Source organism: Ictidomys tridecemlineatus, chromosome 2 (genome assembly GCF_052094955.1).
Source record: "Ictidomys tridecemlineatus isolate mIctTri1 chromosome 2, mIctTri1.hap1, whole genome shotgun sequence".
Classification (NCBI taxonomy): domain Eukaryota; kingdom Metazoa; phylum Chordata; class Mammalia; order Rodentia; family Sciuridae; genus Ictidomys; species Ictidomys tridecemlineatus.
The window spans coordinates 36,147,830-36,268,783 of NC_135478.1; the positions used below are offsets into that span (position 1 = coordinate 36,147,830).

The window sequence follows — 120,954 nt, forward strand, 5'->3', positions numbered from 1 at the left end:
TTACAGGCATGCACCACCATGTCTGGCCTGACTCTCCTTATTGCTAAAAAATGACTCAAAATTGGTTATAGAGTTAGGGAAAAGAAAAAAAAAAAAAAAAAAAAAAAGCCTGTGTGCAGTGGCACATGCCTGTAATCCCAGCAGCTTGGGAGGCTGAGGCAGGAGAATTGCAAATTCCAAGCCAGCCTCACCAATTTAGGAGGCCCTAATGAGCCCCTAAGCAACTTAGTGAGATTCTGTCTCAAAATAAAAAATAAAAAAGGGCTAGGGATATATCTCAGTGGTTAAGCACCCCTGGGTTTAATCCTTGGTACCAAAAAAAAAAAAAAAAAAGGAATGTATTTGTATCTGAAGAACTGACATTTCAATTCTAAATCATTACTAGTGGCTAGTGGCTATCGTACTGTGCAATGAGAATCTAAAGTATTTTTTAGTGAACACTTATGTGGCTCTCAGGAAAGGAACCATGTCACATAAAAAAGTGTCACATGAATTTTTTACAGAGTCATGTGTAGATAGTGTGCAGATAACCGTATTTTGCCAATTGAATCAATTAAATAAGGTGTTGAATGATTTGTAGAGAGTTTAAGAACAACAAAAACCATCAATGTATATTTGTTTTTACCACCACCATAGCTAGCAAGTCTCAGCAATGTTAGTAATAAAATACTTCTTTCTTCTAATATGGAGTGTACTAGCTTCTTCTGCCACCTTCATGTACCAGCTGTTCTTCATAATTCCTCAAGTGTGTGGAAAGACAAAAAGAGCGGGGCGTGGTGGTAACCCTGTAACCCCAGCGGCTTTGATTGTGAGTTCAAAGTCAGCTTCAGCAACTTAGCAAGGCCCTAAGCAACTTAAACTTAGTGAGACCCTCTCTCTAAATAAAATATTAAAAGGGCTAGGAATGTAGCTCATAGACCCTGGATTCAATCCCTGGTACAAAAAAAAAAAGACAAAAAGAAAATCAAATGGGTTACTTTGTGTCAGTTATTGGAGTCATTCACAAACATTTGGTTGTCTTCTCCCAGGTACTTGGTAAAGATTTCACTTCTCCACCCTGTGAATTTAGGTATAGCCATAGGACTTGATTTAGACAATCTTCTAAAGTGAATTGCACAAGGCTTTCTTTGCCTTTTGCCCTAGACATCTGGCAATATCCCAGATGATAGCTTCCCGAAACAGCTTGGTTTCTGGAGTAAGGACAATGACCAACCCTCAATAAACATGTAATATGAACAAGAAACAAATCTTTATTAATTTAAGCCACTGAGATTTGAGAGTTGTAGCCAGATCTAGTTAGCCTGACTGATACAATATACCTACTAATTTGGTTTAGGAATTTCAAAGTTAGAGATAGAATCAGGGCTTAGAATTAAAACGATAACCTGAGATTGGGGATGTAGCTCAGAGACAGAGCACTTGCCTAGCCTGTTCAAGGCCCTGGGTTCAATTTCCAGTACTGGGAGGAAAAAAAAAGACTAAAATGAGCAGCTGAAATTTTTTTATTTTAAGAATCTTTTAAGCCAAAAAATGATGATGCATAGCAGAAATGAGCTAGCAGTTAGAATATAGCATGATGCTTAAGGGGAGAAGAATTCATTCACTGATGGAAAATAGAGATAACAAAAGGTCCCAGTGAACAGATTCATAAAAAAGACTAATAAATTCTTTTAAGATGTTAATTGATGCCCAACTTTATCAGTCAGGATTGAGCTAGGCAATACTGCCATATGAACAAAACAGCTAACACAATAGCTTAGCACAGTCATATCTTCTCATTCGTGCATTTGATAGGGGTTAAGTAGCTTTCTTCATCTATACTGACTGGATCACTGGCCTCCTCCAAAGTTGTGGGAAGTGTGGAGATAAACCAACTCTTGAGAGCTTTGGAGGGAAAGTAATTTGCTACTTTCGCTCTCATTTTATTGGCAAGAATGTGATATGACCCCTATCTAAATGTATGACACCTTGGGAAACAAAGCTGTTATGTCCAGGGGAAAAAAATCTATGCTATGCATATAGTTTTGTCTCTGCCACACTCAGAAGTGCAAAACAAAAATAGGTAACATCATTTTTCTCTAATAGACTGGCAGAGATTCAAAAATTTGATGTTGACAAGGATAGGAGTTAAAAAAAAAATCCTCTCCTACATTGCTCGTGGGGATATAAATTGGTATAACCTCTATAGAAGACAATTTGGCAAGATCTATCAACATTTAAATACATCTGTCAGGTAAGGTGGCACATGCCTGAAATCTCAGTGGCTCAGGAGGCTGAGAAGGGAGGATTGCAAGTTCAAAGCCAGCCTCAGTAACTTGGCAAGGCCCTAAGTATCTTAGGGAAACCTTGTCTCAAAATAAAAATATAAAAAAAAAATTTTACATACACCTAAAATTTTTAACTCCTGGGGTTGGGATATAGCTCAGTTGGTAGAGTGCTTACCTTGAATGCTTAAGACCCTGGGTTCAATCCCCAGCACCACCAAAAAAAAAAAAAAAAAAAAGAAAAGAAAAAAATTTAAAACTCTTTTTTTGTAATAACATGTTGGAAAAAAATCTTAAATGGTCATCAGTAGGAATCACATTGTTATACCCATATGATGGAATATCATGCAGTCATAGAAAGAAGTTCTTTATGAACTAATACAGAATAAGCTCAGAGATAACTAATTAAATACAAAACAGTATGTATAATATCCTACTGTTTGGATAAAAGAAACATTTGTATTTTTTGTACATTTGTGAAAGTATCTCCAATTAAAAATCCAAGAAACTCACCCCACCAGTTGCCTTCAGGGAAAGTAACTGGGACTTTCTTCTATAGTGTCTATTGTATCTTTTGAATTTTTAATTTAATGCATTATCTAATCAATTTCTTTTGGTTTTTGGAACTGGGGATTAAACCTAGGGGCACTCTGCCACTGACCTACATCTCTAGCCCTGTTTTTTTTTTTTTTAATCTTGAGGCAGGTCTCCCTAAATTGCTTAGGATCTTGCTAGTTTGCTGAGGCTGGCCTTGAAATTGTGATCCTTTCAGACTACCCAGTCACTAGACTACAGGTGTATACCACTACACTGGGCTGTTTATAGAATTTGAATTCAGACTACTACTGTGTAACATGGAGCAAGTTGCTTAATATTTGTGTGCTTCCTCCTTGGTTAAAAAAAAAAAATCAATCCCAGCTACATGGGAGGCTGAGACAGGATTGCAAATTTGAAGCCAGCTTCTGCAATTTAGTGAAACCCTAAGCAACTTAGCAAGTCTCAAAAAAAAATAGAGCTGAGAATGTAGCTCGGTGGCAGAATGCCCCTGGTTTCAATCCCCAGTACTGCAAGAAAAAAGTCAGTACTTATATATTGTGGGGTTGTGAGAAACAAAGTTTTTTTTTTTTTTTTTTTTGAGGGTTACCAGGGATTGAACCCAGGAGCACTTAATCACTGCATCACATGCCCAGCCCATTTTATTTTTTGAGACAGGGTCTTGCTAAGTTGCTAAGGCTGGCTTTGAACTCGAAATCCTCCTGCTGCTTACAGGTTGAGCCACCCAGACAAGCACCAAGAACGATTTAAATACCTGGAATTGTCAACTTTGCTTATATGCAAATATTAAAGCAAATCAGAAGAGTTCATGGAGCAATCAGGAAGTAATTAATAAAATGACATTTAATGTCTTTTGAGTTTCCCCATCAGACATTATAGTGAAATTATTTTAAGAAACTGAGGTTGGGATGAGATCCAATGACAACAGGCTGTGATAATATATTACGATGTAAAGGACATGGGAGCCATTGAAAGGACTTGGTTTCCAGCAAAGGTGTCATGATTAACAGGATTCATTTAACTATTGTGGAGATAAAATTATAGGATAGCCATCAACAAGGCTAAGAGATTTTTGTAGACAGGGGACACTGACCTTTAACCTACCAGAACCCTTCTCCTTTCTAAATTAGCATAAAGAATAGTTTTTCATTTTTCTAATTTACAGTTAATTTAAGAATCAAGAGAACTCTTAAGCCTCAAGCACTACATTTTCTCCCTCAAAATGTTAATCCTACCATTGTTCACCACTATTTTTGTAGGTTATTTGGTTTACCTTAAAGCACAGCATTTGTACTAGATGACAAAAGATAACAGAAGGTTCACTTGTTTAATAGTCATTTATTCCTTTAGTTGAACAACTTCTACACACAATGAAAATGTATGGGCTTTTTGTTTTGTTGGGTAAAAAGGAATTTGATTCTCAAGGCTTTATGAGCCTGCTTCAGATTATTTTCTGGAAATCAATTGACTTGAAATTGCTTAAGAAAAACCAGTTCAAGAAGGGCATCAATTAGATTTTAAAATTGAAACACCGATAATGTCAGCAAACCCAGAATTTGAAGACTAAGGGGCAATTCCTCCACATTCAACTTCACCCTAGGAAAGAGCAGCCTAATCTACAGGAAAAGATTAACAGAAATGAAACAATGTGGTAATATACTTAATTGATGGACCAACTCAAAGATTTGGGGGATTGCTTCACCAGGAATGAGAAAAATAGCCACACAACATAAAGTTACGCAGGTAACAACTTTTTAAGTACCCTTGTCTGAGTTCCTGGTGACTTGACTGAGCAAATAAGTGCTTTTAAATAGCCAGACATACATTTGCACATGTGGCTTGAGGATTCAATATGGTTTCAAACTGGCATTATGTACTTTAAAAATCTTGATCAGGACTTTTTTTTCTAATCTTGCAAATACTTAGCAAAAGCCACCAATTCACCAGCTACCCACCCTAGCCTACAAATCTTAAGTTAAACAATGAATACTGGAATCTGTTTCAAAAATACACTGATGTAAATGTCACAGAAAAACTGTTGCAACAAGTTCAAAATGCTGGATCCACCAAGCCACATTATTAAACCAGATTTTACTCTTTATGTGAACTTATAGGACGTGGTGAAGACTTTTGCAATTTTGTTTAGCCTAGATTTTTTTTTTTAATTTCTAAGATTCTTTTAATTTTCTAACAGATTTATTCCTCTGAAAGTCTGACTGCATTTGGGAAGCTTTTCCCCTTTCAGAAGCAGCAATTACACAAATGAAACACTGAGTTAAATTTTAAAATGTGGGCTTTAAAATTGAATGCACATAACCATGTTATAGGATTAGGATATTCTCCTCCCATCTTAATCAAAATCTAAAGTTTGAACCGCCACACTCCAAAAAGCCCAACCACTAGTGGAGCATTACATCATCCCAATGAAGTTGTAGGTTTTGTCACATGCACCAAAACAAATCTACAGGGCTAGTTCCAGCACCCCTCTTTTTAAAGAATTTGACACCTATTATACCACATAGCATATTTTAAACACTGACATATAACTCCCTAATAAGATAAAGCAAGACAGAAAGTTTATCTTATTAGAAACAAGATACACCATCACTTATTGTCTTCAAACATTATTGCACTTTAACTTCCATAATTTGACAAAGCATTCATGAAATAATCTGCAGACTAGTTTTAACAGACAAATAACACCTTTAAGCAGACATGACTGTCCTAAATTGTTTATTAGGTATGAACTTTACAAACATCATACTTATATTAGCGATAACGGTGGAGCTGGAGAGTATTGCGCCTTCTCCAAGCTGCACGGCGAGAACCACCAATAGTGTGGTGGAACTTGTGGCCCTTTCCAAGGCCACGACTCTTCCGGCCTGCAGATGTTAGGCCGCGCATCTCCCTGTGCTTGTGGACTGGTTTAGTGATCCACTGAGTGTCAGGATTTCTTCTGATAGCTTTATGGAATGGATCAATGAGGATAACCTCAAAGAATTTGTATGTGGAATCTTCACCAACCCAATAAGAATTCAGGACTCTCAGAGCCCCACAGTGGCGTCCAGCTCGCTCCTATAATAGGAAAAAAGGCCCAAGGTAAGCCTCCTGCTTTGCTTAGGGTAGCAAGTTAGAATTCTAACTCTTACCTCTAGGTTACTAGACAAATGACTGAAGCTTTTTGTGTAATTAATCAATTATTTACTAGGCATCTCCCCCCAAGAGACTGGCACCATGAGCATGAAATAAAGTACACTTGCTAAAACACAAATACACTTTTGCTATTACTCTGTTTAAGGCACTAACATTAATACTTAGATAACAAATATAAGTTTAGGATATTTGAATCTTTTTTTTTTTGCAGTGTTGGGGATCAAACTTACTTTTCACACATGTTGGACAAACTTTCTACCACTGAGCTATATCCCCCAGCCTCAATTCAGCAAAATTTCTACAAGTCTTGAATTTCTTCTGCGTATTTACCTCTTCTTTTAAAAAATTTAACCTTATGGAGAAAGGCTTACAATTTGCAAACCCCTACAAGAGTATAACTTTGAAGAAAAACAGCAACAGACCAGATGATTAGCAACATAAATGCGACCCCCTCAGTAAACAAAGTTTACTGCCCTTTTGAAAGCTTAAGTTTCACAAATTCATTAATTATGTAAGCACAGATTATTAACAAAAACTGACAGTTTTTGACAGTAACTCCTAATTTCCAAGATTGGTAAAGACCTCATCTTATACACAATAGATACCTTAAGTACAATCAGAAAAGTTGCTCAAATATTTCTTGCCTACCATCTCTAATAGAAAAAAAAAAAGTATCAACTCAAACCCATTTACCTCAGCAACAGACTGAAGGCTTCGCGCAAACTTTAGCTGGTTAACACCATGATGGACAGGCTTGCCATAGGTGGCACCCTTAGGAACTGGGCGTTTGCGGCCACCACGGCGCACACGAATCCTGTATATGACATAACCTATACACACAAGAAGAGCAGGTTATTAAAAAAAAAAATCCTTCAGTGTTTTAAAACACTGTTAATCACACAGAAGATTATTTTTAATCCTAGATACAGATTTGTCATCTTCTGCACAGTTGCCACTCCAGACAAAGTGCACCATAACTTAACCAGTTTAATTGCGGAAAGTGCTAGCAAATTGATTTCGCCAAAGCACTCCGAAGGAAGACAATAGGGCAACAGTGTGTTCCTAACCACCGGTTTCTAACTGTTGCGAGTAGCAATTTTAACGAAGCTTTCAAGCCAAGAGAACACGTACCTTGCTTGGCCTTGTATCCCAGTCTGCGCGCTTTATCCGGCCGAGTGGGGCGGGGAGCCCTGTGGAGCGCCGAGAGCTGGCGGTACTGCCAGCAGCGGACCCGCAGAAGAAAGCGCATCACATCCGACTGCTTCTTCCTCCATAGCTCCTGGATATACTTGTACGCGCCCATCTTGGCTTACCTTCGAGATGGAACAGGGCATTAAAAGACAGCAGCCGCTAAAAGTACAATGAGATCTCGCCCGTCCATCTTAGTTCCCCACCAACACAAGGGAACCGCTGGGAATGAAAATGGCTCTGCACCATCTGCAGGCGACAGCTAGCCTAAACCCCACCTCTAAGGCCGCGTTCAGTCACCTCTGCAAGCTCGGCACGAAAAGCGCGGGGAAGCACTCGGCTTTATTTTCGTTGGATGAATGGACAGACTTGGTTGGGCACCGAGGGGCAACTAGCTACGACAGGCGGCGTGTCCCCAAGGGCCCAGCCCGCAATGTGATGTCGCTGACACCACAGTAAATAAATGGTTCTACTGACGCCGTGAGTTACTGAAGTTAACTCTTAAGGAAAAATGCACTTACCCTCCCCAATCAGTCGGCCTCGCTCAAGAACGCTCGAGGCCGAGCCTCCCTCCCCTCAGCCCCACGCTTTCTTCAGCCATCCCGGCCCAGCTCCAATTTGCGCCGCCATCGCGTCTTCCCCCACCCCGCTAAAGGGAACACCTCTCCATGCCATCGCAGCCCAGCATCCTAATTGGACTCTCGCCGCACAAGAGGCAGGAGAAGCTCCGAGGGCGCAAGGTCTTCAAGCCCGGATGGCTGAGGCAGAGGGCGATTAGCCGCGGATAGAAAACCTAAGATCTCTCACCCAGCTTACCTGATGGCTGCGCCAAACCGAAAGGAAGAAGCCTTTCTCCCACAATCCCTTTTAGGCTCCTCCCCCTCTTCTGAGAGCCCCTTTCCGGTGGAGCGTTGAGGCCGCCCACAGCCTCATGGGATATGTAGTTCCGACCTCAAGCCGGTGGGCGGAATTCGGCCGCGATTGGGCACCGCCTCCTGTTGTCCCGCCCCCTGCTCTGAAAGAGTCCAGCCTGCAGAGGCAGGGGCTGCGGGAGGCTGAGAGAATTGGAGTCTTGGCTGGACTGCGAGCGTCGGTCTCCATCAGCCGGCCCCGCTAGGCGGCTAGTTGGAGGCGGTGCTATAGAGCCAGTGGCTGCGAACAGCCGTGGAGTCTCCCTGCTGCCTTCAGGGTCTGCTGGAGGACAGGTTTGTTTCGAGCGCCGCGGGTTCTTGAGTCGCGACCGATCCCCCCAAACGGCGCTGGCTCCCCGCCCCACTCCCCAGAATGGGCGCAGAAATTTGGGCCCCGACTCTTCTTCACCCCCAAAAAAGGCCTTCCTGGAGCTGGATCTTCGCAGGTTGGGCCGCTATTACGTCCCTTCTTCTCAATTCCGCTGGAAGCTTCTGCAGGCCCGACTCGAGCGGTGCGGAGGCAGTGGATGCTGGCAGCTTGACCCTTTTCATTTCCGTGCCTTTCCTGTATATGGATTAGATCCCAGGTTTGCTAACGTCAGAACTCCAATTTTTTAGAAAAGCAAAATATTTATTTGCCAAGACCTGTTTAGCAGGTGCGAGTGTTTGGGGAAGAAATGCCTAGAAAAATGCTGGCATTTTGTGTTGCGTTTTTTTTTTTTTAATTTCTAATATATTTTTAGTTTTAGGTGGACACAATACCTTTATTTTTATGTGGTGCTGAGGATCGAACCCAGTGTCCCACGCGTTCCAGGCGAGCGCTCTATCACTGAGCTCCAGCCCCTGTGTTGCATTCTTTATTGAGAAATAGTTTGCTGGCTTTTTTGCGTCTCCAGAATATTTTGATTTTTGATAAAACTCTTGTGGTTTCAAATCCTTTCCAACTATCATGTTTATGTGTGGCAAGAAAACCATCTTTACCTTGTAAATAGTGATTTTTGGTTATCTCTTTTACCTACTTCATGTTTTTCTTTAAAAACAAAACAAAACAACAACAAAAACCCCACAGCTTTACCATTGTAAGAGCGCTCCTCTGGTATGTTTATTCATTCAACAAATAATTATTGAATGCCTAATATATATCCAGGCAGTGCCCCATCTGTTGAGATACAGCAGTGAACAATGAAAAAATTCTAGTCTTCTTGAAAACAAATGAACATAAATAAGCTATGCATTATGTTTGATGTTTTATAAATACTAAGGAAGAACATCAAGGAAAGTGGAAGGGGTGTTGAGGTGAAGATTGCTGCAACAACAGCATGAGATCTAGGCTGTCTTCTGTCAGCACCTTCCACCTATGGGCCTGAGCCCTGATTACCATGAAGAAAGGGCAGCCTGCCTAGTAGGCTCCAGGTCTGGGCTGATTGTGCCAGGGACTCCTTGGGGCTTAGAGGGAGATGCTATCTCCCAGTTAAAGGCCTCACCAGATTATCCTTTTAGCATACTTGGTGGAGGTTGCAATTTTGGATGGAATGTTTAGGATAAGTTTTCTTGAAGGTTAACATTTAAGAATACACCTCAAGTCTGGGGACATAACCCAAGAGTTAGTGTGAGCTTAGCATGTAGCATGAGGTGGGGTCAGTCCACAGCATCTAAAGTAACATCACCACTACCACCCTCAAGATAAAGAGCTGAGTAGGCGGCACTGATTCAGGCAGAGGGAAAAGTGATAAGGCTAAAATGAAGCATGCCAGGACTAAGAGAGGAATAGCAAGGAAGCAATGTAGCTGGAATCAGCTCTAGGAGAAAGAGGGATAGGATGTCAGAGAGGTGGTTTTTATATGAACCTTAGATTCCACATAGCTGTAGATTGGAACATTTGAGCACATGGTTTACATTTTAAAAGAATAACTTGGATTGCTGCTTTGAGGCTAAAAGGAAAGAGAAGATGGAAGCAGACTAATTAGGAGAGTGTATTTCCCAATGTTACTGTAACCAGTTAGAACAAATTTACTGACTTAATAACAAATTTATCAGTGTAGTTAATTTTATAGTCAGAAATAACATCAGGGATCTGTACGGCTGTGTTCTTTCTAGAGGCACAGCATCTGGAGAATTCAGCTTCTAGAGGGCTGCCTTCTTTACTTGGCACCTGACTGCTTCGTGAACCTTTCAATCACTCCTCCTCCTCCCTTCCAGGACACTCCTGTTATAATGATGGTCTCAAGATTTTTGATTCAATCAGACCTGCAAAATTCCTTTTACTAGATTAAAGTACTTATAGGTTTTGGGGATGAGATTAGGGATATCCTTAGTAGACCAAGTGAAAAAAGATAGTGCCACTTTGGTAGTAATGGAGGTGGTCATAAATGTAACTCTGGCTATATTTCTAAGGAATAGGTAGGATTTACTGATGAATCAGATGTGGAGTATGAAAGAAATGAGCTGAGAATGGTTCACTACCAGGTTGGATGAATCATTTGAAAGATGAATCAGACAATGTGAATAATCTCTGCTAATTTATCAATTGATTTTGTAATTTTATTTTTCAATTTGCAATTCCTCAATTATCAGTTTAATAGGATTTGTATTTCCAATTGATTTTAAGATTCCTAACCACAGTGATCTTTTCTGGTTTTGCCCTTTTGTTCATTCCTTAGTAAGTATCTGTTAAGTGAATTGAGAGCTGGAAATCTGTTTATATATTTTACTAAGTAAATATTATTTATAAAACTCTTTGAATATGTATGTAAAACACATGAATAAAAGTATTTCATGCCATACATAATGTTTAAACAAGAAAATACACAGTTTATAAGTTTTATGCTTTTTAAAAGATTTATAACATCTCTACTATGATATTGTGCTTCAGTATTTTTTTCTAGTTGCATAGAAAAGTTGTGTTAAACTTATAAAACTAGAAAGATCCCTTCATGCAGAAGAACAAACATTGGTAATTTGAAGGAGCTGTTTCTGATGGCTCTTCAAAGAGAATGAATGTTGACAAAGCTCAATGTTTTCCATAGGAATGGACTGAGTCATGTGTTTATTCTCTAGCAACATTATTGATTTGTCTGGAAAGTAATATGCATTAAAGATGACATTGGATTTTGCCTGTAAAGCATGTACTCTTAGTCATATTTGTCAGATGAAGTTTAATGGTCACAGATTGAATTTCATGTTCAGCAGTTTAGGTAAGGACTGTACTAAGTAGTTAAAACTTCAGGTATTTTTTTCCTGTATTAACTTTAGTGTTGATGCACATTCTGGATAAGCAGTTTCCCCTATTATAGCATCACAACACTGAAGGAAACCTAATGGTCTTCCATCTACTCTGGAACCTCCAAACTCTTGAAACTACATTTAAGAGGCTTGGCCACTCTCAGGATCTGTCCCACTCATTACCCATTCAGGGTACTACAGGTGATCGTTTCTGTATTTGGGAGGAAATTATATACATATTGTTTATGAAATATACTTATTTATCTATATTTTAATGTTATTTATTTAGAATGTTATATTAGATCTTTAATAATTCATACTTTTTTGGATATTTAGAAAATCATCTTTATTTCCATGTAGAGAAATTCACAAATTTTGAATTAGAACCCCTTCACATACACCCACCCATCCACCCACCCACTTGAAAATTTAAGGTTTTTACCCTGGGGAGATTTTCCATGCCATAGATAGTTAAGGAGGTGGTGTCTGCCTTTTCTAGCCCTTGAGAAGTTTTGAAAATAATGAAAATGGTACGGATTTTCAAACATTTTTCTGTTATAGGTTATACCATAACACCTTAAAAATACTTAATGTATAAGAAATTCATTCATTTTAATTGATGTAATAGGTCACTAATTATCTGCTTTTGGGTAGTGTTTTTTTTTTCCCCATTTGGAAGATAACTAGGGACCTAGGATATTTACAACCATGTTTGATTGATAACACTTATTTTTTCATCTGCTTTCCTTTTGATAGTATAAAATATTTAAGTAGATTTCTTCTGTTTTATTCCTTTATTTTTCTTTCCTTCCTTAAAAAAAAAAATCTTAAATAAACTTTGTTTAGGGCTGGGGTTGTGGCTCAGCAGTACAGCGCTTGTTTAGCACGTGCCGGCCGTTCAATCCTCAGCACCACATAAAAATAAATAAAATTAAGGAATTGTGTCCAACTACTTCTAAAAATAATTAATATTATAAAAAAACTTATTTATTTTTGTTATTGTTTTTTTGAGATGGAGTCTCTCTTTGTTGTCCAGGGTGATCTAAAACTCTTGGGCTCAAGTGATCCTCTGGCCTGTCTCCCATGTAGCTCGCGCAGTAGATACATATCATCACACCTGTGTCATAGCTGGTCTTTGTAGAGCCACCTCCTTTCAGTTGCTTTTACTGTTTGCCCTTGATGAAATCTTCTCTAGTAGTAGCAAAGTAAACACTAATTTATTGTACTTAAATGCATCAATACAATATATATTTTTAACAAAAACCACACTCTTTTTTGAGAGAGAGAAGAATCTCTTTTTTTGTAGATGGACACAACACAATGCCTTTATTTTTATGTGGTGCTGAGAATCGAACCCGGGTCCCGCCCATGCTAGGGGAGCGCTCTACCACTGAGCCACAATCCCAGCCCCCAAAAACACATTTTTAACAAGCTTTATCTGTTAATCCTAGTATCAGTGAGCAATCTAAAATATAATTGTGTACTACTTTTTTTTTCTTTTGTACTGGGATTGAACCCCAGGGGTGCTTTACCCCTGATCTAAGTCTCCAGTCCTTTTTCATTTTCAATTTTTATTTTATTTTATTTATTTATTTTAAAATTTATTTGTTTATTTATTTTTTTAGAGAGAGAGAATTTTAATATTTAGGTTTTTTAGTTTTCGGCGGACACAACATCTTTGTTTGTATGTGGTGCTGAGGATCGAACCTGGGCCGCACTCATGCCAGGCGAGCGTGCTACCGCTTGAGCCACATCCCCAGCCCCATTCATTTTTTATTTTTATTTTCATTTATTAACTTTCTGAGGCTAGTCTTAAATTTGAAATCCTCCTGCCTCAGCCTCCAAAATCACTGGGATGACCAGAGTGTTCAACTATGCCCAACATTGTATAATACTTTTAAAACATTTTAAGACCACTTTCTAAAACTCTTAGAAATACACTATTTGATTTCCAAATTTCTTAGAATTCTGTTGCTTTCAACATTTTTCAGTTGGCTATAGTCCCCATTGCTTATATTTACCCCACTTTAACAGATGGCTTGTTCCTATTAATCTTTGGGTGTTTTTACTTATAGCTAAGTGTACCTCTCTTGGCTCATGTATGCACCTCCCTTTTTTAAAACAGTTGAGTATTTTGGAATAGTATAACATGGTAAAGGGGCATTTTTCCCTCAAAAATTAAACAAAGAGGAGGGAGGTAGGGATTGGTATTTAGAAATTCTACTGGTTCCAACATTTTCAGAGGAAAGGAATTAACAATATAAAATCTAGAATTTCGATTCCAGCAACAACCTTTTCTTATAGAATTGTATTACACTGCCATTATTTTTTTATCCTCTGGTACATTAATTTCTTTTTAAAATTCTTCTTACATGGCTAGATGGCAGCTTCCTTTAAATTTTAGCTATTAAAAAGCTGTTTAAGGGGCTGGGATTGTGGCTCAGTGGTAGAGCGCTCACCTAGCATGTGTGAGGTCTTAGGTTCGATCCTCAGCACCACATAGATAAATAAAATAAAGATATTGTGTCCGATTATAGATAAAAAATAAATATTTTTTTAAAAAGCTGTTTAAAAGAAAGGCTCAGTGGTATCATAACGTAGAGAAATCACAATATGCAGAAAGAGTAGAATCCTATGATAAGTAAGGTGACATTAATTATACAGTTATGTGTAGACGACTCTAAAATAGGCCATAGTTGCAGACATGAGAGAGAACATTATAGATGATCAATGGTACATAAAATTTTGCCGTTACAAAGGCTGAGGATTTTTGTATTGTAGTTATGTTGATTGACAGTACAAAAAAAAGATAGTCTCTTAAAAGAATATATATTCATGGGAGCAAGTAATATATATTCTTGGAAGACCTAGAAGAATTATTTGCTGGGTTTGTCACTCAAGAAATAATGGTTATATCATAGAAGGGATAGTAATTTTTCTCTGATAAAGTACAATGCACTGCTCTGGAAATGAGTATCGTGTTATTACTGTGCTGAAGTAATGGTGACTTGTGGGTAATTTGGGTCCTAAAAAATTACTTTGAACAAATACAAATAACTTGATGAAACCTGAGAAAAGAAAGTTCATTTTTTTCTTTAATGCTGTCAGAGTTGGAAAAAAATTGTGTTGTGGGACACACATGGATACAAAGGTGTTACTGTTTTGCGTCCAATAAAATGTGTTCTGCATTGGGTTTTTAGTTCATAGTCCAGTGAGCACATGAGCTCAGAAGGATGCTCAGAATCCCTTTTGTTATAGTTGTTTCTGACTGACTACAGGAAGTTGTAGCATCCCTTTTAGCCAGGGGCTTGTAGATAAAGAAGAGAATTGGGAGGAAAGGAGATGTTGTGCCATGGCAAAAATCGAGTCAGATTATAGTATTTAATACGTCTTTTTCCTTTATGCCTTGGCATCTAGTCCTTTGCCTTCTGGAAAACAAAGCCCTGAGGGAATTTGACCTTGCTCTTCCTTGCAAATAAGTTGGGAAGCTAGGAAAGAGGAATTTCTCTTTTTCTAGTTTAAAATGCCTGGGCAATTTTTCTCTCATGGTCTATTCCTCAAAAAGAAGTATGACTATACTTGGCTACAAAAATCCAATTTTTCATATTCTTGAGAAAAGACCATGGTAACATTAATAGTCTTAAGTCCATCCATTTTCTATCGAAAAATTTGTCTTCATGCTTTCTTAAATTTTTACTAAAATGTTTATTTTCTCAAGTAAATATTGATGAGTAAATAGTCTTTTTTAATTGATTTGATGATTATACATAATAGAATTCATAATTCCATTTCAGGTATTTGTATATGTGTATATGTAACAATATAACTTGGCTAGTTTTGTTTCAGCCTCCCAGATCACTGGGATTACAGGCATGTACCACCACATACAATTTTATCTATTCTTACAGTATTTTTAGATTATCTCTGTGAAGATATGTTAGAAACTTGTAAAACTAATTGCCCTAAGAGGGCAAATAGGAGACTAAGGGAATGGGGTTTGGAAGGATATACCTTATTTTATCCTTTTTTTATATTTGAAATTTCCCCTATATAAACAAAACTGATTAAATATCAACCTTAAAAGAAAAGTATACTGGTTTCTAAAGTCTATTTTTTTTTTAATTGTACCAGGGATTGAACCTAGGAGCGCTTAACCACTGAGCAACACCCCTAGCCCTTTTTATTTTTTATTTTGAGCAAGGTCTCACTGAGTTGGTTAGGGCCTCAGCCTCCCAAGTCACTGGGATCACAGGCATGTGCCATGGTGCCTAGCTCTTCAACAGTATACAATTTTAAGAGCTTTCATTCTCTTCACAGTGATATCCTGAGAGAAGATGGGAAAGGGATGCAAGGTTGTAGTTTGTGGATTGTTGTCTGTGGGGAAAACCGCAATCTTGGAGCAGCTCCTTTATGGGAATCATACTATTGGTAAGATTATTTTTCTCTAGTTTTTCTCTGGAGGGTTTTTGTTGGTTATGCTAAACTAAAGATGGGTGATGGTACACCAAAGTGAAGTAGAGAATAGAGGAGAGGAAAAAATATTGATTTTATTGAAATTTAGCAGTGGTTGTTAAAACAGGTAAGAAATGGCTGGTGGATATGAATATATATTCTTTTGTATGTATGTGGTTTTCTATGTGTTTATAAAAAAAAAATGATCTAGAGAAAGAATACATTGGAATGATCCATACTGGAAATATGGCTTTCCAAGAGTATTCTGTAGATTTTTAAAAATGGAAGATATAGCTGTTTGCTGTACTATGACTTAATTTTGTGAGTTGGATTATTCATTGAGTTACAGAGGTGAAGTATCATTTTTGGTTTTAAGGAGGTCATGGTAAGGCAGACAGACATTACAAAAGAGGTTTATTTAAGAGATAAGTAAATATGGATCGACAAAGTATTAAAGTATTTATTTTTGGCAAGTAGCTTAGAGCACATTTCTTTTATTAACCATTTTGACAAAATATAAATGATACTGTTTTTGAGGCTTTGCATGTTTGAAAATATCTGTTTTACCCTCACATATGAATTATAATTCTGATGGATATGGAATTCTAGGTTGAAAATACTCTTTCAGAATTTTAAAAGCTTTACTGGTCTAGTGTCATCTTTTCTCCTCTTACTAAAATGAATACTTTTTAAATGCACACTTATAAGCCATATGTTTGGATAATCACCATGTGAATCAAAAAGTAGAATGTTGTGCTGCTTCTGAGAACGTGGGAACTGTTAGGATTCTTGATGCTTTGTATGTGGAAGCTTCTGAAGCCTTACTGTGTCCCCACTTGCTGTGGTTTGAATGATAGTGACCCTCCAAAATTCATGGTGAATCTTAATCCCTTTCCAACAGTATTAAGAGGTGTGGTCCTCAAGAGGTGATTGAACTATGAAAGCTCTGCCCTCAAGTGAGATTTAGCAACTTTATAAAAAAAACTTGGGCTTGAAGGAAGTGCTGTCTTCCCCTTCTGTCAAGTAAGCACACAGTGTTTGACCCCTCTGTAGGGTGCAGCAATGAGGAACCACCTTGGAAGAGGAGACTGGGCCCTTCCTAGGCACCAAACCTGCTAGTGCCTTGATCTTGGATGTCCCAGCCTCCAGAACTGTGAGAAATATACTTATGTTGTTTATAAATTACCTAGTCTGTGGGATCTAGTTGTAATGGCACAAATGGATCAAGACACCACTGTTCTGAAATTTTACAGTGATGTGTCATAAAACTGGTCTGTTTTCATCCATTGTACTAGGCATTGTGGCTTCTTTCAATATGATGTGCATATTCTTCAGTTCCGAATTATTTTATGGATGCTCTTCTGTTCTCTTTATGGAACTCTACTGATGTTGGACCTTCTAGACTAATCCTCTGGTTTTCTTAATATTTTTTTTTCTGCATTTTAGGTGGTATTTTCTCATATTTCCCAGTCCTTTCATTGAATTTTTATTTCTTATTTCTTAGTGCATCTGTGAAATAAGAACTGTTATACTATCTAGTTTCCCTGTTGTTAGGTAGTGTTTTGGTTTTCTTTTGCACAGTCCATTTCCTCCAAAGTGCTCTTTTCTCTTTTTTTTTTTTAAAAAAATATTTTTTAATTGTAGTTGGACACAATACCTTTACTTTATTGATTTATATGTGGTGCTGAGGATTGAACCCAGGACCTTGCATGTGCTAGGCAAGCGCTCTACCACTGAGTCCCAACCCTTCTTTTCTGACTTTTGAGTCTATTTTCCTCAGTTGTCTGGTAAACTTTGACACAGACACAAGTTCATATAATCAAACTTAGAATTTTCCCTTATTAAACACCAGCCATGTTCCTTAAAAAGTTAGGCTGATGAAAGTAAATTCTTGTATTCTCATGATCTAATTATTAGATGACTATTCCTTTTAAAATGGAGATTTTATTTACAGCTGATGAACATTTCATATAATGCATCTGGAATAAGTTATTCTATAGTATTAGGTTGTTTAGAAAAACCAGAACCGAATTTCAAATGTGACAGTTTGTATGTGTGTATAGTGTGTTAGTCCACGAGTTGTTCTCTGGATATAGCTCATATTTAAACATGAAATTTAAATATGAAGGTGGTTATTGGGACCATAATCATACCTATCTTATATGTCTCTGCTCTACTCATAAAAATTTTTTTTTTAAGAGAGAGTGAGAGAGGAGAGAGAGAGAGAGAGAGAATTTTTAATATTTATTTTTTAGTTATCGGCGGACACAACATCTTTGTTGGTATGTGGTGCTGAGGATCGAACCCGGGCTGCACGCATGCCAGGCGAGCGCGCTGCCGCTTGAGCCACATCCCCAGCCCCTACTCATAAAAATTCTAAGTGTTAATTTTCTTCCTTTAATTCCTATATCAACAAAGGATTATTAACTATTTACAGCATACACAGAATGGGTCCTTTCACTTAAGCAACTTATAGACTCATTGAAGAGACAAATCCTGCAAAAATGGAACAACCTGCAATGATGGAACAAAGTGGTAAAATGCATTTTTAAAAGATCATAGGCAAGAGGAGAACTGAAATTGGCTTATCAGTTATGAGGCCATTCATTCAGCAAACATGTATTAAGGACCTTCTATGAATGTAAGTTTGTTCATTGTCAGAGCTATAAAGATAAACCAGTCTAGATTCTCAAGGTGTTCAACAGTCCACTTGGAGGGGATGGATATGGAAAGACTGAAGTATAAAATGGTATTACCTGTTCAAGGCCCATTAGTAGCAGGAGGAAAATGGGATAATTAAGAGAAGGTCCACATGACTGACATTTCAGCAGCATCTTCAAAGGGTCTGAGGTATTTACTAGGTGTTCACTGATCTATCGCAATACTTCAGGTGAAGGTAGCAATCCAGTTGAAATAGGAGGCAGGAATCAAGCAGGTATTTTAGCAGCAGAATGGATGGTTTAAGGTAACCTTCTGCTTTTGCTCATAAAAAACTGAGGACATCCTGGTAATTAGTGATCAAGGGAAGAAAGCAGAGGAGGAGGAACAGGTATGGAAGGATGATGACAAAAATATTAGTTGAAGTGCTTGAGGGACATTCACATAAAAGTGACCAGTAGGTACTTGTGGATTAAAGGCCCAGTACTGGGACACAGACTGGACATGTGTAGTTTTGAGTTTTAAAGACAAGACCTGGGGAGTTCTATAGAAAATAGCAAATTTGGGCTGAGTCTATGGTTGTGGCTCAGTGGTAGCGCACTTGCCTGGCCATTTGTGAGGCACTGGGTTCGAGTCTCAACACCGCATATAAATAAATAAAATAAAGGTCTATCAACAAATTAAAAAAAAAAGAAAGAAAATGGCAAATTTCATTCCAGATCCGGTCATTAATTCTGATGGAGAAGAAAAAGTGCCACTTAGTAGTTGAAGCTTTTTAAATCAACCTGAACTTTCCAATCTAGGTAGTAAATGCTTTTGATTTTTACAATTGATACTTATAACACACATATTGAGGACTTAACCCAGGGTGCTTTACCTCTAAACTACATCCCCAGCACCTATTTGAGTTAGGGTCTAAGTTGCTTAGGGCTTTGCTAAATCACTAAGGCTGGCTTCAAACTGTGACCCTCTTGTCTAAGCCTCCTGAGATGTTGGGATTATAGACATGCACCACTGCACCAAGCCAGAAGAAATATTTTCAAAAGTCATGTTGTCAATTTACTATGAACAGCTACTTATTCAAGAAGTCATTAATAAAGTAGAAATGTGATTATTATATATTAAAAATAGGAAACCTTTAAAGAACAACAAAATACTGAATAACTGACACTGGTTTATCTAAAAACGGCAATTTCTTTTTAATTCCAGGAATGGAAGATTGTGAAACAATGGAAGATGTATACATGGCTTCTGTGGAAACAGATCGGGGAGTAAAAGAACAGTTACATCTTTATGACACCAGAGGCCTACAGGAAGGCGTGGAGCTCCCAAAGCATTATTTTTCATTTGCTGATGGCTTTGTTCTAGTGTACAGTGTGAATAACCTGGAATCTTTTCAAAGAGTGGAGCTTCTGAAGAAAGAAATTGATAAATTCAAAGACAAAAAAGAGGTTAAGTATAAATTACCATTTAAGTCATAACATGAGGGGCTGGGGTTGTGCTTCAGTGGTAGACACTTGCCTATCATGTGAGGCCCTGGGTTTGATCCCCAGCACATGACTTCTTGGGTCATTTACATATTTAAAACCCATGAAATTGTATTGTAACTCATGTTTTTCTATAGGACTAAGTTCACTCAGTACTAGGATTTTACTTTCTGCTTCTTACTTGTTTTACCATGGACAAATTGGATTTTAATGGCACCATATCTTGAGCACTACATGGCTCATTTTATGTAGGCTGGGACCAGTGTTTTCTCCTACTTCTTATCATCTCCTTAGCAAAAAGCATTTGTGTTTCGTCATTACCAAATAATAATAGTTATCTTAAAAAAAAAAAAAAAGAAACAAAGCTTTTAAGTAACTATTGGCTTCTACTTATTTACACTTAAAAATAAGATCCATTTGCCTTACTATGGTTTATAAAGACTCATATAAGAAGTGCCTATCCTGGGACTGGGGTTGTGGCTCAGTGGTAGAGTGCTCTTTATTATAAACTGAGGTTGGCAAAGTATAATCTCTTTAATCCATTTTTTCCATCCAGGTAGCAATTGTTGTATTAGGAAACAAAATCGACCTTTCTGAGCAGAGACAAGTGGATGCTGAGGTGGCACAGCAGTGGGCAAAAAGCGAGAAAGTAAGACTGTGGGAGGTGACTGTCACAGACAGGAAAACTCTGATTGAGCCCTTCACTTTATTAGCCAGTAAACTATCCCAACCCCAGAGCAAATCCAGCTTTCCTTTGCCTGGGAGGAAAAATAAAGGGAACTCTAGCTCTGAAAACTAAAAATTAGTAATTCCACAATTGTTTTTTGAATAGTGACTGCTTTTAAGTGTCTATGTATGTGAAGATTGATATTTAAAATAGACCATTTGTATATATCTTGGTTGGTAAGGAAACCTCTAAGGAAATAATGTAATGCACTTTATGTTACTGGACTAAGTTTATTAGTGTTGCCTGATATGAAATATAGTCTCTTTGTTTGAAATGTGTTCCTGAAATTAGCGTGTTTTGTTTTTATGAATGTTCCACCTATCAGAGTAGTAAAATAAAGTTTGGATAGTGTGCAAATGAACCCATGTACAAATCCCCCCCAACCTATTCCAAAAGTTGTCATACTCATTCTATATAACTCCACACAAACTTAGTTCAAACATTACCAATAAAGTAATCTAATGACTAGGGTTAGAAAACATTTTTTTTTTATATACCCAGTTTGGAACAATAACAATTAACAATTTGGACACAACATAAGCTAAAATTTTGTGTTATGGAGACTTTTACTGAATAGGACAGAAATCATGGTTTAGGTGTCTGCGTATTTTATGTGTGGGTGGTACTAAGGATCAAACTTGGGGCCTCAACATGCCAGGCAAGTGCTTTACCACAGAGCTGCTTCCCCAGCCTTGTGATTTCATATGCTCCATTTTTTTCTTTTAAGATGACCTTAGGTGGTAGGGAGAGGCACTGTGAGCTGTGAGAGGGTTTATCACATTCAGGCCTTTGTTTTCTTCTTGAGCCAGATTCCTGTCAAGAAGCCAAATATAGAGGGTCTTCTTTCTTTTGAAATGTACTTACATTTTTACAGTAGTACTGTATCTTTAGGAATCGTTGGCTAGATATAATAAATATATCCTGCAAATACTGGATTATTGGTGGTCTAAAAGATCAACAGGATTGACTGTTCTGTGGTTTGCTGGAGATTTTGGCAAGAATTGAGTAATGTGGCTATATTTAGCAAGTTGACAGCATTATAACTAATATAAGAAGTAGGAAATGAGCTATTTGGTGGTTAGTGGTTAACTGACTTTAAAATATGAAATGAGCTATTCAGCAAAGAACATAATTAACATTTAAAATGAGATACTTTCATTAAACTTGGGTGGCTCAGGCTGGTGAGATCAAGCCAAGGACTACTACACATAAATACATATGAAAGGGGCTGGGGATGTGGCTCAAGCGGTAGCACGCTCGCCTGGCATGTGTGTGGCCAGGGTTCGATCCTCAGCACCACATACAAAGATGTTGTGTCCACTGAGAACTAAAAATATTAAAAAAAATTAAAAAAAAAAATACATATGAGAGGGGACTGAAAAGTTATTCAGGTATTCTTTCTTTCCTTATCTTCTCTCAATTACTTACCTTTTGGCTTTCTTCCCTGTGTATTTTACATACACCCCTGTAATAGTTTTTCCTATTGAATGCAATGTAGATCTATATTAATATCCATCAAGTTAATAGTTAACCATATTTTTAAATCCTCAAATGAACTTGGGCCTCTGGGCCCTGGATGATTTTACTGGAGTAAACTCTAAGGTTGCTGTACTAATTTATCCACAACAGAATCCACAGCATCTCCAAATTAGAAATGCTTTTAAAAAGATGCAGTAGAGTTAGTTCATTGGAAATGTAGACGGGTTAGATTATTTAATTTTTTCTAAGACACCTCTAACTCTGTTACCAGTTCTAATATAAACAATACTGATTCACTGAGTAGATTGTTTTAGAAGCAAAGAATCTACCAAAATGGGGCTGGGATTGTGCTCAGCGATAGAGCGCTTGTCTAGCATGTGCAAGGCCCTGGGTTCAATCCTCAGCACCAAATAAAAATAAATAAACAAAATAAAGGTATTGTGCCCAACTAATTCTAAAAAGTAAATATTTAAAAAAAATCTACAACCAAAAGGCAAAACAAAGTAAATCAACACAGCAGTGGCGGGTGGTTGTTTTAATATTGTTTATTAGCACAGTAACAAATGCAGACGTAAGAAGTCTACAACATATAACCAATCCACTGAGTGACTCCTATTTCACACCTTAACAGCTTAAGGTATTTCACTACAGGTTTTCACAAGTCCTGATTTAAACCTTTAAAGTAGATTTGCATATAAAATAAAATAACATTAACTACTGATTTCCTACATGGTGTCTTATATATATGAGATGACAATGTCTAAAAACTGTTAAATAGCAATGTTCCCTTTCAAGAAGGGAAAAAAATTCCAATTTTTTTAAAACAAAAAGTATGTAGTCTTAGGACTTTTACATAAATGGCCATATGTGTAACCTGTACAAAATTAAGCTGTTTTAAAATTAGACTATAAGCAATTGAACCCAAATGTCTAAATGTACATTCTTTTCTGTACTACATTTCAGCTAATATTGCAGAACTAATGACAGTTTTAAAAGATGCTATTACCAATTTTGCCTACTGTAGCAAGATACCTTAAGTTACAACAAAATCTTAGGAAATAAGACTGAATAATATCTGTTATAGAAATACCCTACTCTTTACCAGCTCCCACCCTCCCCCACCCCTTGAAAATCATAAGCAGCTCTTCTTATGTGACAGACAAATAATGTAAGAATTGTGAAAACCCAATTTATGTAGCGTATCTCTTGGTCCACTGTCTGGCCATTCTGTCATGTTCTGCTCTGTTGGTCATATACTGAGTGGCAATACTTCCCACCAAAGGGTCAGCTGGAAGAAAATGTAGAACATTTTAAATTAATAGCACCTTCGTGTAGGTAGAAGTGTACAACATACTCATGATCAACCCCACCCTAAAAACACAATTTTGACATTCTAGATGTTTTTTGGCACTCATTATAGCACCCTGAACATGGTGAAGTCCCAATGGCTACTGCAGTATAACACCATTTATTGCTACACTGCTATTTGCCTAGAAAGAGTCAGGTCAAAACCTGGACTTACATTTGGCTTAGCCAGGAAAAAAAAAAAAAGTCTTTTAAAATGAAATGAAGTCTCAACAAAAATCACAATTCAGCAATCATTAAGTAACAAAATTGAGAGGCAATACTCAGTATGGCCAGAGTTCAGGGTGGGCACTTTGTGTGTAAAGTCAGTTCAAATACCTTGTTTCTAGGAGGTATCAATGCTGCAGCTGCTCCATTTTTTAACAAGAGGAATGAAGCCTTACTCATTAAGGCTTCCTTTGAAAGTTCTTAGAAAAACAAACCCCACCTTTAGAAAATCTTGGTTTATGTGGAAAACAAGTATTTTTCACATGAGGAAGAATAAAACAATTATATTAACCTTACCAGGATTACAGTCTGTAAGAAGTGAGCAGATAGAAAGGAGAACTTTAGAAATAGTTAGTGCTGGACTCCAATTATCTTTCAATATATCCAAGCAAATAACTCCTTGACTATTAATGTTACAGTGATAGATTCTTGTTCGAAATGTAACCTAAAAAAAAAGAAAGTATCAATATTCAAGACAGTAAGACTAAAAATCTTCTAGATTTCCAGTTAATAAAGTGAATAAAAGTTTAAAGCTGACAAGACAGGTAAGACTTAATAAATCTGAGGCTAGAAAACGTTCATTTGATCCCACCTTGAATTATGAATTTCCTTTTAAAGTAATGACTTCTGACCAAAGCAAAGGAGATGTAATACTTCCTCAATCATCTAGCAATTTTAACCTTTTAAATATTAACATTTCCAAGTCTGAACAGCTATTTGCTGACCTCTTGTGTTAGAAGATAGTACTACACTAGTTCAAAGCAAGCATCAGAATCAAATATTGAGAATCTTATGTCATCATAAATGCTTTAAAAACTAGCAAACAGGGGCTGGGGCTTTGGCTCAGTGGTAGCACTCCTGGCTGACATGCGTGAAGCACTGGGTTCAATTCTCAACACCACATATAAATAAATAAAATAAAGATCTATCAACAACTAATATATATAGATATATATATATATTTTTTTAAAAAAACTAGCAAACAATGGCTACACACCCCCCAAAAAAAGTACAAAATTTGAAGTATATTTCCCTTTTTTGATCTGCATATCAGATCTGTATATTTACCTAAATAACAGAATTTATTAATATTTCCACAACTGAGCAGTCAGTAATGAGTTACTTTGGTTTCCTAATTTTTGTAATGTACCCTGAAATGTAAAAATTCTCTGTGACCACCATTTAAAAAAAAAAAAAAAAAGACCCAACTTTTCTTGCATTCATTCTACCCATTCCCCAACATGTTCTCCTGACAGTTCAGATGAGAACCAGAGACTATTGGGTAGTTATAATAGACATGAGGGAGTTAGGCAGTCTTTAGAGGTAAGGATGTGAATGAGACCAAAGATGACAGAAAACAGAATCCAAAACTTCGGTAGAAGATTAAGTGTTTCAGTTTTTGACTGTATAAGTATCATCATACTATTTTAAATTGTTCAGAAATGTTTCTGTGGGGTAGAAAATAAGGAAATCAATTATTGATTGCTAACAAAGTTACCAGAAATGGCATAATTTTAAACACTCCTAGAAATGGTCTCTGGCAAATGAGGCAAACCCAAGTGGTATTTGGTATGCTCAAATATTCTTTCTTAAGATTCATTAGGACATAATAAAAATCTACAGTTTTTGTCAGTAATTAAATTTTATTCTCATAGGAATTATGAGAGATATTGAGCATAAATCAGGGCCATTTCTTACCTTTGGAGGCTTGAAGGGATATTCTGGTGTAAAAGTGATATCGAGGAAAAATACACCACCTTCATACACAGATCCTGGAGGCCCTAGAATGGTTGATCTCCATTCATAGATGTTATCACCTTTGGGACCAGCACTGTGAAGTAATATATACCAGATAAGTAGGTGGTGGCATTATCCCAATTTTACACTATATCTCTTCCCTTTTAAATATTTTCATTCTCTTCACAAAATTGTGCCTTTCAGGAATAATCTGATAAAACTGCAACAAACCCATCAGCTATTAGTCAAAAAATTGGATGTAAAAGAATATTAAATCCATTCTAAGTTCACTTAGCTGTCACCAAGCAAGAAACATTCCTCAACTCTCACACCTCTCCTTGTCACACAAGAAAATGAAAACAGCCAGGCATGGTGGGGCATGCCTATAATCCAGCAATTCGGCAGGCTGAAGCAGGAGTATTTCCAAGTTCAATGCCAGCCTGGGCAACTAAGCAAGACCCTGTCTCAAAAATTAAAGGGTTGGGGTGGAGCCCAGAGGTAAAGTACCCCGGGTTCAAACCTAGTACTCCTCCCCACAAAAAAGGTACTTAAAAAAAAAAAAAAAGACATGATTACATAGAAGCTAAATTAGTGGCAAATGACTGAAGATTTTCCTCTGAGCTATATCATTACTTGTGACCATTTTCAACACGTTTCATTTTATAACCCAATAACTGGTGCAGCTGTGCTTTCTTGTTCTTTATCTCAATTATCTTAACTTTAAAAAGGAATCTACACATATTACACACAATTAAAACAAAAGAATCTAATAAACTATTGTAATTACATTATAAACTTTGCCAGATGGGAAGAAAATGACAATATCCAGTAATACATTATTTTCTGCTACTGAGTTTCCCTATTATAGTCGCAACATTAATTCAACCTATTAAATACACTCAGCTATACCAGAGTTTCACCATAATACACTTCCAAAGCATTGTATTGGCTTCCAAAGGGCTTTGTATCAAGTACATTAACACAATTTTTAAAAACTTTACCCTCCAATTCTAACACCTACAAAGAGCTTAACATTCCTGTCCAAATCATAAATTGAAGTATTGTGGTGTTGAGAGAAAAAGACAAAACAACTGGGAATTGCTATTGCATGGCTTTAGCACGGTTAATGGTGTAGAGTGACTAGTTACAACCTTCACCATAACAGCTGCCTGAAGAATGATGTGTGTCAGGCAAACAAGGTCTGTGCTTAGAAAGACTTGAAAACTAAGGCAAACTGCTCTTCTAAGTGTGTGACACAAACTGGATTTATTCACTCTGTTATTGAATGCTCATGTACTAGCCTACCTGTTAGTCTATGGTTTTTTTTTTTTCCTTCTTTTTTCTTTCAGTCTGAAATTTAGGGTGGGAGAAACAATAGAAACATGAGAAAATGACATTTCAATCTTGAGGGAGAATGGGGCCCAAACTGAGCTGGCCACAGGCAGAAAGAGCTTAGAAACTGACTGGAGCACTTACCATGGGACTTTGAGCAAGTTACTAAATCTAAACCTAGCTTTACACCACCTGCTTCACAGGAATGAGAGAGAATGAGAGCAAGAGACTCAATGATCACAGATATTAATATCCCCACGGGCTCGAACAGTATGGTCTTAAAAATCTTAGGGATAATAGTATGCCCAGGAACTATTAAATATATATCCAAACTAAAACAAGTTTTTATCTTTGTGTTGTTTTTTTTTAAAGTGACTTCCTGCTTTTACATTATCTGTGACCATAATTTTCAGCACTGAGGCTCTTAATCAGCCCTCTCCTTCTAGGAACATGCTGTATCCTCTCCAGTGAGATTAAAACTGGTCCTCTGTCATCAGAAGCTTGCTTTCATGTTTGTGTCCCCTCCCTCCAATATGTTGAGATCCTAACCTACAATGAGATGTTATTAAGAGGTGGGGGCTATTGGAGATTAGTTCATGAAAGTAGGTCACGAGTGGGGGTGGTTTCAGTCTACACACACAAACCCATAACTCTCCCTGTCCTGTGAGAAACAGCCACCTGGAAACTGGAAACTAACTACCAGACACTGAAGCTCCCAGTGCCTTAGATTTCTATCCTCCAGAAACTGAGAAATAAATTTCTCTTTCTAATCTCTTATCTATTTCATGATATAGTCTTAAAGGCAAAGGTTTCTTTGTACAGAAAAGCTCTCTAAAATACACTAACTATATTCCAAGATGACCCCTACTATTTTCTTCATATCCAACTTGATGAAGCTAAGAAGTCAACCTAGAAAAAAAGATCAGCCTAACCCTAGGTGACATGTTAGCTTAGGCCCAAATTCTGCTGGCTCCTTAGTATTTAGGAGGAGGGGGAGTTTAACAATGCCATTATAAGCAGATTTTATAAACTATACAGAAAAATCTCACTGAGCATCAAAATAAACTACGGGGCTTTTGAAATAAAGATTCCTTGGATCCCTCCCAGCCTAGAATCTCTGAATTTAAAAAGCTTCCTCTAGTGCTTTTTTTGAGATAGTGGTTTGCATTTGGGAACAGATAACTCAAAATAGGGCAGTTAGGAATGCTTATGAGCCTTAACATTTTAATAGTTTGTCACCTGATACATATCTAGAAATCCAAATCAAGATCATTACTTTGCAATTTACCCTGCTTTCAGTTTTATGTATAAAATTTCCTGAAAGTTTTTAGTGTCTAGAAAGGGAGTTAAGGAATCAAGTACACCACATAACTATATAACAAGGAAAAAACGTTAAGCTTCAAGGGCTGGGGTTGTGGCTCAGCAGTAGATCGCTTGCCTCACATGTGTGAGGCCCTGGGTTCAATCCTCAGCACCACATAAAAATAAAGATACTATGTGTTCATCTACAACTAAATAAACATTTAAAAAAAGTTAAGCTTCAAAAAGAGAAAGATTGGTTATAAGAAATACAAACACTATGTGAAACAGTATCAACTGTAGTTGAAATCATAAATGCCCAACAGAAGCCCTGAAGAAGATTCAGTAATTGGGAATTGCTAACCTATGGGCCCCAGAGTAGTTCCTGTGAAAGAGCTGAGAATCCACAGAAAAGACCAAGCATTGTTACAAGAACAAAAAATCTTTAGGCATTTACCACTACTAGATAAATTCAGATACCTTTTTGTCATATACTTCTTTTTTTTTTTTAATCAGGAGAACAAAAAAAATCAAAAACTTACAGTAAAGGGGCTGTACATTTTTGGCTTCCCCCTTTAAAGTTCTCACTGAAAGAGTTAGGACGCACTTGTCTAGAAAGTGAGCAATGACCTATGGAGCAGGGCATGTATTAACAGCTATCCGGTGGCCAGTGTCAGAACAGGGAACAAGAGTATCTATATAAGGCTGTTTGGACAAAATGTCTGTTCAGGTACCCTGCCCATTTAAAATAAATTTGTTATATATGACAGCAGAATGAGTTACAATTCATATTACACATATAGAGCACAGTTTTTCATATCTTTGGTTGTATACAACCCATTTCTTAATAAGATGATGAGGCTCATGTTTGGGTCGGCAAAGTATACTTTTAACAGCCTTCTACACCTTCTTTTAACAGAAGATACTTTGGGTTCCACAATAAGAAATTCAACTTCAATTTCAAACACTGGTTGAAGGAAGTACACTTTAGAGAAACATAAATTTAGTTAATCAATCTGCAGTTTGAGCTCCAAACACAAAACAAAACAACAACAACAAAAACACTTCACAGAATTTTTTCTGAAATCTACCCTGGCAGCTTATCCCTGGGCACTTATTTTGACTGGGATGCTAGAAATTAGGTCATCTTAGTTTTGCATAATATGAATTTTAAAAAATAGGCAACTATTTTAACTGTCATTGGTTTTATATCAATTAGTATAATTTTTAACTCACTTGTCCCTGTTTGAAGATGCTAAAATTTAACTGTGGAAAGACAAAGACAGTGGACCCAGTCCTATAGCTGCAAGGAACGGAGTTCGACCAACAAGAATATGAGCCTGGAAGGGCTTCAGATGAAGACACAGGCTGCCAACTCCTTCACTGCAAGCTCAAGAGACCCTGAGCAGAGGACTCAGCTCAGCTGGGCCTACACTACTGATCCATGTTAACTGGGAGATAATAAATTCATGTTGTTTGGAACTTCTAAATTTACAGGAAATTGATAATCAGCAAAAGAAATCCTGCTAGATTTCCACAGGTAGTTTCTCATGGCAACTAAAAAATATATTTTTTTAAAAAAATGAAAGTACACAGGGCTGGGGTTGAGGCTCGGCGATAGAGCACTCGCCTAGCACATGCAAGGCTTTGGATTCGATCCTCAGCACCACATAAAAATAAATACATAAAATAAAGGTATAATACATTAAGCTCTTATACTAGGCAAAAAAAGACAAATAAATAAAACGACCAGTTGTTTCTTTTTTCTTCTAGTCAGAACAAATACTGCTATGGCACACATTTTAGAAAAATGGTCATTTCTATTTCTGACATGGTATTTTATTTATATGATGGCTTCTGACTTCAGATAGGCATATAAACATGAGGAGCAGGGACTGTCACAAGTTACAACATAGTTCTTCCTGGACAGGAAAGCCTGTTGATAGATAGATTTCCATTTGAGGAACCTCAACAAGGACTCTCACCTCTGACAGTTCTGACTCGAGAGACCTATTTTCTTTCCAATTACCACTGGACAAGAGCTGTATCCATTTTGTGCTTCATTAACATTATGTCGGTGATTATACAAAACCAAAAACTACCAACCGGTAGTTAACTTTTCCTTAACACATAGGGTTTTAAACAGAATTTGAACAGTACAAAAGAAAAAAGGTCTAATTAATAAAACCAAATGTAAAAAACTCTAACCAGAACAGTCTTACTAGAATTTGATGTGCTTCCTAGTTTGGCTTAAAATTTTCCAATATAAAAGTTTCCAAAGTAAATTTAAACTTCATTCTGGTTTGTCTTAAAATGTTTGTGAGTCCTCCCCCATTTCTATCATCAGTACTAATTTATTACAGCAAACTCTGCTGTTCTTCCATTTAAATAGAAATCAAAGTTCAATTTCAATTTTCAAATAGTATCACTGATTTCTTTTAAAGAACGTTCTGAGGCAGAGAAACAAACTAATTATAAAATTGGGGTTTCTGGGCTAGGGTTGTGGCTCAGTGATAGAGTGCTCACCTAGCATGTGTGAGGCACTGGGTTTGATCCTCAACACCACATAAAAAAATAAATATTTAACAAACTAAAGGTATTGGGTCCATCTACAACTAAAAAAGAAATTATTTTCTTTCTTTTTTTTTTTTTTTTTCCAAATTTGTTTCTAACCTAGGTGCACTGACGCACACCTGTAATCCCAGTGGCCTGGGAGGCTGAGACAGGAGGATAGAAGAGTTCAAGGCCAGTCTCAGCAACTTATTGAGGTGCTAAACAACTTGGCAAGACCCTGTCTCTAAATATAAGGACTGGGGCTCAGTTAAGGGTCCCTGGGTTCAATCCCTGGTACCCACCCCCCATGTATTTTTCTATTGAATCAATTTAAACAGTTTATTAGAAGAAAGGACTTTTGCCCACACACACATAAGCCCCTAATTTAGATTTTTTTAAAAAGATATAATTTTAAAGGCTTAGTTTTCTGCTCTCATAATTAGAAAACAAATGATGAAAGTTGAGAGGCTAAAAGATACATCATGCTAGAAATAGGCAGGAAAGCAGAGGAAGTGACAGTGGAGAAAGAGACTGGACAGTTCAAGTATGTCATATTTCAAGAAAGAATATAGGCTTGAAACCAACTCAATTCTAAATTCTTTTTTTTTTAGAGAGGGAGAGAGGGAGAGAGGGAGAGAGGGAGAGAGGGAGAGAGGGAGAGAGGGAGAGGGAGAGAGAGAGAGAGAGAGAGAGAGAGAGGGAGGGAGAGAGGGAGAGAGGGAGAGAGAGAGAGAGAGAGGGAGAGAGAGAGAAATATTTTATTTTTTAGTTATCGGCGGACACAACATCTTTGTTTGTATGTGGTGCTGAGGATCGAACCCGGGCCGAACGCATGCCAGGCAAGCGTGCTACCGCTGAGCCACATCTCCAGCCCCTCAATTCTAAATTCTCATCAACCTACCTAAAAATCCCAGTTACAAGCCTCAGAAAGGAAGATGTGGCAAAGACAGCTGATTGGCTATTCCAGGTCTATCTTCTTTCTTTGGAGAATATTTATGATAATACTAGCCACTTGTTTGAAGTGTACCATTCATATCACAAAATCTCCTAAATCTCCATTTCAGCTGTAGTCTTACAGCAGTGGTTCTCAATCAGAGGTAACCAGAACACTTGGCAGTCATTTTGAATCACATAATGGGAGAGAGGATGCTAAGGGATGTTCCTAAATATGGTAGAGATCATCTGACAGCTTCTATAACAGCAGTCGCCTCAGCCTAAATTGTCAGTAGTGCCAAGGATGATGCCTTCGAGAAACTTTGCTCAAGCTTAAGTTAGTAAAGGCAAGGGAGCTTCAGTTTGAGCCTGTTGTCAGACTCTAGTGCCCATCACATTATAAGACCAACCCCCACCAACATCTTTTTTTTTTTTTTTTGGTAATGGGGATTGGATGCAGGGGCACTCTACCACTGAGCTACATCCCCACCCCCTTTTATTTTTAGATAGCATCTCAGTAAGTTGCTGAAGCTGGCCTCAAACTTGTGCTCCTCCTGCCTCAACCTCAGGATTGCAGGTATGAGCCACCACACCTGGCACCAAACCATTCTTAACTTAGTTTTGAGAGGTCAGCTATAAAGGACATTAAGTGGCAATAAAGATCAACTCTTTTCTAATTTTATAGGTTTAAATTAACATTTGTTTTATGTCTAGCTCTCTTCCCTTTTCTGTAACTCTGCAATAAGAAATTTGTCAACCCTGATAATGTTCAATTCTATTAAGACTGCAAAAATCAGTATCAAACAGAATTTAGAAAATGCTTATAGGAAGAGATTCACAATCAAATCTATATTCCCTATGATGAACACTACTCAAAATTCATTTTTTATTTATTCTTCTTTTGCTAAGAAATTCATAGACAATATGATGAACTATGAAGTTAGTCAACAACCAGAACAAATCCTCTTCCCCAACAGTGATCTCCAAATCTACAGGGGGTAAAAGCTGTTGCTCCATGAGATCTTCTATATTTGGCTTATCCAGAAGACTTTTATAATAAATAGAGGGACTGGGCTGTAGCTCAGTGACAGAGCATTTGCCTAGCATGTGTGGGGCACTGGGTTCTATCCTTAGCACCACATAAAAATGAAAAAAATAAAATAAAGGCATGCATGCTGTCCATGTACAACTACAAAAATAATTTTTTAAAAAAAATTTAACTTCTTGCCCTCAGCATCCCTTCTTCATTAAACAGTAACCACTTGTAACCTAGAAGTGAGTGCCAGAAAGAACAAATATCAGAAAACCTCACTAAGGAGACTAATAGGCTAGAGATGTGGTTTTTCAATTGCCATAGTCCTAATTAACTAAGAGGCACCCTCATATAAGGTGGAGAAAAAGGAAGACAGACACTCTGTACTGCTGGGAATGTACCATTCAGATTACTATCCCTTGCAAAGAACTTCCAAACCAAGGGTCAACCTATAGGCCCCAGCAAAGCTGGTACTCACAGAAGAATTTACAGCAACAGGACCCAGTGTATCTAGGGAGTTATGATGGAACACAGTGGGCCCAAACAAGTGGTACAAGCGCCCCAAACAAGTGGTACAAGCGCCCCAAACAATGGGAAAAGTATAATCCAGGACTTGCACCACACCCACTGAGCCCTACACCTCAGTCCCTCCACAAGAATTTTTGATTTAATCTTTTGTAAAAAAATACAAGGCTGACTTCTGGCCTAAGAAGGCTGTAGAGTTCACTTTTAAAATCTGTTCCAAACCAGAAAGAAAACAAATCTGCATATATTACAATGTCATAGTCATTTGGGTACACATACTCTATTACACCCGATTTTAAGTTTCTGGAGAGGAGTAATTTCCCACAGATACTACAGAACTTGCTATTAACAACAGTTAACAATATTTAATCAAACAATCAAATATGTACCACTGTTTAGGATTATGCAACAATGTTTTTTTTTTAAAAGAGAGAGTGAGAGAGAAGAGAGAGAGAGAGGAGAGAGAGAATTTTTTAATATTTATTTTTTTTTTTTAGTTCTCGGCGGACACAACATCTTTGTTGGTATGTGGTGCTGAGGATCGAACCCGGGCCGCATGCATGCCAGGCGAGCGCGCTACTGCTTGAGCCACATCCCCAGCCCCTGCAACAATGTTTTAAAATCAGGTAAAATAACTGTAACACCATAATGGCTTGATCTTGCTCAGCTAGTCATTCAACTGTAGTTTTATTGTATGTGGGGCTCCTTTAGAAAGTAGTGATAATCCACTTTGGAAATTTACATTACAATATTGAAAAAAAGGTATTCATAGAATAAGGACGTGATTTTAAAAATAAAACCACTCTCAAGATCATTTATGAGTAAGCAAAGAGTCAAGATACTTCATGTCAAAGATGGCAAAGAGCAGATCTAAACATCATGAACATTAGGGGGGTCATTACAGATGGCCATATTGTCTCAGTTTTGGGTAAACTGAACTTTAACATGCTTTAACTTCTGGCCTATCAGTACAGTGGTGTGGGTAGGTAGCAAGCAATGAAAAGACTAACTAATTCCACTTCAAGGGCCTGAAAGAAGAGGAAAGCACAGGAATAATTATAGAGAATGAGAGGATCAGCATTCCTTCTGTCTTGGAAACCATTTGAATATAGGATAAACTGGGTCCAATGACAACTCTCTAAACTATACAAGCCTGACTTAGAATAATTTTAATTTGGTAGGAAAATAGTGTCTGCGCAGAATCAGGTGTGACAATGACTTCCACTCCCACTAAATAATCCAGAGCCGGGTATCTACCCCAGTCTGAATTGAGTCCAGCTTCTTAAGATGCATGCTTCCATTGGTATATATAAAATGCTATCCAAATGAGTAAAGGGAAATAAATTACTAGTCTCTGGTTCTTAAGAGTTACCAGTTCACAGGACATAACCAATTCTTCTATTAGGATGATATCTGTATTGTGGATAAGTGAGAGGCAATTGGGGAAAAGCTTTCAGAGATAAGATAGTATAGTCATTAACATTTAGTGCTGAACCCCCAAAGCAACAGTGTCACAAGGAAAGCATTTAAAAGACATAGAGTATTATAAAGGAACTTACCAGGTTTTACTCAATTCTGAGACAAAATTTTAGAATATATCTTTGATTATGAAATTTGCTTCATTGGCTAAGGTTTCTCATTCACACCTCCTAGGCAGCTTCCATACTACATTGTTGCCAACTCAGACTGGGGGTGGGGAGGGGGGCTACAAGGTCAGTGGGAAACATGGGACATGACACAAGTGTTAGTGTACAAGAATCAGACTTTAGCAGTGTTGTTTTTGCAGGGATTGCCAGGGATTTAACCTAGGGTGCTTAATTACTGAGCCACATCCTGGGCTTTTTATTTTTTGAAGTTGCCGAGTTGCTTAGGGCCTCGCTGAAGTTGTTGAGGCTGGCTTTTGGCTTTTAACTTTCGACCTTCCTGCCTCAGCCTCCCAAACTGCTGAGATTACCTGTGCCCAGCTTGCACAGTGATTTCTGTTCACTTATCGTGTGATGTGAACTTCTATTTTATATATATATATATATATATATATATATATATATATATATATTTTTTTTTTTTTTTTGTAAAACCTTCAGTAATATCAGTTTTTTATTGCCCTTTTGCTTTCAAAGAATTCTAATTTGGATTCCTTGTGGTTAATTACCCTAATTATGAGTGGATCTCAGAACGATTTCCTATACCACCCAATCGGCCTGGAACTTCTTTCCTGCTTTTGGCAATCTTGCTGTTTCTTCGTCCTCACTCAGCATCCTCTTTCTTAAGGCATCCTAGGTCCAGGCCGTGTAACTTCCTTCAATACATGCCTTGCTGGATGTCGAGGTTGAAAATACTTTCAGTAAAATCAGCTAAAGCTGGATTTCCATCATCAGGGAAGGGTGAGGCGGCTCTCCCAAGGCCCTCTCAGGGAGGGCACAAGGCCCAAACTACCAATCTAAATCATTTTTTGCCATTTTTACCCCCATTTTCTCACAATTGTATGAGGTTTTTAGAGGCTACACCAGATGTGATGTGGCAACAGACTGAACGCAGAAGCAGAGATGAAAGTCCAGCTGTTTTCTATTAAGTCAGACATTAAATCAATTTGCAAATATGTACAACAGTGCTATTCTTCTAAGAAAAGTTATCTTTATTAAAAATTCTATTTTCTGTTTACTATTTTTAAATTATAGAAACTTTAATGTTTAATTTTAAAACAGTAAAAATCAATAATTATTAACCATACCATCAAAATCTCCTGGGGACTGCAATAAGTTATTAAGAGTGTAATGGGATCTTTTCTTTTTTTAACCTGGGCTGGGGAAGGAACCCAGGCTCTTATGCATGCTAGGCAAGTGCTCTATCATTGAGCCACATACCCAGCCCTATAACAAAGTCTCGAAACCAAAGTCTAGTAAGAAACCAAAAAGTCTAGTCTCGAAACCAAAGTCTAGTAAGAACCACTTACTAGACTATTTTAATTATTAGTATAGTTTATAAACCATTAAAAATTTTAAATAGAAATTAGAAGAAATTTAAACTAACAGTTTTACAGTTTGGGGCTCGGAAGCCTTTCCTATCCTGACAACCTATAGCAGAGGCCAACACAGTGCCTTGCCACATCCTTTATCACCCTAAGGCTCCTTTGCTCATGGCAACAGGCAAGTGAGGTGGTTTAACAACCGATTCTTTGAAACCGCCCCCCCCCCTCGGGGTAGTCTCCCCCCCTCCCCAGGCTGGTAGTAATTACATTTAAAGTGATGAAGCATGTGACTTCCCAAGCTGGAAAAAGGAGAGATGGTTTTCTCCTGGCATGTGCAGCTGTCTCTTTTTCTATGTGCCTTGGAAACCCTCAGCATCACATTCATCACGTAAGAAGTCTAGCTTCCCCAAAGGCTTCCAATACAGCAGACACCTGGTGGCTAGACCCTATTAAGATTGAGAATTTAACCTAAGCAGCCAGGGGTTTTCTGCCCCTCAGCTCTTTGGTGTGCTCAGCCCAGGCAGGTGAGTGTGAGAGAGTATTCAGATGATCATCAGAGACCTACTCAGCTGAGCCCAGCCCCAGTCTGCCTCTAGATCTAAGAAAAGTTCTAACAACAAATGGTGGTTGTTATTTTACACCACACAGCAATAAACAACTGGCACCACTCTTTCAAGAGCAGTCTCAATAACAGTTATCTGGGTAGGACAATTTTTTAATTAATTTTTTTATTTGAGATAGCTGAATGCATTATAATTCCTACTTCACACATAGAGCACAATTTTTCATATCTCTGGTTGTATACAAAGTATGTTCACACCCGTTCATGTCTTCTTCCAACATGTACTTTGGATAATGATGTCTATGACATTCCACCATCATTTCTAACCCCATACCCCGCCTCCCTTCTCCTCCCTCCCCTCTGCCCTATCTAGAGTTCATCTATTCTTCCCACACTTCCCCCTCCCTACCCTACTATGAATTGGCATCCTTTTATCATAGAAAACATTCGGCATTTGGGTTTTTGGGATTGGCTACGTGAAGCAAGTGCTTTACCCAATTCCTCAGTTTCCCTGTCAGCACCTTTCATTGTGGGAGCTGGCTTGATTTTGGTAAGGCACCCTTTATTGACTTTTCTTCTTTCACTTCCCAACTCTTTCCCTCTTGTACCTTGAAATAAATTACAGCACTTGTATTAGAGATCTCATCTCAATAATCTTCTAGGAGAGTCAAAATTTGAGTCACACTAAAGTTAAAGCACACAAGAAAAAATGAACAGAAAGACACCATCGGCAAAGTTTATAAAGGCGGTAGGAGGAGATGATATTTGCAGTACATCATTTAGACTTAATATAGTGAGTAAAATTTTTAAAATAATATCAGTGGATAAAGCACACAGGTATTTCTCAAAGGTGGAAACCCATATGGCCGGCCAATAAATAATAAATTCTCAATCTTAGACTCAAATGCGAATTAAACACTGGTATCTTTCATTGGCAAGTCTTTAGAAGACCCTTTGATACAGAAAGTCTGTTTTTCTGACAGTTCTCTGAAATGCCCCCAAATAACTGGACATATGCAATGGATGTTATGTATAAGGTTCTTATGATTTGGAGAGAAATTTGGAATGTGCTAAATTATCGAAAGGATATACGTTAAGTAGATCGTGGTACACCACACAGTGGTACACTGTGCTGCTCTTAAATGAGAAGTATGCTGACTAGAAAGCAAATTAAGTTCATAATGTATTAACTGGAAAAGGGGCGTGAGGTGTGGGTGTGTGGGAGGGGGGAGTTCCAGAACAGTATGCAAACAATCTTCTTTTTTTGGTACCAGGGAATGAACTCAGGTACACTAAACCCCTGAAGCCACATTCCCAGACCTACTGTGTATTTTATTTAGAGACAGGGTCTCACTAAGTTGTTTAATGCCTCACCATTGCCAAGACTGGCTTTGAACTTGTGAGCCTCCTGCCTCTGCCTCCCAAACCTCTGAGATTACAGGCATGTGCCATGTGCCTGGCAACAATCTCATTTTTTAAGAGAGAAACAATATAGCCAACTCTTAAAAAGTGGTTTATGGCCACGTGTGATGGTACACACCTGTAATCCCAGCAACTCCAAAGGCTGAGGCAGGAGGATCCCAAGTTCCGGGTCAGCCTCGGCAACTTAGTGAGGCCCTAATCAATTTAACAATACCCTGTCTGGAAAATAAAAGGATGGGAGAAGTGGCTCAGTGGTAAAGCACTCTTGTATTAAATCCCTGGGATGATTAAAAAAAAAAAAAAAAAGCAGGATGAAATTCAGGGGATTTGAATTATTATCCACTAAGTAAAAGAAAAAGTAAAAGCAACTATGGTTACTGAGGTAAGTAGGGTGTCTAATTAGAAAGCCAGTATTGATTTTTATCTCCTCCTTGGAAGAGTAGGTAGGGGGTTACTCAATCTGAGCTATCAATACTGCTGCTCTATCCATTCAATCTTCATTTTACTTAAGCCCAATTTTCATAGGGTTTTGTTGCTGTTTTGCTTTGTTTCAGAGCAGCGCAGGAAAGATCTTTTGACAAGTTCATCCCTGCTTCTTAGGGCCAAAGTATGATCTCAAGAGCGATGTACTGACATACATACAGGTCGAGTATCCCTTATCAAATACGGTTTGGACAAAAAGTACTTTGAGGGCTGGGGATGTGGCTCAAGCGGTAGCGCGCTCGCCTGGCATGCGTGCGGCCCAGGTTCGATCCTTAGCACCACATACCAACAAAGATGTTATGTCCGCCAAAAACTAAAAAATAAATATTAAAAAAAAAAAGTACTTTGAACTTGCAATTTTTGTTAACTGGAGAATATCTGCATATACATAATGAGATACTTGGGTTTGGAGCCAGTTCTAAACATGAAATTCTTTGTTTCATATACACATGTAGCAGTTTTAACTGCAATGTCATATGACGTAAAATCTGAACTTGTATCATGCCTGTGCTCAAAAAGATTTGGTTTTTAAGATTAAGAAAACTAGGGGTGGGGTTGGGCTCACTGGTAGTGAGCTTGCCTAGCACGTGTGAGGTCCTGGGTTCAATCCTCAGCACCACAAATAAATTTTATACACACACACACACACAATATTCAACCTGTACCATCGCCTTGGGTGAAAATCTAAAATAACCATTCATGTTTGACTGCTCCCATCCCCAACTAAAACCCCTCAGAAAATCAGTGATCACAAGAGTGTCAAGTTTCATGTGGCTGTGTGGTCTCATTAAAGGACAGACTAGATTTGACCTAGGATAAAAACTTCCATTGACATTTAATCTGAAAATTTGGAAATGCCTAGAATGAATGGACATTATCTCACTGTCTTCCCTTCTCCTCACTTCTCTCTCCAATTCAGGTGTTCATTCCTAACTTCTTTAACTATGCTGTTAGGGAGCTAGGAAACTGAATCTCAGGAAATACTGAGACTCTTGCAACAGTGTAAATCAAAGGGCTCAAGTTTGCTGAAATAGCAGGATGCAAATCCACCTTCAAAAGGAGGCAGGGAGCTAGCTTGTGAAGGCCCTGAAGTCCCAGTTACCCAGGAGGTGGGGGGGGGGGGGGCCGCACACAGAGGACAGCCTAGGCAGCTAAGTAGAACCTGTCTCAAAAAGGGTTTTGGGGGAGAGCTCAGTGGCAGAATGTTTACCAAGCATGTGCAAGATCATGGGCTTAATCTCCAGGGTGTGTGTGTTCAGCAGGTGGGGCACACAAGCAGACAGCACACACAGGAGATCCTTTTACCAAGAGGTGTTCTTCCTCCCTTTTTAAATTAAGAAAAACCAACTATTAGCTGGTCAGTAGCTGTTCATCATCACAGTCAAAATAATTATACATCCAAAAAGTTGAAAATAATTTATCCAAATACATGAAAAACTAAGTTTGAATTCAGTTCTACAGAATTTAGAGCCAACATAAGACGAAGATAGAAAAACCCTAACATTTGTAGAAAAACATATAACTTAAAAACTCACTATCTTTTTTTCGGGGGCGGGGGGTAACTGGGGATTGAACTCAGAAGCCACTGAGCCCCATTCCCAGCCTTATTTTGTATTTTATTTAGAGACAGGGTCTCAATGAGTTGCTTAGCACCTCATTTTTGCTGAGGCAGGCTTTGAACTCACAATCCTCCTGCCTCAGCCTCCGGAGCCACTGGGATTAGAAGCTTGAGCCACCTCCACCAGGTCCTAGATTTTGACAGTTTTTGTTCTGTACTCAAACCCTCTGAATCAGGAAAGGAAACATGATACCCATTTTAAAGACAGGAAAACACAACACAAGTGACTGTGTTTGTACAGTCAGAAAAACTTGGAATGCAGTTCTTGCCAAGTACTCCAGATTCCCTGCAATGCTATTCTTTTCCACTACATCATGGAGCTTCCAATAAAATCATATTTTTGGACTCACCACACAAATTATTTAATTACATTTCCAGGTCCTCATCTCCTTCCTTACTTTATTTCTCTTTCATATTTGAATGGAAGTTGGGATTAATAGAAAGAAGGAAATCTTGTTATCTGCTAAAAGATATGATTAAATTCTTAAAAATTAATTCACTTTGTAGAAATACATTGGTTGATAATAAACACATACCACACAGTACTTAATGTAGAGAAGATTTCAAAAATAACTTGACAACTCAAAAATGCTCAGAATCCCCACCTTAACGGAAACTAAGGACAGCTTTGTAGAAAACAAATATCAATTCAACAGTCAAAATATTATGTTCCTAAATTGCAAAGACCAAGAAATAAGTACATTTCTTTTTAATCTTTCCCCTAATGCTACAAGACAATAAAGAAAATGACACCTAATTTCCCCAGCTTAGAAGTTAGTTCAGTCCCAAACACCATCTATTTGGTCCCAAACATTATTTCGTTCTAGTTCACAGTGGCACTACAAAGTCCAGCAGTCACTGGAATGCCCTCCACTGACAAGTGAGGTCAACCCCTGCCTGAGAATACAGTTATCACCCAGGCTCTGTGAAGCTGAGGCCTCTGCTACCTCTTTGTTCCTCCTTCCCTCTCCAACGCAGGACCTGCAACTCAGAACTACCAGGAAATAACAGGGTGGGGAGGTGAGGAGAGCTATTGTACTTAGGAAGTCACTGATGTCCTTCTTGGTCCCAGATAGTGTGGAAAGGAAAGGGGAAGGCTGTTTATATTTGCATAGGGCTGAGAAACCAAATGACTGAGGCTATATCTTGAATGTGAAATACAGAGAAAGGCTTGGAGGGGAAGGACCTGGCTATATTTTCACCACCAACTCTGTTACCTAAGTGATTCTCCATCCTGTAGTGTCTACATGCCCTTCTAGCTGAGTACTAAATGCCTGTTTTCACAAAGCTAGCTATTACAGTTGATAGAAACACTTATATGACATTTCATAGCTGCACGTGTAACAAATCTAGTATTGGGGCTAGCAAGCAGATATGTAGAACTTTCACCACTGGTCAACCAAACTGACTTGTAAATTAACACATGACAGTGCATGTTGCTATCACCTGCTTCCTATAATGACTATAATAGTGATTTAATAGTTAATACTGAGAGAATACAAGCAGTATTCCCAGAGAAGGGTTGTATTCTATGACTTTCTGATCTTACATGAAGCACACTCTCTGAGAACTAACTGCCAAGAGTCTGGGCCTATTCTAGATAGGTCTCCTAGAAAAGGCCCCAAGCCAATAAAAGTTCTGGTTAAAAGGAAAGGAGGCAATTGTTCAAGCCCAAAGTGAGGAGTTTGGTTTCAAGGTCACGAATGGGGCTATGAACCCAAATGTATTGACTGGAAAATAAAGTTTAAAGAATAGAAGAATGTGGAAAATAAAGTAAGTGGGAATTTTAGCCTCATTTCTTTCCTTCTCAAAAAGAAAATGTAACCCTAACATATTGGAAAAAATAGATACCAAGGACACATGCATAAAGATGGGAGAAAGACAGCACACATCAACTTCTTACTCTTTCTCCAAAATCCACCCACATTACAGTAAGGGGGTTATTTAAAGGGTCTATGCCTCCAAAGATAAGGAGGAATGGTAAGGAAACATCAGCAACAAAAGCTTAGAAACAAGAAGGCTTAGTAATTAGTGGCAAAAGGTCTGAATATTCAAGCAAAGAAAATCCTTACCTGGATGTCAAGAAAGCCAAGATTATATCTGTATATTCCATATAATCCCTTAAAGACTTTGCTATCTGTGGTACCTTGGAAATTGGGATGAGGCAGGAGGAGGTTTGGTTCAAGGGTAAGGATTGGCGAAGAGTATGTTAAGGGAGCAAATTCCAAGACCCTCTGGTAGGTAGAATTCTAAGATGGGCTGCTGGATCTCCTCTCCTTGAGTGTGGGCTTGTGACTTGCTTCTAACCACTAGAACATGGCAAAGTCAATGGGATGACACTCCCTAGACCAGGTTGTGTTTAATTTATATGAAGACTCAAGTCTTTACTGGCTGGAGAGTTTCCTGCTGGCTTTGAAACGCAAGTTGCCATGAGAAACTACCTGTGGAAAGACAAAGACAGTGGACCCAGTCCTATAGCTGCAAGGATATGAGCCTGGAAGGGCTTCAGATGAAGACACAGGCTGCCAACTCCTTCACTGCAAGCCTGGAAGGGCTTCAGATGAAGACACAGGCTGCCAACTCCTTCACTGCAAGCTCAAGAGACCCTGAGCAGAGGACTCAGCTCAGCTGGGCCTACACTACTGATCCATGTTAACTGGGAGATAATAAATTCATGTTGTTTGGAACTTCTAAATTTACAGGAAATTGATAAGCAGCAAAAGAAATCCTGCTAGACTGAGGTTTATTTGCTGGAGAAGGTAAAACAGAGGGTCTCTGCACCAGGGTCTTTAATATGGATGAGGGCAGAGGTGCTGTGCTGAACAAGGGCTTATGCATTCAGGACAATAAGACCCTTTCCTCTACTGAGCTCCCCCAAAACAGCCTGGCTTTCACTTTCCAAGAAATCCCTTTTGAGGAATGAGCAGCCCAGAGGAAAACTTCAATATATTGATATTGGAGACTCAAAAAAATAAAAGAAAATCAAGGAACATGGTTCCTAACATGGAAAACAAAGAAGAGAGCAAACTAGATGGTCAACTACAGAAAACAGATTAGAGAAAAGGAAATTGCAAAATAAATCCATCATTAATATTCTGAGGGAAAGAAAACATTACATTGATGAAACAAGAATAAGGTTAAACAAGACAAATTCAGGAGAAAAATTAGTAGTTTTGTGAAATTAAAAATGAAAGCAAAAAAAATTTTCAAACTTATCCCCTAAGTAAAAGACAGGTAGAAAATAGGGGAAAACAAAGGACAAGAAGGTCCAAATTTTAAGGGCTGGGAAGTAGTTCACTAGCATGTATGAGGTCCTGTGTGTGGAGGACAGGAGTGGAGCGGAGGTTGGGGTTGTCCAATTCTTGAACAGCAAGAGTGATCCAGAGAGGCAGAAGTCAAACTGGAACCTAAGAAAATTTTCCAGGCCACAGGTTTCCAGACTGAAAAGGCATAGTACTTGAAGGAAAATATACCTACATAGGGCACACAGGTTTCCAGGGAGAGAAAGAGAGATAATGTACAAGGAATAGACAATCAGGTGGCTTTGGATTTCAACACCAGTAGGGATGGGTTGGCACTGGGGCAATGTCTTCGAAGTGATTTCCAAAACAAATTCTATGCCCAAACCATCAATCAAGTATGATGGGAGAACAGAAATCTTTTCAGATATTTGAGGTCTTTAAAAATTTATCTCCCAAAACATAAGTGAAGTTAGCCAATCCCAAAAACCAAATGCCCAATGTCTTCTCTTATAAGAAATGTTATCTTTATAAGGATGCTGATTCATAGTGGGGTAGGGAGGGGGAGCAAGGGAGGAATAGATGAATTCTAGATAGGGAAGAAGGGTGGGAGGGAAAAGGAGGGGGCAGGGGATCAGCAAAGGTGGTGGAATGTGATGGACATCATTATCCAAAGTTCATGTATGGAGACATGAATTAGTGTGAATACACTTTGTATAAAATCAGACATGAAAAATGGTGCTCTGTGTGTAATGTGAATTGTAACACATTCCACTGTCATATATAAATTTTAAAAATTTATTTCCCAAGAATCCTTTTTCAGGAAGTTACTAGGGGATATACTCTACAAAGGCATAAGCAAGAAATGCACAGAGATAAAGGAAACAAAAATCAAGTGGATATTAATGAAGCGCCCATCCCCCCCCAACAGTGACCACAATACAGCCTGATATGACAGCTATATATAGACTTAGCAGGTTCAAACTGGGAACAGATTACAAAGCTCCAGGAGAAAGGCTGGGCACCATGGTGGTGCACGCCTGAAATCCCAGCGGCTTGGGAGGCTGAGGCAGCAGAATCGGTAGTTCAAAGCCAGCCTCAGCAAAAACTGAGGCACAAAACAACTCAGTGAGGCCCTGTTTATATACAAATTACAAAATAGGGCTGGGGATGTGGCTCACTGGTAGAGTGCTCCTAGTTCAATTGCTAGTAAACCCTCCTACTCCCCAAAAAAGAAAGCTCCAGGACAGATTTCTTCGAAATAGATAAACTTCATATAAAGCCCAGTGCTTCTGAATAAGGTGAGAAAGGAGAGAGTTGGGAAGGATAAAAGAATAATTAATTCCAGGGGAAAAGGTTTCACAGGGAAGGAAAAGTAATCAGGCTGCTATATATGAACAATGTTTACATAGTATAAACAGTGACTATTGATCTTGACAAGAATAGAGGGAGTACTAGGGAGAAAATAACTAAATGTTCATCATGTACTATCATGAATCAAGAGTTACTGGCAAAAAAGAAAAAGGGAAGAAACATCAAGTAATACGGATACATTACCTAAAAACAGGAAGAAAAGGGCAAAGTAACAAGTAATTGCCACTGGAGAGCAAAATGTAGGGAAGGCTACTGAACAGTTGTTTTTTATAAAAAAAAAAAAACAATACAAAACAAAAAAACCTAAAGAGCTATTTGCATCTGCAAACTATGTTAGTGTATAATTTGATTACAAATAAAAATTAAAAGAAAAGATGGAAAAGATCAAGATAGGGGCTGGGGATGTGGCTCAAGCGGTATAGCGCTCGCCTGGCATGCATGCGGCCCGGGTTCGGTCCTCAGCACCACATAAAAATAAAGATGTTGTATCCACCGAAAACTAAAAAATAAATATTAAAAAAAAAAAAAAGATCAAGATAATATCTTAGAACCTACAACCATGTGCACAGCTAGCTCTTCTTTCCCCAATTCAGATTCCCTACAGCACAGAGCTGTTTTTCCAAATGATGATCCACTTGGTTTTCAGAGGTCAAACAAAAAAGATTAGCTTAGTATTAAGTATTCACTACATGGGGTCCAATGCACATTGTACAATGGAAACTAAATATAAAAAAGGAACAGACATTTATTCTAAGGAGAACTGGGAATGTTAGCCAATAGATGTTTAGCCTAACAGACTCCCCCCCCCACCCCCCAGGGGAGAGATAAATAGAATGGAAAACTTTTAGTACAGAGATGTGTGTCTCCTACAGAAATGTAGCTGAAGATGGAACGGCAAAGAGTAATTGCGAACACATCACAGAAGACCTTAAATGTCGGGGAAAGCGATTTAGACTATCAGCTTTGCATGTGCATAGGAGTGAAGTGACCCAAAACAGTCACTTGTCTTAAGAAATGAAAAACGCAAACATGAAAAACATCAACCTATTCAGAAATAAAGTTACATGCAACCTTCAATGAATGCAGCAGAGAACTTAACTAATTAGAAGATACAGAGATCTAATAACCAGGACTACAGCAATCTCTGGGAAATCCTAAGTACTTCACAGTAATATAGATCCTAAAGAGTTATCAATAAACCAAAGGTCCTATTAGCACATTAAGATGTACCAGGGCTGGGGGGCTGTAGCCTAGCATGTGTGAGGCACTGGGTTCGATCCTTGGCACCACACAAAAATAAAATAATGGCATCTGTCCATCTACAACTACAAAAAAAAAAAATTTAAAAAAAAAGATGTACCCAATAAGAAGTCTACCTTCATTCAGTACACAAAGAGCAGAAAAGGAACCCCGCCTGTCTCTTCCTGGACTGCCCAGCCTCCCAGCAGTACTGTTCACCACACATCCCAGCATCATCCCAAATACTCGAGACATTATTTACTAAATAAAAAGTGGCTTCATGTATATAACACAATGTTCAAAAATGATCCAATCTATACTGATTTTAATTCAAAAATTAAAATGTTTAATTTAAAATGTTTTTTGCCATTAGTTATGCAATTGTTTCAAAATACACTGTACATGTTAGTTTAAGTATTACCTGGCTTTATTTCAAATTATTAAAAATAAGGTTCAATATTTTTTCAAACACTATTTCAATGGGTTTACAGCATATTTAAAAAAAAAAAAGAAAAAAGAAAAATCAATACTTTTAACTCACCTGCCAGCTTGGTTGGGTGGTTCTTTTAACAACCAGAGCTCATGAGTTTAAAGACTCACAAACAGGCACACTCAACACCACATAAGAATGAGGTAAGATGAATACCAAAATAAACTCGCAGGACAACCACTAAAATGCAGTGCATTTCTGACCAATAATCTTGCCTCTCCACAAATTTTTTTGACTAAAGGCATTGTCAATATTAGGCCACTTTAGTGTTTTGTTAATGGGCACTTAGCACTGACATTGAGCCCCGCACATCACAAGGAGGCACACCAGCTAAGACACTGCTAAGAGGATAAAATTAGTATACTAAAGATTTGCTTGGCAAAACCACTAAGTGAGGTCAGTCACCAGTGCTGGAGCAGCAGCAGCTGCAGCACTAGTCCCAAGCTCACAGAAACCTGAGCAGGGGACAGAACGTTCATCTTCACCCAGCCAAGGTGAAAGCACTCAGAAGCCAAGGAGCAGACAGCTGTGGGAGCAGGCTGGCAAGGGAAGGAGCCTCCGCATTCAGCCCAGAGGATAAGACAACCTTCTCCTGCAGCAACAGTAGCCATCAGAGCCATCCCTCACACCAACACACCTTTTACACATCTGCTGTGCAAAATGTAGATGCAGGACAGGGTTCTGAATGGTGGTCTCAAAAGAAATGAAGGAGAATTTCAGTGGTTAGCAGTTGAGGCTACTATGGAGAGAGCTTGAGATGGAAAATAATTCCTAATGTGTTTTATGACAGTATTACAAACCAATAAAAACATCCATTTAGACCATACCCATTTGTTCAATATCATGCCAGGCATAAAATAAGTTTGCCTACTGGGTGGGCAGACTGAAGTCAAATCATTAAAGGTTCTTAAAACCCCAGAAAGTGGAGCTGGTGATGTGGCTCAAGTGGTAGCGTGCTCACCTAGCATGCATGAGACACTGGGTTCGATTCTCAGCACCACATAAAAATAAAGATATTGTGTCCACCTAAAACTAAAAAATAAATATTTTTTAAAAATACAGGAAGAAATGTTTACACTCAATGCACTGGGGGTTGGTTCTTTAACCTTTTAAGCATACAGGAAACTGAGGATCAGAGTCTTAATTAAGCTTAATCTGAGGTCACTCAGTTACTAGGTGGCAAAGGTTGGGCTCAAACTTTTGCATTTCCAAGGTCATTCTCTACAGAATGATCTATTTGTTGCTCCAAGGTGAGTGAAGCTTCATATAAGATAGGGTTTGGGGGTGAAGAACCTGGCAATCACAAGCAGCATGGATCATGGATACAGGTGTTACAGTCAGGATGAGGGGGTCAGGTAATACAAGGAAACAAGAAGGCATGTGCTCAGGTGAAGAGCAGTTATGGTAGTGTTGGAGGGGAGTGGAAATTTTTGGGCGGTTTTAGTCAGCTTTTTCACTACTGTGACCAAAAGACCTGATAATTAGAGGAAAAAAAGTTTATTTTAGGACTCACAGTTTCAGAGGTCTCAGTCCACAGACAGCCAACTCCATTCTTTGGAGCCCGAGATGAGGCAGAACATGGTGACAGCAGAGTGTGGTAGAGAAAAGCACAAGACACTGCACCAGGAAGCAGAGAGAGGGAGTGCTCTCCTCCCCACAAAAAAAAATATAAACCTATGGGCACGATCCCCCATGACGCACCTCCTGCAGCCACATCCTACCTGCCTACAGTTATGGCTCAGTTAATGGCCATCAGGGGATTAATTCACTGACTTAAGGCACGAATAACACAATCATTTCACCTCTAATTCTTCCTGCACCATCTCATACACAAACACTACATATCTGGACACATGCCTTTTCCTTCCGTTAAGGAGTGAAGGAAAGCAAGCATTTAACAAGAGAAGGCACAGCTGCAGTCACATTACCATCTGGGAAAAGATGAGAAGTAGGCCAACATCATTTCCTCTCCACCAACCAGACTTTCCAAGCAGAGCAGAAGGCTCTGGCTGCTGAGAAAGGCAAGGCTGAGTGAGCACTGGCACAGGTATTGTTTGGCCAGGAGTGTTGAGCAAGGTAACTGGTAGTAAGTTTAGACTAGGAGTGAGTTTCACTTCCACTTGACACCTATGGCAAAACTTTAAGAAGATACATAAAAATAGTAAAAAGCTAGTGCCTACTCTCATAAAGCTAGGAGCTAAGACGGGGATCTAATAGCAAATCATTAAAATGCCAGTGTAAAGGGTCAGAGGACAGGTAAAAAGAAGGTGGAGTGGTTGTGAAATCAAGTTTGAGAAGCTTAAAAACCAGCCAATCTAAAAATTTCACATGGGAAACCCTCTCCCTTAGAGAGAGAGAGAGAGAGAGAGAGAGAGAGAGAGAGAGAGAGAGAGAGAGACACACACACACACACACACACAGCAGTCAGCATAAGAAAAGCTCCCCTCCTCTCACCGGTGAAAACTAAGAGGGAGGGGCTGGGGATGTGGCTCAAGCGGTAGCGTGCTCACCTGGCATGCGTGCGACCTGGGTTCAATCCTCAGCACCACATACCAACAAAGATGTTGTGTCCGCCGAGAACTAATAAATAAATATTAAAAAAAAATTCTCTCTCCTCTCACTCTCTCTTAAAAAAAAAAAAAAAAAACCTAAGAGGGAGGACAAGTATTCAGAACAAGTTTCCCAAAATGAACAGCCTCAGTGCTGTTAAGTCAGTGGTTCTTATACAAGAATGTTAAGGAGGAAAGGATACAATATTACATTTTTTCCATAAATTTTAACTGATGCAAATATAGATTTTTTCCTTTATCTGGTATCAAGTTCTTATTTTGTAATAAAAAACTGTTTTCCCTTTTATAAAATTCTGGTGTTTTTTCAATATCTTTGCAAGACAATATTAATGACCCTATATCGCCCTGCTGTGAGTTAAACCCATATTTTACTGTTGGTAACAAGTCCTATAGCCCTGAGTGGATGTGCCATACCGGAAGAGACTAAGTGAGGTCCCAAGCCTGGGGCTTAAATGGTCCAGAGCCCTAGGTCAGGTCAATGCCACCCTCTCAAGCCCAAACCCAATGGCATCTTTATAGAGGAACACTAATGGAAATAGTTTTCATGAGCATCTAGATTTTATCAAAAGGTACAGCACAGCAGCTCTTGGAGCTGCCCAATGAGCGCTTCCAGAGCACATGCCAAGTCCCGTCTCTCACCAGACCCAGCAGACAAGTCTCTACAAGCAGCAGGTGAAGTGAAACCTCTGTATGCCAAACTATTTCCTAAATAAATTCAGTGTAACTTGACTTGGCAGGAACATGTCTCCAGTTTGATAAAAACACAGGTTTTAGAAGTAACATCTTGAAGTACAAAATGTGTTGTGTTGTTTATAAGGACTTCTAATTTATCTTGATACCCCTTGCTCTATCAAACCTTAATTCTCTTTACTCCTGTCTACTTTTCCCCTTTCATTTCTTAAGTATATGTAAGTCTCTCTAATATAACATGTGGTCTTTATCAAGTTTATCTTTTTTACTTTACTGATGGATTGAACACTTAGCTATAAAAAGTTCAAACTTTCCCATTGGGGGGGATAAATAAATAAACAAATAAATCTTAAAACATATTCCTAAACACCTCTACCCATTCAAGCCACTAGGACAGCCGTCTCCAGCCCTTTAATGCCAATCTTCTGCCCTTCTCCCAACAGCACACACACATACCCTTCTACATGCAATTCAATTCGACTTTAAACAGTAAACAAGCCTCTTAAAAAAAAGTCACCTATGACCTTCCACACTGAAAGCTAAATGACATTCCCCATTTTCTTCATTAGCCTTTTTTATCAAGGATTGACTAGACTTGTCTTCTTGAAACTTTCTTGACATCATGACTTTAATTTTCTAGCTCTCCTCTTACCTCTGAACTCTCCCTTTCACTTTTCACCCTTCACCTGCTAATCTGTCAGAAACAAATTCAAAAGGCACTCCCATTGGAATGGCGTAAAAAGAGAAGCACTTTAGGAAGATTTTGGGTGAAGGCCAGAGTGACTTTACTGGGCATTAATGGAAGGAGAAAGGGAGAAAGCAAGCTCAGGATCTGATACAAATTTAGTAGGAAATCTCAGCTTGCTGGTGTTATAGCTGCTGGGCTTTGGCAACACACTAGGAAAATAATGCCTTACTATAATACAATGACTTTCAAACCATAATCCAGATGGGCAGAATAGGCTTAATGTCTTAAATATCTGAGGTCTGTTTTATTTTCTCAATACTTTTTAGTTGTTGATAGATCTTTATTTTATTTATTTATACGTAGTGCTGAGAATCTGGCCCCACACATGCGAGGCAAGTGCTCTACCACTGAGCCCCAGCCGCTGAAGTCTGTTTTAAGAAAAGATAATACTGCTTTTTAAAGCTTTAAAAGTACAGTTAAGATTGGGGCTGAAGCTCAGTGTTAGAGCACTGGCCTCGCCCATGTGAGGCACTGGGTTTGATACTCAGCACCACATAAAAATAAATATATTGTGTCCACCAACAACTAAAAAAAATTTTTAAGGACACTTAATAGTATAACTAATCTCCTACAGAATGTGAAAATCAGAAAAGTGTGCAAATTCAAAATCAGCCTTCAGTTTCCTTATCTGGCAAACATGGCTGATAGTAATGATATCCTACTTCTCTGAACAGAACCTTTAAAGATTTAAAGTATGATGTAAAGTGCCTTTGAATCCTGAAGCACTAGCTCTATACACAAATTATTTTTAAAGCAATAACTGATAACTCCATAAAAATAAATGCTTACTCATTAAGTGCTTAACTGAGTACTGATAACATCTGTCACAAAAATCTAAAGCTACATTTTCACTTTCCAGTAACCACCAGCTAATCTTTTGACATTAAAGGTCAAAGTTAATATAGTACAATTCCCATGTAATTAATGAGAGTATTATAAATGATCAGACAATAAAAAAAGTAACATCTCAATTAAGAAGTATTAATTTAATAAAATTTAAACATAAACTATTAAGAATAATGGAAGTGCTTTCTATAGAAGGTTGTCCTTAGTTAATCAAATAAGGAGGGGAAAAAAAGATGCTGAGGGTAGTGCCTCTAATCCCAGCAATTTGGGAGGCTGAGACAGGAGGAGCATTAAGTTTAAAAACAGCCTGGGCAACTTAGTGAGACCTGGATTCAAAATTTAAAAATAAAATAAAGGGGCTGGGGTTGTGGCTCAGTGTAGAGTGCTCACCTAGCACATGTGAGGCACTGTGTCTACCTACAACTAAAAACCAAATATTTTAAAAATAAATAAATAAAAAGGGCTGGGATTTAGCTACGTGGTAAAGTGCTCCTTGGTTCAATCCCCAAAGATTACTTTAAATACTTTAATTTTCCACAGCACAGTGAGTTCTATTTTTTGTTAGATACGTATTTCAAATAACTGCCCTGTGAAATTATTAGAACCTTAAATAATTATTACAACCTTAAATAAAAATTAACTTGAAAATCCTAACAATTAGCCTTTATAAAAGTGACGCCTCTATATGCATTTAATTCTCCCATAAAATACTATCAAGAAGTTTGTCAAATGAATAATTAATCCATACAGTCATTAAAGGCAGACATTTAATTCAGTTATGTCTCATTAACCTTAAAACTTAAAATTTAGTCTCCCATAAAAATAGTGTGACTGGGCCAGGCACAGTGGCACAAGCCTTTAATCTCAGTGACTCTGGAGGCTGAGACAGGAGAATTGTGAGTTCAAAGCCAGCCTCAGCAGTGGCAAGGCACTATGCAACTCAGTGAGACCCTGTCTCTAAATAAAATACGAAATAGGACTGGGGATGTGGCTCAGTGGTTAAGTGCCCCTGAATTTAATCCCCAGTACCCCCCCCCAAAAAAAAAATAGTGTGACTGGCTGGGGCCCGCAGCTCAGTGGCAGAGCACATGCCTAACACATGTGAGACCCGGGGTTCAATCCTCAGCACCATATAAAGATAAATAAATTTTTAAAAAAGGTATTGTGTCCATCTACAACTTAAAAAAAAAAAAACAATGTGACAATCCCTGGTATTTAACAAAATTTCCTAGCTTTTATTAAAAATCACATGGAGGGGCTGGGAATGTGGCTCAGGCAGTAGCGCGCTTGTCTGGCATGCGTGCGGCCCGGGTTCGATCCTCAGCACCACATACAAAGATGTTGTGTCTGCCGAGAACTAAAAAATAAATATTAAAAATTCTCTCTCTCCCCTCTCACTCTTTCTTTAAAATAAAAACCACATGGAACTACTTCTTCCCATAGCACACAGAGAAGTGGCTGTTCCTTTACTATCCATCTATTAATAAAATCCTAACATATTTGAAACTCCTATAATCAGACCTTTATTTGAGAAAAATAATAGCTTATCAGTAAGTACTCTTCATTTAGAGCACAGATACCTAACACTAAGAGCCTGAACCAAGAGAGGAATTGATTGGTTCACATAATTAAAAGGTTATAAGAGGGCTTCAGGACCCAAAGGGATAAACAGTCATTATGGGCTCTTCACCAACCCCCTCAGCTCTGGGCTAACTTCATTTTGAGAAAGGCATTCTATATATGATGGCTTGGAAAAAGTAGTATCAGAAACTAGATACTACTGACAACTACCTCAGGAAAAGGGAGAGCCTTCAAAAAATAGCCCTCTCCAATACTATTCCATGGCTCTAATCAGTTCACATCAGGTCAAATCCCTTACTCTGAACCCCTCACTGTGGGCTAAAGGATGAAATGCTCTGGTGAGCTGGGCTTAGGGCATGAGCCTTTCCTTAGAAGAAATGAAGAAACATTTAAACCCACGTGGAACAAAAAGATTATTATAAAATGAGTAGTGTTGGTACTCCAAAGGAACATTAATTAGATGGATAAATAATATGACCACTGTAGATGGTTATAAGACTGGTTGTTCCTCCAAAACCAGCAAAGTACAAATGCCATGCAAAGCAAAAGCGGGTTTACACACAGTAAACCTCACTAATATACTCATTACCAAGAAACAAGATAACAACAAGTGCCTCTTCTCTCCACCAACTCTCCTATATGCATTTAAAGTTGACTGAATCTTGAACAGAAATGAATAGTGAACTTTAAGAGCTAAAACTATAAACTTCTTTAAAAAAAAAAAAAAAGACAAAAATCTTTGTATTAAGGTAGGCAGATTTCTTAGGACACAGAAAGCATAGAAAAAAACTGATAAACTGGGCTTTCTCAAAATTAAAAAGCTTAGCTCTGAAAAGGAAACTATTAAAAAACTAGCACTAATATAATATTGGTGAAAGACTGAATGCTTTTCCATCTAAGATAAAAAAAATAACAATAATAAAAAAACAAGACAAACATGTCCACCCTTACTTCTACTTTGTTTTTTAAGCCCGCCTTTGATACTGGAGATTGAAGCTAGGAGCATTCTACCTACCCCAGACCTTTAAAAAATCTTATTTTGAAGCTGGACATAGGGGCACACACCTGTAATCCCAGCAGCTTGGGAGGCTGAGGCAGGAAGATCCAGAGTTCAAAGCCAGCCTCAGCAATTTAGCGAGGCCCTAAGCAACTAAGCAAGACCCAGTTTCTAAATGTAAAAAAAGGGTTGGGAATATGACTCAGTGGTTAAGCACCCCTTGGTACAATCCCTGGTACATATACATACATAAGAAATAATTAATTTTTAAAAAGAAGTAGCGCAAGCCGGGGCAATTAGGTAAGAAAAGGGAGTAAGAAGTATCCAAACAGGAAAAGGTGATATGATCTTGTACATAGAAAATCCTATAGACTCCACTAAGAAACTATTAGAACTATGTGTTGAGCAAGAGTACAAAAATCAATATACAAAAAAAAAAAAAAAATCAATATACAAAAAAGTAACTATATACACACTACTAAGGAATAACCAGAAAATTCAATTTTTTAAAAAAATCCACTTATAATACCATCACAAAGAAGAACAAAACATCTAGGAATAAATTTAATGAAAGAAGTGTAAAATGTACACACTGGAGACCATAAAACATCATCAAAAGAAATTTAAGATTATCTAGACAATGGAAGGACATTTCATGTTCATACACTAGTAATTTAATATTGTTAAGATGGAACTATTTCCCAAAATGGTTTACAGATTCAACATAATCAACATAATTGATTATTCAACATAATCCCTATAAAAATCCCAGCTGGATCTTTTTTTTAAAAAAAAAAAAAAGCAGAAATTGACAAACTGAATCTAAAATTCATATAGAAATGCAAGTGACCCAGAAGAGCCAAAACAATATTGAAAAAGAACAAAGTTGGAGGGATTATAATTCTCAATTTCAAAATTTATTACAGAACAAATTTATTATAGAAATGAGAACAGTGTGGTACTGGTATAAGGATTAACGTATAGATCAATGGAATAAAATTCAGATCCCAGAAATAAATCATTAGATTTATGGTCAAGTGAATTTTGACAGACAGAAGTGCCAAGGCCACTTAATGGGGAAAGAACAGTTTTTATATGCCAAATGATGCTGCGACAAGGGGAGAGCCACAGCAAAAGAAAGAAGCTGGACCCCTTCTACCCACCACAAATACAAATCAACTCAAAACAGATCACTGACCTCTAATTCAGAACCAAAACTATAAAACTTAGAAGAAACCAGAGTTAGTAAATTTTTGAGTTAGATAATGGTTTCTTAGATACAATTCCATATCACATACAACATTAGAAAAAACAGATAAATTGGACTTTATCAAATCACCAACTTAGTCAGGCACAGTGAAACACTTATAATACCATTGACACAGGGGGTTGAGGCAGGATGATAGCAACTTCGAGGCGAGCTTCAGCAATTTAACAAGTTCTTAAGCAACTTAGTGAGACCCTATCTCAAGAAATAAATAAATAGGGCTGGGTATGTAGCTCAAAAAAAAAAAAAAAAGCACCCTTGTGTTCAATCTCTGGTACAAAAAAAAAAAAAAAATCAATCTGGGCTCAGTGATGCATGCTTGTAATCCCAGTGGCTCAGGGGGCTGAGGCAGGAAGGAGGATTGCAAGTTTAAAGCCAGCCTCAGCAAAAGCAAGGTGCTAAGCAACTCAGTGAGACCTTGTCTCTAAATAAAATACAAAAAGGGTTGGGTGCCAGCATGGCCAAACTAGCAGGTTTTGATAAGGGGCAATGGGAGATTGGAAGAAACAAAGACTCACCCAGAATGATCTGTTTATAAGATATTCCCTTTTTGCTTTTATCTTCAGTGTACCTCCTTAATTCTTCAGCTTGATTGTCTTGTAGGGTGAATGAAGTGTGATCTTATGCCTAAGACTGGGGCTGGTGGGACCTTTTATTTTCAAATAGTGGCATATTATCTGAGTCACGGACTCCATTTCAGAACTGATAATAAATAAAGATCCTTGGTACTTAAAAAAAAAAAAAAAAAAAGACTCACCCAGAGATCTTTAAGATGAAACAAACACCTGGGGTCAGGTGGGGCACTGCTCTCTGATGGAGAAGCAGGTTTAAAGTATTACACCAGCAATCTTTACTATGTATGTTTCATTAATCAGATTAAAGACTATGCAAGCATTATTCATGAAAGTTACAGAGTTAGCAATAGCATGCAGCTATTTCCTCAGTTACATTCTACAGTTACAATGTGCAATGTTGGGAGCACTGTGCTGCTCTCAAAAGAAAGTCCACTGTTTAAAGTTACTAATTCACAGGCAGATTCAGGAGCAGTGGAACTGGTGAAACATTGTGGTTATCTTAGCAAGGAAGTTCCTTCTTTCCCAGGAGCTGTGTGCCTGAGAATAAGGTCAAAGCTGATAAGACTCTCACAAGAGCCTCCCCATGGCGAGCACTGCCATAGCAACCAGGCATCCTACACATTTGCAGAGAAACTTTCCCAGTCACCAAGATGCCACAGCCATAAACTCATCAGGGACCCCAAGATCAGACAGTGGTCTCCCAATCATTGTCACCTCTTTCCACAGCTGGGAATGTAGCCCAGTGGTTGACTACCCCTGAGTTGAATCCCAGGTACCAAAACAAAACTTTTGGGGTCAATCCCAGTACAACAAAAACACCCCATAATACAAGAAGGTTTAGGTAAAATGATCGACTTATAAGAGCCTTAACTCAACCAGTGAATTAATCCTTTAGAAGGGATTAACTAAGTGGTAACTGTAGTGTGGCTGGAGGCAGTAGGTCACTGGAGGTGTGCCTTTGGGTATTCATATTTTGTATCTGGCGAATGGAGTCTCTCTCTCTCTCTGCTTCCTTGCATGATATCTTGAGCCACTTCACTCCACCATACTCTTTTCCCCTGAAGTTCTTTCTGCCTCACTTCAAACTCCTAGGAATGGAGCCAGCTGTCTATGGACTGAGACCTCAGAAATTGTGAGCCCAAAAATAAACTTTCCTCCTCTAATTGTCCTTGTCAGGTTTTTGGTCACAATAGCAAAAAGGCTGACAAAAAAAAAAAAAAAAAAAAAACCACCACACAAAATGTTCATGGGGTATGGGGTGCATGTACTCTTAATGGATCATACCTAAAGTAACCCACACATGATGCCCAGAAAAGTGGCACAGCAATTGCCATTGAAGCTGGAAATAGAAAATTTTGTTTTGTTTTTGGGTAGGTTTTTTTTTTTTTTTTTTGGATAGTGGGGATTAAATTCAGGGGCACTCAACCACTGAGCCACATCCTCAAACCTATTTTGTATTTCTTTTAGTGTTGCTAAGTGCCTCTCCATTACTGAGACTGGCTTTAAACTCACATCCTCCTTGTCTTAGACTCCTGAGATGCTGGGATTACAGGCATGTGCCACCACAACTGGCTGGAAAATTGCTTATATATGCTTTTCTATTGTTTAAATTGTCTGCCATGTGCATTTCCTCCAAAATAAAAACTGTAATAATTATTAGTATGTACATACAAATACAGATACATGAAAAAAGTTTAAAATATTTAAACCAGAGTATATCTATTCTTTTAAAATATTTTTATTAGTTGTTGATGGACCTTTCTTTCTTTCCATTCAGTGCTGGGGCTAGAACCCAGTGCCTCACACATGCTAGGAAAGCACTCTACCACTGAGCCACAACCCCAGTCCCAGCATTTCTATTCTTGGGGTAAAACTAAACTTCATTTCAGTTATAGTTATCTTACAATATTTACCACCACCTTTTTTTTTTCTTTAAAAAACCCTTTTGACAAAATGTTCTACTGAGATATGACATTAGTGAATATCTTTTTTTCTATTTAGAAAATTGAAAGAGTGATCCATCCTTTATTTCAAAGTACTATACTTGCCTACTAAACAGATCACTATATAGCCTGATTTGCTCAAAAAAATTCTGGTTTTTGCCTGCTGACCAGGTATAATTATTAATTATATGGTTACCTAATTGATGAAACCAAAAAGAAAATAAGTTTATTTTTCATACAGTATCAATCAAAAAGACCACTCCATCAACTTAAGGAAGAAATTATGACAATTTGTTTAATAAATTCCCTGTCTGGGAAGTTTAAAGAATAGGCTTATAATCTTCTTAATGTGTATAATAACATGATTAACATCATTTTTATCTCACACAGAATATCTGGCCCCTGCCCTTAGCTATTGTTTTGATTAGCAAAAGAAAAAAGGAGGCTCTCTAAAAATAACATCTCAAATGACATACTCTAGGACTGGGTGCTCACTCACCTAGCATCCATGAGGCCCTGGGTTCAGTCCCTAATAAGCAGGGGAGGCAAATCCTTCCTACCCTATAAAGAAATGGGGGAAACCGCAATGGACAAAATAGGAAATATCCATTTACAACAATGACCCCAAATAATTCTGATGTGGACAATATATTCTGAAAACACTGATCCATACTCCTCTTTACATATTCAGGAAAAAAGGGGAATTGTCCTGTGGAGACTTCCAATTTCATAGCTGAGTAAAATGGTAACAGTAAACTGCTTGCCTTTTGCCATGTACACATGTGCACTTCAGCCATTCAGGTTCCCTTCTCCTGGAGAGTATGCAATTTACACCAATACATGATTCCTAAGGTAAAAATTAAGGAGAAGCAGAGGGGATTGTGGCTCAGTGGTAGAGCACTCACCTAGTACATGTGAGGCACTGGGTTCCATCCTCAGTGCCACATAAAAATAAACAAACTACAGAGGTGTTGTATCCACCTACAAGTAAAAATAATTTAAAAAACAAAAAGCAAAAAAAAAAAAAATTAAGGAGAATGGGATGGGATTGTGGCTCGGTGGCAGAGTGCTTGCCTTGCACATGTGAAATGCTGGGTTCAATCCTCAGCACCACATAAAAATGAATAAACAAAATAAAGATATTTTTAAAATTAAGGAGAAAATATCCTGTCCATTAAGCATGAGATCTTAATTTCATGTGGCAAAATTGGTTTCTGTTATCCTTAATATTTGTGTGTTGGAAGATATGCCCCAGACTAGGTCACATTTTCTTTTTTTAACTTGATATCAGCTTTTATTCTTCATATATAGGCCTTTATGCATGTTACTGGGTAGAAATCCAGTTTTATTTGTCTTGACGTGGTTAGTCAGTTTTTAACTACAGCCATTCTGGAGACCTATCTGGCACACTAAAATCAGCAACAGTACTAGTGATTAAACCCAAGGGTGCTTAACCACTGAGCCATATCCCCAGATATTTTGAGACAGGGCACTAAATTGTTAAGGCTGGCTTTAAACTTGCAATCTTCCTGCCTCAGATTCCTGAGCCACTGGGATTAAAGGCCACACTAAAAGGATCTCCCCGTGCACATAAGGAAGGAAGGAAATATAGACTGAAATTAAAATTTAAGCAAACCCTACCATCTGCAAATCAGCTAAATTCTTACAGAAATCCCACAAAAAAGACATATACTAGAACTGTATTGTATCTAAAAAAGAATTTGGGGGCGGGGGGGGGGGGGAGAGACATACTAGAATGCTCAGTAGCTCTGTGAGTGGTGATGGAGAACTGAAAGCAACCTGGGATTCTGCAGACAATAACTGGTACACTCCTTGTAAATACCATGTGGCAATTCAAAGCAATGAATTAGACCTTTTTATAACATTAGGGAAAAAGATTAAGGCACTGGGCTGGTTACTAATATATAGGAAAGAAAATAAGATAATATTTATGTAAGCTAAAAATATACACACACTAAAAACTTTTTGCAAGAACAGAGACAATATTTTGAAACACATCAGAATGGGTGCTTTAGGGGATGACATTAATAGAAGTAGAAGGAAGAAGGAAGAGAAAAAGCAACAAACCTTTACTGGAGGAAAAAGAGGACTAATAAACACTGTAGCCAGCACCTTGGACAGACTATCCCTAACCTCAACACACACACAGCTCTATCACTAATTATTTTTTTTAAAAAATATTTATTTATTTATCTTTAGTTTTAGGTGGATACATTAGTTTTGTTTTTATGTGGTGCCGAGGATTGAACCCAGTGCCTCATGCATGCCAGGCGTGCACTCTACCACTGAGCCACCACTCCAGCCCCACTAATTATTTTTATATACTACAACTTTACACAAAATAGATCTTTATTCCAGGAGCCCTAGTAGCATCAAAAATTATAAATGGTGAAAGAAAGAAGATAGCTTGAACTGGTACAACTATAATGAAGGATAAAGAGCAATATCTTAACATGGGAAATCATTAGAGATAAAGGAACACAGGAAAAGCATTCAGATGAAAGAATTATGATGAAAGTTTTAGGCACAGTATGTTTTTAAGTTCCACTGTTTGCAAATTTTGACTTCAGAAGGTAGTCATGAGTGGCTGGAGATACTTAAAAGTCATCTGGGGTGCCAAATGTCCTAAATGCCACAGTTGTTAAAGAAGTTTATGTCAGAGAAGATGCTTGCAGAATTAATGATGTGGGATGCTCTGGGGGAGGTGATGGAAAGGTGCTGGTTTGAAACGAAATAAACCAATAAGAAGCAGAGAGCAATAATTGTGGAAGGTGAGAGTGGAGAAGGTAAATTATTGTAAGTTCATATTTTTAATAAATGAGAACATGTATAGTAGAAATTAAACACATAATAATTTGTGTTGAAATTATATTCTACTCTGATAGCAGCAGGCACCAAAGGTTTAAAACAGATTTATGCAGCAAGCAAATTTGGAACTGAGAAGATCTATACTGTCATTATGTGAATTGTATCTTGTAGAGTTGTGCAATTCAATGGTCCTGATTCAATTTTGTTGTTGTTGTTGTTGCTGGGGGAAGCGGGGGAGTAGCTGTGGGTTAAACTCAAGGGCACTACTAAATCACATCCCCAGATCTGTTTTGTAATTTATTTTAGAAACAAGGTCTCACTGAGATGCTTAGTGCCTGCTGAATTACTGAGGTTGGCTTTGAACTTGCGATCCTCCTGCCTCAGTCTCCCAAGTCCCTGGGATTACAAGTGTGCGCCACCACATGTGGCCAGATTCAATTTTTATTAATAGCAAATACTATACACAGTTTGCAATGTCAATTAACAAATATTTAACACTTACACATACTAGGCAACATTAGGAATTGCATATCCTGGGGTAAACAAGGCTGGTATAATTACACAAAGTAAATGTATCATGGCAACCTGACAAACTACCCTCTGTCCCCCTTTCTACCCCAACAAAATCCCGTCTGGAGGACAGGCACCTTCCCAAAGAAAGCCAATTTTAATCTAGAAAATCTGGAAAAAGTTGTTCTCAAATTATATTCCTGTTTTTTAAAAAAATAGCTCTATACCAAATAATCATATTATAAACTGAAACATGTTTATATGTAAATATATAGCATACTAAGGCTATATATATTAGTGTAGGGTTACTTTGTGGTATAAACCTATACCATTAACTTCCAAAATCATACTACTACAGGGTTCTTTGCTCAAGCCACTGCCCTCCTCAAGTCACAGCTATAAAAATGTGAAAAATTCAATGTTCTGAGTATTTCCTCTATAATTGTTACTGTTTTAATTAGTGCTCTACAATGAGGAATCGTTATTCCTTCAAAAAGTATAAAATCTTATTACTAACTTAAGGATCAAAATTAAATAAAAAAAAAATCTAAAAACACACTTGTAACCTGTAGAAGATTTTATATAACAAAAAATGCCAAGTTTCCACACAAAGACAGTTTTGTTTCCTTGGGCTCTAAATTTAAATTTAATTTACATAACAAAAGGTCTGAACTGGCTAATCTAATATCTTAATTTAAAGCAAATGTTGAAATAAGAGAGATATATCCTTTAAAAAAGTAGTGGTAGAGTGCTTGCCTTGCATGAACAAGGGCCTGGGTTCAATTCCTAGCACGACCAAAAAAACAAAACCAAAAAACCACGAACAAACCACAAGCTGGGTGCAGTGGTGCACACCTTTAATTCCAGTGACTATTGGCTGAGGCAGGATGATCTCAAGTTCAAAGCCAACCTGAGCTACTTTGCAAAACGCTAAAACGCTATCTCAAAACACAAAGGGCTGGGGATGTAGTTCAGTGGTAAAGCACCCCTGGGGTTTAATCTCTAGTACAGCAAAAACAAAATCAAACTCACTCCGTGCCATCATCAAATCTACCTTCTTACCTGATCCTAACATAGAGCATGTTAAATCTAAGATTTACTATCCATTACAGTTGTTTTTAAGGTAAATGCTTTACTGATCCAGTGTAACAATCACTACAACAAGTATTAAATCATCACCTTTAAGGAAACTTCTATTTTGCCCTCCAAGTGAGTCCTTCGATACCAACCCAGAATACATACACCTCTCTCCTAAAAGAACTACAAATTTTCTACCTCCAAACATACTTCCACAAAACAAAAATATCTAAGAGAAAATCATAGGAAAACTCAGATCCACAGCTTCATGTTGCTCTGTCACTCACCAATCCATAGTCAAATTTCTATGTCTGTGCTGTACAATATCAAATTTAAAGGAGCAGTTGTTGAGTTGTTTTGTTCTCCTTCTCTCATATGGTTAATGGTGGCTATAAATGTGGCTCTTGCTCCTACAACGGTCAGTGGCACTGATATGTGAAAATATATAAATGATGAATATATGACAATTTCTCCCTTATAGACCCAAAACATTTCATTTGCAGATCCAACAGAATATACAGAAAGGAGAAATGTAATCTCTAACAATATGACCATTAAACATCCTATTATAGCCAGCTGTGGTTAGGCACACCTATAGTCCTAACTATTTGGGATGTTGAAAAAAGGAAGATTACAAGTTTAAAGCCAGTCTTGGCAACTTAAGACTCTGTCTAAAAAAATAAAATTGAATGGAGAAGTACCTCAGTAGTAAAATGCTCCAGGGTTTCAATCACTAGTACCACAAACACACTCACAAATAAAAATAAACACTTAGAATAAAAAACCTACCATAATCAACACATAAATATTCTATGATATGGCTTGCTCTGTGATAGTACTAGAATTAGTATGCACTCAAGCACACCTAATCCTAAGAAGAATAGAGAAAAACATCAGTCTAGAGAAATAATGTAAAACAATTAAAAATTTGAATTGCAAAGTACAGTTGACATGGCCAAACACCAAGTCTCCAAATATCAAAATAAATTTCAAATAAAATCTTTCACACATTTATAGCAGATAGAAATTTGAAATAAGCCATTTAGAATGAGCTTAATTTTTTCCCTAACTCATTATGGAAAGAATCCAATTACCCTTTACATCTTTTTCTATATTTTCAAACATTTACTCACATTTCTAAAAGTAAACATTATCACTATAAATATATAAAAGCTGGAATGGCATGAAAGTAATGTTTCTAACGACTAATCTTTATTTATAAAAAGAAATGTCATGGGATGCAAAGTCATTTCAGCTTCTAGCCAAGAGGAGCAACAGGGACCAAATTAACCCTCCCATCTTAAGCCACCAAATAATGCATGAAATAACACTTTCCAGAAACCAACATCTGGCAATTTAGGGCAGTGATCCCCGAAAAGGGGAAAATATGGTAAGGACTAACACAGAGTCTGTTAAATCTGAGATTTCCTATCAAACTCTTAATTTACAGTCAGGACAAAAGTTACACCCTATTTACTTTTATCTAGTTATCATAAACATTTTAAGATAAAGCATTTTCTGATCCAGAGCAACTGTCACTACAATAATCAAAGTACTAAATCATCAACTAAAGGTTTTGAAGAAACTTGTTTTGTCCTCCAACAGTTATGAGTCCCTCTCTACCCAATCAGAACACTTCAAACTCTCTACCTGATGCAGGAAGGGAGAACAAGTGGCCAGAATTCACAAGTACCCAGAAAAGAAAGGACTGCTGATAGAATTCCCGATCTCTTTCTTGGAATGTTTTCCAATATCTTGAGAAATCAGAGGGTCTCGCTCACATTTTTGGCTGCAAATTGATTGTCACATGCATACCCAATGCCAGGGAACCACACACAAGAACAAAGGGACGATCCCTCTCACACAGGGCTGAGAATAGCTTGAGTTCCCCACTAATCAGATGGAAAAACCACATAATTCATAGGGCATCAGGTAGATATTCAAAATAGCACTGCCTCAGTGTAGAGGGGAAACTTAGCAGGACCCTGTCCCAACATGAAATAAAAATGACAAGAGGTGTAATTTAGAGTTAGAACACTTATGGAGCACTCCCAGTACCGAGGAAGGAGAAAAAACAGTCAACCTAGAAATCTTATAGCCAGCAAAAGTGTTCTGAAAACAAAAAAGAAATGACATACAAAAACTGAAAAAATAACAATGAATGTGTCTAAATACCAAGTTCAGATGGAACTACACAAAGCAAAAAGTCAGAAGAGGAAATAAATTCGTGAAAAATACAAATTTTTTCTCATTTCTTAAATTTCTTTATATGATCCAGCCCAGTGTGGTGATGTACACCTGTAATCCCAGTTACTTAGGAGGCTGAGGCAGGAGGATTGCAAGATCAAGACCAGGCTAGGTACCTTAGTGCAACTCTTCTCTCAAAATAAAACTAAAAGGGCTGGGAATGTAGTTCAGTGGGTAGAATATCCCTGGGATCAATCTCCAGTACCTTTTAAGAAAGAAATGAGTTTTGGTAAACAGTGTAAACACACTCCACTTTTAAAACAAATATTGTTGGGTAAATAAAAAAATCAAGTCCCAATTATATGATGCTTTCAAAAGAAATCCATGTTAAATATTTAAGAAGTCGTAGTACCAGGTATAGATATTTGTAAATCAATACGCAGAGTTTCCTTGCAGGAACGTATCAACTTTAAGTAACCTACACAGATTAGCAGAAACGTGGAAAGAAAGGGAAATTTTCAACAGCATCATAAAGACTCTTAATTCTCCATATTACCTGACTCAGTCTTCTATTCCAAGTTTATACTACACATTATTCAATTCTCCAAGTGTCAGCAGTTCCTCAAAGGAGGGTAAAAAAGCTACTTTTTAAACAAATTGTTTATTCAATTCAGATGTAAGCTGCTCCTCTAATAAAAAAACAAAAGCCAAAACCTAAACCAATCCACCAAAGAACAAAACACTATGTCCAATGCTTCAAGAAGCTTATAATTTTTAACATACCAAATGATATATCACAAATCTTTTGAATTTCAAATTGAGATGAGCCAACAGCTAAAAATTTTAAAAAATATCAAGTTGGACCTGGATGAAGCAGGCAACATCCCCCAATTCAGTCCCCTCTCCTTCAGAAAAAAAGTAACTATATTATCAAATAGTTCATTAACACATTACGGACTTTTTGAGGTGCAATATTCTGGCATGCTTAGAATTTTGACAGTTTCTCTAGTAGCAGTGTTAGGTTTTACAACACAGTCTGGCTCAGCCCCTAGGTCTAAATGCAGAGTGGGACTACCTGTGTTTAAATTCTGGTTCCCATTCATTCTAGTTGTGTGATCCTTGGCAAGTTACTCAACTTCCTTATGCTTAACTTCCTCGTCTGTGAAACTTCAGCAAATGAACAGTACAATTTTTTTAAAAAATAATTTTTATAGTCATAATAGTTATTATATACTAAGTGCTTACTATGAGTCAGGCACTGTTCCAAATGCTTTATATACATTTTTAAATCATAAGATCATGAGATAGAATTATCCCTATTTATAGATAAGGAAACTAAGATTTATTTTCCTCTCAAAATTTCAGAGCTACTAGATGGGGTCCCAGGATTTTAATTCAGAACCTGCCATCTTAATCAATATGTAAACATACTTGTTTATACATTTCCTAAATTATATGTCTTTTTGTATTAGACTGAACTACTTAACAGTAAGAGCTTCATCCTCATCATTTTGAGTAAGCCCAGAATCTAACAGAGAGCACAAAACAGAAGATCAATGAAAAGTCTACTGAATGAATAAAATTCTGAGCATCATTCTGTTTGTCATGTCACTTTCACACATCACTGGGGACAGGGTAGAGACTGTACATGGTTAAAAATCAGAAGACTGGTGTTCTATCCCAACCATATCAGTCCTCAGATGTGCCATTTCAGGAAAGTCACATTGCTTCCCTTCATCTGAATGTTCTCATTTGTAAAATGAGGAACTAAATTTCTTTTCAGCTCTAAAATTTCCAAGAAAAGCCAATATCATTCTTGTGGAGAAAGGACAAAAGAGTTACCTTACTGAAGCATCTTGCAGGTTTTCTGAGGAACAATTAAAGTTTTTAATCGTTATTTAGACTCTCCTTCTTCCCCAGAAGAGTTGCAACAAGGCCTGAACCTAGTGCTTTCTGTCTTGTCTTTTCTCTCCCATTACTGCACATAGTGTGTGGGAGAGTTCTGGTGTTCAGTGAATGAGTACAACATAGGTGAAAACTTTTGTGCAATAAGTGAAATGAGAAAAAAAAATTTTTTTTAACATAGTATCCTAAGTTAGCAATTCCCTAAATTCCATGAATGGATGAATAAACTATTAGCTGGATACTCATTTTAGGTATCAGTATTTATTTACAAAAACTCTGCTTAAAAGATTTATTCACTGTGGGCTGGGGTTGTAGCTCAGTAGAAGAGCACTTGCCTAGCATGTGTGAGGCACTGGGTTCGATTCTCAGCACCACATATAAATAAATAAAATAAAAGTCCATCGACAACTAAAAAAAAATCTTAAAAAAAGAAAAGATTCACAAGTCTCTTAAAATGCTTTAACTTCCTGATGTTTCAATGAATTTTATCTCTATCCTACATGTTTTTTGTTCTAAATGTCCCATTTAACACATAAATAAATAAATAAATATCACGCACACAAATAATAATAATTTGGTGAGCTGAGGATAAGATCAGTGGTAAAGAGCATGTTTAGCATACAATTGGGTTCAATTCCCAGTATACAAACACCTATGCCAAAAGTAATCTTAACATCAATATACAACTTTTTTTCTGAAGTATCTTATCAATGCTACAACTAAACCATAAAAACAGCAGGAGAAAAGAGCTTATTAGAAATAGCTTAAACCAGGCACAGTGGCACATGCTTGTAATCCCAGGGCCTCAGGAGAATAAGACAGGAGAATCACAAATTCAAAGCCAGCCTCAGCAATGGTTAGGCACTAAGCAATTCAGTAAGACCCTGTCTCTAAGAATACAAAATAGGGCTGGGGATGTGGCTCAGTAATTGAGTGCCCCTGAGTTCAACCCTCAGTACCCCCCCCCAAAAAAAAGCTTAAAACTCAAAGCTAACCTCCCTTCTTTTTTTTTCTTAATGTCTTTAAGTGTGAAGCTATGAAATAATTCTTTTATTTCAAGGATTATTTATGTAGATTATTCACATAACTGCACACTGAAATCTAATAATCTCAATTCACAAGAGTTCTTCACAATAATCCACAAATTGAGGCAGCTATACTCATCTTTACCCAATGTTTTCATTCTAAAGTCTAAAAGAAAAAAAAATTCTAAAATTTAATAGCTCTTTATTATAAATATTATGATACTTCATAAATAGAGATTAGAAACCAGAGCTATACTATATGTAAAATATGCATTGTTTCCTTGATTTATTGTAATGTAGATGAATAAACTTCCCTGGAAAGGATTCCAGTGGGGCAGGACCTCATTTGTATTTTTAAAAACACTTGAGAATTACTGCAATAAATATATAACACTCAATGCTAGATTACTTCAGGTAAGTGAACGGGCTAACTCTCTATATAAAATTGGAAAATATGAAAAACCTGTATTTTTTATATTCTTTTTCTCAGTTTTAAACACTATTAATTATGGCAGTTATTATTTATACTGACTTTTTTGTTTGTTTTTGCATTCCAGGGAATACCCCTAAGTTATAAAAACAAAATTCAGCATAACTTCACTTTAATTTTTAAAATAGTAGTACACGTACACAATGGAGTAAGTAATTACAGCCATAAAGAAGACTGAAATTATGGCATTTGCCAGTAAATGGATGGAAGTGGAAACCATTACACTAAGTCAATCCCAAAGAACCAAAGGTCAAATGTTCTCTCTGAAATGTGGATACTGACTCACAATGAGTGGTGGTGGTAAAGGTTCACCAAATTGGTCAGGGGGGAATGAGGAGAAAAGTGGGGGCGGGGATGGAGATGTGAATGAGAAAGACAGTAGGATGAACTGAATTTAACTTTCCTATGAATTCCCAACCAGTGTAAGTCCACATCATGTACAACCAGAAGAACAGGAAGTTATACTCCTTGCATGTATGTCAAAATATATTCTACTGTCATGTAGAACTAAAAATAATTTTTTTTAAAAAATCAAAAAATTTTTTTAAAATAAATTCCTTAACTTTTAAAAGAAAAGCAATTGTGATTTATTTATTTATTTATTTATTTATTTATTTATTTATTTAGGTGGTGCTAGGAAATGAACCCATGGCCTTGTGCATGCGAAGCAAGCACTCTACCAGCTGAGCTATATCTCCATCCCCAATTTTTTAAAATAAATTCCTTAACTTTTAAAGGAAAGGAAATGGCGCATGTTTTTTAAATAACTTTTTTTTCTCTTTTTTTATTAAGAGAGAGAGAGAGAGAGAGAGAGAGAATTTTTTAATATTTATTTTTTAGTTTTCAGCGGACACAACATCTTTATTTGTATGTGGTAAGCTCATTAAAACTATCCGTAAGTTTTAGGTGTCAACATATCTTTGTCTGATAAGTAAGCAGAAAATCAGTCCTGGAATAGTACCTGTTTCTTTTCAGATTTTGTATTTCATGAGGAAGACATTTCAAGTATTCAGTTTTGTAAATGAGCATGGTGGTGCATTCCTATAATTCTAGTGACTCAAGAGGCTAAAGCAGAAGGATCTCAAGTTCAAGGCCAGCCTCAGTAATTTAGTAAGACCCTGTCTCAAAAGGGCTAAGAATGTAGCTCAGTGGTAAAGTGCCTCTGGGTTCAATTGCCAATCAGTTTTTTGGGGGGTAGCTGAGGGCTGGGGTGGGATGGAATATAATTTATACCCATTCCCATATATATATATTATAATTGGACACAATATCTTTATTTTATTTGTTTTTATTTTTATGTGGTGCCTCATATATGCTAGGCAAGTGCTGTACCACTGAGCCACAACTCCGGCCCTCCTTTTTTTTTTTTTTTTTTCTTTTTCTTTTTTCCCCTTAACTAGGGGGTTATACCATGGAGCTACATCCCCAGTCCTTTTTATTTTTTATTTTGAGACAGGGTCTCATTAAGTTACTCAGGCTGGCCTCTAACTTGTGATCCTCTTGCCTCAACCTCCTGAGTTGCCGGGTTTATAGGCGTGTGCCACAGTGCCTGGTTAACTTCCATCCATTCCTTAAAAGCTTTTCAAGAAGAGATGCACAGGGGCTGGGGATATAGCCCAGTTGGTAGAGTGCTTGTGTTGCGTGCCCAGGCCCTGGATTCAATCCCCAACATCACAAAAGAAAAAAAAAAAAAGAGAGAGAGAGAGAAATGCACAGAGCTGTGGCTGTGGCCATTGGTGGTAGAGTGCTTGCCTACTTCATGCAAGGCATTGGGTTCAATCCTCAGCACCATGTTAAAATAAATAAAATAAAAAGTTATTGGGCTGGGGATGTGGCTCAAGCGGTAGCACGCTCACCTGGCATGCGTGCGGCCCGGGTTCGATCCTCAGCACCACATACAAAGATGTTGTGTCCACCGAAAACCAAAATAAATAAATAAATATTTAAAAAATTCTCTCTTAAAAAAAAAAGTACCAATGTTAAAATTTCATATATGCAAACAAGTACAAATGTTAAAATTAAAAAAAATTTTAAAAAGATATTGTGTCCATCTATAACTAAAAAAAATTTTTTTTTAAATATATTAAAGGGCTGGGAATGTGGCTCAGCAACAGAATGCCTCTTTGCATGTGTGAGGCCCTGTGCTCCATCCCGGAACCACAAAAGGGAGGGCTGGGGGTGACAGTAAATGTTTGCCAGGCGCTGTGGCATATACCTACAATCCCAGGCTTGGGAGATTGAGGCTGGAGGATCACACAAGTTCAAAGCCAGCCTCAGCAACTTAGTGAAATTCTAAGCAACTTAGTGAGACCCTATCTCAAAATAAAAAAATAAAACAAAATGGGCTGGAGATGTGGCTCAGTGATTTGAGTGCCCTTTGGTTCAATCTCTGATATCAAAAAAATATTTAAAATTGAGAATATTTAAATAAATTTCCTCCCCAGCAGATTTTCCCCTTTACATAAGTATTTTAAACAAATACTTTTGTTAAAATTTATAAAACAAAACTTTAAGAAAAAAATTATTCAATTTCTAATCTCAAAGAGCTTTCCTAATATTGAAGAGAACAGAGGGAAATTTTTTTAATTTTCTTTTTCTTTCCTTTAAATAGTTGCCAGATGTTAGCAAGGGCTGTTCAGGGCACAGCTGAACTTCAAGGAAACCAAGGAGGAAGGGAGGTTAGAGATGTGTGAAACAGATAGAAAGGCTTATAACTAGTCATGGTTTAGAAAAATCATCCTAGGGGATGGGGTGGTAGCTCAGTGGTAGAGCACTTGCCTAGCATTTTGATTCTCAGCACCACATGTAAATAAATAAAATGAAGGTCCATTGACAATTGAAAAATATAAAAAGAAAAAATCATCCTAAATAGGGGCATATGTTTGCCCTCTGAAGGAGAATATGCTGGGAATTAAAAATCCCCATTTGTGTATAAGAGGTTAAGTAGAGGTTAAGTAATCTACCCAAGATGACAGTGCTAACATAAGTCAGAATTGAGATTTAAACTCAATTCTGACTTGTGGGATCCCAAGCCAAGCTTTGGTTATAGCAAAGAAAATCATGTGACCATACAATAATGAGGCCCATATATGGCTCATAAGTAGGCTATAAAAGTCTTTACCCAGAGACATTCCAAAAAATGTTGTGAACAATGGAACAAGAGTATGCCTGTGAACACATTACCAAGTTTTCTGTTATAAAACTTTTGGCATCTTAAATCAATCTCATTTTTCCAATTATGCCTATAATTTTTTCTACACTGACAACAAATTTTCCATAAAATGCGAGAAATCTTCCTCCTGGCTTTTAACTGACACTGCTTTCTAACACTCTCCTCTTCCCTGTAAAGATATAATTCTTTGCTGCTACTATATGGCTTTCAAACCTTCTGTGGCTTTCTACATCTAGCAATTATTGTTATCTCCCAACCGGAGTCTGGGGGAAAACTATCTAAAATAAACCAAATTTAATTCATTAATGTAACTGTTTCCAAAAGTGTCTTTGAAACAAATGCTTCCCCAAGTGACGAAATCTATTAAATTTTTCTTTTGTAGCATACGACTATCCCTATCACACAATTCACTTTCAAGGAAGGCATACACCATAAATCACTCATTTTTAAGATTAGGAACAAGCAACCCAAAACACGTATCCAGAAAAATAAAGTCAGTCAAGTGCAATGGTGCACACCTATGATCCTAGCGTTTAGGGGTGTTGAAGCGGGAGGATCTAAAGTCCAAGGCCAACCTGGGCAATTCAGCAGGACCCTGTCTCAAAATAAGCCAGGCACGTTGGCTCACAGCTTTAATCCCAGCAGTCTCAGGAGGTTGTGTAGACAGGAGGATCGCAGGTTCAAAGCCAGCTTCAAAAGCTCAATGGTTCATTGTCCCTGGATTCAATCCCTCGTACCAAAAAATAAAGTAAAATAAAAAGGGGTGGAGATATAGTTCATTGGTACAGTGTTCCTGAGTTCAAGCGAGTCATTTTTAATTTAAGCTCTCAACAATAATAAGGATAGTAACTGGGAAGCAGGAACATTAGAAAGAGCAGATTGAATAAAGTTGGGGAGTAGGGTAATAACAGGATGGAGATCAGGTTGTAGAGAATTTGTATATTATGTAAAGAATTCTGAGCACTTAATTCTAAGGACATCTGGGGCCTTAGGTTTTTAAACAAAAGGATAAGATAATTAAACCTACAGTGGAGAACATGTAGAAGTAGATGGCTCCTCTGATGAAAAACTATCAGTGGCTAAGCTGTTAAATATGTTAAATACAGGACTGGATGAGTAAAATTTAATAGGCAATAACTTGAAGCGAAATCTACAATTCATAGAGCCATTGCAAGAGGTAGGAGAACATAATGGTTAGGCATAAGGCTTTGAAGACTAGGAACTAAATACCGGCTTCACCACTTAAAAGCCAAGTGACCTTGGGCAAGCTACTTAACCATTTTAAGATGCTCTTTTATAAAATGGAATAACAATCATATTGACATACTTCATAAGTTAGCTGCTATCACTATTAAATTTTATTCTATTTTTTAAATCTCCACAGCACAGACTATGAAGCAAAAAAGAATCTAAAATTTATCTAAATCTAAAGAGTGACCCAGAGGGCTGAGGTAGTGATGCATTGGTAGAGCACTTGCCTGGCACGTGTGAGGCACTGGGTTCTATCCTCAGCACCATATAAAAATACAGAAATAAAAATGAAGGTATTGTGTTAAAAAAACAAACAAAAAAGTGTGATCCAGAATATTTTACATAAATCAGGCTTTCTATTGCTCCTTCATATGTTTGTACACAGTGAATACCCAGAATATTGGCACATTAAATTGTTCATCTTTACCAAAATTAATTTCAAAGTCAAATATAAATTACATATTTTTTAATTTGTTTTTTTATTATTGATATTGTTTCCCTTTGAGCAAATAATCATGTTATTTCTTCAATGAAATTTTGTCCCCTTAAGAATTTTGAATAAGTTGGACACAGTGGTACATGCCCATAATCCCAGAAATCTGGGAATCTGAGGCAGGAGGGTCCCAAATTCAAGGCCAGCCTAAGCAATTTAGCAAGATGCTGTCTCAAAAGAGAAAATAAAAAACATCTGGGGATATAGCTGAGTGGTAGAGTACTCCTGGGTTCAAAAAAAAAAAGACACGTAAACTTTCTATAATGGGTAAATAAAAAAATTTTTCTCAGGGCCTTTTTCCTAGTTGTTAATTAGCTCAAGGAAGGGGGGGACACACAAGAAACTGGTACTTCATTAAGGAAAATGACTGTTCTGCAAAAAATGATATAATTTAAGAAATAAAATCAATGCAACTCACAAACCTTGTGGCAACAGATTACTATAATATGTTGAAGAAGCTAGGTGCCATATGCACACCTTGTAATGCCAGCAACTTGGGAAGCTAAGGCAAGAGGATCCCAAGTTTGAGGACAGCCTCAGCAACTTACTAAGACCCTGTCTCAAAAAAATAATAATAATCATGATAATATTAAAAAAAAGAAAGGCTAGGGATGTGACTCAGTGGTTAAGTACCTATGAGTTCAATTCCTGGTACCAAAAAAAAAAAAAAAACCACTGAAATTACTTAACAATGGCACAACAATTTGTGTTGTTAAGTCATTTTCTATAGCATAACAGAAGTTTTAGTGCCCGAAGTTTCAAATACACACCCCAGAATGATTACATCACTACTCATTAGCCTTATCACCTGTGTTCACAACTCTGCAGCCAAATATCACAATTATCTCTACTAAAAACCATGGAAAAATTATTATTTGAGAAAATCAACCAAAGCATGAAAACTAGAAAGCATTCTCTCTACAGTCATAGCATACAGATTTGAGGCTTCGCAGAGCACTGAGAAATCTTTCAGGTATCATGGGTAACCAAGCAGGAACAGGTTGGGGTCAGGCAAGCTACCCCCCCTGGCTGCTGCTGAGCTGCCCAGCTCTCCTAATTTCCCTGCTATCTCATTTGCTGTTCCTGCTCTGAAGAGGTAGAAGGCCAAGCTCTTAATGCTTCCTTACTGCCAGACTTTGGCTGCCTTCACTTTAGGTGGACAGCCAGGAAATTGCTTTTGTTGGCCTGGAACAATACATATGCATTACTAAGCATTCACACATTTGTCCAACCATCATGTTAAGACATGCTAAGGAGTGCCACACTGGCTGAGACACAAATTTTTGGGAGCATGAATTCAATTTTCGTAAAATTTGTAGATATATTACACATACAGCCATAAATATAGTAACTCCTACATGAAGATGTGTCAGTAAAACCATTCATAACACAAAAAAATTTACAGAGTATCTACATAATCTATTATCATGAATTAAAAATTTTATGTGAGGTATTCTTCAAATATAAGCCAAATGTGATGGTACATCCTCCTCTATTTAAAGCTCTCCCATGACTTTCTAATAAAACTGAAAATATGACCCCTGCCTACCTCATCTCTTGTACTCTTATTCTATGCCCAGCCACACTGGCCTTCCCCATTCAGCACCTTTCTATTTGTTGTCATTTGGCCTAACATGCCCTTCTCATGGTTGGGTCATTGTCATAAATCAGGGCCATCTACCCCACAGTGACAGTCACCAATGTCCCAAACTGCCTAGTCATGCCCTATGCCATCACTCCATTTTAATTTCTCAGGACTATTATCTAAAGTTACCTTTGCACATTTGTTTCCTTTAACTTTTTTTTTTTTTAAGTACTGGGTACAGAAGCCAGTTCCTTGTGCATGCTAAGCAGGAACTCTACTTCTCCCATCCCTATAGCTGTATCTTAAATCAAAGGGCCACACAATAAAGTAAGTCAGGGCAGAACAGATCAAAATATTGGCAGTGTTGTCACCGATTTGTATTGCTCAGGTCACAGTGAAACATGCGGGTTGGGGGGGGTGAGGTGGATGGGGCAGGTAGAAAACTGCCCTGGCCCACCCCAGCTGAGTCACTGATAACCATGCCAAGGCTCAATGTGCTCACAAAACTAGTAATGAGGCTTAAGTGAAACAAATAAAAATCTGGTGTTAGTACAGACAATTCTCATGATGCAAATTATGTGTTATTTGGTATGTTATATATATTTTAAAAACTCATCTAAAGAATAAAATTACTAATCCTTCTGGGCTTGGTACTATTACCTGTTGGGGAACAAATAATGCCTTCAAAGTTTAGGCTCTTGAGAATTCATATACAGTCTGGGAACACAAAATTTTATTGCTCCTCAAAAACTCAAGTGTCAGGCTGGGGCTGTAGCTTAGTGGCAGAGCACTTGTCTAGCTTGGGTGAGGGCTGGGTTTGATCCTCAGAACCACATAAAAATGAACAAATAAAATAAAGGCATGCTGTCCATAAACAATTACCAAAAAAAAAAAAAAAAGAACACTCTACACTAGTGTAACAAACCAGCTCAAATGAATATGTCCATAAGAAATTTCTAAGAAAACTGGTCAGCCATTTTTTTCTTAAAGGAGAGGAAGGGGAGGAAGCATATCAGGTTGAAAGAAAGCCAGAAATACACAACAGAACTAACTAATATTTCAAGCAGAAAAGAAAATGCAAATGAGGTCTGTAGTGATGGTATTAGGTATGCTAAGACCTGTCTCAGGCCAAACAGCAAGATAGTATTTCTTTTTATGAATGAATGTTATCATCCTCAAACCTAGTGCTCCTTTAGAGGGATTCGAGTGTATCAGAGAAGCTTCAGAATTAAAGACAACTATACACCACAAGGAATCTCCAAATTATGTACAACCACAAGACTGGGATCCTAGTTAGAAATAAGATATGCTCCATGTTTGTATAAATATGTCAAAATACACTCTATTGTCATATATATCTAAAAAGAACAAATTAAAAAAAGAGACAACTGCTGGGAGTGAGGTGGGGGTTCCCACTATTAGGCTGAGAAGTTTACACCTTTGGAAAGCAATGGAAGTTGGATTATATATAACAAACCACTATAGAAAGGTTTTAAGAGTGGCTCTGGAAAAAAGAAAAAGTACAACACTCTATGAGTTACCTGGATAAAAAAATGAATAAAATTACTGTTAAATTTCTTTGTGCTAAGTGATCACTTTAAAGAACGTGTTTCTTCACAAACTCATTATCAATACACAGCTCACCAAGAGGTCACAGAGAAACATAAAAGGGGAGCACTCTGTCCTTCCTAGCCAGAAAATCTGGGCTCCAAGATCTTCAGAGCTTTTTGCTTTTTTTCCAATCATGTATTTTAATTCACAGGTACTACAAAACAGAATTTCCTCCCCATTTATATAAATATGAATCATTAACAGTAAAACTCACAGAAATCCCTGTATCTAATACATAGAATCCAGTGGTATGGATAGAATTAAAAGCAACTTCAAATTTTAGTTCTAACAAAAACTGTGTTCAACGTGTCATTTTTTTAGGACTGGCCCACATCAACTGACAATATTTACTTTTTTAAAGTGAGACATCTCAGGATCCTAAGCTGCAAAGAAGAAATGTCTTCTGGGGGTCTACCATTCTCACTGAGGAGTGAAGTTAAGCAATCAAGACTTTGACAGAGAGGGTTATTCGGAAAAAGATCCAAGAACAAAGCAGTCTCATTTACCAGTAAGTAGTAGCTATACAGCCAGTCTATGCACACAGACTATAACCACTTAACATATATTTATTTTGAAATATTTACTTAGGTGATAAATGTTTTCTTTTAGGGTGTTTTATATATACCAATTCAGTGATCTTTTATTTAGAATAAATGTGTTCTAGTAAAGATTCCCAAGAAATAAATTTTTATAATGCCAATTCCAGTAAATTATCTTAAAAAACTGAGATGTATTCTCACAGAAGTGGAAAGGTTATAAGTGGGAGAAATTTAAATTATTTGTGAAGCAAAACTGCTTGTGATTCTATGTGCTATTTTTTTTTGTTTTCCTATGTCAGTATCTAATTTGTTAGTGATCCCAATTACTCTTGGAATAGAAGAATAACTCCTAATCCTACAAATTTCTGAATTCTACCTTCAATTATTCAGATTAAACAGGATGAACAGTACCTGGCCTAATCCAAAACAAATTGATGACCCAATTAGTAGACAATTAGATAGATGATGCTCATAAGGTGTTTTAAGAGTTCTAGATATGGGGCTGGGGATGTGGCTCAGGTGGTAACGCGCTCGCCTGGCATGCGTGCGGCCCAGGTTGGATCCTCAGCACCACATACAAACAAAGATGTTATGTCCGCTGAAAACTAAAAAATAAATATTAAAAAAAAAAGTTCTAGATATATCCAATACAAAGCATTCACACAAAAGTCAATCGTAAAGGAATGAAAAAAACTGAATGAATAACTTATTCTCTTTATTTTAAAATTCAATAACTTTGTTTATTTTTTTAATGTGGTGCTGAGGATTCAACCCAGTGCCTCACATATGCTAGGTGAGTGCTCTACCACTGAGCCACAACCCCAGCCCCATAACTTACTGTTTGCTAAAAGTAAACACAAGCACCCACTCATTTTGGTACATTCTTAAGTTTGAATAGAATACAAAAGTTGAATGTAAATCAAAGCATATAAAACATTTTTAAGGATGGGAAAATTTATAGATTTTCTAATTCATGCACTGCTGGCTATTTTCAAACTAGAAATTCTTCAAGATATATATGATCCAACACTATTTATAATATCTATACTACAATGTCAGTTATAACGATCACAAAGGGCTTGGATCTCATAAAATGTTAGCTTTTCTTTGGTTAGGGAGAAGGAAACAATCAAAAAGGATTTTGAGAATCCACAAAAATGACACACCCTGTCCCCAGAAAGAAAATATACAATATTAAGAAATTCTTTCCTCAAGAGTTTTAATGAGTCAGGTGCAGTGACACATGACTGGGATCCCAGTGACTGGGGAGGCCAATGCAAGAGGATTACAAGTTTGAGCCCAGCCTCAGCAACTTAGTGAGGTCCTGTGGATAAAATAAAAAATAAAAAGGGCTGGGGGTATGAAAGAATACCCTGGGTTCAATCCCAGTAGCCAAAAAAAAAAAAAGTATGAATGAGATAATACCCAATCTCCTTTACAGAAAAATACAACGAAATATTCTAACCATGAAGAGTAACACCAATAACATCTTTTTCTTAAAAATCATTCCCTCCTTTTAGTCATCTCTAAATTAGAGGTCTGTCATCCCTAAATTAGTTCTGTCATGCAAAGGTCAGTAACAAACTTTCAGATGTAAAATGCAATGGCTATTTGCTGGTCTTCCGTCTCACAGCCTCACTTCAAATTTGATAATTGCTCTTACCCCAAAACACTTTCCAGTGACTGCCTTCTAACACCACACTCTTGATTTTCCTTCTCTAACTCTACCTTTGTTGGGTTCCCCTAATAAAAACCTCTAAATGCTAGGTGCCTAAGCCTCCATCTGAGACATCTTGTGTTTCCAAGTGAGCTACATTCCTCAGCCGTTCAAGATTCTCCACCCAGTAAGGTCTCCTGAATGTTATCTCAACATCAACATATCCCTCTGCAATTCAATTACCTATATCAACTTCTATCTGACACCTTCATCTTGGTGCCTAATGGCAATCCATGTCTGAAAAGGAGTCATTTCCACCTTACCTTCCTCCTAACACACTCTATTTCATGGGTTTCCCAACCAATAAAACATCACCATCCTCTAGCCAATAGCAAACCCCACAAACCTAGGGTCACTCCTGCTCCTTTCCCATAACTCCTATATGTAATTCATCAACATCTGAACAGGTCACAGTGTTCTAATCCCATCTCCACGGCCACCACCTTAATCCTAGCAACCACTACCAGTTAATCTTAAAGATAGCAGAGGTCTTCCTTCTCCCATTCGTGCCATATTCCTAGCTATTTTCTATAAGCAAGGAGGTGGGTAAAGCCTTTTAAGTCACTGCAGAGATAATGTCACTTCCTAGCTTCAAAATCTTCAATGGCTTCTGACTGTTCTTCAAATAAAATCCCAACTCTTTACCAGAGTTTATATAATCTGCATTACTTGGCTCCCTCACACCTCAGGGCCTCTGTGTTTATGTTTCCCTCTGTCTGGGAAGTTCTTCCTGGACTTTGCACAAGGCCATTTCCTTTCTTCTCATCTTTCAGGTCTTTGCTTAAATGTCTTCTTAAGGCTTTTCCAGGTAACCTCCTTGCACTCCCCAATTATTCTCTATCACTGTGTTCCGTTAGTTCTTTCCTACTCTTCAAATTTGTACTGATCCTTTTAATTGGTTATTGCCTATAGTTCCTACTAAAGTTCAAGTTCCACAAGCCAGAGGCTAGCTTTGTTTTTAGTCACCTATACAGCAACCCCTAGCACAAAAATACTCTAATATTTTAGATGACTAGGATCTTATCTACTTATGCTGCTGTCACTTTTTGATAGCCCTGCTTCCTGATCATAATTCTAACTTTTTGAGTTGCATCATATCTAAAACTTTTCTCCAAGAAAGATCACCCCAACCTCCTCTACTGCTATTTGAAAAATGTGTTTTAGTGTCTCTATAGAATTTACTAGGGGTCTATCCACATCAATTTTCCATCTATCAATTAAAATAGATGTAAATGCCCAAGGTCCTAAAAGTACATACAATGATCATTGTTTTAACACTAGAAGACCCTCCTGAGAGCTCTCCATTGACTATTACTATTATTTAAAATGTAGTACTGACACAGGTCCATTGAGACACCTCAGAGGTCACAACCTGTGGCAAATCTGCTTTTGAATGCTATGTAAGAGATAATACCAGTTCCTTTACTTTGGCCTGCTATTTCACTTTGTCACATTCAGGTCAGCACATTCTTTGAAAAGCAGACAGAATTTCGTTTTTAAACAACTCTGTTAAAGTATGAGCGAACAGTATGTATGCCTCCCCGAGTAGCAAAACCTAGTAACAACTTATTAATTATTCTCTTCATATGAAAATCTCTAGTACTGCAGGACTTTCCCAGCTGGAATGGGACATTACCTTGGCATCCCAAAGATTTATCTATGTGGTGTGGCATAGATTCTGGAAGGCAATCCATGATCACTTGCACGTGTGTTTCAAGAAAAGAGTCATTAGCATACAGCCGTTCCTGGGTTCCGGTTCTCAAGCAGGGGCTTTGATGAGCTTTTAGCCTACAGAGTAGGAGGTTTCCCAGAGGATTAGAAGCATATTCTGACACCAGTTACTAGGTCTTTTGTTTCACTTCAGAGTGTAGCTGCATAAGAGAGGCTGAGTAAGAATGGGCTTATTATGAAACCCTGTTTCACTTCACTGGTGATAGGGAATGTGTCAGATGTCTCAAGCCGGTGCCAGCATCTCTAACATAACCAACTATCTGGGATAGCTTTAGGATTTGGGGGAACATCTCTGGAAACCCAACTTACTTAGTACCCCTACATCCATGCTCACTTGTGGGCAAACAGTAACCTTATAAAGCCAAAATATGTGAATCAGAGCTATTATATTTTCTTTAAGACCTAAATTAGGTTTCTGTGTTTTTGTGTTCTTTACTCTGTAAAGACTGTAGAGATGCAAAAATAATAACCCCTGTTCTTAAGCAACTTAAAAGTTCCCTGGGAGAGAACAAACTGGAGACAGGAGATGGAGTTGTAGTTCAGTTGGTAAAGCATTTCTTCAAACCCATGAAGCACTGGGTTCAATCCTCAACACCACATAAAAATAAACAGATAAAAATAAGAATTGTGTCCATCTATAGCTAAAAAAAAAAATTAAAAAATAAAAAACTGGAGACAGATGCTGCTGCTTCAAATTCTACATGAGCTGGAGTGCTACCAAGCACCAAAAAGGCTTCTAATCTGGTAGGAAACTGTCACTTCATCAGAATTCCAGGAAACCATGCCTTCTCAGCATACACTCTCCACTTAAGGCCTCTGGTTGCATACTTTACCATCTTCTCTAATTGTGTTTACAACACTGTGTCACCTTTGCTTGCAATTTCATCCCTTTCCTGTTTGCTTCTTTCTTTCAGCCCACAAAGCATACTCATAAATTTTTATATTTTAAAGCCCTTGGAGAAAATTTCCTTGACCTCCCCTAGACTTTTGCAAACCTCCGCTCATCTTCTTCCTTCTTCTTTGCTGCTGCTTTCTCCCAGTTCTGTTTACCAATCCTGCATTTGTAGACATCTCTCAGAACACAATTCTTAACTCTCCTATTCCCCTTGGTAACCTTATGTACTTTACCATCACCAAAACTTTCAAGTCAAATGTGGACTTCCAAAGCCAGCTCCACTTAGCACCACTGTCAGGCCATCTCAGGTTACATGTGTGAAAACTTAAACACACAGAAGCATCATGATGCCTGCAGCTTACTTTCATGTGATATCTCAAAATAAACAGAAACAATGCATACATGGTAAATTTTTAACACCTGATTAGTCAAGGTGAAGGGTGGGTACTTGCTGTATTATTTTTCTGCAGCTCTGAAAACTTTCAAACTAAAACGTTTTGATAAACATGTAAGGTCTGAATCAAAGTCAGAAATCACTGTCCTTGCTTTTTAGGGGATTTATAATCTACTTGTCTAATCTCATCTAAAAGTGGGTAGATCTGAGAGTTCCACAACTGATTAATAATAAATCAAATATATAATCAAATTGCAAATATTTACTAATGGCCTACTAACTGTAACATGCTAACAAAAATTGTGTATGATCAACAAAGCAAATAATTAAACTATTTTAACCTTGGAGAGAGGACCTCTGCCTCCCCCAAGTCAGTTCATTTTTCTGCCTTATCTATTTGTATTAATGATGGCACCAGCATCTTCCCCAGTACCCAAAGGGACCGTGAATTCCTTTTTAAGTTCTCCATATCTAAATCAGTAGCCAAGTTCCTTGGATTCTACTGCCGCCTTCTATTCTCCACTTTAAAGGCCACCACCTGCAACTCTGACCTACCACAGACTACTGAAGCAATCTCCAAGTCTCCTGCTTCCCACTCAGATCTACTCAATCCTTGTTTGTCTCTATCCAGATGCTCAGCTCTAAATTAATTACAGCTCCTACTTAAAAGAATGATACTGCTCCCTCAGTCTTTATAAAATGAAATCCAAAGCCTTAGCCCATAGTGAGAAACACCACAAGATTGCTCTATTTTATCCTCCCACTTGTTTCTTACTATCCAAAGCTTTATTCCCTCCCGTGCAAGACTGCCCTCTCTCTGCCATCTCTGCTTACATGTTTCCTCCGCCAAGGAGACCCCTTATTCTTCACCCTATTTCTCATGTCCTCTGTGAAGCCTTCTCAGATTACTAAGTGCCCCAGGTCAAAGTTAGCTCTCATTCCACTGAACCTTTATAACATGTCAGTTTCATCTATTACTTTGATACTGTTTCCCCAGTCTCTATAAAATGAAATTCAAAGACCATATTCAATATTTCCAAGTTCTATTCAAAATCTGTGTATGCCTTTCTTACCACCGGTACAGATTATGAACTCCTTGTACAGATTATGAACTCCTCGAGGGCAGTGCCTTTTCATGTAGAACAGGCACTCAAGGTTTGCCACAGGAATTTAACATCAGCATAGCATGCTTTACAAGAATCTACAATGACTGGTATCTTCTAAGTTATAAGAATTTTCCTCAGGGCTGGGGATGTGGCTCAAGCTGTAGCGCGCTCGCCTGGCATGCGTGCGACCCGGGTTCGATCCTCAGCACCACATACCAACAAAGATGTTGTGTCCGCCGAGAACTAAAAAATAAATATTAAAAAAAAAATTCTCTAACTCTCTCACTCTCTCTTTAAAAAAAAAAAAAAAAAAAAAAAGAATTTTCCTCAAAATACTACTTTAACAGTGATAGTTTTTATTCACACATGCACCTCATAAAATTTTCCTTTTTCATCATGTTTAAGTGTACAATTCTGTGGCATTAATTACATTCACAATATTGTACAATAACTGCCACTGTTTCCATAATTTCCACTACACTATACAGAAACTCTGTACCCATTAGAAATAACTCCTATTCTCTCCTCCAAATAGCCCCTGGAAACCTCTAATCTACTTTCTGTTCCTCAGGGTTTGCCTATTTTAGGTATTTCATATAAGTGGAATCATACTCTGTCTTTTTGCATCCAGCTCATTTCACTTAGTGTAACATTTTCGAGGTTCTACACATTGTTACCATGTATCAGAAATTCGTTCCTTTTCATGGCTGAATATTCCACTGTATACACATATGACATCTCATTTATCCACCTCAATGATATGAGTTATTTCCACTTTCTGGCCATTATGAATAATGCTGCTGTGATCACTGACATACATTTATCTGTTTTGAGTCCATTTTCAATTAACATGGGTACAGAAGTTAAAATGCTGAGTGATATAGTAATTCTGTTGAGCTACTTTGTATGTGTGTGTGTGTGAGAGAGAGAGAGAGAGAGAGAGAGGGGGGTAGAGAGATACACACACAACTTGAGATTGAATTCAGGGCCTCACACATGCAAGCAAGCACTCTACCACTGAGCTACATCTCCAATCCTTTTACTTTATTTATTACTAAAGATTGAAGCCAAAGGAACTTAACCAAAGGAACTTAACCAGAGTCGCATCCTGAGTCCTTTCTATTTTTTATTTTGAGACAGGGTCTCACTAAATTGCTCAGGGCCTCGATAAGTTGCTGAAGCTGGTAACTTGTCATACTCCTGCCTCAGCCTCCTGAGTCAATGGAATTATAAGCATGTACCACTATGCCCAGCCTTTTATTTTGAGACAGGGTCTCCTTAAAATTTCCAGGGTGATCGCCCCCCTTGCAATTTTCCTGCCTCAACCTCCCCAGGAGCTGGGATTACAGGTGGACACAACAGCAACAGTAGAGTTTTATAATTCAGATACAGCTTTTTGGTAAACACAACAGCCACAAGAGTTACCTACTCATTTGGAAAGCTATTCACTTCTGGACAGGACAGGTTTCCTTCCAACCCTCTCAGGCCCCAGATGATGATCTAATTTCAGGAGCTTAACCCTTGTTTGGGTGCTAACTTGACTGTGTTGCCATCCCAGTCTCCTGGTTCTCACTATTTTCAACAGTGCTTTTACATATGTAAAGATACACACACTGCAATGGTAACACCAAGTGAAGTTATGAAACTAACCATTGTTCAGATGTTTAAGTCATATTTTCATCCTTAAAACATTTAGCAACATTAGACAAAAGAATTAAAAGGATGTTTTTCAGCACATGCATGGATTTTTGAAAAGGATGACTTTTTTAACCCCACTCTTACACTCAAACAACCATTTAAAACATGCTGAACTTGGACAACCATTTAAGACTATTATTGCAAGAAACAGACTTCTTTTCATTCCCAAAGTAAGCAACCTCTCACTATCATTACCACCAATTATAGATTTTGTTAAATGAGAAAAATACAAGTATATAAACTCAAATAAACTATGTGGAAAACTATGCACAAAGTGCAAATCTGAAGCATCTCTGCAAAGAGCAGAACAGAAGATGTCATGGAGATCTTTCACTATTTAATAAATACACTTGCACATTTGAATTTTTCAAAAATACACGTTCTTATACGATTGTGTAATGGTTTTTTAAAAAAAAATATATATATATATTTTTTTTAGTTTTGTTTTCGGCGGACACAACATCTTTGTTTGCAAGTGGTGCTGAGGATCGAACCCGGGCTGCACGAATGCCAGGCTAGCGCGCTACCACTTGAGCCACATCCCAAGCCCCTGTGTAATGGTTTTAAATTAAATGTATTTACAATACATATTGAATAAATTTTATGATAAAAAAGGCAATGTTAGCTAAAAAGATGAACTATCAAAAAGAGGCTAGCGGCTTCCTGAGGCTAGTGGCTCAGGAAGCTGAGGCAGGAGGATTCTGAGTTAAAAGCCATCTTCAGTAATATAATGAGGCCAACTAAGCAACTCAGTGAGACCCTGTGTCTAAATAAAATACAAAATAGGGATGGGGATGTGGTTGAGTGCCTCCAAGTTCGAACCCTGGTACCCCCACCGCAATAAAAGTTCAACAGGCAATTCTAATATCACCATATCACATACAGAAAACGTCAATCTCAATTGAACTTTACAGCAATTGAACATTTATAAGCCCGGCAAGCCAAGTATTTTAGACCATTCTAATAGATGAGGAAAAAGAGGCTGAGAAAATTTAGTAGCTTTTTAGACAAATGCACTGATTTTTTTTAAGATGTTCTTCTCTTTCACCTTTAAATCTCATGATTTACAGCTGAACACAGGCAGTGTATGCTCATAATCCCAACTACTCAGGAGGGGAAAACAGGAAGATTACAAATTCAAGGACAGCCTTGGCAACTTAATGAGACCCTGTCTCAGAATTTAAAAATGTAGCTCAGATAGAGCACCCCGTGGTTCAATCCCCAATACACACACACACACACACACACACACACACACACACACACACGAGATATGATTTAGTTGTAAAACTTTAAAACCAAATGTATGTAATTACATAATACAGTTATCCAAGAAAAACAAAAAGCACTGAGTTCAGGAAAAAGAAAACTACTGGTCAAAATATAATGAATTAAATAAAAGGAAATTTATGTTTATTATTTTCTCCCTGTGACTGAAATGTTTAATGATTTCTCAAAGACAGTTTATCTTAAAATAGCAGCCAACCAAAATCTCAGTTTTTAGGTTTCAAGTCACTATATGAGAAGGTTGTTCACAATATAAATGTGTCCATTAAAAAAAACCTGAAGTTTAAAGGACTTAAACAAAATATGCCGATCACGATGGGTGGACATACCATCTACGTTTAAGTCTAAGGGCTAGTTATACAGCTGTAACTAGTCAATTTAGCAAAGTTTCAGCTGTGGGCTATAAATAACAGCTGCAAAACTGACTCTAGTGGCCCAGAGTTCACCAGCTATTTAAAAGGCATAATTTTACAATCCAAGATAGGACAAGCGATAGGGAGTCGTTACAGCAGTCAAGACAATATTTTTTTCCTAAAAGAACTGAGCCAAATGATAGAGAAAAAAGCCCTTCCAAATGCACAGTAAGTTGAAAGACACTGAATACCCACTGAAGGAAGTAAGTTCTGGAAAAGGTTAAAATGTATCTGAGATTCATTAATTGAAAGCCAGGTATTTAGCTCTTTCAAAATATAATTTATGGTTGACGAAATCACAATTCAATAGGAACCAAACTATTTAGCTTTCATGCTGAGGGTTGCTTTGGGAAAAAATACTTTTTAAAATGCGTGCATTTAAAATAATTAAATTCATACATTTTAACTGGAAGCTAACTTCAAAAATTATCCCCAAACTGAATCATTCCTTTTCATCTCCACATTAAACAATTGCATCCTCTAAGATACAAGAACAAAGCATAAAACCAAACACACGTAAGAGACCTGAATATCGGGACTACTAACATTAAAACCTTAACACTAGTAAAGGCAACTGAAAGTTAAAAAACAAACTGGGGGGTGGGGTACAGGTTACTGAATCCAGGGATATTCTACCACTAAACTGCATCCCCAGCATTTCTTAGTTATTTTGAAACAGGGTCTTGCTAAATTGTCCCAGCTGGCTTTCAACTTGCAATTTTCCTGCCTCAGCCTCTCAAATCATTGGGATTACAGCCATGTGCCACTGAACTTGGCTTAAAAGTAGAAATTTTAATTCATATTACTTAAAATTTTAATTCATATTACTTAAAAGATCCCACTGAAAGATGTCTTGAGAAAATAAAGCAGTCACTATTTGAAAAGGACAACATAATAGACATTCTCTTGCAAAATAAAGATGACTGGTATTTTCTCTGAATTTACATATTTTTCTCCAAATCTTTAAGTGCACTGAGATTTGTCTGCCCACTATCAATCAACCAACAGCCATGCAGCTTACAGCTTCTCCAGACATCAGCACAGGTAATGCCCAGTTTCACCTTAATTAGGTGGATATTCCAAAGATAAAAAGTTCTACATGCCACAGAAACATAAATCTCTCATACATGAACTCAACTGAAATAATGCAAAACTGAAATGTACTTATCCTATTTTTAAAATAATTCCTACCATCAAAATCTTCAAATTGTTTATAATTTAAAATTCGTCGGCACTTATTCATAAGAAAGCCATTACATGTTCTAATAAAATATTAGTTTTGAAACTATGCTTTAAAAACTTTATAATTCCATCAGCTTGAGCTGGGTGAACATGAGACATGATATAAAACAGGAGCAATAACTACAAAATACAGATCTACCAGAGGAATGTCCACAGACTCCACACAATCAATCACAGGAAGCAGTGTACTTCCATTTGAACACCAGTTTCTCTATCTCCAGTTTCTCAACATATTGAAAAGATCTTTGTGTGTGTGTGTGTGTGTGTGTGTGTATGTGTGTGTGTGTAGTGCTAGGGATTGAACCCAGGGCATGGGAGGCAAGCACTTTGCCAACGGAGCTATAACCCCAGCCCCCTGAAAAGATTCTTATTGGCCATAAAAGAAATCCTCAACAACAAAGTGATTCAGTTTTGAACTAAAGAGCATTTTGAACTAAAAATGACTTTTCTCACAGGACAAAAATTCAATAAGCATCTCACACCTGGTCAACATTAAGAAAAAATGCATCCAAATTGTGTATATGATGGTGCATGCCAATAACCCAAGATACTCCATAGGCTAGGCAAGGGGATCACAAACTGGAGGCCAGTTGGGGCAACTTGGTGAGACCTTGTTTCAAATTTAAAAAAGGGGGTTGGGAAATATAGCTCAGTGGTCAAGTGCCTGGGCTCAAACCCAGTTCAGGTAGGGGAAAAAGTATCCTATAAAATAGAAATACTAAAGTTTGCATTTAATCCAGTAAAAACAGTTTAGAAAGTTCAATGTTAATAAGCAAAATAGTGCATTTAGTTTTCTTTTTTTTAATTTTTTTTTAGTTATAGGTGGGCACAATATCTTTATTTTATTATTTTATTTTTATGTGGTGCTGAGGATGGAACCCAATGCCTCACGCATGCTAGGCAAGCGCCCTACCACTGAGCCCTGCATTTAGTTTTCAACCTGAATACTCCCACATATTCATCTTAAATTCCGCATATGGCCAAGGAATATTTTGCCAGTAACTTGTACTCCTACCTCCAAGTTAGAACATTAATGAAATCTGACATCCCATTCCATTGCTAATCCCAAGAACTGGGAACATGGTAAATGCTATACTTCATTATTTTTTCCTTTTCTTTTTTTTAATTGATTAAAAAAAATAATGACAGCAGAAAGCATTACAAATCTTATTATGTATACAGCACATCTTTTCACATCTCTGATTATATATAAAATATGTTGACACCAATTTGTGTCTTCATACATGTACTTTGGATGATGATGTCTATAACATTCCACCACTATACTTCATTTTTGAACTACAGGAGTTATAGGATCTAAGAATGATTCTGCATGAAATACACAGTCCTATTACAGAGTTCTACAGAGTTCTAAGTCTTTCCTTGCACCTTGACTCAACAGTAGCAAATGGCTATTCTAAGTTAAGTGACCAACACACCCTTTGAAAACTGGTTTCAAATTGTTTTGAAACTGAAACACACACACAACACACACACACTTATATATGAACTGAATGAACATTATCAAGGGAAAACACCACCTTGTAGGAATTTAAATCTATAATTACAAACAAAATCCTTTTATCAAAGCCACAAATTATTTCTTGAGGTGTTCTGCCAAAAGTTCAACACAAAATAAGTTTGAGGATCCAGTGTCTTAACTCTATACTTTATATTGGCTTCATAGCCTTGAAAAAGAGCTTACTGTAGCAACGCAAGTTTTCTAAACCAAAATGTACCTCAGCAACTGAAGTGTTTTGCATCATCTTTAAATAACATAAAAATCCCTTAGGCAAAGAAAGGTACACCTTTAAATTTACTTTGCAGTTTTGTTTCATGTATGTAAAAGTTTCTACTACAAATAAATCCATTACTTGGCTTCTACAAAGTACTGAGATAGTCAAAGTTTCATCAAAGACATTACACTATGGTTAATACATTTCAGCATACTTGATGCTAGCGCCAAAACAAGGAATTAACCAAAGTAAAGCAAAAATCTACAATATTACAAAGAAAAATCCAAGACAGAGATTAGAAGAATTTTAAAAAGAAAATAATCTGAAAGGCAGCTCACCTGCAGTTAGGTGGAGGGTCTAAAGTGATGTCTGCCAGTTCCTTCTGAATCCTGGAGTCAGGGAAATGAGAAAGAGAAAACGCGCATTAAGGCCTTGCAAGCCTCCCACCTGTAACTACAGGTCTGGCAGACAGACCTAGCCACGATAATTGGATTCCACTGGGGAATGAGGAAAAGACACATCAAAAACTCAGGTCTGGGACTGGGAATGTAAGTAAGGGATAGAGCACCTGCACAGATGCGTGAGGCACCGGGTTCAATGAGGGGTAGGGGTTGGGGGTGGGGTAGAGGGCAGATCTGTAATTTAGGAAAAAAACTTTTTCCCCCCCAGAAGCAGTGAAGCGGAAATCTGAGGTCTCCTGCCATCACCTACAATGTGTGGGTTCCAACTTCGCCTCCTACATTTGCCGTTTTCCATTTGGGAATCATTTTAAAGATTCCCACTTGCGAGCGGGGCTAAGAAGTCCGAGGCAGGAGGATGGCAAGTTCGAGGCCAACCGGGGCAACAAGGCGAGACTGAGGTCTCAAAATTTAAAAAGGGAAAAGAAAAAAATATGAGGCGGGCTGCACCCTTCGTGATCGATCGAGTGCTCGCCTAGGAGGCACAAGGTCCAGCATTCAATTCCCCGAACCGCAAAAACAAACAGCCTCACTTGCGGAGCAGTTCCCCGATTCCTCCTTCCCCGCTCCCTCTCTCCCCTAGGACAGAGATCACAGCCTCCGTGGGTGGGAAGGTCGCGACCCTCTGGCCTCCCCGCCCCGGGAACGCGCCGGTCCAGCCCTAGCCTGGCCCGACGCCCTCACGTCCGGCCCGGCCCGGCAGGGCGCCCCCAGCAGGCCGAGGATCCCAGGACCCGCCCGGCACCGGCCCGAGTCCTCGGTGACGAAGCCAACATGGCGGCTCCCCGCGAGGCCCCTCGGGCCCTGACTGACCTGCCAGGCGTCGCGCACCCTCGGGGCTGGCCGCTCGGCAGCCGCCCCCGCGGCCGGTCCCTCCCACCCCTCCAAGCGCACAGACGGCGCGCGCAGCGCGGGTGAAGTTGCCAGCCGCAGAGGATGGGGTGCCCGCGCGGAGGACGCTCCGGGTGCTCAGCGCCGCCCGGAACCTCGGCCCCGACGCCACGCGTCGGCCCGCAGCACCCGCCCGGGCCGCACAGGTGCACCCGCGCCGGCCTCCGCACGCTCGCTCAGCCCACCTCTCCAGACCTGCCTTTTCCTGAAGTCGTAACTTCTTGGAAGGCCTGCCCTTTCCTTCCCTGTGGACGCGGACCCCGGACCCCAGTTTTCTGCCAAGGCACCAACCCTCGACTTCACAAAGGGTCCCATCCCCCACTACTAGGCCGAAGCCACCAGGCAGTTCACACCAAGCCCTGGCCTTTGTCTTCTGCTTACCTAGGCGCTCAGAGCATCCATGAATGGGACAAACTTGGGGCCTAAGAGCCTCTGCCACTTCTAAACGCCGCCTATTTTTTATAATCTTTTCTCCCATCATATAAAGCCCTCGGGGCTGTGTTACAACTTAAAAAATCTCACCATGGCAGGATGGTAGTAAAAACAAGAACAAACATACACGCTAGGCAATTTGAATGACAATGATGCTTTTCTCTTTCCAAAGGTTTTCGGAGGGTAGGAAGAGGCCAGCTATATGCATGAGGTTTTAAAAGGCGCTATTTCTTCCACGTTAAAGTAAAAAAAAAAAAAAAAATTAAGGGCGACGACTGAGGAAGTTCTTTCAACTTTCCTATTGAAGGATATTTCCTGTCCCCTACAAATCTGGTCAGTTTAAGAAAGGGGTTTTTTCAGTCTCTACTGTCATCTATTTTACCAGTGTCCTGCTAAATTCCCCTGCTACCAATAAGCATTTCAATTCAAAGACAGTGGCATCCCTGTTGTTTAACTCATTGAATGTTAGATTTAAGAGTTCCAAATCCTGGCTTCCTGATTCCCTACTTGCAGCTTTTAGAATTGGCTGTAATTGGTTTTTTGTTTGTTTTGCAGTACTGGGGATTGAACCCAAGGGGGCTTTACCGCTGAGCTATAACCCCCTTTTTAATTTTTATTTTAAGACAGGATCTCTCTAAATTGCCTGGAATTTGCAATTCTGCCTCAACCTCCCTAGTTGCTGGGATTACAGGCATGCATCACCGCAGCCAGCTGAACTGACTGCATTTTTAAGACCTAGGTATGAAAAAATGTCCTCTCCCTCGGGTCAAATAAGGTAATCACTTCCTTAATACCTAAAAAGTGTATTACCAGACAGCTTTATGCACTTCATCTTGACAGCCAGCATTTGCACCATTTCCAGAGTGCTGGCCAAAGATCTGCAAGAGGAATACATGCATATGTCCCAGGGAATGAATCTTGTTCAGAACACTCTCCATAGGGGCTTTCCTCTCCCCGCCCCCCCCCCATAGTTTAGAAACCACTTTCCAATGTGCAATGAGTAACCCGTTAAGTCTGCCAATTCAGTCTTGTTTTCACACCATCTCTTGGTAAATTTGTCTCTTCCAATTCTATGGCCAATAACTATCTTCCAAATCAATATATTTCACAAAGCACCATCTATAGGATCCCACTAACATCAATTTTCCTCTTTTACTCTTTCCTGGATATACTGTCTCTCTCCACCTTTTGCCTTTTGATATTAACCTTAGCTCTGCTTTAACACAAATAGTCACTCTTTCAGCAAATTCTCCAGGCAACTAAATTCACTGCATAAAAACAAAACTGATGTTAACTTATAGGTAAAATCACTATTTGAAGCTTCTCATCTCTTTCCCAGCCATTCCAAATAATTTTTTAACCTCCTTTGCCTAAATGAGCAAATTGAGTCTAGGGAAAAATCCTCCTCTTTGTGAATGCTAACAAAAAGGACACTATATTTTATTTGGTGCCTATGCCTTTACCCCCAAATGTATTCATGTACAACAGGGATACCCAGCAAAATATAGAAAAAAAAAATACTAATGACCTAAAGCAGATATCATACATTGGGGCAGGTCAGGCCAAAAGCAGCCTGAGGATAGGGAGCTTAGAGGCTTGGGGGAGGGGTAATTGTTAAGAAAAGGACCCAGCCAGAGTGGATAGGGTAGAGATGCCAGATTCCCGGAGAACCCACTCAGAGCTAATCAAAAAGGGCCAGTTAGGACTCCTGGGAAGATGAAACATAATCAAATTAACCTCCTGAAAATGACAGCAATCTTCCAAGTCATGCCATTTCACCCAAGAACTTCACACTGTTTAAAATAAGCTAAAGTCACTACATTGGCCCACAACTAGGTCACCAAAACAGTTTACTAAATTTTCCAAGTCAGGGGAAATGACAGAACTCAAACTCTCAGGCTCACAACTCTTCTGAAAAATCCCTTTAAGAATGGAATCCTATCTAACCCAGCATTTGGATTCCTTTCGGTCTTCACAGCTTGCCACTTTAAGGTTTAACAACTATTTAACTGAGAACAGGATTTACGAAAGGGTGTCTGGGGGTTCCTAGAAATCTGCTATACATTATTTTAAGGGTCATGGGCATCAGAAGATGTTACTTAAGGATGATGGTGGTAAAAAAGTAGCTACCACTACGACAAGAGAAGAGGAAAGGAATAAAAAAGCCACTACTTGAATTCAATTGAAAAAAAGGGAAGGGGTGAAAATTTCAGTTTTACAGCATGAGAGCCAATGGCACCAGGAGGAAAAGTCTCCCTGAAATTTGGCAAGTAGAAATTCTTAGAAAAGAGTCACAAAAACAACGAGGAACAACCATTTTACAATCATTTACTGGTTGATTCATTTGCGTCAACTCCCCAAGTCGGAAAAATCTCTTAAAATTCCATCAGAAAACATCACCCACTAAATTTTTTGCCTGCTCATGTGAGCTACTCATTCCTTTTGCAATTTGTGGAGAAAGCACTATGCAAAAAAGATCATCCCTGCAACAGGTGACGAGGAAGTAAGATGGTCATAGAATTCATTTAGACAGGACTTGTCTGGGAATGTGTTAGTAATTAAGAAGTGGGATGACAGCCTTGGAGAGGGTAACAGATCAGTGACCCGAAATCAAATTTGAGGGTCACTAACAAAAGTAACGCGGACTCTTACAAACTTCAGCAAGAAACTCAAGCAGCAAGCCACAACAGCTGCATGTGGACAATGATTAAAAGTAAAACAGAAGAGGCAACAGAGAAAATAATTAGGGCTTCCATGGCCCCATTTTCATTTTTGAGAACACATAAACTATGAGGAGCACTTAAGCTACCCTCACTGGGAGGCAGATCAAATGCAGTACGAGGCAGTTCGGAAGACAGGAAGCCTGTAGGGGGGGTGGGGAGGGGATACGGTACCTCTTGGCGCTGGTGGAAAGGAGCTTGGAGTTTTTGCTCATGCTGACTTTACTCTCCTTCTTCTTGGGGGTGTTTGTTTCTTTCTCGGTTTGCTGGTTGGAGGACGAAGATGAGGAGGAGCTGGTGCTGGCCCTCGAATCGTCATCCGACATAGCGAACCCCCCACCCCACCCCGCAAACGGCCCCTGCAGGGGGAGGGAAACAAAACAGAAACACACAAACCATGCAGGCGGTGTAAATAAGGAACTCGGCTGCTGTCAGGAGGGCACAGACCCTGGCTGCACCCGTCCGCCCACCACCCGCTTTTCAAAGTCTCCAGGCCCATTAAAGCTTTTGCAAATCGGTCGTGGCTTGTTTATTTTTGGCCCCAAGTGAAGGACACGGTGGGAAAACGGTCTGGAGCCCTGCAAGCAGCCCCTCCCTCGCCCCCCGGGGCTCCCCACCGAGCTGGGAGGGAAAGCCGAGGTGGTGGAGGAGGACAGGGGCGCGGGGTGCCTCGGTGGGGACAGGAGGGAAGGTCCCGGCGGCCGGCCGGCCTTGGGGCTGTTTTTGTCCGCTTTCCGGGGGTCGCGGGGGGCCGGTGGCCCGGGCGAGACTGCGGGGGCCACGAGCGGAGTTTGGCGAGGTCGGGAAGCGAGGAGGGGCGGGAAGGAGTAAGAGAGGAAGCCGAAACGGGGGGACGGAGGCGGGGAGCGGGTGCCCGGTGGGGGAAGGGAGAGGCCGCCGGGGGGCAGGGGCGACGAGGCCCGAGGCCCCGCGCCGCGCCCCGACGCCCCTCCCGCCGGCCTGCCCCAGGGCGGCCCAGCTCAGGACTGCGCGGTCGGGGCGGGGGTCCCGAGCACACGCCCGATCGCCCCCCGCGGAGGGGTGGGGGAGGCGGGGGGCTCGGCCTCCGCAGTAGCGGAATAACAATGAACCCGTCGGCCCGGGAGGTGTTAATCCCCGCGGCCCCCGCCCGGGAGGAAAGCGGGGCTCCCCCAACTCCCCCTCCCCCGCTCCCGGCCCCCTCGGCGGCCAGTGGGGGGCTCCCGGGCAGCGCTGACAGTTCGAGCCACAATGCCCCCCCACCCGGCCCCGACGCGGGCGGCCCCCGCACCCCACGCGGCCGGGGGTCCCTGCCCATCCCCCGCGGGCGGGCCCCGGACCCCTGGGGCTCCCCGGCCCCTCTCCACCACCACCTCGGCCCCGTGCCTGGCGGCCCGGGCGGCGCGGGTCCGGGAGGCGGCGAGGGGTGTCCCCGAGGCCCGGCGGCGCGGCCGGGGGGCGGCGGGCGGCGGGGGGGATCCCCGTACCTCTCTTTGTGTCTGGCTCCTCCGTGCCGCCGCCGCGGCTGCTGCTGCGGCTGCGGCTGGGCCTGGCCACTCGTGTCTCTCTCTCGCTGGGAGAGAAGCGGAAGTGCAGCAACAGCAACTATTAAACAGGCAATGGCTTCCCCCAGCCACACACGCTCGCACACACACCACTCCTCCTCCTCCTCCTCCACCTCCTCCTCCTCCCCCTCGCCCTCACCCCTCCCCCACCCGGCCCGGTCCCACCCACCCGCGCTCCCCTCCCCCTGCAACACCTCGGGGGTGGGGGTGGCGCGAGGAGGACACCGGGGACCCCGGAAAACCCTGTCGCCTTCCCCACCCACACCCCGACCCCAGCGCCGCCTCCAGACGCCCGAGAAGGGGGCGAGGGGTGTGAATTTTTTTCTCAAGTGGTTTGGGGGGGACCTGGATTCTGGGCGCGACCGGGGAAGCGAGTGAGAGACGGGGGGCGATTGAAACTAGATGGAATAGAGAGAGGAAGTTCTTCCCAATGAAGGCTTCTGGAAAGGGGGGGGGGGGGCGGGAGTGGCAAATTAGTGGAAAAGATGGTCATCTGGTGGCAAGGACTTTGGACTAGAAAATTCAGCGGGAACTCCTCCTAAAAAAAGTGATCAGTTTAAAGAGAGGGGAAAAAAAAAAAAAAAAAAAAAGATCCCTCAACAGGGTTTCCTTTGGGCTGACACTTGCTTCTCCCTCTAGCAATTTACCTGCCTGGAGCAGAGGTCACGCCTGTGAGAAAATCCCAAGCTTGGGGAGTTTTCTGTTCAGGGCACGAGGCACGTGCAATTTTACAATATTAGAGTCCTCCATTCACTTTTTACAGAAAGTGATGTGGTTTTATAAAAGTGATAGAGAGGATTTCGTGACAGGTAGAAACCAACGTGAGTCGGGGTTTGCAAATGTGAGAGTCACTGGGAATACACAATATACCACTGAGTTAGACGGGTTTTAGGATTTTTAGTGTCCATTGACATTAGATGTAAAGTTTGATTTTTTTAGAAATCGGATGGAAAGTTATACGGGTTTTTTTTTTTTCTTTTTAACCTTTTGCCATAATAAAAATGCTATTCGAATAATATTTTTAGAATAATCACAGCAATTCTGCTGAGTTGTTCCTTATTTAGCATTTTAACAAAATTGATTTTTAGAAATATTAAGTCATCAAATTACAACTTAGTTTCTTACCTATTTGTCATTTAAATTAAAGGGAACTGAAATAATGTGTGCCATCCAAATACAACAGTGCACACACACACAAGGTCTTGACATTGAGGAGACAATCCCAAGTCGGATTTCCACAGCCCACTTAAAAATATTTCATTCAGGTCACCATCATTTTCTACAGTGACAATGGCTTCAGTCATCACTGAATAAAAGATATAAAGACCATGGCATACCAATAACCAGGAAAACAGGCCTTCCCATTACCCAGCTAAGTCCCTTCTAATAATCAAACTGAAATCCCAACTTTATGAAGATTCAAAGAAGCTGGGCATGATGGTATATGACTGTAATCCCAGTGACTCAGGAGGTTGAAGCTGGAGGATAGCAAGTTCAAGGCCAGCCTAGAAATTTTGTAAGACCCTGTCTCAAAATAAAAAGGGCTAGTAAAGCTCAGTGGTAAAGTGCCTCTGGATTCCATCTCTACAACTGTAGGAATGAAAAATGATTCATAAAGTAATGATATACACTTCTTGCTCAGTGTTTATGAGGCAACCTTTATCTACCAGAATACAGAAGTTGTCAATAAAGTCAAGAAATGTAAAACTGGAAGAATATAGATCATCATTTCAGTTTCCTGCCTCCAGACAGAGCTCTCCCTCCACTACCCAAAAGAATTTGGATTTTGAAAAGATCTCCAGACATATCCTTTCTTGGAGTTTGGTTTCAGGAGTCCTGGTAGAGCATTTAAAAATTATGACATTCCTTTATGTATGATATTTGAAAAAAATAATAATAATAATTCCTTAAAAAAAACTCTTATACTTTTGTACTTTTTGTACTTGTGTACTTTTTGTACTTCTGATGAAAATGGTATATTTTACAATAAGTAAATTTTTTTAAAAAACTCAGGATTAGGAAAATAATTAAAAGATAGTTATGAAAATTAGCATTTTCTCTTATTAAAGTTTGAATTTCTGATACTTAAAATATGCATTTATTTTATGAGTACCAACAGTAGGGGGGTGGGAATCATACATGTATAAAGACAAGTATAAAGACAAGAGCTGGCAGAGATCACAGGAAAATAAATTATTTGATTTGTTAAAGTAACCAGGACAGCTAGGCACTCCTGAGGCTGAGGCAGGAGGATCACAAGTTCAAAGCCAGTCTCAGCAATTTAGCGAAACCGTGTCTCAAAATAAAATATAAAAAGGGCTAGGGATGTGACTCAGTGGTTAAGCACCCCTGGTTTCAATCCTCAGTACCAAAAAATAATAATAATTTAAACATAAAGTAACTAGGACACTGGGTGGATGTTTCTTTAATATTGGTTTTCATAAATTATATACTTGAATACTAAGTATAATAATAATTTTAATTTTTTTAGAAAATTGAACTTGATTTTTTATGTTTCATTGTTGATGATTGGTTCAGATTGGTCCCTGGGGAAATAAATCATGAACCCTAAGAGTTCATCCTGTGTAGGGAAGTGCTTTCCCAGGTATCTGTCTAGAAGCCTCCTAACCCTCTTCTGTCTTCCTCTAATCTCTAATACACACTAGTTTAAGTTAGTGCTTTATGGTTTTAGAATGACCTGCCGAGGGGGAATAAAGACCTCAAAATGTTTAGAGAATAATCCACTGCTTTCAAAAGACTAATCTGTATGTATTTTGAATGTACAGTTGCCTTAGGAAAAAAATTCATTTGAAGCCTTCTAGTGCTTCTACTTAATAGCTACAAGGCCTAAGGAAGTAAATTGATATTCCTGAAGCCAGGTGTGGTAGTTTATGCCTGTGATTCCAGCCACTTGGTCCAGGTCAGCCTGAACAACTACTAAGACCCTGTCTCAAAAAATATAAAAGGGATAGGGATGCAGTTCAGGGTAGAGTGCTCCTGGGTTCAATCCTCAGAGGAAAGTGGAGAGACTAGGAGGAAGGAATTCTCAGGGAATAAGGATTTCATTACTAGAAGGGCTCTAAGAATGGTTCACATTCATGTTATAAGTGAAGAAATTAAGACAAAGAAAGCTGGTACCAATATCTTATCCAAGGCCATGCAGTAAATTGGTGGCAAAAGAGCAATTCTGACCCATGCTGTTCACAGATGATCCTGTCAGTTCTGGCAATATTGGGGTGGAAGAAGAGCCTCGATTACAACTGGAGAAAACTATATTAAATATAAAAGAATAGATAATATAAAGAAAAGATAATATTTTCAAGACTGCATTAACAATCAAGACATAATTGGAAAATTGGGCGGATGGGAGCAAGCTAAGGAATCACTGAATTTGTAACATTTACTTGAATAAACTAATGACCACTGTAGAAGGCCTCTACCCCTCATCCTGAGAACAATCCTCCCTCTTTATTTCATATTTACAGATATGTATTTTTCTTTTTTTTCTTCTCTCTCTCTCTCTCTCTCTCTCTCTCTCTTTTCTCTCTCTCTTCCTATTGTACTAAGGATTGAATCCAGGCACGCTCTACTATTGAGCTACATTCCCAGCCCTTTTTGGTTTTTGAGTCAGGATCTTACTAAATTGCAGAGACTGGCCTCAAATTTGCTATCCTCCTGCCTCAGTCTCCTGAGTTACTAGGATTATAGGCATGCACCACTGCCACTATGCCCTGCTTATGGATAAGTTTTAAATAGGTAATACATTTTCATGCAGTATTTTTGTTTTCTTTTTTTCCTACCAGTAATTGAACACACGGACTCTAAACCACTGAGCCACATCCCCAGCCTTTTTTATTTTTTTATTTTGAGATGGGTGGGGTCCCCCTAAATTACTTAGATCCTCAATAAATTGCTGAGTCTGACTTTGAACTTGTGATCCTCTTGCCTCAGCCTCCCAAGTTGCCTGGATTACAGGCATGTGCCACTACACCAAATCCATGCAGTATTTTTTTTAAAGAAACCAGAATGTGTGCTACGAAAATATCCTGTTCCCCCAACACCACCACTCTTAGTTTCCCTCAGAGGAAGCAGTTTTCTGTTGTAGTCTAAGCATGGGCAAGCAAATGCATGCGTACACATTGAATGCTTTGATAGGACTGATTCATTTACATTTTTAAAAATGCATCCAGTCAGGGTGGTGACCACAACTCTAATAATCCCAGGAACTCCAGAGGTTGAGGCAAGAGAATGCAGGTTCAAGGCCAGCCTCAACAATTTAGTGAGGCCCTAAGCATCTTAGCATAACAGGGTTAACTTGATGCTTTTACTATATCCCTTGTTGCTTTGAAACTTACATATTTTTTTTCTGTTTCCCAATCTTCTCCTCCCTAATCTTCTTTTCTCTAACCTTTTTCTTCCTGATCTTCTCCTCCCCATCTTCTTTTCCCTAACCTTCCTGATCTTCTGTTCCCTGATCTTCTCCTTCCTGACCACTCCTCCCTAATCTCATTTTCCCTCAATCAATTAAAAGCCCCCTGTTCCTGCCTGTGGGCAGAATCTCAGCCTTCGGGATAGGAATGTCCTGTGTTTCTCCTTTGCTAGGAAAGCAATAAGCCGCTTTGGGGACAAGGACTGAGCTGTTGGCAAGTTTAGGAAGACCCTCTCTGAAAAAAAGGCTGGGGTCGTAATTCAGTGTAAAGCTTTAGGCTCCTGGGTCCAATCCCTGGTACAAAAAAAAAAAAAAAATGAAATTCAGTTACAGAAACCCAAACAGAGGTGCACTGTGACATCTCCCAGGCTTTGAGAAAGTGGGCTCCAGTTTTCACTAGTACCTGTTCCTGGTTCTCAAAATGATCCAACTGTCTTCTTCAAGTCATCTTTAGAATATCAAGTACTTTAAAGTAGAAGCACTTGAAGATCAAGGGGCTAGCTGATCCCTAGAAGGTGAAAAAAAAAAAAAAAAACCCAGTTAATTCAAAAGAAAGAGACCCAGTCTTTTTTGAGCACTCCTATTTTGGCTTGTTGCTTATACTGAAATTCCAGTATTTCACAAAAATAACCCCTCTCATTTGGTCAAATTCATGCCCAAAGAATTGTTAAACAAATTAACATTTGTTTAACTTACCTATGGCTAAATTGAAAGCATTGGCTTTCTCTGTTAAACAAACAAAAATATCTTTTTTTTTTTAATTTTTAATGTTTATTTTTTAGTTTTTGGCAGACACAACATCTTTGTATGTGGTGCTGAGGGTCGAACCGGGGCCGCATGCATGCCAGGCGAGCGTGCTACCACTTGAGCCACATCCCCAGCCCAAACAAAAATATCTTATGCTTGGAATTTAGAAAGAATTTCTTCAAAGCCTTTCCTGAAAAGATGGTCTCAGTATAGATTTCAGTCTACTTATTTCATTGTATAATGCTCCATTGGCTGAAAAATCTGTTCCTTATACAGAAAGATAAGGAAGAGTCACAAAAAGGGTCAATTCCATGAAGGCTATCTTAAATTTGGGTCATTTTTCCATAAGCCTTAAAAAAAAAAAAAAAACAATAAAGCTGATTTCAGACCCTAAGCATCCTCAGACTATTAGTCCACAGTGTTGCTATCACAGGAAGCTAGGACAGAGCTAAATTATTTTTTCTACCACACGGAGGCATTGAACAACCATGTGATTTTCAAATTTTACCAAGGCTTGATAAGAGTCTAATACTGTCTCAGGCAAGGGCAAAGAGTTTATTTGATGTCTAAGAATGGGTAGTGCTTAATATGAGAACACTCTTCTCGATTTATAATTGAGCATTTCCTCTATCAGACTTGTTTTCTAAACAAATTAACCTTCAACCTTCTATACATTGATCACATGAGGACAGACAACGTTGGAATACACTAGAATGTAATTTGAGTAGTTTGGTTCATCAATCTCTGAAACATTTTCCTGAATTTAACAATTTTTCAGTTTACCAAAATTTGGAGGAGCAAAATAATAGGGAATAATTACATTCATTTCACATTCTTAATAGATATATGGTGAAAGTTTTAAAATTTTATCAACCTCCCTACAGTTATATGGTGTGGCAAATCTACAGCGAAGGATTCAGGTTTTTTTAGAGGGGGTCTGGGGGAGGTATACCAGTAATTGAACTCAGGGGCACTCAGCCACTGAGCCACATCCCCAGCCCTGTTGTTTATTTTATTTAGAGAGAGGGTCTCACTGAGTTGTTTAGTACCTCTCTTTTGCTGAAGCTGGCTTTGAACTCCGGATCCTTCTGTCTCAGCCTCCTGAGCCGCTGGGATTATAGGCGTGCACCACTGCACTGGGCTAAGGATCCAGTTTTGAATCCAAAATTTACTTTAATAATTGTAAACCCCAGAAGCAATTGGCAACCATTCTTGACTTGCTAAGTCTACATGATATGTCTTTGTCACAGATAATACTTATGTCTCAGAATCTCAATCAAATAATTAACAAATATTTATTAATTAGCCTGTGTGGACTAAGCACAGTGCTGAGTTCAGTGGCAGATGTGAAGTCTAAGAGGTACATCCTGGCTTCTGGCAAGGGCCAAGGGAGAAAAGATTAGAACTGGGTCTACAAGGAAAAACAAGACTTCGGAAAGAGAGATGCAATTCCCAAAGATTGAAAGGACATTAAAAAGATAAGGAAGATATCAGATGGAACCAAATATATTGTTATTAAAATATAAAATTACAGCCAGCTGCAGTGACATGTGCCTGTTGTTCCAGCTGCTCCAAGGCTGAGGCAGGAGGATTACTTGAGACCAGATCAGGGCCAGTCTTCAGCAAAACCTTGTCTTTTTAAAAAAGAAAATTTGAGCTGGGCATGGTGACCCAGGCCTGTAATCCCAGCAGTTTGGGAGGCTGAGACAGGAGAATTGCAAGCTCAAAGCCAGCCTCAGCAAAAGCAAGACGCTTAACAACTCAGTGAGACCCTGTCTCTAAATAAAATACAAATAGGGAGCTGGGGCAGGAGCTCAGCAGTAGCACACTTGCCTGACATGTGTGAGACACTGGGTTCAATTCTCAGCACCACAAGTAAATAAATAAATAAAGATCCATCAACAACTAATAAAAATGTTTTTTAAAAAATACAAAATAGGGCTGAGGATGTGGCTCCGTGGTTGAGCGCTCCTGAATTCAATCCCCAGTACCAAAAAAAGAAAGAAAAAAGAAAAGTTGTGTGTGTATTAACATAATATTTTATTATTAAAAACAACAACAATTAAACAAAGGTCCTTATTCTTCAAAAATGTCACTGGCATGGAAGGAAAAAAAAAGCTGAGATTCCTGATTAAAAGAGACTAAAGAGGCACAAAAACTAAACATAACATGTAATCAAGGACCAGATCCTATACTGGATGGGGAAAAACAAAATTATGGAGGACAGAATTAGGTCAATTGAAAAAAAAACTAGAGTATCCAAGTTAGATTAGATAAAACTATTGTCTCAATGTTTAATTTCCTGAAGTAGATAATGATATTGAGGATATTTTTCTTTTTAGGAAAAACACACTGAAATATTAGAGGGTAAAGGGGCATGATGTCTACAAACTATTTCAAATAGTTAAAAAATAAATAAATAAATAAATAAATATCAGTATGTGTGGAGAGAGAGAAAGAGAATGATAAAAACTAATGTACCAAAATGTTACAACTTGATGAATTTGGGTACAGGGAGTATAGATACCCTCTGTAAAATTCTTATGATTTTCTTTTAAGTTTGAATTTTGTTTTTTAAATGCAATTAACCCCAGAGGGAATGAAATGAGGGGAATGAAGGAGAGATTGCTAATTCATATTTCATATTTCTGTATTGTTTTACTTTTTTCTTCTTTTTTGTATCCGAGATTGAACCCAAAGGCATAATCACTGAGCCATATCCCCAGCCCTTTTCAATGTTTTTATTTTGAGACAGAGTCCCACTAAGTTGCTTAGGGCCTCACTAAATTTCTGAGGGCTGTCATGCCTTTTCTTTGGGGGGGGGTTGGGGTACTAGGAATTTAACTTAGGGGCACTCCACCACTGAGCCACATCCCCAGCCCTCTTTTGTATTTTATTTAAGGACAGGGTCTCACTGAGTTGCTTAGCGCTTCAGTTTTGCTGAGGCTGGCTTTGAACTCGTGATCCTCCTGCCTCAGCCTCCTGAGCCGCTGGGATTACAGTTATGCACCGCTGGCTGCCTATAAGTCTTTTAAGATTAGATTGATAGAAAAATCAGAAAGGAGTCAAGGAAGTCATGGAGGAAGCCATCAAGGAAGTCTGGGCTTAGGGAAGCAGCTCTTAATTTTTAATTTTCTGGGCTTATTTTAATTAATCACTGTTACATGCGGAAGCTCTGGGAATCTAGGTTCTATGATAGGGAATTTGTCTGCTTAGAAGTATCTTAGAGGCTGGGCATGTTGGTGCATACCTGCAATCCCAGCGACTCGGATGCTGAGGCAGGAGGATCCTGAGTGCAAAGCCAGACTCAGTAATGGCAAGGCACTAAGCAACTCAGTGAGACTCTATCTCTAAATAAAATACAAAATAAGGCTGGGTATGTGACCCAGTGGTGGAGTGACCCTGAGTTCAATCAAAAAAGAAAAAAGAAAAGAAATAGAGTAGTGCTTGGCACTTAGTAGGCATGCAGTAAAAATAATAATAATAATAACAAAGAGAGAGAATGAAAATTCAACCTCATCTTCAGTTAGTTCTAGTTCCTTCCTTTCCTGCCTCCTCTCACTTCCATCATTCACACATAAATGATGACAGCATCAAGCCCCTGACAAGGAACATGTGGAGTGCACATGGTTGTTTCCTGTGGGGGCATGAGTGACCCCAGGATGAGGCTTGAAGGGGCCCCCAAGCCTGGGAAGGAATCCCAGCCTTCACATCAGAGTTATAGAATTCCAAATTGGAAGAGCTGGAGGGATCACCTACTGCCTCCTGTTCTAGTCACAGATGAGGAAGCCGAGGTGCAGAGGGGGAAGAAGGAGCTTTCTGAGGTCAGGCAACTAGTTTGCAGCAAAACCAAGACCTTTCCCTTGGGGGAATCAGTGCCCTACGGGGACTTGTGGAATCCACATTTCTACACCTCAGATGGGGAGCGGTGGCTAGGGACTGCAGAAGCAGGAGGTAACCTCTGGCATGCAAGCTTGCTCTTGTCCTCTCTGTGGCAAGATGGGCTGCCACACACAACTGCCATCATCTCAACAGTGGCCCCTGGGTGGGTGGAGATTCGTTTTTCTCTCTCTCTCACACACACACATACACACCCACCCTGCTTCCTTAATTATACTCACTGAATTGGAAGCTGTCCTAAATCTCACAGTGAAGCAGAGACAGATATTTGTCCAATGTGACTGAGAGGACAGGACAGAAGCGAAAATTCCTTTCTTCTTTTTTTTTTTTTTCATCCATTTTGAGAGATCTTTCTAGATCTTGGTGGAAGAAGAGGAAAACAGGAAAATGGTGAGCATAACCAACTTGGTCTCTGTGGCTGAAATTACACATATCACCTTTGGATTCCCTACAGGTTGTCAGGGACTGAAAGTTCGGGAGCATTCTTGTTCCTTTTTCCCAACGGCTCCTCCTTCGTCTCCCTGGGATGGAGCACAGTTTAAGGAGCTAAGAAAATAACCATCCCTGTGTTTCCGACCTGCCCTGCCTCTCCTTGGCTGCACATCAGGGATGTTTTGTTTTGTTGCTGTTATTTATTTGAAGTACTGAGGATTGAGCCAGGGGGCACTCTACCACTGAGCTACATCCCCAGCCCTTTTTATTTTAGTTTATTTTTTAATTTTGAGACAGGGTCTTGCCATGTAGCCAAGATGGCCTTGAACTTGCGATCCTTCTGCTTCAGCCTCCTGGGCAGCTGGGATGACTGGTGTAAGCCACTGCACCTTGGATCTCAAGAAAGTTTTTAAATCTGCTAAACATTTGTTGCTGTATAAACTGGGATAATAATACTCACTTCATAAGGTTTTTTGAAGGTTAAATGAGAAGCATCTGTGAAATGCTTAGTCTGGTGATTGGCTTGTCCTAAGTGCCCAATAAATAGCTGTTATCGTCCGTGAGTTTAACACACATCCTGGCCCAACATATTTTTTCAAGGCTCAATTCAGTGACCTTGGGCTTTCTTTGGCTGTTCCAGAGTTAATAAATTAGAAAAGCACATGCAGGCAAACCTCATATATATATATATATATTATTTTGTGTTGTTTCCTGTGGGTCAAGAAATTGGAAAGGAAGGGAGGGGAGGACTCCAGCCCTACTCCAGCTCCTCCCAGTGCCAAGCTCATGCCAGGAGCTGAGTAACCACCTGTTGATTGATTGTTACAGAGTCAAGAGCCTCTGAAAGAGCATCGACAAATACGTAAGTCAGAAAACATCTGGATTTGGCTCCGAAATGCCGTTCTTATATGAGTAAGTCAGAATGGACGGAGTTTGTGCCACTAGTGTTTCAACTGTTTGGAAAACTGTTAGGTAAAGAATCTTGGGCTGGGGATATAACTCAGATAGTAGAGGGCTTGCCTTACATGCACAAGGCCCTGGGTTCAATCCCTAGCACCACAAAAAAAAAAAAAAAAAAAAAAAAAAAAAAAAAAAAGAAAGAAAGAAAAGAAAAGAAATAAAGAATCTTTGTGAAGGATTTGTGCCCATTGCCTGAAATTAATTCTCTTTCTCTTTACATGGAAAGATAGCCTCACTTCTTACAAGTACTAAATCAAGAAATCTAAAACAAAACTGGGGTCTGGGGATATAGCTGGTTGGTAGGGTGCTTGCCTCATATGCACAAGGCCCTGGGTTCAATCCCCAGCACCACAAAAAAAAAAAAAAAAAAAAAAAAAAAAATCCTAAAAGAAAACTGGTTGTGGACAAGTTGAAATTTTCAAAGAAATGTGGAACACAAGGAACTTCTCTGGGAAGTTTGTGAAACACAATATGGGCAAGTGTGGAAAATGTTGGTGAAAATTTTGGGCTCCTAAAGAATGCTTTTTCCTCCCCCATGAGATTTACATATTAGATTCTGGAAAGCAATGAACCGATCATAATCAGCATTTTTTGTTTGATATGACTGTTTTCTACATCTATGAGCTGTTCAAATCCTTATGTCTAATCTAGGAGAGAAATTTGGAAATTTGGGGAAATATTTGTCTTCTTCCAAGAGGTTTTTTTTTTGGGGGGGGGGGTTACTGGGATTGAACTCAGGGGCACTCCACCACTGAGCCGCATCCCCAGCCCAATTTTTGTATTTTATTTAGAGACAGGGTCTCACGGAGCTGCTTAGTGCCTCTCTAAATTGCTGAGACTGGCTTTGAACTTGTGATCCTCCTGCCTTTACCTCCCAGGCAGCTGGGATTACAATGTGTGCACCACTGCACCTGCCTTTTTCCTAGAGTTCTAAATGTTTATTGTATTGAGGGGTAGAGAGCCACAGCTTCTCTCTGAAAACAGATTTGGTTTCTCCTATAATTATAAGATGTAAAGATTTATATCCAGAAACCCTCAAATAGTGGTGGTGGTGGTGGTGGGGGAAACAGTTTTTCATAGCTCTTGGTCACTCTTTGGCACCACTGTGTCCTTGGACATATAGGCAGATAGATTATAAGGATCCTTTCTACTCTGAGATTTATATTCCAATGCTCAGAGTTTATTTAGTTCCAGTTGTGTCTTTGCTTAAAATAAATCCTTAGGGCGGTGGGTTGGTTTAAGAGGTATATATTTAGATGTTATTTTTGGAAACGACTAGAGAATGAAATGAAAACTTGTGATTTTCCTTGAACTGGGCTTGAAAATAAAAATAAAGATTTTATGAACTTAAGGGTGAATCCATTTACTCTCAAGCATTCTTACTTGTAAATGAGTGACTTAATGTAGATGTGGGAGTTGGGAATTCAAATTCTATAGATTTTTCTTAGCTCTGTCCTTGCTCCTGGATCAATCTTTACCAAAATCATCAACTATCGTCCTATTAAAAAAAAGTACTTACAGTTCCAATGTGTTTACATTACAAACACATACCATTATTGATTTCATCCCACAATTTATTTGTTACACATCTAAATGCTACACAGTCTCCAAACTAGATACTTTAGATGCGCCCTTCATAAAAATGGCCAAAGAGGTTTCCCTAGGGTGTAAGATGGCTTTTTTTTTTCCCCTTCCTTCTTAAATATAGGATTTTTGTGTCCTCTCTTCATGAAATATACATAAAGTTTTCGACTGGGTAAGGTGTGGAAGGCAGAATTGTATTGTGTCCTTTGGAAGAGGTGCTGAAAAACTTTGGCACTGGGTTGGGATTGTGGCTCAGCAGTAGAGCGCTCACCTAGCATGTTCGAGGCCTGATCCTCAGCACCACATAAAAATAAATAAATAAAATAAAGGTATTGTGTCCAACTAGAACTAAAAAACAAAAATAAAACAAACAAACAAAAAAAACCACTTTGGCACAGCCAGGCACAGTGGTGCATGCCTGTAATCCCCATGGCTCCCAGACTGAGACAGGAAGCATTGTGAGTTCAAAGCCAGCCTCAGTAGCTTAGCAAGGCCCTCAGCAACTCAGTGAGACCAGTCTCTGAATAAAACATAAAAAGGGCTGGGGATGTGGCTCCTTGGTTAAGTACCCCTGGGTTCAATCCCTGGTACCAAACCAAACCAAACCAAACTTTGGCACACAACTCCTGTTTTCTAAAAAAAGTCCTTTTGTTTGTTTGTTTATTTGTTTATTTTTATTATGAAAATCTCCAAACACTCATTAGAGGAGAAAGACTAGTACAATGATCCCCCTATACCTACTCACTACCTATATTGAAGAGTTGATGTTATTTAGTTACATTTTTTTTACTTATTTTTTGCTAAACCTCTTATTTGTTTATTTTAATTAGTTACACATGACAGTACAATGACCTTGACATATCATACATTTGAATCAGATGGGATATAATTTCTCATTTTTCTGAGTGTACAGGTTGCAGAATCATATTGGTCATGCAGTCACATATATACACACAGTAATAATAATGTCTGTTTCATTCTACTATCCTTCCTAACCCCCCTCCCCTCCCATCCCCTCACATCTCTTAAAAGTAAATTACATACATCATGAAAATCTGCTCTTAAATTCTTCAATATGATTCTTCAAAAAGCAACCATACAGGTGACCCACACCTGTAATGCCAGCTACTCAGAAACTGAAGCAGGAGGATCACAATTCTCAGCCAGCCTCTGCAACACAGCAAGAACCTGTCTCAGAATAATATTAAAATCAAGGGCAGGGGACAGTACTAGGGATGTAGATCAGCAGTGGTGTGCTTACCTTGCATTCAGAAGACCCCGGGGGTTCAAAACCCAGTACCATGAAACAACAACAAGATATATCTACAACTATACACATCCACACACTATTAACACATCTGACAAACCTATTAGTGGGATATGGTGGCACACATTTGTAATCCCAGCAGCTCTGGAGGCTGAGACAGGATGATCATGGATTCAAAGCTAACCTCAGCAATTTAGCAAAGCCCGAAGCAACTCAGGGAGACCCTGTCTCTAAATAAAATATAAAAAAGATTTTAAAAAGGGCATGGGAATGTGGCCCAGTGGTTAAGTGCCTCTGGGTTCAATCCCTGGTACCCCTCCTCCCCCCCAAAAAAGTCAATAGTTCACTAGTATTTAAAAAAAAATATTTTGTTTTATTCAATTCCCTAATTTTCTTTTCTTTTGTGTTCAATTCAGTATTCTACTAAAGACCACAGACTTTTTTTTTTTAATTTTTATTTTTTAGGTACTGGGAATTGAACTCAAGGGCACTTTACTACTGAGTGACCTCCCCATTCTTTTCTGAGACAGAATCTACTAAATTGCCCAGGTTGGCCTTGAGTTTGTGATCCTCCTACCTCAGATTCCTGAGTGGCTGGGATTATAGGCCTGAGACAGGCCTCGTTTGCATATTGCTTCTGTTAGGTCTCTTTAAATCTAAAACAATCTCCCCGAAGTGCCACCTCTTCTGCCTTTTTTTCCTTCTTTCCCTTCCTGCTTTTCTTTTAATTGTGGCATTGACTTGTTGAAAAGACAATGGTATCGTATTGTAAAATGTCCAGATCTGCATGATTGTGACTCCTCTGTTCCTTCTAGGTCCTGTAAATTGGAAGTTTCCTAGGAAGGCAGGATTCAATTGCAGGTACACGGTTTTTTTGGTAAGACAGTCAAGCCATAAGTGACAGAACATATCATCAGGAGATGATGACTGCCTGCTCCTACAAAGCCACCTTTTGAGAAGCAGAAATGTCTACCATTTTATATGTTTTTAGGAAAGAAAAAAACAAACCCTCTCTGACTTGAAGACAGAAATGTGAACATCATTGAACCTCTCCTATCCTCAGTTTTCTTGTAACAGACAAAACCAATCCCAGAATTGAAGTCCTAAGGACTAAAGTAGAAAAGAATACTAGTGTCAGCTTAAGTATCTCATACTGAGCAATTGCAATGCCAAGTGCTGCATGCAAGAGCTTTTCATTCACCATTTCAGTTAATTCTCACAATAACGTGAGAGATAGGTACAGGTTTCCCTTCTCCATTGTACAGGTGAGGAAATGGCACAGAGAGATTGAACAACCTGGTAAGGTGCAGAGGGGAACCTAGGATGCACAGCCAGCCCATGTTGAGCGCCACAGTTTAGTTGGAATGACACCTGGCATTTTGCTAGAGGGAATGGTTGAAAGGTGACCCTACTCTGGGATTAGGGCGGATCCTGCTGCGTAGGGCTCCTACTACTTTGGAGTTCCCTTTGAGTTCTCACAGGGAGCCCGGTGGAGGGAGTGTGTTCCTGGGAAGTGTGTGTAGAGTGCCGGTGAGAGTTCGGGAATAAAGAGTTGCTGTTTGAACCTACAAGGCTTTTTGCCAGCTCGGTTATTTTGTGCCCAGATAGACTGCGGCAAGCCCACCCAGCTGTAGAGCCTGTGCAAAAGTCATACAAAAGTAAAGAACTGACACAGAAATACCAGTTGTTGCATTAGTGGGTAAAGGAGCCTATTTTTTTTGTCTCTGTCTTCCTCTATTTTTCCAACCTTCACTAGTGTTATTCTATTAAATAACCATAAAATGAACAGGTACTTCCAGTGTAAGACATACAATATGAATATAAAATAACAATTAGAATCGTTTATTAAGTGTCTGCTCTGGCAGGACTGACAAGCAAATAATAGGAATCACATTACAATAATTCAAAAAATTTGCCTAGAGGGAAATTGACACGTGAACTAACACCATAAACAGATATTCTGCAGTTTGTTTTTCACAATTTTCTTTCTTTTGTCCTGTTTTATTTGACATATGGCTCACTTCATAAAAATGTTTAAATATTGATTTCCAAATAGCTTTACGTGGTCCTAAAACAATATTAACAGACCATGTGGTTCCTGGAAGGATCTGTTCTACTGTTTCTGTTTTTTAAAATACTGCCCCCCCCCCCCGGCTTTTGAATCAAGAAAGTTAGTTGGTCAATATGCCCAAACATGGTACCTACCATATGATTTCTTTTAGAGGTTGTGGTAAGGCATGGGAAGAGGGCTGGCCATAGTGGGTCCTCAGTGTTAAGCTTCTTAGGTGAGCATCTGTCTTCTCCAAGAGGTGAAATATCCTTTGCAAACAGTGTCTGAGCCTCACAACCACCGTCATCCAGAGCCCTCACAAAAGGTCTTTGCCATTAGTGTCTCTAGGAGCCCGCTCCCCACCTTTTTATTCTGCTTCACTTATCAGAAATATATAAAGTTTAATTTGGTAACTGTAGTAGTCCTAATCATGAAAATATTTACCATACAAACATCAGTAAGATCTTTGAAGTAGATTTGAAAATATATACATTGGGGGCTGGGGATGTGGCTCAAGCAGTAGCGCGCTCGCCTGGCATGCGTGCGGCCCGGGTTCGATCCTCAGCACCACATACAAACAAAGATGTTGTGTCTGCTGAAAACTAAAAAAAATAAATAAAAAATTTAAAAAAAAAGAAAATATATACATTGATCCACTGAAGGGAAAAAAGATACAAAAATATCATAACGCTGTGGAAAGGTAACTAACTATGTCACAAAATTTAAAAATCATAATTATCTTTTATCATGCCTTAGTGGTGATGAAAAGAGAAAATTGGGTTTTTGAAAATTTCACATAATCTGGGGCTGGGGATGTGGCTCAAGCGGTAGCGTGCTCATCTGGCATGCATGCGGCCCAGGTTCGATCCTCAGCACCACATACAAACAAAGATGTTGTGTCCGCCGAGAACTAGAAAATAAATATTAAAAATTCTCTCTCTCTCTCTCTCTCTCTCTCTCTCTCTCTCTCTCTCTCTCTCTCTCTCTCTCACTCTCTCTTTAAAAAAAAAAAAAGAAAGAAAATTTCACATAGTCTATTTCTACTTGAAAGAGCCTAAGGAGTATCTGGTGGGGGGGGCACTCATACTAGATATATATTGATTGCTTGCGATGTCCTGAACACTTCACCGACATTATTTCCCTTAATCTTTACATTAGTCCTTTTAGACAGCTGCAGTTACCAATTTACAGATGAGAAAACGGAGGCTTAGAGAGGTTAAGTTAATTGAACTGAGCCACACAGCTGCCTAAGCAACTCAGCGAGACCCTGTCTCTAAAAAAAAAAAAAAAAAAGTAAGAAATATTTTTTTAAAAGGGGATGGGAATATGGCCCAGTGGTTCAGTGGTTAAGATGACAAAGCCAAAACTCAAACTCAGGCTGTATTGCTTTAGAGGCAACCTCACTAGATACCATGGACAATAAACAATGACTACGATTTTCATCAACTGAATTTCAAACCCTAAGAATATACAAATCCAGCACTTAGCAGCATGACTGAGCTGAGGCTAGAACAACAGTGCAAGGAAGGTACAGAGTTGGAAAATGCAGTTGTGCAGCTGGGACACAGACTCATATCACCTGTGTCGGCAGCAGAATTATTCTCAACAGCCAGGGGCCTTCTCTCCTCCCCACTCTCCTGAGCAGCCTGTGGGGGTTCCTCACAAAGATCACTTGGTGTGCATGGCCTCTCTGCATCCTTGCCTCTGCGCCTCCCGCTCAAAGCTCTGGTGGCCAGTGTGTCTTCTTTAGCACTCCCTTCAGCACTCAATCAATAAATATTTGTTGAATGAATAAATGAATGAATGAGTGGATGAATAAACAGCTGTCAAACCAGCCACAGATGGCAAAGTACACAGAGGTGCTTAAATAGTAAGCTGTTTGCCTAAAATAGCCTCTGCCTGACCAGAATAAAAATTCCATCAAACTTCCAGTCGAGAAAGGGCTCGCTTATTCGGTACTAGACATCATATTATTTGCTTTACATTTCATACTTGGTTTCCTTAACATTATTCATCCCTTCACTTACTGTAGGACTGGGTCCAAGCACTTCGTCTCTCTGGTCTTTGTTTTCTCAGTTATAAAACGATGCTCTTAAGTCACACCTCACAGATTTTCCTAAGGATCCAGTAAGGTCATGGGACCAACTCTGTAAGTTACACAGTGCCTTCTCACACTGCCATCGTCTTCCATTCATTGGTCCCTGCTATTTGTGGCTTTGGGGGCATCTGGTTAGGAGGAACCAAACTGCTTTGCTCAAGAAGAGTTTTGTTGGGGAATGACTTCATGACGCTGCTCACTTGAACTAAAGAGACTTGAGCCAGGGTGCTTGCTGCAAGTGAACCCAGGGAGCAAGGAAGGGGGCCAGCAGCCAGCTCACACTGGAGGAAAGACCCAGAGAAGCCTCTGGAATCATCTTTCTCTTCCTCTAGCTATCACCATCCTTCAATCAAGAATGTTTAGACTGTCAGCCAACAACCAGATTGTGAAGTTGAACGATGGATGCCACCACCTTTAAGACAGTCAGTCACCACAGAGAAAATGCTGGGTTTCAGCCACAGCATCTGCTGAGGTGGTCAGGATCCAGCCATCCTGGAGAGGCGGCACCCCACCGTCCTTCCCCATCCTGGGGGTGGGGGGTGGGGGGGTGTGGGGGGTGGGGGTGGGGGGGCGACAAAAAGGGAGAAGCAAAATGCAGGTGAATTTTCTTTGATCCCTGAGATTTTCTTTGATCCCTGAGAATTTTCTTCCTCCTCCTCCTTGGGATTTATCTGGGTAAGTGGGATCATTCATATTTGCTCTGTATGTAGGGGAAACTATTCCCCCTACAATGGAATCTCACAGAGATGACAAAGCAAGATGTCAAGAGATTTGGCTCCTGAAATGAGTCTATCCTTTTCTTGGTCCTCCAAGCCTTCTCTCTGTCATGACCTTTTGCCCTTGATTTTTTTTTTTTTTAATGTGTGTGCGTGTGCTGGGGATTGAACACAGGGCCTTGTGCATTCCAGGCAAGCACTCTACCAACTGAGCTATATCCCCAGCCCCTTTGAATATTTTTGAAACACACTAACAAAAACTCTCTTCATTTCTTCCTCCAAGGTTCTTTGCAATAATTTTTTTAAACTTAAAAATTCCCAAAAAGTTGTTTTGGTGGGTTCAAGACCATAAATTTTAATTCTCATGCCCCCCCATCCACCCTTCCCCACCAAACATTTCAACCAAGGATCCTTTACCTTTTTTAAAAGTGCAAAGTCAATTTCTGCAGCAAAGAAAGACCCAGTATTTTCCTGGGCCTTCTTGCAAACAGAGGCCTCTCAGACAATATTTACATCTACGTGTGGGTGAGTTGGGACTGTGCTTGGAGCAGCTGGAATAAGAGAGGCATTGATAGATTCCAGTAAGGCTGGCGGATATTGAAGGGTAAGTCTGGGGTAACTCGGGAGCCAGTACTGGGTTTGCCAACAGGTCTAAAGTTTAGGGAGCACTTCTGTGGACCAGGCATTGTGCTGATGGCTCTGCAAGGTCACCTTCTCATTTCATTTTCATAAGTGCCCCACAAGGTAGGAACAACTACTCCTGATTTATAGAGGAGGAAACTGGGACAGGGAATTAAAGCCTCATAGCAAACCCACTGTAAACTGGGGATTCTTTTTTTTTTTTTTTTTAGTTGTTCAAAACATTACAAAGCTCTTGACTTTTTATATTATTATTATTATTAGTTGTTCAAAATAAACTGGGGATTCTAATGCAAATTCAAACCTTGGGACTCCAGACCCTGCCACCCTGTGTGGTCCAGGGACCTGCAGCACCTGCGAGCTCCTTAGAAAAGCAAAATCCCAGGCCCCTCCCTAAACCTCCGGAGTTAGCTCAGCAGGTTGACAAGACCCCAGGCGATCAGTGTGTAGATTCTAGTCCTGTCTTCATTCCTCAGAGTACTGACTGCCTGAGCACAGTTTCTCCCCCGCCCCCCACACTGAGGATTGAACGCTGAACCACATCCACAGCCCTTTTTAATATTTTATTTAGAGACAGGGTCTCGCTCAGTTGCTTAGGGTCTCACCAAATTTCTAAGCTGACTTTGAACTTGGGATCCTCCTGCTTCAGCCTCTGGAGCTGCTGGGATTACAGGTGTGCACCACTGTGCCTGGCCACCCAGGTTCATATTCTGATGCTCCTGGGACTGTTTTTTTTTTTTTTTTTTAACCTTTTTGAGATTCAGTCATTCATCCACAAATGAAGATAGGCTGAAGATTGTTGCTGAGTATCCAATGAGATAAAATGTACTAGGTCATTGGAAGTTAGCACTTTTAAAGGACTTTTTATTTTTTTTTTAATATTTTTTTTCGTTGTAGATGAACACAATATCTTTGTTTATTTATTCTTATGTGGTGCTGAGGATTGAACCCAGTGCCTCACATGTGCCAGGCAAGCGCTCTACCACTGAGCCACAGCTGCAGCCCTTAAAGGACTTTTTTTGAGGTTAAAGTAAACATCCTTTGCATAGATGGTATCCATAATTAAAAACTGGTTATCAGGGCTGGGAATGTAGCTCAGTTGGTAGAATGCTTACCTCACATGCATGGGACCCTGGGTTCAATCCCCAGCACCACACACACACATACACACACACACACACACAAAAAAAAAAAAACCTGGTTATCAAAAATAAAGATAAATAAAACAAACATTGAGTTGCATTTCCTTCCAGTATTTTCTCTACATATATGTGGTGGTGTGTCTGTGTGTATGTGTGTTTACTAAACTGGGATCATTCTGTATGTTAGAAATTTACATCCTGATTTTTTTTTCTCTTCACATTTACAAGATAAGCATTTTTTAAAATAGTTTAAACCCGTGAATACACACATTGCTTTCTAGGACTTAGACTGTAAATCAGAAAAAAAAATTTTTTTTCCATCTAGTTTTAAATCTTTCAGCCGCAATTTAAGAATTAAAACGGGAACTGCCCTATGCCTGGGTGTGTCAGCAGTCGAACCCAGGGTTTGTGCGTTGAGACAGAGAACTGCTGCGGGTGAGGGCCCTGGGAATGGAAGCAGACCCTGGAAGCCCTTTGTCTCCACGGTTCTTAGTTTTGTTTGTTTTTGCTGTTCTGAGAGCTGAACCCAGGAGAGTTCTACCACCAGGCTACATCCTCAGCCCTTTTGTTATTTTATTTTGACACAAGGTCTCCCTAAATTGCTGGGGCTGGCCCTGAACTGGCCATCCTCCTGCCTCAGCCTCTGGGGTAGCTGGGATTACAGATCTGCTCCACTGTGTCCGATGGACTCAGCAGTTCTTTTTGTGTGTTTAGGAGGGATTGAAGTCAGGGACACTCAGCCACTGAGCCATATCCCCAAAATATTTTGTATTTTATTTAGAGACAGCATCTCACTGAGTTGCTTAGCGCCTCATTTTTTTTTTTTTTTTTTTTTGCTGAGGCTGGCTTTGAACTTGTGATCCTCCCGCCTCAGCCTCCAGAGCTGCTGGGATTACAGGCGTGTGCCAATGTGCCTGGCTGTGACTCAGCAGTTCTAAGGCCCAGCGGAGCGTCCCTGTTTGTCCTGGTAGCAAGTCCTTATCTTACAGCAGCTTTGACCTTTGGGACTTGGAGTGAAGGTGGGATTCCAATTATGCAAGCTCCTAAGTAGGAATGGTCTAGGTTTTGTTTTTGCTTTTGTTTTTAAATCTGTATGGCTTAGGGCTTAGTGGTTGGCCTGGCACATAATTGGTATCCAATAAATGTGATGCATGCATGAATGAATGAATGGATCGATAAATGAAGAAGCCTAATGATGTAAATTAGATATCTTCTCCCAATCCCACTTTGGCCCCAGGCAGCTACTTACTCTGTTGGCCTCAAATTCCATGAGGAGATTATTTTTTTGTAGCAAACTTCAAGGAGCCTATTTTTAAAAGCAAGCATCCCTGGGGTGGGGGTGGGGGGGAATAAGGGTGGGTGGGGGAGTGGACCTCCTAAACCAGATTCTTTGTCCTTTTGCATATTCATAAAACTTGTGTCCATCAAGGATGTTTTGCCCAGGACTAGGAGACTTTGCTCGATAAAAATTCAAGGAATGGCCAGGCACGATGGTGCATGCCCAGCGTAATCCCATCATCTCAGAAGGCTGAGGCAGGAGGATCAGGAGTTTTCAAAGAGAACTCCTCTTTGTCACGCTTTAGGTGACAACCAAGAAGAGAGGGATCTAACCCTCTTACCACCTTCATAGCCGCTTACCTGTAAAACCGTCACCCCGCTCTTTCAGCAATCTCCTAAAGAACCCCCCCTTTTTTTAAAATTTTTTTTTTTAAAGAGAGAGTGAGAGAGGAGAGAGAGAGAGAGAATTTTTAATATTTATTTTTTAGTTCTTGGCGGACACAACATCTTTGTTGGTATGTGGTGCTGAGGATCGAACCCCGGGCCGCACACATGGCAGGCTTGAGCCACATCCCCGCCCCAAGAACCCCCCCTTTTTACCCCATGACTTCCTATAGTCCTATCCATACAGTCAGAAAGGGTGTGTACTCAAAAAACCTCCACTGACTTTCCAGTTCTGTGCAAAACCAAACAGAATCCACAAGGTTGACAATCTGGCAGGCTCTACTACCTTTCCCATGCCATCTCCTGCTACTTCTCCCCTTGTTTACCACATTTCACCTGCACTGCCCTCCTAGCTGTTCTCTAACTGCACCAAACATTCTTCTGCCTCAGGGCCTTTGCACTCCCTGGTCCTTGTGCCAGAACCAATCTCCTTACTTCCCTGTCCCATCTCTCTTACCCTTCACTTCCTTCTGGTCATCTTAGCTTCTTCCACATAAAATAGTAACAGTTTTCCAGATATAACCTTCTTCCACTCCCGTCTGCATTCCCTAACCCTACCTTAATTTTCTTCATAGCTTCTCTCACCACATGGTAATCTATGTGTTTGTCTCCTTTCTAACTAGAATAAAAGCTCCACGAGAACAAGGATGCTTGCTAAGTTTTATCTACTGCTGTTGTTGAGTGCCTAGAATGTTCCCTGGATCCTACTTTTTATTTTATTTTAATTTGTTATATATGACAGCAGAATGCATTGCAATTCATATTATACATATAAAATACAGTTTTTCATATTTCTGGTTGTACTGGATCCTACCTTTTAAAGTGAATATTGAATGAATCTTAAAGAACAACAATGGTGTAATTTATTTTTGCCTTTCTTTTAAAGTTCTATTACCATTCTTCCAATACAGCATCCCTGTCTATTATTATTATTATTTTTTATTACAGGGCTTTTCATTGCAAAGGAAAATCCAAAGTCGGAATGACTAGTCAGTTGTAAATAGATTCTGAAGTGTAATAAAACATGTAATGAGTTTTTCATTTGCTCCACAAACAAGGCTTCGTAATAGCTGGGCTCTGACTTGGCCTCCTATGTCTGAGTTTCCTGGTTTATTTTAAGAAGGACAAAATATCCTAAGCGTGTAGCTAGGAGAATACCTGGCATTGTCTTTGCAGGTTTAGCAAATGGCTTTTGGGATAGGATGCTAGGATTTAAAGGTAGAAAACCAGAGTTCAGAGGACCAGGGATCTGAGAGATCAATTTCTTTTCTTTTCATTTGTTTTACTCAGCTTTGATTTTTTTGGAGGGTGTTGGGGAGGGGGTACCAGGGATTGAATTAAGGGGCACTCAACCACTGAGCCACATCCCCAGCCCTATTTTTTTGTATTTTATTTAGAGACAGGGCCAAATATAGTTATTTTATTTTCCACCTTTTTATTGGTGCATAATAGTTGTACATATTAATGGAGTTTGTTGTGATGTATTCATAAGTGCATACAATAGAACAACATAATTTGACCAATGTCACTCCCCAGCACTTCCCCCTCCCTCCCTATCCCCCACTCCTTGGTCCCTTCTCCTCTATTGGTGTTTCTTAACCTGACTTTTAGAAAACATTTAAAAAATCATTTAATTTTATTAAAACTCAATAGGGGGGCTGGGGCGGTAGCTCAGGGGCAGAGCTCTTGCCTCGAAAGTGTGAGGCACTGGATTCAATGCTCAGCACCATATAAAAAAAAAAAAATAAAGGCATGCTGTCCATCTACAACTACAAACAAACAAACAAAAGAACCTCAATAGATAGGGGTGCTGTGTTCTAATTTAGCTTCTATTAATTTTTTAATTTTTTTGGGGGGGTGCTGGGGATGTGGCTTGTCTGGCATGCGTGCGACCCAGGTTCGACCCTCAGCACCACATACAAACAAAGATGTTGTGTCCGCTAAAAAATAAATACTAAAAAATTCTAAAAACTAAAAAATAAATATTAAAAATAAATATTAAAAAATTCTCTCTCTCTCTCTCTCTCTCTCTCTCTCTCTCTCTCTCGCCTAACTTCCATGACACACTGCACCCATGATTTTTGGCCTGACAATTTCTTTTCTGTCTTTCTTAAGTATATAATTTAATTTTCATGAATGACTCTTGTTGAGCTACAAGACCAAGAAGAAAGGAGTGTCCTTCATGTGTGGCCTGCATGCTGATGAGAGGTGATCCTTGATCCATCATGTCTCTGAAGTGACCCTTCCCAGCTTCACCCAGCCCCAAGGGCAGTAGTCCTGGACCTTTAGGGTGCAGAGGGATCACCTGGGGAGTCTGGTCAGAACCCTCCTCAGGGATCAGGTTCAGTGCTTGAGGGGCGGGGCTGGAGCAGCACGGTAAAGCCCAGTCCCGGGAGCACGTGATAGTGGCCTCCAGAGACTGGCTCCTAAACCACCTGCAGGCAAAACCCCACCCAAAACCACAAACAATGTGGTGAGGAGGATCTGCACTGGCAGACAGCTCCTCGAGGACTTTTGTCATTAAGACAGGTTTTTTGTTTTTTTTTTTTCTGGAAAGTTCTCTTGGCATCCAACAAAGGAATCTCCTCAGGCTAGAGAGGACAGATAGAGGGTTAGGGAGAAGCAAACACTGAAAGTTTCGCAAGTTCTCTCTCTCTCTCTCTCTCTTTTTTTTTTTTTTTTTTTTTGGTTATCAACTTCAAAAGCTCTCCTTGGAAGGTGGGGGTGTGGCTCAGTGGTAGAGCACTGGCCCAGCCAGGCTATGGCCCCGGGGTTCAATCCCCAGCACTGGAGGCAGAAAAGAGAAAGTAATTCTTTTAATCTTATCAAGATAAGTTTTAGGGTGGTAGGATGAGGGGCACCTAATGAAGCCTTTTAGAATTTGAGCATGTCTTGGACTACCCAGCCGGTTGTGATGGGCCCTGGGAATCTGGGCTCCTCATGGCTCCATTCTGAATTACAAGGGTTACTAGGAATATATGTGTTGCTCTCCCATCAAAGAAGGCTAGGCGTTGATTTCACAGCACTGGAGGAGCCCAGCAATGTCAACCCAGGGCACTGAGACCCATTATTCTCTGTGAAAAGCCTTCCATCAGGAGTTCTGATGGGGGTGGTGTCCTGTTACCCGCGTTGGCTTTTCCTCCCAGTAATGCCATTTTCCACCGGTCACGCCTGTAACACAGGCAACTGGGGAGGTTGAGGCAGGAGGATGGCGAGTTCAAAGGCAGCCTCTGCCATGTAGTGAGAAACTAAGCAACTCAGCAAGACCCTGTCTCTAAATAAAATATTAAAAGGTGGCTGGGGATGTGGCACAGTGGCAGAGCGCTTGCCTAGCACGTGGGAGGCCCTGGGTTCAATCCTCAGCACCACATATAAATAAAGAAATAAATAAAAATTGAAGGTATTGTGTCCAACTATAACTAAGAAATAAATATTAAAAAAATGTGTATTAAAAAAAAAGTTGGCAGGGATGTGGCTCTGTGGTTAAGGGCACCTGGGTTCAATTCCAGTTACAAAAAAAAAAAAAATTTATCTTCCTTGATTGTTGATTTATCAGTTTATTTATTTTTACTTATATATTATTTATGTACTTATTTGAGGTACTGGGGATTGAACCCATGGGAGCTTTACCACCGATCTATGTCCCTATCCCTTTTTAATTTTTAAATTTTGGTACCGGGTCTCCCTAAGTTGCTGAGGCTGGCCCTGAACTTGCAATCTTTTTGCCTCAGAGTCACTGGGGTTACAGGCATACCCAATCACTGTGCCAGGTTCAGTTTTATTATTTAAAGGGGATGACTTTTATGCATATCTATTCATTGTCATAAATAAATAAAGCAAATAAGAGTGTGAGTCAAAAAAGAAATATCCCTTTCAATCCCTTCCTATTTCTATTCCACAACCAAAATAGCCATGGCTATTAGGTTGGTGCATATTATTCCTGGCCCATTTTCTTTTTTTTTTTCTTTCTTTCTTTTTTTTTTTTTTTTTGTTACCAGGGATTGAAACCAGGGGCACTCATCCCATTGAGTTATTTAGGGCCTCACTAATTTGCTGAGGCTGGCTTTGAACTCAATATCCTCCTGCCTCAGCCTCCCAAGCCTCTGGGATTATAGGCCTGTACAATTGCATCAGCTCCAGTCCATTTTCCATGCATTAAAAAAAAAAAAAAATGAATGTCCAGTAGGATCTGAATGGGAATAGGACATTGAATCCATGGCCCCATGGCCTTGTGCATGTGAGACAAGCACTCTACCAACTGAGCTATATCCCCAGCCCCTACACGCAGTTTAGAGGTTTCTTTTTTATGTCATAAGATGTAGATCTGTCACTGTTTTAGTCAGCCTTTTTCACGGCTACAACTAAAAGATCTGACCAGAAAAAATTGTAGAGGAGGAAAAGTTTATTTGAGGGCTCACAGTTTTAGAGTTCTTCGTCCTGGGACAGCCAGCTCCATTCCTTGGGGTTCTAGTGAGGCTGAACATCATGGCAGAAGAGTGTGGCGGAGGGAAGCAGCTCACATGATGATCAGGAAGCAGAGAGAAAGAAAGAAACTCTATTTGCCAGATACAAATATATACCCCAATTAACCACCTCCTCCAATCTCACCCTACTTGCTTTCAATTACCACTCAATTAA

The 120,954-nt window shown here is 39.1% G+C and overlaps 3 protein-coding genes across 7 annotated transcripts; 1 reads left to right on the forward strand and 2 right to left on the reverse strand.

Annotated features, from left to right (window-relative positions):
* Positions 1–5,535: 5,535 nt before the first annotated feature.
* On the reverse strand, positions 5,536–8,099 carry Rpl15 (ribosomal protein L15). Its single transcript, XM_005317266.5, has 4 exons — positions 7,977–8,099; positions 7,104–7,285; positions 6,666–6,802; positions 5,536–5,894 (listed from the first exon to the last, which is right to left on the reverse strand). Exons 2-4 carry the CDS (start codon positions 7,273–7,275, stop codon positions 5,589–5,591), a joined length of 615 nt encoding a protein of 204 aa, XP_005317323.1. The 5' UTR covers positions 7,276–7,285; positions 7,977–8,099; the 3' UTR covers positions 5,536–5,588.
* A 66-nt stretch (positions 8,100–8,165) lies between these two features.
* Nkiras1 (NFKB inhibitor interacting Ras like 1) lies at positions 8,166–20,895 on the forward strand. Of its 3 annotated transcripts, none has more exons than XM_078038300.1 (4): positions 8,166–8,365; positions 15,611–15,721; positions 19,613–19,859; positions 20,451–20,895. In XM_078038300.1, exons 2-4 carry the CDS (start codon positions 15,628–15,630, stop codon positions 20,485–20,487), a joined length of 378 nt encoding a protein of 125 aa, XP_077894426.1. In that variant the 5' UTR covers positions 8,166–8,365; positions 15,611–15,627; the 3' UTR covers positions 20,488–20,895. The 3 variants fall into 3 exon arrangements, with proteins under 3 accessions (XP_077894426.1, XP_005317322.1, XP_021587284.1); XM_005317265.5 differs by having other exon boundaries at positions 8,167–8,365; positions 19,613–19,854; positions 20,447–20,895; XM_021731609.3 differs by lacking the exon at positions 8,166–8,365 and adding an exon at positions 16,799–16,898 and having other exon boundaries at positions 19,613–19,854; positions 20,447–20,895.
* A 1,731-nt stretch (positions 20,896–22,626) lies between these two features.
* Ube2e1 (ubiquitin conjugating enzyme E2 E1) lies at positions 22,627–94,726 on the reverse strand. 3 transcript variants are annotated; one of them, XM_078038298.1, is made up of 6 exons: positions 94,553–94,726; positions 93,261–93,445; positions 88,924–88,974; positions 25,367–25,499; positions 23,966–24,113; positions 22,627–23,384 (listed from the first exon to the last, which is right to left on the reverse strand). In XM_078038298.1, the coding sequence occupies exons 2-6, from the start codon at positions 93,410–93,412 to the stop codon at positions 23,287–23,289; spliced, it is 582 nt and encodes a 193-aa protein (XP_077894424.1). In that variant the 5' UTR covers positions 93,413–93,445; positions 94,553–94,726; the 3' UTR covers positions 22,627–23,286. The 3 variants fall into 3 exon arrangements, with proteins under 3 accessions (XP_077894424.1, XP_013216728.1, XP_021587273.1); XM_013361274.4 differs by lacking the exon at positions 94,553–94,726; XM_021731598.3 differs by lacking the exons at positions 93,261–93,445; positions 94,553–94,726 and adding an exon at positions 89,297–89,569.
* Between the last annotated feature and the right edge of the window lie 26,228 nt (positions 94,727–120,954).

Excerpts from the sequence above, each read along its gene's own strand:
- Rpl15 (XM_005317266.5), bottom strand. The coding sequence starts at position 7,275 with ATGGGCGCGTACAAGTATATCCAGGAGCTATGGAGGAAGAAGCAGTCG. Across the intron at positions 6,803-7,103 it reads GGGATACAAGGCCAAGCAAG|GTTATGTCATATACAGGATT; the intron begins GTACGTGTTCTC and ends TTGTGTGTATAG. Across the intron at positions 5,895-6,665 it reads GCCTTCAGTCTGTTGCTGAG|GAGCGAGCTGGACGCCACTG; the intron begins GTAAATGGGTTT and ends TTCCTATTATAG.
- Nkiras1 (XM_005317265.5), top strand. The coding sequence starts at position 15,628 with ATGGGAAAGGGATGCAAGGTTGTAGTTTGTGGATTGTTGTCTGTGGGG. Across the intron at positions 15,722-19,612 it reads TTATGGGAATCATACTATTG|GAATGGAAGATTGTGAAACA; the intron begins GTAAGATTATTT and ends TTTTAATTCCAG. Across the intron at positions 19,855-20,446 it reads AATTCAAAGACAAAAAAGAG|GTAGCAATTGTTGTATTAGG; the intron begins GTTAAGTATAAA and ends TTTTCCATCCAG.
- Ube2e1 (XM_078038298.1), bottom strand. The coding sequence starts at position 93,412 with ATGTCGGATGACGATTCGAGGGCCAGCACCAGCTCCTCCTCATCTTCG. Across the intron at positions 24,114-25,366 it reads ATCCCTTCAAGCCTCCAAAG|GTTACATTTCGAACAAGAAT; the intron begins GTAAGAAATGGC and ends CTTTTTTTTTAG. Across the intron at positions 23,385-23,965 it reads TCTTACAGACTGTAATCCTG|CTGACCCTTTGGTGGGAAGT; the intron begins GTAAGGTTAATA and ends ATTTTCTTCCAG.